Genomic DNA, 144,179 nt, shown 5'->3' with positions numbered 1-144,179 from the left:
AAGGAACTAACTTGTGGTATTCAGTAACTTAGGTATATACAACAAAATAATCTTGGCAAAAGTCACAAAATAAAAGCTATTCACAAGTTTATCCAAACATGTGCAGTGGATTTTTGAGCATTCCAAAAGTGACTCTATCAAGAGTTACCATGGAACATATATTTCTGTTGTTTTATTTCAACATCATTGCCATTGTTTTTATTATTATAGCTTTGTGGTATATATTCTAGTGAACTAATATTTTAAGATAATGGAAGTCCCTCCATTTAAAAAAATTCAGTTATTTATTCTTGTTTATTTTCCAGATGAAATTTGTGATTATTTTTACCAAACTCCAAAACATTCATTCTTAGGTAATTGAGTAGAATATCATGAATTTTATACATTTATTTTATACAATATCTTTAATACATTTTAGTAACTTTAATCTGGAAGAATTAACAATTCTACAAAATAAAATCTTCCCACCAAGTTAAATTGGATTTATTCATGATTATTTTTAATTTATTCCTTTTTTCTTTGGTAAAACCTTGAAATTTGCTTCAAAAAAATTACCACACACTTCTGTTAAGCCAATTTCTATGTAAGATCTTGTTTCTGTTATGAAAACTATCTTTTCCATTATGTTTTCTGAGTTTTGTTGGTGTTTACAAAAGCATTTTAATAAGGGATCACCTTGATGAATTCCTACTATAATTTTCGAGTTAATTCTCTGGAGTTTTCTAGGCAGAGAATTTACTGGTATCATAATTTGGTCTCTCCTTTAATCATAGTTCACAATCTCTTCTCTGCAATTCAGTTTGACAAGGGAAAGTTTATAAGTTTAGGGACTAAATTCTGATTCGAATGGATGTGGGACTGTTTTTATGTTTCCGTTCTGTTAATATTCACACATTTTAATGTAGAAATACCATTAATTACAGAAATATGCATCAGTTTTTGTTAATACATGATATATAGTAAATTAAATTTTCTAAAATAAGAAAACTTTAAAATTCTGGAATACACCCAACCCCAGAGTAAAAAAAGAATGTAGACTATATTTATTTCTACTTTTCTTATTGCTTTGGCAAGAATTTTCAGTGTTGAGTGAGTGATAACTTATATTTTTTATTGTTTTTGACTTAAATAAAAAATTAAAAAATCAAAACCCCTGAAATTCCTGAAATAATAAATGCTTATATTATTTTAACATAAGTCTGGATTCTGTCTGCTCAATTTTTCATTTAGAACTTTTGAGTCTGCATTCATTGGTTATATTGGTCTATTTTATCTTTCTCGGATTAGGATTTTAAGATTATACTGTCATCATAGAATGTATTGGGATATTTCTCTAACACAACCGCAATAGACAGCAGTGTATCCCAAATGCTGATCCACAGAAAAGTTCTCATAAGTCCCTGGTATAATGAGAAAAATAAGGAAAATATAATGGGTTTGAAAACCTCACTTGGTTTAATTCAAAGGATAGTTCTTAATTCTCAGGTTATGTACCTCCTATACTCTCAGTGTTAACATTTTTATTCTTTTCAAAATGATTGTGATGATAAGTGGTAATAAAAAATGTTTCTACTAGAAAAGATTAAAAGCTGGTAATTCCATCTTGGTCTCTCCAACTTTTCCTCTCAGCTTTCGTGGTTTGTGAAATCCAGAAGTTTGGAAACTATTATTCCAGAACAATTTACACAGAATGCAATAAATATAAATTTGCTTGTGTCTTGGGAATTGGAGTTATTCTGAAGCAGTGTAAAATCGTGTTTGAGAACATGGGCTTTCAGCTGTGTGACCTCTAGCAGTTATTTAACTATTCCAAGAATCATTTCCCTTACTCATGGAATAAGGCTAATAAGTAGGTGCCTCATAGGTCTGTTGTAAGGTAATATGTTACAATGTTTAGCATAATATTGTGCATATAGTAAGTACTCAGTAAAGATTCACTATTTACATTACTAATACTTTGATATTTTTCTCTGGGTTAAATATATTTTTCCTTAAAAAGTTTTCTATTCTTGATTATATTTTTAAAAACTTTTAATTGAAATATAGCATATATATTGAGAAGTACATAAATCAAAGTTTATCACTTGATGAGTTAAGGTAAATTGAACATAACCATGTACCCACCAGATCAAGACATAGAATATTACCAGCATCTCAAGACCCTCCCCACCCCATACAGATACACACAGCACTTTACCAATGAAAGAAAATCATTCTCCCTAAAGGTAACCACCATCTTAGTTATCAAAACCACAGAGTATTTTGACGTTCTTATAAATGGACGCATACAATATATACTCTTTCTTTGTATGGAGTCCTTTGTCTAACATTCTGCTTGTGAGAGTCAAGTGTGTTGGTGCAGGTAGCTGTAGATTTTTCAGATCTATTACTGTATTATGTGCAGAGAACATGATTTTTAAAATTCATTCTAATGCTGAAATGCATTTAATTTGCTTCCAACTTCATGATTAGTATAGTCAAAGGTATAATTATCTAATTGGTCTCATTGAGAACCAACTCTTGATTTTATTAACATACAGTTTATTTTGTCTACTGGTTTTATGCAAACTAATTAAGATCAGCTCTTATCTTCATTAATTCATTTTTTCTTCTTCCCTGCAATTCTTCTTCCTAAACTTAAGTTGGCACTTAATTCATTTACTTTCATTTGGTGAAGATGTGTTTGCTTGTCTCAAGTGTACTTCTTTTCATGAGATGAATTCTAATTCTATTAGTAGGCAGAGCTTGGGTATATTTTTCTGAACACAACTAGATTGTTTTTAAATATTAGTTTATGGTGTTCTGAGTTTCCATATTTTTCTTTCTTCATACTCATTTTAGTGGGGAGTTGGGAAAGGTTCCACAGTTGCTACAACCAAACCCTTTATGAAGCTGTAAGTCTGCTGTACTGAAAATTTGCTAGTTACACCCACCGCCCTGTTCATCTATCCACCCATCCTCCCATCCATCCTCCCACCCTCCCTCCCATTCATTCATTCATTCATTCAATTATCCATCTATCCATCCATCATTATTATGTGTGACAAATACCACAAGGTGCTGGAAAAATTTAGGTGAACAAGATAGGTTTTCATAAAGATAAGATGTAGCGACTGAATGAATTAAACAGGGACTGACAAAACAAATACACATTTTAGAGAGGCAATTCTGACTGTAATGTGGAGAATGAATTTCAGTTAAGTGAATTAGAGTTTAGGAGCAGTTCTTCAAAGGACTGGGTGACCTGCAGGTGTTCACTGCTCATTAAGAGCTGCTGGGATATGGCAGTGGTGCCCAGAAGGAAACACCTTTTATTACAGTCAATCTTTACCATGCACCAGACCTGGATTTTTGGCATGAGAATTAAAAACTCTGTCCTCAAAGAAAATGAGGTCTCCAACTGTTTTTTAAAAATTCTTATTCTAATCTCTAACAGGAATCATTAGAAATTATTATCATTCTAACTAGAGGCAAGTAGTAGTTATGAAGTCTTGAAATTTCCAGAATTGCTTCAAGCTGAATCTTAGCATTAAACTATTTATTGCCGTTTCCTGTGACTTTTTAAATACTAATGTAGCATTCTTAGCTCTTTTCAGAATCCAAATTCTATTTTATAGGGAATACTTTAAAATCTTTGAGGCAGCCTGCTCATCAAAAGCATGAAGGATTTTAACTAGATAATTCAAGACCAGTAAAAAGATATGTGACTATGCAGTAACAGAGCCAGTTCCAATCAGCCATCCAGGAAGATTAACCTCATTAATTTAATGCAGTATCATATAACTTAATCTTTAAAAACATCTTTTGGAAATAAAGACCCCATACACACGACAACTGGTCAAAGCTGGAACATTTGGCAGTGATTTGAGAGGGGATTAGAAGAGGTGTAATCTGAATGGGCATCCTGCTTGATATGCGGGTTAAGGAACAATTCGGTGATTAGGTTTCTGAATCTGCACATCGTACAGCTTTGTGTTCATGGGAAGTAAAAGGGGCTGCCTGTGTGCAGCACAAGTTTAAGAAAATGCCAGAAGTGCCTTAAAAGAGTAGTTGGTTATTCAGCAAAGCTCTGAGTCAGGCCCTATCCACAGGTCTGGTATGGCAACTGTGGGGCTATGGGCTATTAAAAGGGGCTTGATTGAACCAAAGGGAAAAGGGGAGAGGGAAGGATAAATAAGGAGTTTGGGATTAACATATACACACTACTAGGTATAAAGAGGTAAACAACAAGGACCTACTCTACAGCACAGGGAACTATACTCAATATCTTGTAATAACCTATAATAGAAAAGAATATGAAAAAGAATAGATATGTGTGTGTGTGTGTATATATATATATATATACATATCACTTTGCTGTATATCTGAAACTAACACATTATAAATCAACTATCCTTCAATGAAAATTTTAAAAGCGGAGGGGCTTGATTGAAAGAAATTATAAGCATGGAGGTCTTAGGTCTCAGTTTTGAATCTCCTTTTCTGTGCACACCATTTTCATAGAATTAACTGAAAGGCTCTAAGAAGGTTGCAATTTGTAACCCTAAGCAAGCTGTTAATGATTTGGTGCCCTGTCTTTTTCCTACTCACTTGCTAACACATTTAGTTACGATGTTGTTACATTGTTCTCGCCTTGATTTAGAAGAGAGCAGTGATCACTGGCTGGAAAAGGGCTTAGATACTGCTCTTCGGGGTGGCAGGGGTAGGGTGGTGGTGAGGGCAGAATGTGGAAGTGGGAGGCAGAAGGAAAGAAGGAACAAAGGAAATGGCAGGCTTAGTCCAATACATCTAAAAAGGTGTTTGAGTTCCTTCAGTGAAGTCTGTTAAATGAAGGAATCGTTACACGGTATCTTGTTGAACAAGTATGGTAACTGAAAAAAGTAAGTGAATTATTAGTCCACTCTTATCTAATCAGAGTTCAAAATTCTTATTTTTTTTCTTCAATATGTGGTCTTAAGAATTTTAAGAATTCATCAGAGATGAATTGTTCAGTGCTTTTCCAGAGGTTATGAAGAAATTATGAAATCAAGATAACAAGCACTGGCAAATTATAGTTGGTAGCAAAAGGAGAATATTGGAATTCTCCAAGTAATTTATAAGACCTCAGCAAGGGGATTTTTATTATCTATTTTTTAGATCACTGAGTACCAATATCTTCCAGTAGAGGGGGGTAGAGGGTCAATTCATTTGACTCTGGGGCTCAGAAAATCCAACTTAAAAACAATTTAAAATAAAAAATTCTAGTCTCTTAGGGCAAAATTTCAGAACAGCCGTCCCTTGAATACTTACCAAACCTAAGTTTTGCTTAATTTCTTGACTTAGTGGTGTTAGTAGATGTATTCAATATTTGTATAATTTGCTATGATGCACTAACCCACTGAAACACATGGTGACCAGCTATCATTCTAGAACACTAAACAATATAATATTATCATTGAGAACAATTCTCCTTTTTTGAGGTTGATAACTTATTCTAGGAATGGGTTTGACTTCCCTGGCCACAGTACCTCTGCCAACACCATTATTCGAAGGCTCACAGAATGTCTGAGATACCAACAAACGATTCAATATAATATGTCCTCACATCAAAGAATCCATTTTGTGGTGAAGAAAGCAAAATAATGGGCATGTGTTTACTGGTTCTATAATACAGCACTTCACCTGGAAGCTACTGGCCTAATAGAACATTGGCATGGCCTCTGGCTTAGAGACAACACCTTTCTGGATTGGGTGATATTTGCGTTTGATGATGTAATATTTATGTTGAACCAAAGGCCATCCTATTGTGCTATGTCCCCCACAGCTAGAAGACATAGGTCTGGAAACCAAGAGAAAATCAATTTTTTTCCTTAACCATCAATTCCAGGGATCCACTTGGGAAATCCATGCTTCTGGTCCCTGAGACACTATGCACTGATGATTTAGTTCAGATTCCTAGAAAATGGGGATGAAGTTCCTCTACCAAAGTACATAGTAAAATTTCCACTAAACTTAAAATTACATTTACCATTTGGTTAATTTAGGCTCCTCATGCTGGTAGATCAGTAGGGGGAGAAAAGTAGTTAATGACAGCAGAGCTAAAGAAAATTTTCGATGGGATTCACTGAGCATAAATAAGTCCCAACAAAACTTGAAAACATGTCCAGGGACCAGGCAATTTTTTCCCAGTGCTTGAGATGGAAGATTCTCCTTAGCTTCATGTTATGGAAGGTAGTTCCATAGCTTGCCCTAAAAGGAAAGAATGGAACAGAAAAGACTGAAAATTCAGGCCAGGTTGCATGGGGTGAACATCAAGTGTGGAATTTAAATCCGAGTAATCCTTTTAAACACTGGGTAAAGGAGTAGTACGGTGTGGAAGAAGTTTCTATTCCAACAAATTTGTTCAAAACTTTCTCCAGCAGTGGGTGGCATTCTGACCGGTCACTTCTCTGCTCTTCAGTTTCCTCACTGTCAAAATAAGGATTATTTTAAACCAATTAATATGTAAATGAAAAAGAAAAAGAAAAGAGATTGCTGCCCCCTCCAGGTTGGAAGGGAAAGGTTTGATGTAATCAGCTTGCCACCGCGTAGATTGTTGGTCTCCCGCAAGGCGGTCCCTCACTGGTCTCTGCTGTTGACAGGAAAGAAAATAAACAACAGCAGTACCTAGATCAGTGTTGATGAGAGGAGGTCTGTGCAGTTAGACCTATAGATAGTCTACATTCCTGCTACCATAGCTACTCTGTTCGTGGACCCATTTTGCAAGCACTTGGGTGGCCAAAGACAGAAGTTGGCTGATATCCACTGTGCGAGTCACCCCGTTGAACAGATTATTCTGTGCCTCCTCTGAGATGGATGGGCACTTAATAGACACTGACATGAGAAAAAAGTCTGTATTCTTTGTGGCTGCCGCTAATTAATGGTCTAGCCACATGCTAGACTAGACCTCCTGGTCTCCAGTGTTCTAATCTTGTTCCCTCCAGATTCCTAACCCACCAGCCAAGACATTTGTCACTGCCCATGAGTTTATCCTTACTTCACACCATTTCTCCCTCCACGCAAGGTCGATGACCACATGTACCATTAAAAGCTCTGTGTGCTGGGAAGAGTCCCCTCACTCCTTCTTTTCAAGGCTACTCCTGTGTGAGACTTCAATGCAGAAGCATCAGTCTTTTTTACGCTCATACCAGTATATGTATTAAGATGACCCACCTGTGACTTAGGCCTGAGTATCTTCCTCTTCTCCTCTTATCTTGTTTTAAGAAAACTCCAACAAGACCATAGGTGTGAGCTAAGGGAGAAGTATCAGTGCAGCTGGGTAGGTGAAATGCTGGTCGAGGCCATCTGTTTATATTTTATACTTATGCCCTCTGGACCTGCTTTGGTCTGATCCCAAATGTATCTCTCTCATCAAACAATTGATTTCTTCTGTGCCTATCCAAATATATAACTCTATGAATCTGATAATGCCCAGGTCATGATTGGAACGCTCTGGTTTAGAGTCCTTTGACGTCCCATGACCAGAGAGTCTACCTAGTAGCATGCCCGAAGCTGCTTTTTTGAATGGACAGCAGTGGTCTGCCACAGACAGCAGGGTCTCGCTCCAGAACTCTGAGTGAGTCTGTGTTGAGACTTTCGCACTGGGGTTTGACAGAGACTCCGACAGCCTCCTTATCTTACTTCTGTCCCATGGGATCTGCCTGAGTGGCAAGACAGCTTGCACTCCACACTGAATGTTTGCAGAGACTTCATTGCTCTGGGGACTACTCAAAACTGGCAGTCTCTCCAATCACCTGATAAAAGGGTTGGAGCTGTATTTCGAGGTATGAATTATGGTGTCTCCAAAATCCAAAGAGGTCTACCAAGGGCTGTGTCTCTTTCATAGTGGTAGGAGTTATAATGTGCAACAACTTATCTTTCACTTTGGAGGAGATTTCCCAAACGTGATGCCAGAACTTCACTGATTAGAAGTCCCCTCAATGAGGTTTAATGACCCTTCCCCACTCTCTGACATGAATCTCTCTTTCCAGGGCATAAAAGAGTATTTACCATTTCCTGCTCACAAAGTGTATTAACATAATGTCAGCAGTACAGCATGATATCCATATTGATTATGTGTTCAGGGACCAGGAACAAGATGAACACATGGAGTTCACTGGACCTGCTCTAAGGCAGACTTGGGCCAGGACTCCATCACCTGGCCTCCATATGCTTCACTCTAACAGGGAGACCATCATGGTATTTTGCCCATTATTTTTCCCATTATTATTACTATAAGCTCAGTTCATATGTCTAATAGCCCTTGAAAGATCTGAGTATTACCCTCCGTAGGTCTCTTTAGGTGTAATTATTGTACATACTTAAATGGTGGCACTGCAGAGTCGTTCTTTAAAGGGACTTGTCCTCCCTTTCAATCAATGAGCTCTGGACCTGAGAACTGACTCAGGTCTGCAAACTGGGTGAAGGCTCATAATTTTCCATTACTGCGGGTTGTATCAGCTTTCTGCTCACCCACTTTTGAGCTCTTTTGGTTGCAGAAGTCAAGCAACACCCTCATTCGTTGTCCATCTCACTTCATGCTTTTTTTTTTGCCTTTCTGGCCTTGTTTCCCATTATGGAAATTATGCCCACCTTGCCTCTGATGGTTGCCTTCCTCCACCCGATCTCTGATATTCCAGAATCTTCTCATCCCATTGCCACTAGGGAGTCCAGTAAAATAGCACCAGCTCTGGCCACCATCAGCACTGGCCCACGGAAGTCCTGAGCCTCTTAACAGCGGTGACACTCCTCCTTGGTGCAGTCTACATTGTTTTGGTGAAGGAAGTGCCCTAGGGTTTTCTCGGGAAATATAATAGTAAGCTGGCGGGTTCTCCATTCTTCTAATGTAAATCCATTCGAACATGTCCACGTCTCTGATTCGCCTGGCAGTTTTCTCAAACTCTGCTGAGGAAGTTCTGGCATCTCCACCTCATTTTACTGGGAAGCTATTCAGGCAGTGTCATTAGGACTGGCACCAGGTGTCCTTGCTCAGATGCTAGATGCTGAGTCATGGAAGCGTGCCCCTATGTCAATCAGTGCTCCCCTACCTCACCTTACCCTCCAACCCCTTAGTCCAACACCCTCAAGGTGTGTTCCCACGTATGTTACACTGGTTCCTTTGAAACATGTTGGCTAGGTCCATTTCTTCCCGCAGCAGGGACTGTACTTTCCCAAGGGTCCTCACTTTCAGTCTCTCTTGTCTGCCAGCCTCAGACAGGGACAGAAGGACAGCCAGTAAATGGTGCCTTCATGAACAAGTTATCACAGCGAGTGACTGGAGCTGATCCCACCAATGACTCTGAGAAGTTCTGTATAAGATACCTTGCAATTGTCCCATTGAGGGTGAGGTAGCCGGAATATTTATCCACCAACCCCTACCCCTCGTTGTCCGGGGCTTGCTCCTGGGGGTGTTGACTTACCCACTTTTCTGGCTTGCCCTGCATGCAGGCCAAGAAGACTCTCAGGCAGTGAGACACAGGGGCTTGAAGAGGAAGTCACCAGTGTGTATGGAAATTGTCCCCTAAAGCCACATGTGACCTCCAGAAAAAAAGCACAAGGTGGGACACTGACAGTGTCTGCCACAGGTACAAGATTTCTTTTTATCTTATTTAGAGCACTTAGCCTTGTCTCATTCTCTGAGTAGTTTTCACTATTCTTTCATTCGTCCAATAAATATTTATACTGAGTACCTCCTATTAGACTAAGAAGCTAGCTCAATATTTTGAACCATCTATTGGCTTCTTTAAAATATTTTAATAAAGCAGAATGGCTTTTTCGGTTCTTCTTAGTTGTATGAATTTTCTTTCCAATCCATATCTAGTAACAAATGACCTTTAAATCTGGATACTTTGAGTTCATGTAATGTTTTTATTCCCACTCACTTAGTTTCATCTCTCTTCTGCATTAATTATAAAACAATGAAAACTAGATCAATAGGTTTAGTCTCCAGGCAACAGAAGAAACACCAATCAATTTAGCCTTAGGCAGAGCCTTTTGCAAACCCAATTCTTTAAAGCCACTGGACTTTTAAAAAAATTATAAATGTAACCAGTTTTTGAACATTTGTTTTATTTGATATTGTCTTTTACTGTAGATAAGAGATCTTAGGAATATAAAGCACTTAATAAACAAGTTGAATCAATCAATGTTAAAAATTTATTTAGAACTAAATCTCTTCAAAAAAAGAGTCTAAAAATGTGAATGTCATGAAAAACAAAGTCAGGTTAAGGATTCATTCCACATTAAAGGAGACCAAGGAGATATGAAAGTAAATGCAGAGTAGATCCTGGACCAAGAACAAATGCTATAAAAGACATTATCAGGACAATTGGAGAAATTTGAATAACGACTAAAGATTAGAAGATAGTACTGTATTCTGTTAAATTTCCTGATGATCTTAGAAAATACACTCTGAAGTGTTTAAGGGGAGAGAGAGAGAGAGAATGATAAAACAAGTGGGACAAACACACTTAAATGGCAGAATTGGGTGACGGGTATCAAAGAATTCTTTGCAATTGTTCTGTGAGTATTTCTGTAAATTTAAAATTATCTCAAAATAAAAAAGCAAAAACAACAGAAAACCAAACTTATAAAGATGGTACCAGAGAAGAGTCCTTTGGTGGAAATCAGAACTCAGCTGCTAAGTGAAATTTCTCTTTCATCTACCTTACACTCCTTTTTGTGGTTAAATATGTTACATTATCCTGGACTCAATGTAGCATAATAAAACTAATTTAGCTCTTTTATGGTTAATGGTGGATTGTAAGTTACAGAAGTGTGAATTTAATTAGGGTAACATGTGAAAGAGCCTGACACATATTAGACGTACACTAAATCTTGGTAGCCTTTTCTCCTTTACTTCCTCTTGCAGCAATTCTCAACTGGATGCTGGACACATAAATTTGATACTATTGGTTGTGATATCTGACAAGTGATGGAGGAGAATTATGCATAATGCTCAGACCCAACTCAGAAGCATTTACATCAGTTTTTTTTTTTTAATTTTTTTTTTTTTTTTAGAAATTCACGTTCTTTTATTTATTTATTTATTTTATTTATTTATGACTGTGTTGAGTCTTCGTTTCTGTGCGAGGGCTTTCTCTAGTTGCAGCAAGTGGGGACCACTCTTCATCGCGGTGCGCGGGCCTCTCACCATCGCAGCCTCTCTTGTTGTGGAGCACAGGCTCCAGACGTGCAGGCTCAGTAATTGTGGCTCACGGGCCCAGTTGCTCCGTGGCATGTGGGATCTTCCCAGACCAGGGCTCGAACCCGTGTCCCCTGCATTGGCAGGCAGATTCTCAACCACTGCGCCACCAGGGAAGCCCACATCAGTTTTTATATTTATGAAAGTGTCTCACGTATGAATCTGGGTTGAGGAGAGAAAAGGCTTGAGAATGGCTTCCTCACAATATTGATAAGCTTTCAGTCATATTTCTTTTTTTCTGAAATAATTTCTTATAAATTTCACATTTTAGGTGTAAAGGAAATGGAGTTGTTTCTAGTGAGTCTAGACAGTTTTCTTTTATATTCTGTTAAGATTCCCTTTATTTTATTTACATATTTTCCAAGTCTTCTCTGTAACATGGGTTAAAAGTGAATAAAAGTAGAATCAATATTTTCTCTTAAGTTTATCTGAATAAAGTGGCCACTGTTTTCTAAATAGAGGATCAAGAGATATGACCTGACAACACGTCGTTTAAGACACAGTCTAGGAGATATAGTCAAAATTTAAAATGTTGGGAGCTTGAGGACATCTTGAAGGTATATGGGAAGAATATACCTTTGAAATTAGGATTTGCCTATAGAATTGGGTTCTATTTTATTTAATTTAACAAATATGTCCCAAACAGAATTCAATTTCCTCCAGTGTATTCCCATCATTATTTCTCTATTTACTGATATAATAAAGGCAATGGTGACACATTTACTTTTCACTTGTGAGGAAACAATTTTATATATTTTTTTAAAACTTTCTTAAGGTTTGCATAAATATTTATTTAAATGGTATGATGCTATGTTTTAGCCCAGAATATTGTACCTCCAATCTGTGTCAATGACAAATTTGAATCACATTCTATAACAGGTTTTAAACATTTAACAAGTCATGTGGTGCAAATTAGAAATAACTCAGATCTTTTAAGGGCAATATTTAAGAAAAGGGAAACACAGTGCTCTTATTGGAAATGGCCAGTTGCCAGATTTGTTGGTGGCATATGTAGAGGTGGGCTCCTGTTCAACAGATCTGAAGACAGAGCCTCATAGAGTGGTCCCTGTTAGTGTTGTCTAACTAGCATAAGCACCAGTTTTAAAATATTCCCCAGGAGATTTTGATTTTCAGTTAAGTTTGGGTAACACAGTTGTATAGTATAAATCTTCAGAGTTTTCAAAATATTTTTAGGTGCTACATTTATATAAGATACTATGTTAGACTTGATATCTGGGGGAAAATTTATGACTTTAATTCAACAAACATTAAATATCTACTCTGCTAGGAAGTTTAATGTAAGATGTCATGATAGTCAATATAATGGCATTCACTGAAGGGAGAAAAAATCTAAATAAATTTAAATTAGATTAAAATACAAAGTATGTTCTCTGACCACAGTTCTCTGACCACAGTTCAATGAAATTAGAAATGAATAACAATAAAACTCAAAAAAAAATCTTACCTTAAATGAAAAAAAAGCCATATTATTAAAAATAAACATTAAGAAAAGAGAAATGAATAACAGAAAGAAACACAGGAAACTCACAAATAATGTGTAAATTAAACAACACACTACTAAACAACTGAGTCAAAAAAGATATCACAAGAAAAATTAGAACATACTATGACATGAATGAAAATGAAAATACAATATACCAAAGCTCATGGATATAGTTAAAACAGTAAGCAGGGGAAAAGTATAACTGTAGATGTCTGTATTATAAAAGAAGAAAAACAAATCAATACCTTAACTTACAACCTTAAGAAACTAGAAGGAGAAATGTAAACTAAACCCAAAACAAGCAGAAGTAAGAAAATAATAAAGATAAGAGCAGAAATAAATGAAACAAAAAACAATAGAGAAAGTCAACAAAACCAACAAACCCAAAAGTTTGTTCTTTGAAAAAATGAACAAAATTTACAAACCTTTGGCTGAATTTACCAAGACAAAAAGAGATAAAACTCAAATTAATAAAATCAATAGCAACAGGGAACATTCCGACCTTATGGAAATAAAAGTGATTAGAAGGGAATAATTGTATGCCTATAAATTCGTTAACAGATAAAACTGATAAATTCCTAGAACACAAACAACTGACTCAAGAGAAACAGAAAATCTGGATAGATTTCTATTAAAGAGATTGAATTAGTAATCAAAAACCTTCCCACAAAGAAGTGCTCAGGCCCAGATGACTTCACCAGTGAATTCAACCAAATGTTTAAAGAAAATTAACAGCAAACTTCCACAAACTCTTCCAAAAACAAGATGAAGAAAGAAAACTTCCCAACTCATTCTATGAGGCCAGTATTATTCTCATACCAAAACCTGACAAAGAAATCCCAGGAAAAGAAAACAATAGACCAATATCTCTTTTGAATATAGTCACAAAAATCCTCAACAATATACTAGCAAACCAGATTTAACAATGTATAAAAAGTAATGTATACACCATTCCCAAGTGAAATTGATCTCAGGAATGGATGGTTGGTTCAACATATGAAAATCAGTGTAATATACCATATTAATAGAAAAAAGGGCAGAAAACAAATGACTATCATAGTAAATGCCAAAAAAGCATTCAACAAAATCCAATAATCATTCATGACAAAACAGTCAGCCAACTAAGCATAGAAAGAAATTTTCTTAACATGATAAAAGGCATGAACAAAAAGCCACAGCTAACATATTTTAAGGTGAAAGGCTGAAAGCCTTCCCCCTAAGATCACAAACAAGACAAGCATGTCTGCTCTCCCCACTTCTATTCTACATTGTACTGATGTTCTCACCAGGGCAATTATTCAAGGAAAAGAAACAAAGTCATCCAGATTGGGAAGGAAGAAATAAAACTATTTTTATTCACAAATGACATTATCTTGTATATGGAAAATGTAAAATACCCACAAGAAAATTATTAAAACTAATAAACAAATTTAGTAAGATTGCAGAATAAAAGATCAATATACAAAAATCAATTATATTTCTGTACAGCAACAATGAGCAATCTGGAAATAAAATTAAGAAAACAATTTCATTTGCAATAACATCAAAGAGAATAAAATATATAAAACAAATTTAACAAAAATGTGCAAGACTTGTATACTGAAAACTACAAAACAGTGTTGTAAACAATTAAAGAAGACCTAAGATAAATGGAAAGACATCTCATATTCATGTGTCAGAATACTTAGCGTTATTAAGATGGCAATGCATCCCAAACTGATATACAGATTACTGTAATCTCCATCAAATCCCATCTGTCTTTTGTTTGGTAGAAATTGAGAATTTGTTTGTAAAATTCATATGGAAATTAACAAAACCAAGAATAGTCAAAACAATCTTCAGAAAGATGAAAAAAGTGTTGAAAGTTCCCAATTTCAAAACTACTACAAAGCTACAATTATAAAGATAGTGTGGTATTTGCATAAGAATAGACATATAGATCAATAAAATAGAATTGTGAGGCCATAAATAAACTCTTACATTTATGGTCAATTGATTTTTGACAAGAACATCAAGACAATTCAGTGGGGAAAGGGTGGTTTTGTCAACAAGTGGTGCTGGGACCATTGAATATCCACATGCAAAAGAATGAAGCTGGACCCTACCTCTACCATATACAAAATTAACTCAAACTAGATCATACCTAAATATGATACAGTATTATAAAACTTTTAAAAGAAAACATGAGTAAATTTTCATGCCTTTTATTAGGCAATGGTTTCTTACATGTGACACCCAAAGCAGGAGCAATGAAAGAGAAAGTTGACAAGTTGGACTTCTTCATGGTTAAAAACACCTGTGCTTCAAAGAATACTATCAAGAAAATAAAAAGACAAGTCAAAGAATGTGATATTTTCAAATTGTATATCTGATAAGGGACTTTTAACCAGAATATATAAAGAACACTTACAACTTAACAATAAATAGACAACCCGATTAAAAAATAGGCAAAGAATCTAAATAGACATTTCCCCAAAGAAGATATACAAATGGCCAATAAGCACAGGAAAAGATGGTCAACATTATTAGTCTTCGGGGAAATGCATATCAAAACCCTATGTGATACCACTTCATGCCCACTACGATGGCTATAATTTAAAAAACCAAACAGAATAAAATAGAAAGCAACAAGTGTTGATGAGGATGTGGAGAAGTTGTGACTCTCAGACATTGCTGGTAGGATTATAAAATGACATGGCTGCTTTGTTAAAGCGTTGGGTAGTTCCTCAGAGTGTTCAACATTGAGTTACCATATATCCTTGCAATTCCAATGCCAGTTACATTCCCGAGAGAACTGAAAACATATGTTCACACAAAATTTGTACATGAATGTTCATATCAGCATTATTCATAATAGACAAAAAGTGGAGACAATTCAAATGCCCATCAACTGATGAGTGGATAACAAAATGTGGTATATCCATGTGATTTGGCCATAAGTAGAATGAAGTATTGATATATCCTGTAACATTGTGGATCCTGAAAATATTATGCTAAAGAAGCCAGACACAGAAGGCCACATATGATATGATTGCATTCATATGGAATGTCCAGAACAGGCAAAATCATAGAGCAGAAAGTGGTTACCAGGGATTCCGGTGAAGGGGGAATGAGGAATAACTGGTAATGGGTAGGGTTATTTTTTGGGAGGGGTGATATATATGTTCTGGAATTAGAGAGTGGTGATGGTTTTACAATTTTCTGAATATACTCAAAACCACTGAATTTTATACTTTAAAAGGGTGAATTTTATAGTATTTGAATTATATATCAATTTTTAAAAAGATACTTAGGTTTTAGTTTGTTTCCTAGGTACCTTGCTCAGGTATACCTTCTGGGAAAATCACTTAACTCCTGCCCAGAAAACAGAGTTAGAATAATGGGATAAACATTACAAGAAGAAATATTTCATGTCAGTACCATTTGATCATTCAAAAAAGTAAAAGAAAGGGCTTCCCTGGTGGCACAGTGGTTAGGAATCTGCCTGCCAGCGCAGAGGACACGGGTTCAAGCCCTGGTCTGGGAAGATGCCACGTGCTGCAGAGCAGCTAGGAGTGGGCGCCACAACCACTGAGCCCGCGTGTCACAACTACTGAAGCCTGCGTGCCTAGAGCCCGTGCTCTGCAACAAGAGAAGCCACCGCAATGAGAAGCCTGCGCACTGCAACGATGATTAGCCCCCCGCTCGCCGCAACTAGAGAAAGCCCGCGAGCAGCAGACCCAATGCAGCCCCCCCAAAAAATAAATAAAAAATAAAAGGCTTAGTGATGGATTCTCTCTTGCTAGACACTAGGGATGTAGTTTGAGCAAGACAGGAATGCATCCTGCTTTTAAGTGGTATACAGTCTAGTCAGTGAATTTCCTGCAGTTGGAGTTGTCCAATAATAAAATGGCCTCCCTCCAGAGGTGTTAAGATGTCCTTTCATTACAGATGACCACCTTTGGGGATGTTACAGATGGAATTCAAGTCCTGGTTAAACGTCCAAGACGTTTAAGGCTCCATTAGACCTGAAATACTGATCCTCTGACAAGCCTCATTACTGTGCCAGTGATTGCTAGCTTGGTTTATAGGATAAAGAAAATTAAAAAGTGCTGCAGGATTTTGGTCTTATATTTTAAAAATACTTATTGCAGAATTGGAGGCACTAAAAAGAGAATGCATATGGTGTCTACTGCAGTTATAACTACCTACTTTTCCCTTACTTATGTATTCTGTTTGTTCCCACTCTGCTTAATCTGTGTAGAGGTTTTATTGTTTTGTTTCTGCCTGTATGATTTGCCTGCTCTTTAAAATTTATTGCAGTAGTCATCATATGAAAAGGAGAGTAGCAGCCTTCAAGGATCTCTTCGAAAAGAAATGGGGCCCTCAGATTGTTTCCATGTCCTGGCTATTGTAAATAGTGCTGCAATGAACATTGGGATACATGTATCTTTTCAAATTATGGTTTTCTCTGGGTATATGCCCAGAAGTGGACATGGAAGCAAACTAAATGTCCATCAACAGAGGAATGGATAGAGAAGATGTGGTACATATATACAATGGAATATTACTCAGCCATAAAAAGAACAATGCCATTTGCAGCAACATGGATGGACCTAGAGATTGTCATACTGAATGAAGTAAGTCAGGCACAGAAGGACACACATCGCTTATATGTGGAATCTAAAAAAAAGGGTACAAATTAACTTATTTACAAAACAGAAATAGAGTCACAGATGTAGAAAACAAACTTATGGTTACCAGGGGATAAGGGGGGAAGGGATAAATTGGGAGATTGGGATTGACATATACACACTACTATATATAAAATAGATAACTAGTAAGAACCTGCTGTGTAACACAGGGAACTCTACTCAATACTCTGTAATGGCCTACATGGGGGGAAAAAAAGAGAGTGGATATATGTATATGTATAACTGATTCACTTTGCTGTACACCTGAAGCTAACACAACATTGTAAATCAACTATACTCCAATAAAAATAAAAAAAAAAAACAAAAATTGGGCCCTCAGAATGTTACTGCTGAACAGGTTTGAAGTCAGATAGACTCAACTTTAAATCATGGCTCCTCCTTTTAATAAATGGATGGTCTTCCTCAAGTTATTTTATTTCTCAGAGCCTCAGTGACTTCATCTGTAAAAACATTTAACTTGCAAGTCTGTTAAAAGCTTTAAAAATTATTTATAATCTTGGCACAGAAGAATGGCAAATATTATCATCGAGATTTTTTTGATTAGCACAAAAGTGAATTAAGTACTAAGGATGGTCTCTTTTCCTTTTTACAAGATTTTTATTCAAAATATGCCTCTAATTTTGAATATAAAGACCAGGCAAATTATTTTTTTCTAAAATAGAGAAGCGTTTAAGTACAGAGAAACCGTGTAGGATGTTAGAAAGAACGTTGAAGCTGAATTTGGAGATTTAAGTTCCATCCTTAACTCTAATGTAAGTAATTGTGTTGTCTTAAATAAATATTTTATATTTTTGGGCATCAGCTCTCTCATCTCCTTAATGTGAGGGTTTTGCAAAACAGTTTTCCTTGATTAAGTCAATTGTTGGAAACTCTGAGTTGAACAAAATCAACTTAAAAAAAAAAAAAGGAATACTTCTCAGAGCCTTTTTATGCCAATATGCATTGTGATTCTCAAGTAGGGAATATAATATGCAGCGTTTCTTAGATTTATTGGAGCACTGCACCACTTTCTATAGACCGTCTCACAAAACCAGTGTGGCACAGGCACACACTGGGAAATCCTGCCCTTCCTAATATCTAAAGAAGCTCCTTCCAACTCTTATATTAGGTGAGCTGTCTCCTGCACCTAAGAGTTGTCTAAACTCAAGGGAATATAAACCTCTTTGAGTTTTGGTTTTAAGTCTATAAAATGAGGACAATTGCTATCTGTTTACTTCACAACTTGGTGGGAGGACTAAATAAATAATGCATTTGAAAGTGCTTTATAAACTATAAACCACTTTACAAATACAAGGGTCTTTCTCTTATTCATATTATTATAAGAGTTGTAAAAACGTGAAGTTTTACTAAGAATATTCAAGAGAATATAAACAACAAATGTATGTACATGTGTATACCGAATTCAAGACAAGAGAAGTATGCTCCACACCAAGGAACTTTTCTGCTTATTGTTTGGTCTTGAGTTTAATCAATATGATGCATTATGTAAGTATTTGTGATTTGCCGTACCCTCAGAATGCCTGCTAATATAATTAACAAGTAATTAAACTGTGAAGGCCCAGTGGGCTCTGTAATTGCTGAGGGACAGAGAACACTCGTACATATTGTGTTTCCCATGTGCTGTTCTCAAAGAATGGAGTCAGTGCCTTCGGACGTGAGAAATAGAATGGTTATGGGAGGCCGGCGGGTAAAGATACGATAAAGATATGTGACAAAATGGAAAGAACGTGTTTGGAGCCAGAAGACCTGAGTGTGGTTCTAATTATTCCTTTCACTGGCTGAGTGATTCTGGGCAAGGCATAACCCTCTGATAATCAGACCTTTCCTCTATAAAATTTCTTCATATAATGTCTTTTTAGGGGTAAAATATTATATGGTTGTTGTGAAGAAAAAAATGACCAAATCCCTTGTATTTCTAATTTGCTATAAAAATACTAGGTTTGAGGCTTTGATAGATATTTGAAGTATATGCTGCATTTATGAACAAGAAACCATCAGAAAATTCTGATTACTTAAGTATCTACCAGCTTCTTTGACCTCTTTTTGCATTAAAAAGCACATGAAAATATAATATACCACACAAAATATATAATATACTGTATACAAGAAGATATCTATTATCACGTGGAATTCAATGCTATTTAGTCTATGGTGGACCTTATCTAAATCAATGTTTTTATATTCTTGATCTTATAGTATGGGACATCCTCTAAGAATGATTTCACTATAATACAGATATAAAAAGAGCATTTAAAAAAAACTAAAATTTCTAATAGTCAGTGCATCTCTTCCTTCTTTACTTATAAGACTCTCCCTATATCCATAGACAAAATAAATACTAACTTACAAAGTATAAAATACTCTCATTCACACTAACAATATGCTATATTTCTGGAAAAAATAATCTCAGCAGCAGCTTAATGTGATATTTGTCTCCCTAGAGATAGGATTGGACTTAGGTTATTTTTCTGAAAAGGAACTGGTTACTGGCTTTTTAACCACAAACTCCTTTTTTTCCCTATAAATAATATTTCTTTATGCTACATAATAATCAATGGATATTTCTTTAGAAGGTTTGATGAAGGCAGCATTACAATAACCAGTTATATAAATTACACTTAATGAGTCAGCTTCATAGTAAACCATATAAGATTCTTAATTTTGAACAACTGTTTAGTGCAACAAACGTGAAGACAAACAATTGCCTTTATAAGGTTGGAGAAGTGGATTGAATATTGTCTAGTTTGCTTTTTTTGTTACAGTGAATTTCAAGATCAGTTTTTCTGATTTATTGAAGGAGTTGGAATCAATTTTCTTTCCAACGATGAGTACAATACATATGGAAAAACCATTGTGTTAGAGTGGAAGCTGGCATGGTCAATGGATATGGTTTGTTAAAAGCTAGTATGAGCGTATGTGTAGACAAGAACCCAGAAAATGAAACAGATAAACAAGTCCCTAAAGGAAGCAAGAGCTTCAATGGCAACTTGAGAAATTAGATACAACTCAGATTATAATTTACAATGCTGCCTATGCATCTGGATCCCTAGGCAGTGTTCCTTGTGCAATTACAGCATCACTAAAGTTATATAATCACCTGAGGGAAAACCTAAAGATAGCAGTTTCTTGTCACATGGGCCTCTGAGCAGAACTGCTCACAACATGGCAGCTTACTTCCCCCAAGTGAGAAATCCAAGTGAAAGCAAGTGAAAGATGACTCCCCCAAGGCCGAAGCCATGGTCTATTTTTTAATCTAATCTTGGAAGTGACATCTTACTACTTCTACCGCATTCTATTTGTTAGAAGCAAGTCACTAAATCCAGCCCACATTCAAGGGGAGGGAATTGCACAAGTCACGATAGCATGAAGCAGAAATCATTGGAAATCATCTATGGGGTTGCCTAATTTACACGCTCTTATAAAAAGACCAATCTTTCTGTAGCCATGGAAACAAATAACCACCATACCAATTTTAAACCCATTTAATAGATGAACAACTTGCCTCATTAAACATGCTTTTGCAAGCCCAGCCAATGCGTATTATTAACATCTCACTTTTGTAACTCAATCAATCTGGAATAAATTCACTCCAGTTAGCACACCTCTGAGCAAAAGTCTCATTCAAGTAACCATAATTAAACAGATGATGACCATGAAAATCCACCAATCTTTGAACTTCACTGATTTCCCCAAACCCTCTGTAAGATCAGTAGTCTGCTCTGCTTGGAGAAACTGTTCCTGATCAACATAGCTCTTCCCTACTATGTCAGCAATAAATTCAGTTTTATGTTTTTGTTTGTTTGAGGTATTGAGTGCAGGTCTATCACCCTCTGACAATCCAATACATAATGTTTTAAGCTTACTACTTAGTTTGGGTGGTAAGTTGTTAGGAAGCAAAAGCTAACTCATACACTGGCAAATAACAGGTCCATCACAAGTCATTCCATTTTTCATCCTAAAAAGAGTAGGATCCTGGCTCATTTGACATGGAAGTTGGAGAGTATAGATTGCAAATCACTAATGGAAATGATGGCTGTAAAAGCAGTGTCAAAGTAAGCACTGTCATGAATTCAGATTAATTTGTGATTTAATACATTTTATTTTCTCACTCCTATTACAGTCCAGAATTACAGATGTCTTCAGTGTTTCTGGAGGAGTCCTTTCAATTTGGCTTTTAAATGCATTCAGGGATTTGATCTTTTCTCTTAAAATACTAAAAATGCTAGCGTTGATCTTGTGAAGGCACATACTCTCACACAACTGCAGAGTGATTTCTGAGAAGTCGGTATCTGGAAGGCATATTTTAAAAGCTCTAATTTATTTTTATGGTGAAAGAAAGAGGAATTATTAAGAAATTCTTGGAAGTGGGCTATGAGTAAGATTTTTTCCTCCAACATTTACAGGCTTTCATTTGAAGCTCCCTTAATGCAACACTGGTCAAAACATGGTCCATGGTATCTTGTGCTGATTTTCCTGAAGAACAGCACATTTTAAAAATTCTGAGGTTTGTCACATGCTGGTCAACAACCAGATGATCAGCAAACCCTACAAAGGAGGAATATGGCAAGAAATAGTCTAAGAAATAAAACTGATACTCCCCAAACCAATTGTATTCAATACTCGTTTAACATCTTAGTGTATGAAAAGGACTGGGTTTAGGGGTTGGAATTGGAGGTAAAACCAGGAAGGTTGAACCTTAAATGCCATAATAAAGAACCCTAAGTATATTTTTAAAGAGCACAGGGAGCTTTTGAAATGGTTTAAATACAGCAATGACATAATTAGATCTGTGTTTTAGGAATATCAATCTGGTATATGTGTAGAATGTGTAGGATGAATAGCATTGGGGAGATAATGGAGGGAAGTAAACCAGTTGGGAAACCATCATGGTACTCCAGGTTGTGAGTTCATATTGCTGTTCTACCACTTAACAAATACGTAACCTTAGAAGCCACCTAAGAGTTGCACCTCAGTCTTTCCATCAGCGAAATTGGTTGAGGTTGATCTATATGATCCCTAAGATCCTTTATAGAACCTAGAAAAGCAACACAAAACTCTTTAGTTCTCTGGGGTTCTAGGAAGCAAAATTAAAGCAATGTAAGAGTTTGGGTCATTGAAAGAGCAAAAACAGCCTTGGTAAGTGTTGGTCAAGGATAAACTTCCTTTATGATTTTAACCCTCTCCCAATGCAGAAATATCACCTACATACTGGTTGGCAGATGGCCCCCGGGCTCTGCTTCAGTACCTCCAGTGATGGAGAACTCTGAAGGGTACCATTTCATCCATTGCTGGGCGGCCCTAATTGTGTTTTCATTTGCTTGTATGTTGAGGTGAAATTTGCTCATTATTATTAGGTCTGGAATTACACTGAATAAGTCCCTTTTTTTTCTTCTGTGTGACCATTAAACTTGAGCCTAGACCATCTCAGCTAAACATTCTGAAGTATTTTTAACTGTTTTCTGAGGGTGTGGTTTGGGACCCTTCACCATCTTGAACATCCAGGGTGACATGGGCGTAGTTTCCATGATCATCAGAATGCTGCAGTGACAGCGTCTGGCTCCTCCTCCTCAACCTTCCATTGCTGTTGGAGCGAGAGCAGAGCTCAGACTCTCCCTCCCCAATCAGAACTTGTGGTTCTCCAGTGTGCAGGCTCCAGGGATGAGGCTTGATCAATGATCCAGGACCTCTCTGTGGATTGTTAACAAGTGGGCTGGGGCTGAAGGTCCCTCTTGCCCAGTGGGAGGGGCTGCACCTGAGCCCAACTTGCCAAGGACATGGTGGCCTCAGGACTGGTAGCTTCTTTCCCACAGCAGGGGCAGCTGTGAATTCCCATGGGCCCTGGGCGGGTACCATTTCTCAGTTCTCCTGTCATCAGCAAGCACTTAAGTCCAGTCAGCTCAGCACCTGAGTCCAAAAGAGTTTGTCCCCCCATCGACTTATAAGTCCACTTTCAAGACTGTACAATAAGAAGGACAGGGCCCTCCAAATGTCCTCGGGTTTCATGTTTCCCCAGTAAATCGTGTACCTCTATGACTAGTCTGAAGGTATGGAATTCACCCTCATCCACTTCTCCATAGAGTTATAGTATACACACATGGTTCCCCTCCTAGTTTCTTTTTGCTGAGAGATTAGGTCCCAGTTTTAGCATTGGATATAATTTCTCTTCTCCATACCATGTGTGGATTGAATTTTTCACTTAATGGGTTTTCTGAAAGCAAAAGATTTAATCCCAACCACCTGTCTCTTACTCAGAGGCGATCCATGCCCTTAACCCAAAGGACACACAGTTATCCCACAAATATATGAACCAGCTAGAGATAAGGTCTGGGGGAAGTAGGCTCGGGGCCCCCAGAACATCCCTCTATGGGCGGCTTCTCCATACATCCAGCCTCTGGAGAGCAGTCACGCAGGTATCAGGAACTGGAGCTTGCCTGGGCAGGTCTCTAATCTCTGAATAGCAGTTTCAGAGGGCTCCGGTAGTTTCTTTGTGAAAGTGAGGATTTTAGTTCCTGAAAATCTGAACTATTATATGATTATTCAAGCTGGTCTCTGGCCACTTAGTCATCATTCTGTCTAGCATGATACCGAGGCAGGAAAAAAGTGGGCTTCAGGCTGGACATTTACATCTAGCCTCCTGTTTGCATTTCCTGAGACAGGAGATAGGTGGGCTCCAGGTTAGGCACTTACAATCAGCCTCATGTTTGCTCTCTGAGATGGAAGTAACAACAGAAACATGGTAAATAGCCAGGCTTTGTCTCCTGTGGACACCTTAAGATAACAGTCATGGCAGGAACAGAGAGGGGCTAACCCTTGTTTGAGTAAAGGATCGAGAGGTCATATATTTCCCAACCCTCGGGAAAGGGAGACATTGCACATGTGCAGCAAGTCTCCTTGGGGGTCAAAAAGGAGGGGCACCACCCCAAAATATATGATGCTAAGGCTGTCCCATAGGCCTCTGGGCTGGAATCCATCTTGGAAAAATGTTGCGCATGCATGTTGGGGACGGTCCTAGGGCAGGTCAGGTGTGGAGAAAGAAACCAGATAATTGGCCAGAGGTAAACAAAGACCCGGAAGAACTGCCCTATATAAGTGACTTAACTGCCCCTTTACTGCACTCCTCCTCATTAGGGAGGACGCCCACACCCTTTCACTCCGGGTGTGCATCTCTGCCTTGTTTCTATCTTCACTAAACAAACTGTTTCTCTGTGTGCTCTCCCACTTGGTGTTGTGCTATGTCTCTAATAATAAACTTTGTGCCTGTTTTTATAGTTTTTGCTTCCATGCGAAGTGCATTTTTCTCTGGGGACAAGAGTCAGGGGGTGTGGTGACTAGAATTCCTGGTTTTCATCCAGGCTACCTAGGTTCAATTCCTGGCCAGGGAATTAAGATCTTGCTTCACGCCAATGCTCACTGCTGCCTTTCCGAGATCAATACCCTTGGTCGTCTAACCACCAGCAAGAAGGAAGAGGTGACGTCTGCTATTGGCAGGAGCTTCCGGTCGGCAGCTGACAGTCCTCCTTTGGGGGTGGAACTAGGGAGCCTCATGGAGGTTGGGGGGGGGGTGCCTACAGCTATCATCCAAAGAATAGAAAGTCTGAGGAACAGTTCACATCTGTTCTTTTAAGAAACCTCCATGTTATGTCAATCAGGTAAATGGCAGAGCCGTTTCTCATATCAGAAAGGCCCATTTACTTGGTAAAGGCAGATAAAATGTCCTCTGAGTGGCATGCATTTGTAGCATGCCTTCTGGCTATGTCACTTCAGGATGAATATTTCAGCCTGCTCATAGGAGCTGGCCAGCTTTTATTGGGCATTTACTATGTGCCAGGCACAGTTCCAATTGCTTTACAAATTTTAACCCTTTTAATCCACAGAAAAGGAATACGGCAAAGACATTCATCTTAACTCCATTTTATAGGTGAAGGAACTGAGACACAGAGTTAGAAGCCTGCTCTGGGTCACACAGTGAATAGGCAGGGCAGAGCCAGGTTCCACAGTGGAACCTAAACAATCTGGCTCCAAAGCCCAGGCCTGACCAGTGCACCTCCCTGCCTACCCAGATATTGCTGCCCCTTCAGTCTGGCCCCTACTTACCTTTCCAAGTCCATCTCTTTACTTCCAAGTAGCAAAACTGGAGCATTCGCTCTTTCCTTGACAAAATCCATTCCCCACCTCTGTGTCCTCTCATGATCTTCTTTCTGCCCAAAATGCCTGTCTCCAGGCCCCTTCTCTGCCTGAAAGCCTCACACTCATTTTGGGGTGAATCCATCTCAAAGGTACCATCAAAGCAAAAGAAACTAACGTTTGCTAATTTCCCACTATCTTTGGGTACTATACTAAGGAAATTCACATAAAATATTTTGTTTAATTCTCAGTCCAACTCTTTGTGGTAGGAGAGACAAGAAAAGGCTCTGAGATGAGTTTTCTGCTCAGCTAGGAAAGGGCAGAGCTGCACAGACCCTTGTGTAGAGTGTGGCCAAGGGCACTAGGGGTGTCCTTTCTTTTCCTTTTTCCTCCCACAGAGCACTCAGTCCATCTCAGGATGCGTTACTATACCTTATAGTACAGGGGGTTGTGTAATGCCTCTATCATAAGACTTCTGATAGCAGAAGTTGTGTCTATGCTCCCTTTCCTCCCTGAGGCACCCCGCCTAGTTCTCTGAACCTAAGTCAATTAATAAATATTTGTGAAATTGAGTAAAACTGAATTGAGGATCAGGGAGGCAGCCTTGGTGGGGAAGACAGGCTCACACTTGCCAACTCCGATGCTTCTTCCAAGTTCTGAAAAAATGAGCTGTCAGTTTCCTTGAGTTGATAAGCCTTTGGGGAAGGAAGCAGTGAACTGAAACAAGCAAGTACATGCCTCAGTCCACCAAAAGAGGAAGATCCTGTTCTCAGACATGACAAGTTCCCAAAATATGTGGTTTTAGTTCCAATAGCGTGCATTTAGCACAACTTGTGACTGCACGAACATGTGGGAACCAGCTCAGGAACAAAGAGACATCCTCACCCAAAGGTGCCAGAGTACATTAAAGCACCACAAAAGCAATTTCACTTGAATATTACACGGCTCCTGCAAAGGAAAAAATTTGTTTGGGAACTTTCTTTTATCATATGCCATGCTTTTACTTAAATGTGTCTAATGAGCCTGTGTTTCTTGTGTGCCAGCTGTGTAAGTAATTATATAAAGAGCCCAAGGCACTTGCCTATTCCACCATTGCTGGATCCTAAGTTCCAGAAAATAGAAAACAACGACAACAAAAATATACGTTCCTCTTCAATTCCTGCTGCCTTTTCCTCTCTCATTCTGAAGCAGAGGGCTGAGAGACATAAAGATAATCCAGCCATTCGGGGCTGGCAAAAAAAGTTTCAAGATGCCAAGACTCTTTATCTTGTCCTGATGCCATAGAGCTGAAAAACACAAGTGGCTTTAAAATACATAAACCTGATGAAACCATCACTCATAAAATACTGAAGGACAACCAAAAAGGGAACTTAGCTTACCTTTTATCCTACACATCAGAACACAGGGAACTCAAGGGAGCATGGTGTGGTGGAAATTGGATTTGAACTTGATCAAAAAGGCTGTACATGTGAGTGATACATTTCTAAGGGGAAAAAAAAAAACAGATGCAGGGAAACCAAAAGAAAACAATGGCAATTACTTTCTAAAAGATGATAAGGACAATCTAGGTCAGTGTTAGAAGGAATGATGAGGCAATAACAAATCTGGAAAGGATTTGGTAGGTATTGGGAAAGGGCTGGTAATTGATTGAGGATTGGTGAGGGGTGAAGGCTGACTCCCTTTCTGCAGGCTTGAGAGACAGGGTAGGAAGTGCTGTTGCCACATGAAACACATCAACAGAATATAGGAGCAGCGGAAGGGGTGAGGAGAAGACCATGCGGAAGTTGTAGCAGCTTAAAGCCGCTTGCTCCAGTGAGAAGCAACGCCATCAGATAATAATGAGAAGATTGGCGTGTGTTAGGGCCTTGAGGATGGTCAAGGTTTACGGTGGTAACTGAATATAGAGAAGATGGTAAACAAAGGGAGCACAGAGATTGAAGGGCAGAACTGAGGACTCAGCGGAGCGTGGAGAAAACAGATGGGCAGAGTAGTATGGTTTTCTCCATCTGTGTCAACTGTCCAGCTGTTGGAGGAAGGAGAGCAGGGAGTGGCATCAATTGACCAGAAATGAGCCTCAAAAAGGAGCCATTCTGGAAGGCATGATGATGTCTTGGTTTAGCGTACTCTGATTACCGAAGTCTTGACTGAGATAGTCAGGTAGTTTCTACCCAGGCCAGACGCGTAACCCATATGATTTGTGTTTTAAATCAGTCACTGTATAAACTAATGCACTTAGAGAAAGAGTTGAGGGAGCTAGGCCTGGAGGAAGGGAGACTAGCCTGGAAGGCGGTCTGCGTGAAAGAGAAATGGTTCTGATCTGAGGCAATATTAGCTGAGCTATAACTTTGGGCCTATGAAGTCAGTAGAAAGGTGGATTTTTTTGTTTGTTTCAGTTTTTTTTGTTTATCTGATTGTCTGCATTAATGCATGACTAAATCCTTAAAAGAGAAACAAATGCAGATGGATTTTTAATTTTTATTTTTAAGAGACAGTATGATTTGGCAGGTAAGAACAGATGCTCTGGTACATCAGCTCCCTGGGTTCAAATCCCAGCTCTACCATGTAAGAGTTGTGGGATCTTCGACAAGTTATCTCAACTTCATCTGTAAAGTGGGAATAATGACTTTACTTAATTATATGGTTGTTGTAAAACTTAAAGATGTTGAATACATTGAAAGAGCTTGGAACAACTGTACATGTGAAGAACTCAATAAATATTGGTATTATTCTTGTATATATTTAATTCAAGAGTCATCATCTCAAAGAGTCCTTTTGTTCTTGATATTAAAATTAAAATGGCTAAAGGGCCTATCTATGGTGCCCTCCCCCGGATCTGTGTGCTTTCCTGCATATTACAGCAGCTCTTGCTCACGAAACTGCCACTTACTTCTCGCGTCCTGTGGCTGTTCTTTGTTCTACCAAGAGACACAGTTTCTTGTCCTAGATTTCCCTGAAGTATCTCCATCACAAGGCCAGTTAGAAGAATTTCTTCCAAGGCTTAGAGGGTAACAACGGCGGTATACCACAGTGGCTGAAATTTACCGTGGACTCTCAGACACCCCTGTTTTGGAAAGTCCATGGGACATATTCCCATTTCCAGGAAGGTGTGCCTGGCCACTGCTTTGTCTCACAGGACAAGTTCCTAAGCCTCTTCCTCTCTCGTTCAGTTTCAATTTCTCATCTCTCTTCCTTTTTTAGCCCAGTCTCCTCAGGTCCTCTTTCCTGGGCAACCAGAGGAACTCCATCTTTTTTCCTTTATTATTCACAGCAGTTAGCGTTCTCTTTGTTTCACACCCCCATCTTCCAGAAACAAGGCCTATCTGAGTGTTTTGTCAGATAAAAAATGAAGTCACGTTTTTAAAATAATATATTAGCAGAATATGACTCCATTCATCAAAGTGATCCTGGTTAATCATTTCTAAACGATGATTGACAGCCAAATGCAATTAATATTAACTGAAATGGTTAAAAATTAGAATTATTTAAATGCTTTTCACCAGTGAGGACACCACCATTAGCCTTTGTTCACGCCACTGAAAAACTGAGTTAAAATTTGTAGCTGTAAGTAAAGGCAAATATAACCCCATTGATAGAATATAAACAATATAAGAATTATTAGCCTTGATTTCAAGGCTTTACACAAATACTGCCTTACTTTGCAATTTAATCTAACTATGACACTTTCTCCATATACATAATGGGAATAAATACCATATTATTCCTACTGCTTTCTCTTTGGGATATTGTAATGTCCAAATAATTTTAGTAAAAGGTCTTTATTTTGACATTATATAAGAAAAAGAAGAAATGCATATCCACTTAAGAACAATATTTTTAAAAACCCATATATTAATACTAATAAAATATGTTAATATTGCATATCCTATGCTAACTAAAGAACCATTTTTTTTTCTTAAACAAGGTGGGAAAAACAATTAAAGGACTAATAAACCAAAAAAAAAAAAAATTGTCTCACTAGGAAAATGCTGCTGTTGACTTTTCAAATAAATGCTTCCTCATTAAATGTACTTATGTAAACAACAAGTAGGTGCTACATAGTGTTGTTCTAATATAAATGTTTAACTCCTCTGTATATCAGTGAGTCACAAACTCTAGTGAAAAGTCTACTTTTATTCAATTTGTGGAGCATTTTTGCATCTTTGTTCATGAGATTGATTTGCAATTTTCTTTTATTGCAATATTCTTCACAGTTGTTGGGGTCAAGGTTACACTGGCCTCAGAAAATGAGCTGGGAACACTTATACATTTTTCTTCTCTGGAAGAATTTGTATAAAAGTATTGTTATTTCTTCTTTAATGTTTGGAAGAGTTCACAGTTAGAAACACTGGACCTGGATTGTGTGTGCGTGAGTGTGTGTGTATGTGTGAAGGTTTATTGATGAGAACTCAAACTGTTTTTATTTTAATTTTTCTTATCTGTGTAAAAAAAGAAAAATTAGTTATAAACTCAATATGGCCCATCATTCCTATACAGATGCAAGAACAAAACCAAATCACATGCTAAAAATCAACAAAGCTGTAAAACCTGCAGTATTCAAAATTAACAATATTATTTCAGTGTGATGGGTAATTGTTTTCCTTGGCTAAGTTGCAATTTGAAACCTAAATGCGTGTTGTTTGGGGCTTCCAAGTTTGCCCTCCCTAAGCTTTCTTGTGCCAAGCGATGACTCAAGTCTCCCACCCCTTTCTTCATTCAAATATAAGAAATTTCTCTCATAAGATACACAATGACATCATCTGGTCTTCATTTAGCAGAAATTAAAACCCGGATTAAAACCCTCAGCTGCTCTTTTTTTACACTAGCCTGGAATCGTGAGACTAGTTCATTATATTACGTGGTGGTAGGAGGTTGTTTCATATTGTCAAATCAATCTCATTTATTAACTAATATTAAAAAATTGAAATAGCACACTATGGAAAATTTTTAAATTGAAAACAGTCATTCCAAAGAGAGCCTGCATGTTCATAACTGGCCAAATAATTCAATTTGAGTGTAACTGAGAATAAGGGACAGGCATTTCTGTTTTGATATTAGGACGCCTAAGGTCTGGCTGCTGATCTAGTATCAGGCAAACATGCTTCCAATGCGCTGGAACTTAAGTGCGGTCACTTAAAATGACTCCTTGTGGCTACTGTAAACACAAATGGAGTAGAAACTAAAACCGCACGATGGTATTTGAGGATAAAGTGGTTGTCTAGATGATTACTAATATGTTTGTAGTCATGTTTAAGATTATCATCAAACAGAAAATATAGACTTAAAGAATTTCTGTAGGGAACATGTAGATCATTGAAAATGCATTTAAAGTATAAACAGTAGGTCACAGTAGCAAATGCTAATATGTATAACTCAGTTCTATTGTTCTATAATAGCCAATATCATGAGTTTGTTTCTGTAACCAGAAACTGTGGGAGAAAGCATATATACTATACAGTGACTGTATTTTTGACAATAAATGATTAAATGAAAAAAAGAAGAAAGTGCACTTACAGAACCCCATGAGTCTAAGACCCCCAGTTGAGAAACACTCTTCCATATAAAGGAATCAAGTTTTACAAATTCTGGTACTGTCTGGTGACCTGTTCATTCGTCATCCAGTTCTGTCGTCCTTTCCTCTGTGTGCTCTGCTGTCGTGTCCCAGAGCCAATGTCTACTTTTAACAGGACCCTTGTTATTGGGCACAGAGATTTTAGGCTTTGCATCTGCACATGCAAAGTCTACTCCGAGTGTTGAGCTAAGACGCCTTGGCTGTCCTGTAACAAGTGCTGTAAAGGAATAGCTACCAGCTATAGGGCAGGATCACATTCGTCCATGTGGTTTTTGTTGTTTATGTTATTTGTTTACCCTGTAACCTTCTCCTCTTGGGGATGGAGGATTTTTATTGTCCCCCAAAGAAATCAGCACAAGAGAACAGAGAATAAATGCATTAAATCCTTGTTTTTTAACTGTTAAAAAGCCTCTCCTATTGAAACTACTGAGTGGTTCACCAGCCCTTCTGCCCCCGGCAGGGGAGGGGTCTTAGACAGAGAGTAAATTTAGAGGACGAGCAGAGAGCAAGCTGATGGTGATACTCCCTGAACAGGTGTGCTGTGCCCTGCTTCCCTGCCTTGTGGTTAACATGGTGGGTGGCTGGCTAAGAGAATAATTCTCCCAACAGTGGGAAACCCTGAGCAAAGGGGCCAGGTGCTCTTTCTTCTCTCCAGAACCCTGGGAAGTGCTCACTCAGCAGCAGCAAGCGATGAAAATCTGAGATGGCTGACAGACTTGTGGTTGCCAAGAGGGAAGGAGGTGGGGAGGGATGGACTGGGAGTTTGGGATTAGCAAACTATTGTGTATAGGATGGATACACAACAAGGTCCTGCTGGGTAGCACAGGGAACTCTATTCAATGTCCTGTGATAAACCATAATGGAAAAGAATATGAAAAAGAATGTATATATGCATAACTGAATCAGTTTGCTCTACAGCAGAAAGTAACACAACATTGTAAATCAACTCTACTTCCATAAAATAAATTAAAAATAAAAAGAGATAGCTGTATGGGGAGTAGGGCTGGAGGGTCTGAGGTAGCCCCAGAAGCTTTCCCACAACCCATTTAAAAATAGGAAGGAGTCAGAAGGAGTTGCAAGGAAAGCAGGATTTTTCCATACCCCAAGAAAAGCACAAAAACTAGATACGAGCAAACTGACAGACCTGAAGTTGTTATATCAGTTGTAAGTGGATGTCTTCAAAGGACCTCGAAGGACAGTATGTCTAAAAATCAGGGAGAATGTGACCTCTTAAAAGATGCCAGCATAAAGGAGTGATGCCATAACCAGGTGGGACAATGGCCATGGTAATGAATGTCAATGTGGACAGGTGACTAACATCTAGATGCCTCCTCTGATGCCATGATGGTACCTGAGCCTCAACATAGATGCCACCTCAGGAGAAAGAGGGCGGGGACAATCCCCAATGACTGACCCTAAGACTAAATTTATCTGGAGTTGACTAATCACATTTTTTTTTTTTTTTTACTATTTTTCAGTCTCTAAATATGGCAAAAATTCAAAAGAATCATAAATTGAATTGGTAAGTTCTCTTCCGTAAAAATATTGATCAAAGAAATATATCCTGAATGCAGGCAAAAAGACGCTATCTGAGAAAATATCTGGGCTTCAAAATTTTTCACACTTCAATATAAGAATATTGAATTAAGAATAGCTTCCATTCAGCAGCATTTGCTTGGAGCTTACCAGGTACCTCAATGCCTGTAGAGAGAGATTTTCTCAGGTAGACAAAGTTTACAGAACCAAATCATTTAAAAGTATTAATCATTTCAAACCTATAAACCATAAAATGCAAATTTGAGGAAAATTTTAGGCATAAAATTTTGTAAGCACCTTATTCAGAAAGATAAATTCTTCAAATGATAGCAAGACATGATTCTAAAGATAATAATGTTAAGAAAGGGATTAAAGTTCGTGAATAAATAGAAAATGAATAGTTTTTACATATTTTTGCAAGGAAGAGATTTAATTTAAAATTTTACTTGTGAATAACATAAATATAGACATGAGCAAAATCATAAGTGTAGAGTTTATTGAATTTTCATAAACTGAAACCAGCAGCCAGCTGGTAAAAACAGGACACACCCAGGACCGTTCCCCTCCACGGAACCCCAGAAGCCCTCCTGCAGTTCCCGCCTACCTCTCTCAAAGTAACCACTCTCCTGGCTTCTATCACCATAGATTAGTTTTGCCTGTTCTTGAATTCTATTTATGCTTTCTTTTGTGTCTGTCTTCTTATGCTCAGCGTTACATTTATGAGATTCATCCGTGATTTTGTGTGTAGCTGTATTTTGTGTATTCCCGTTGCTTTGTTCCTCTATTGTATAAATACACTAGGATTTCTTTTTATTCTACTGTTGATGGACATTGTGATGTTTTCAGTGGGAGGTTTTTATGAGGAGTGCTGTAAATGAGTGTATTCTTGTATATCTTTTTTTTTAATTAATTAATTTATTTATTTATTTTTGGCTGTGTTGGGTACCCGTTTCTGTGCGAGGGCTTTCTCTAGTTGCGGCGAGCGGGGGCCACTCTTCATCACGGTGCGCGGGCCTCTCACCATCGCAGCCTCTCTTGTTGTGGAGCACAGGCTCCAGACGTGCAGGCTCAGTAATTGTGGCTCACGGGCCCAGTTGCTCCGTGGCATGTGGGATCTTCCCAGACCAGGGCTCGAACCCGTGTCCCCTGCATTGGCAGGCAGATTCTTAACCACTGCGCCACCAGGGAAGCCTTCTTGTATATCTTTTGATATACACTTTTCTGTTGGGTCTATTCCTATGAGTGGAATTACTGGATCATATAGTACACGTATATTCAGCTTTAGAAGATGCTGCTGAACACCTTGCCAAAGCAGTAGTACGAATTTACATGCCTATGTGCTGTACCGGTAAAGCCTCAGGTGCTGAGTGTATCCTTATTAACATTTGCCTTTCTTCTCCCATTTCTTCCTTTTCTCAGTCTTCTCTGTCTTCTCCCCCTCCTCCTCCTCCTTCTATTCCCTCTTCCTTCTTGTTTCCCTTCCTTTCCCCCTTCCCCTTCTCTTCTCTTTCTCTTCCTCCTTCTCCTCTTTCTCTTCTCCCTCCTCCTATCACTCCCCATCCTCTTCTTCCTTCTTCTTTAGACCTTCTTTCTGGTGGATGTCTGCTGGTAACATAGCATGGATTTAATTTGGATTTTCTTGATGTCTAATGAACTTGAGCATCTTTTCACTGTATTGGCCATTTGGAGATTCCCTTTTGTGAAATACCATTTAGAAAAATTGGGTTACCAACCTTTTTCTTATAGTTGTGAAGTCCTTTATAGAGTCTGGATGTGAGTTCTTTGTCAGATACATGTATTTCAAATATATTCTCCCACTTGAAAATTATTAAACAATTAAAAGTCTGACATATACTGTAAGTTTTAATAAATACTCTATGAGAACACAAATTTCCTTTTTTAGTTCTAATTTGCTTTTCAGTTCTAATTTGCTAAAAGTTTATCATAAAAGAGTGTTGCATTTTATTAAGTGCCTTCTTGCATCTTTCAAGTTGACCATATGCTTTTCTCTCCTTTATTCTATCAATGTAGATGAGACACATTGATTGCATTTGAAATGATAAACCAATTTCAAGCTCTTGAAACAAACTCAACTTAGTCTACATACATTTTCCTTTTCTTTACACTTCAGAATCTTATTTTCTAATATTTTGTTTAAGGTTTTTGCATCTACTGAGAAAGACTGGTCCATAATTTTCTTTTCTTTTTATGTCCATGCCCAGGATTAATGTCCTCATACAACAAAGCCAGTAAAAATTCTCTCTTTTTCTCTTCTCTGGAAAAAAATTATGTAAGGTTGATTATTGTTGCTTCCTAAAAAGTCTGGAAGAATTCATGGGTGAATCCAGCTGGATCTGGAATTCTCCTTCTGGGATGTTTTTAAATTACAGATTCAACATCTTCAATAAATATAAAAATTTTTTTCAATGTTATTTTGGGGAAACTGAATTTTTCAAGGAATCAGTCTAGTTCATCTTGATTTTCAAATGTATTGACATAAAGTTATATATAACTTCTCATTGTGATTTTAATGTCAGTAGGATCCATAATAGTAGTCTCTTTTCCATCCCTGATACTGTAATTTGTAATTTTTTCTCCTTTTTCTTGATCAGTCTTCTGAGGAGTTTATTCTTTTCATTAGTCTTCAAAGAGCCACCTTTGGATTTATTGACTATTTCTATAGTATACCAGTTTTCTATTTCAATAATTTTGGTTATTTATTATTTCTTTTTATCTACTTCCTTTAGGTATAATTTGCTGTATTTTTTAACTTCTCTTTATGGGTACTTATGCCTATTTAAATATGTGCATTTAACACAATAAATTTTCTTATAAGCACAGCATTAGCATCATCCCATGTGTTTTGATCTGTAATATCTTTCCTAACCTTTAGTTAAAAATATTTTCCAATTTCTACTGTGATACCTTCTTGATCCTTATTTAATTTCTAAGCATTGGGAGATTTTAACTTATCTTTTGTGATTAATTCTGAGCTTAATTTCACTGTGTTAAGAACATACTTTGTATGATTTTGATATTTGAAAAGTCTTTGAGGCCTATGAGTAATTGGGGTAACTATTCCATAAACAATTATAAAGAAAGTATATTCTATAATTGTTGGTTCAGAGCTCTGTATATGTATTTTAGGAAAAGTTTGTTAATTGTGTTGTTCAAATTGTCTATGTCCTTTCTGATTGTTAATCTGATTATATTAGTTACTAAGAGATAGCAGCTAAAATCTTCCATTATGTTTGTGGACTTATCTATTTCTCCTTTCAATTCTGTAAGTTTTTTTCCACTACCACATGAACAAACCCAGGCTATCCTATTGGAGGATGAGAGACCATATGAATATTCTACCGCCACCCCACTCATTCCAGCTAAGATCTCAGACATGTGAGTGAACCCAGGCATAAATAGTTGATCCTGGTCCAGACTAGGATGATCACCCAGCTGTTCTTAGCCCAAATTGATAAAGACAGACTCATGAGCTAGGTAAAGATTTTGTTGCTTTAAGCCTCTAAGGTTTTGGTTGATATGTTATGTAGCAATAGGTAAATTAATTAGCAAAGTTTTGTAATTTGGGGGCCATGTAAGCATTTCCTTCCTGGATTTGATTTTCTAATTGGTCTCCTGGGGAATGTTGGGATGCAGTTAAACATCTGAAAGAAATGAGAGGTGGTATAGATGGAATGATAGAGATTCTCAGATAGAGAATGAGAGGGTGATTTTCCTGTCAAAGAATGATCAATAGAGTTGGGGGGATTCAGAATCATCTTATTCTCCCAAATGTCACCATTCTAATTTTCATGGTTCCACTCTTTCTCAGTCAATGCTCTTCTTTCACATAAAATTGTAAGACTTAATTTCCCAAACCACATGATGACACTCTGCATCAGATTTTTCATACATTTTTCTTGAGATAAGAGATTATATTAGGGTAGTCTGAGAAATTCCCTGGTTCTCTGATCATGCCTTGATCTAAAAACTTACAACACTGAGCCTTGAATTTCCTTTCTTTAAGCTCCAAAGTGCATTAGAAGCATCTAGCCCTCAGTACTGTGTTGTATTTTTTGTGCCTGTCATACTGTGCTACGGAAGTAGTCCCCATCTGCCAAAAATACCAACAGGCACTTGCTCCATGTGGCTTTAAAGATGGTTTAAGCAGCTATTTTGCCATTGCATGTTGTGAAAAATAAGTATTCTATTCTTTAATGGCAACTGGATCATCACTACCTTCCAATCTACCAAGTCAGATAACCAGTCCCAGTCAATCGAGGTACCCCAGTGAGAGGTCAGCATAGTTAACTGAATCCATTCAAGCCAGTTTAAGCAGAAAGAGATTTAGAGTAGAAAATTAGATGCTTTTAAAACTGGAGGCTGGAGTAACAGGCTCTAGGCTCAGCTTCTAAGAATGACTCCTAAAATGGTCCTGAAGAACTGGCCCACTAAGTGAGCTTGTGCCTCAACCACAACCAGGAATCTGGGAAGATAGGAAACCGCCACCACAGCTACTGGTTCTAGAATGTCTCCTACCCCTGACCTCTGCCACGATGTGGGCAAATATATGTATCCCCTTGCTCCCAATACTCATAAAGCTAGGAGTGGTCCCTAAAAGACCAGCTTCTTCTGTATCTGACACAGAAATACCCCCATGGCACCATTTTCCAGAAGAACTAATAGAGCACAACTTCTCTCTTTCTAGATACCCTAGAATTTGACTCTTCCAAATCTCATACAGGTATATCTGTTGGCCTAAGCTGTATGACTAACTGAACTCTTAAGGAATCACAGAAATGTGGTCTTTCACTTTTCATCTCCTATTTTCTGACTGCACAAAGTATATCGGTAGCCCAATGGCATCAGCAACATTAGTAAGGGAATAGAGGTGAGCAAGCCCATTGCAGAACCTGACCCAAGGGCTAGAATAGTTAATACCAGTGTCAGTGATATGCCTGATGCTCAATTCATATTATCTGTTTTTATTGTTATTGATCTGGCATTGCTCATCAATGGGAAAAGGCAGCCTCCAGGGTAGGGGAGCCTGAAGCTTCTTCAGGCCAGAGTAGAAACAAACCTTTATGTTGTTTTCTTTTTGCTGTGAGTGTCATGCTCTTACAAAAGTCTTTCCCAAAATACTAATGCTGGAAGGGGGCTAGTTTTTCATGAGTAACTTTTCATACTGTTTCTCTCTCATCATTAACTCTCTTCATCAATTAACTCCCCTCTTGAAAAAAATTCCACTTTCTATCTCTCCTTACCTGGTCTTTCTGTTTCTGTTTCTTGGTTCCCTGCTCTCCCTCCCCTCTTTCCTGCCCTTCCACTCCCTCCTTCTCTCCTTTTCCTGACTTGAAAATAGGGTTTTTACATTATTAGAAACATTTTATATTATTGTTTTTCTAAAGTAAAGCCCTTTTCTAGAGTAAAGACCTTTTCACTTCACAGTAATGAATTAATATTTGTAAAGCATTTAAAATAGTTTCAGGCACATAGTAAGCATTGTTTGAATGTTCACTTTTATTTATTTACTGATTTAAAAAAAAAGACATAATTTAGGAATACTCTGGGGCCCATCTTGCATCATAGGGATTTTTCTTTTAAATCTTTAGGAATTAAACCACTTTGGATAGGATCCTATTTTTTTACAGTTATAAATAATAACTGTAGATATAATTGAAACATAACATTATATTAGTTTAAGGTATACAACATAATGATTTCATACATGTATATTTTGCAAAATGATTACCGTAATAAAGTTACTTATCCATCACCTCACATAGTTACAATTTTTTTCTTGTGATTAGAACTTTTAAGATTCACTCTCTTAGCAACTTTCAAATATACAACACTGTATTGTTAACTGTAATCACCATGCTGTACATTACATCCCCAGGACTTATTTATCTTATAAATGGAAGTTTGTACCCTTTGACCACCTTTACCCATTTTGCCCCCTGTCCCGGCATTCACTGGTCTATTCTCCATATCTTTGACTTCAGCTTTTTTAGATTCCACATATAAGTGAGATTATACAGTATTTGTCTTTCTCTGTCTAACTTATTTCACTTAGCATAATGCCCTCAAGCTACATCCATGTTGCTCTAATGAATTTATACTAAGTCCTGCCCTTGAGTGAAAAACATAAGAGGGTGATTTCAGCATTACCAGGACAAAGATCCTAAACCTCATTAATGCTGTATCTAATATATTGTAGGGGGAATAAATTGATGCTGAACATTAGGTCTAATTTCATGTGATTAAACCTGCATTTTATAAATAAATATAACCAGCTGCTTTAGATGCTCAATCTTGCATTTCTTTAACCCCTGGTTTCACACTCACCTGCACATCTGCTTAACAAGATTGGATACTGGCTTTCCAGAAAAACCCAGGAATAACTGAAAGGGAACTACACACCTATTCATCACATACATATTTGTATATTGGACTATTTTAATTATAACCTAAATGTATTTTTTTGTAAAAGGACCCTGATGAAAGCAAGAAAGTAGAAGTACATTGATAGAGAATAAACACTTTCAAGTCTGAGAGAATGTAACAGAACCTGCATTCAGGGCCCATGTCCTGGGAAGCTCATGTCAGGGAAAGCCTTGCCTGTAAAGATGTCCTTTAGATTTGCAGGAGGCAGAGACAGGGGTTGTGAGTGGGAAACCCTGAGTCTGGCTCACCTGGGGCCCTTACAGCTATTAGCTGCTTTGTTTTCCTGCACTTCAAGCACAGTTGAGTTTAATAAGGCTGTTGGATGGTCTTTTCGTCTATACATCCTTCCTTATGTTTTCCTCAGCTATGACCAAGCCAAGTGGACACTGGGTGCCGAGCTTTCAGCCTCTGAGATAGCAATTTTATCTTTTAAGTCCCTTCAAAGGAGCATTTTACAACCCCTGTCTCAGCTTTTTAAGGTGAGGAAATGATCATGTTAAACAAGGGCTGCAATAGACCTCACATTTGGCACCTTCTTTGTTAGATTTAACCATTTCAGGAGTAAACAAGATGGCAGAGGTGGAGGTTCTTGACAAGAATAGTCATTAGTGGAGGCTGATTCAAGAACAAACGGATCCTACACCTGAAACTAAAACAACATTGTAAATCAACTATACTCCAATAAAACAAAAACAGAAACAAACAAACAAAAAAACAACTAACAGAACCTGATGTTTGCAAACCGTTCCTCACGTGGAATTACATACATTCATCAGAACGTAAGTTCTTCTGTAATGCTGAGGAAAACCCATCAATGATTTGTGGCCAAGCAAAGATCCAGCTGTTTTCTCCAACATGACAGGGCTCTATCCAGTGTAGTCAATGTGACTGACAGATGGCTACCCTATAGACAAGATGACCATTTACCCTCATTTTCCAGGAATGTCCTGGTTTATGCGTGTAGCCCTTGCATCCATCCGGTTAGTAGCCCCATTCACTCTCATGCATGTACAGATTCAGATGATAACCTTATGGACAGCTTCTTTAATAAACAAACAAGTGGTCGGGAACAAGTTGCACCGGGATAAGCGGCATCTGCTCTTGCCCTACAGGGTTCCTTCATAAATTGTGATTTCTGCTAATTGAATTGGGAGCTTAATGGCATCTTCAGTGACAGATTGGGGGAGGGGTGCTTCCCACTAACCTGTACCCTCCAGAGCACTGTACCCTCCCTCCAGCCTGCCCTTAAAACTATACAAGACAGGACCACTGACATCATTTTGCTCATTTCCCACCTCCCCACTCCTCTCCTTCATCCTTTGCTGCTGCTGCTTCCCCCCCCCTTTCTCCTTCTCCCTCTCTTCTTCCCCCTCCTCCCTCCTCCCCCTCCCCCTCCCCATCCTTCCCCTCCTCCCCCCCCTCCTCCTCCTCCTCTTCCTCCTCCTTCTTCTACTACTACTACTACTACTACTACTACTATCATTACAAATTATTTTAAAATTACATTTTCTATTTTAGGAATCTTTGCTCAACAGTTGGAGTACATATTACAGCTGCACTCTAAGAAATTATTTGTCTTGATTATATGCTTTCCTGGTTACTTGTTCTATTTCTCCTATTCTTGTATTTCTTTTATCCCTTGTCATTCCCCTCCTTGGATTACATTTTTATTTTGAGTAATATTTTTCAGAGGGGTCTGTGGGTGGCAAAATTTCTAAATTGCTTGCGTGTTCAAAATTATCTTCATTTTGCCTTCATACTTGAATGGTAATTCAGCTGGGAAAAGTTGCCAAATCCTTTTCCCTCAGAATATTTTGGCTATTTCTCCATGGTTTTCTAACTTCTTCACTTGCCAATCAGAAGTCTGGTGCCAGATTCATTCTAACTCCTTTGCAATGTTCCTTTCCTTCCACCCTCTCGCTCTCTTTTTGAAAGGTTGTAGAATTTTCTTTTCATCCTTGGGGTTCATGAAAATCACCAAAATGTGTTGTTGGTTAATATTTGCATAAAGCTCACAGTGAGCCCTTTTGATTTGAACACACTTGTCTTTCTTTAGCATAGATAAATTTCTTCCACTATTTCTTTGATTTTATTTTTCCCTCCATGCTCTCTGTTCTCATTTTCTTGGGTAAAATATCTGGATGTATATTTATCTGGATACAGCTCCAAGTTTATTAACTTTTCATGGTTTTCATTTGTCTTTCTTTTTGAGCTGTGTTCTTGGAAAAGTCCTTAGCTTAAGCTTCCAGGATGCTAAGCGTGTCTCTAGTCCTCCCCGTTCCTATATTCAGTCCTTCTACTGAGTTTTCATTTTAGCAACCAGATTTTTAACTTCCAAGAATTATTTAGTGTTCTCATGCTTAAGTTTCACACTAAACACTTCTCATTTAGTGTATATAATTTTCTTGAATTCTCAGAAAACATTTCTGTAAAGATTTTTTTAGGATTCATTTAATAGCTTGCGTTAATTTTGCTTCCCTTGATGATAATTCTTCTGCCTCTTCCATTTATTGCCTTTGTTTCTGTTTGATCAAATGCTGGGGTCTGGCTCTATAGTGAGTTGTCCGATGTGATAGGTGGGCTTCTTTTGAAGTCCAGAGAGGCTTCTCTTTTGAGTGTGAGGCTGTATGTCCACAGAGAAGCCAGAAGTGACCTGGGACATTACACTACCTCTCTCTCCAGCCCCTGGGCTCATGTTGGGCATTCTCTACGAGTAAACCTATTGTCTAGAGAGGTGTTCTTAGGACTTTAACTGGGGCGAATGCTATAGGCAATGGCCTGGAAAGCAGATTCCCAAACTCTGTTAGGTTTTGCCAACATCAAAGTTCAGTCCATCTGCTTTATATCATACAGAAATTCCTTAATATTCTGGTCGGCTAATGTCAGCTTTTTGGTTTACTAGTGCTTCGAAAGATTTGGTTTTTATCCCTTCTATGATATTTAGGAGCGAACAATAAGTAGTTCATCCATTCTGAACTTTGAGGCACACCAATTCTCCAACTATTCTCATCTCAAGGAAGGTTTGCCCAATCTGAACAGTATGGATTTTATGGTTGATAAAGTTGCCAATAAAACACCTCTTACTATGTCCTTCTATTTACTGCTTTCTAATTATGTCTCTAATTTTATGGTTTTTTACATTTCTAACTCATTAATGTTGAAGGAAATCCTATCGTATGCTACAATAATATTACGACGACATTATGCTAAGTTAAATAAGCCAGTCACAAAAAGACAAATACTGCATGATTCCACTTATATGAGGTATCTAAAGTAGACAAACTCTTAAAAACAGAGACTAGAATGGTGGTTGCCAGGGGCTGGTTGTGTTCAGCGGCGGGGGGGGGGGGGGGATTGTTCAATGGGTACTGAGTTTTAATTTTGCAAGATGAAAAATGGTTAAGGTGTGTTTTTAACTGCAACAAAAAATATCAGAGCTTTAAATCTCAGTTTGAGAGAAGCTTTATATGTAAATACTCCAGGAAGAGGGAAACAACTGGCTTAAATTTAGCCATAGCTGTAACTGACCAGTATCAGACCCTATTCTAACAGCAGGTTTGCAGAACAGGAAGGGTGGCTGAGAGTTTGACTCTGTGGGGCTTCTGAAGGGGCAGGGTGGGCACGGCATGATGCCAAAGGGTTAAACAAATGCTGACACACAGGAAAGTCAATGGTATTCTGATGTTGACATTTAGGAATTGAGCAACACAGATTTGATTGGTAGTTCAGTTTCCTACAAAATTCCTTCAAGGAGTCAAAGGATGTTTGGAAAACGAATCCTATGGAATCCTCTATGTAGTTCATGAAGTTATGAGCTTCTTTTGAAGATTATGTTGTGTATGTGAGTGTGCTCTGAAAAGCTAAAAATATACAAGGTGGGTATTCATGGTGACAAAATCAGCAACAAGAAATTGTTTTGACCTGCTTTTCCATTTTAAGTCCTTAGTCATCTAACTTGCTAAAAGCTAAATTTAAAAAGCCTCCGTGTTACAGGATAACTCTTCACCCTGCTGTTCTAAGTGCATGCTTCCAATTTCATGGCAGTGACACCACACTGAGCATTAAGGAGAAGTTACAAAATATCAAAATTCCAAATGAACTAATATATGAAAATTAAGAAATACTAATGTTATCTTTTGATGAAAGATCATGAAAACAAAAGTGGAACACTCAGATTTCTAAGCTGTAACCTTATTTGGAGCAGGAGAATTTGCGTTACATAAAGTTAATGCTTTTAAACACCTCAGGACAAACTAATCCAAAAGCAACTTTTTATTTCAGAAGGATCTTGCTTAAGTGGTTTTCTATCCTCCTATCTTCTCATTATTGTGAATATTTGCTTTATAAATATATTCTCCCATGCAATCAAGATCAAGGTATCTGCAGATTTGGTATCTGGTGAGAGCCCTCTTCCTGGTTTGCAGATGGCTCTGCCTCTTCATGGCAGAGAGAGAGAGAGATATATATATAGAGAGAGAGAGAGGGAGAACACTCTGGTCTCTTCTTCTTCTTATAAAAACACCAGTCCCGTCATGGGGGCCCCACCCTCAGGACCTCATCTAAACCTAATTACCTTCCAACAATTTTACCTCCAAATACCATCAAATTGGGAGTTAGAGCTTCAACATATGATACTGGCAGGGGTACAAACATTCAGTCCACCACAGTGTGTGTGTGTTACTGATGAGTGATACATGGGGCTGGGATGTGAAGGGTTGCATAAACCAGGAAGCTATGTCCTGGCCCTCTACTTTAATGCGAGATTCTGCCCAAACTGTTGGGCAATCTGTCTTTCAGGGAGATTTTGAAAGTATCACAGGAATACAGCAATTTTGCAACTTTCACTTGGTAAGTTTTCCTCTAAATTTTCCTCTAGCTGAAGGCGCCTTTGTAGACTCACCGGGTCCCCAGGGAGGATCTGCTTCAGGTCATTTGTGTTTCTGAGGGTAGGGCTTTGATGCAGGGGGGCTTTCCCAGGATCCCCTGGCAGGGGGTGGTAACTACCGCTCAAGCCTCCAAAGCCTCACTTCTCAATTTTTCTACTTTCCCATCAGCAGAATTGGAGTTGGAAGTAAAATAATTTAATTTAGTTAACGCTTATTCTAAACAAGTAGTGAAAATAATTACATAAGGTTCTACTAAGTAGTACTTCATTTCATAACATTATCAAATAGAAAATTGTCTACGTGATGAGCATCCTTCATAGGTAAATAGTTATTTTATGAAATAGTCTATCTTCTTCTTTTCCTTTTCCTGCACAGCAAGATGAAGACTATTGTCATTTCAGCAGCAGCAATACTCATCCAGCAACCCATCAGCAGCTGGCTGAGATTTGTACCTTTAGGAAGAGATAAATGCAAAATGGCAACAGTTTTTGGTTCTCTTTAAGTTGCTGAGTTAGCATAGGCTAAAAGAAATGCTGATTACCCATCTAGGAACAGAAGTTTGGGCTGCAGACCAGGTTTAGACAATGTTTTACTCACCAAGTAAAACTTGTTGATTCCAAAATTTTAAGTTAAAAACCTGTCAATGACAGAAAAAATAAGCCCATCACTTTATGGAGAACAGTCAAGTCTTCCTTTGAGATAACAATACCAGGAACCTGACCATAAAATAATCAATATCATGTAGCTTATCCACAAATGACCCTGATAAAAATGCTCCATGACCCTGTGGCAGGGAGGCTGAGCTATGAACAGGGGAGAACTGGGGTTCTGGTTTTCTCCCTGCACCCACAGGGCTGGTGGAAATACTCCAGCTTAGTGACAGTTACACTTAATGTCAAACTAAGAGTAAAGATTCTTGTCTAAGAGGCTTATTGCTGGAGCTACACACTGCGTGAGCCAGGCTTGGGACTTATGGAGACCAGGAAGGCCAAGTGCAGTGTGGAGACCATTTCACTATTATTCCTTTATTCCTGGAACTTCAATTTCCCTTTAATAAAATGAATATAATATTTTCTTCCTAGGAGTCTACTAAGTTAACCAGTTAGACCAAAATTAGGCTGATTTGGAAAAAATTCAGATTGCAGTGAGTTCATGTTTTATTTGGTCACCTTCTGTAACCCTCCTTTGGTTGGCCTGGCCCCCTCCATCCCACCTCCAAAGCATAGACACACATACACACACACACACACACACACACACACACACACACACACACAATACCATTCTAGAATTAGAGTAGCCCATGGTGATAGTAAGCATACTGTTTTGTACTACCATGCACAGGAACTCTAGAAAAAATAGACCCCATATACTTTTGACCAAAGAATGTTAATAAGGTGGGTGGTTTTTTTTTTTACAAAAGTATATTTTATTAAACTTAAGATGTTTTTAAATTTTAATATGCACCATTATTTTATGAACCACTAGAAAAGGAAAATTGCTGCCAATTAAACTAAAACACAATGCTTTCTTTTCTCTTTTTATTTTGTCAGTCTCGCTAGAAGTTTATCAATTTTGAATTTTCCAAAGAATCAGCTTTTGTTTCATTGATTTTCTCTATTCTTATTTTCAGTTTCATTGATATATGCTCTTACCTTTGTTACTTTTCTTCCTTCTGCTTTCTTTTGGTTTATTTTGTTCTTTTTTTCCTAGTTTCTTAACATAGGAACTTAAATTATTGATTTGAGACCTTTCCTCATTTCTAATGTAAGCATTTTAGTGCTATAAATTTTCCTCTCAACACTGCATTAGATGCATCCCACATATTTTGATATGTTGTTTTTTAAAAAATTTTTAGTCAGTTTATGTATTTAAAATTTCCTTTGATACTTTTTCTTTGACCCATGGGTTATATAGAAGTGTGTTGTTTAATTTCCATGATTTTCTGTTATTGATTTTTAGTTGATTCCATAATGGTCAGAAAACACACTTTGCATGATTTTAATTCTCTTAAATTTGTTGAGGTTTGTTTTATGGTCCATGATATAGTCTATCTTGGTCAATGTTCCATGGGTGCTTGAAAAAATTCTGTGTATTCTGCTGCTGGAGATGTAGTGTTCCATATGTATCATTTAGAATATTTTGGTTGATTGTGTTGTTCAGATCTCTATCTTTGCAGATTTTCTGTCTAGTAGTTCTATCAGTTTCTGAGAGATTAATGTGGAGATCTGAAACTATAATTGTGGATCCATCTTTCTAGTTCAGCTCTGTCAGTTTTTGCTTCATGTATTTTGAGGCTCTGCTGTTTGGTGTGTGCACACTTCTGCTGGATTGATCCCTTTATCTTTATTTACATGATAGGGACAAAGGCTCACCTTTTTGTCCCTAATACTTTTCTTTCCTCTGAAGTCTACTTTATCGGATATTAATATAACCACTCCTGCTTTTCTATTATTATTAATTTTTTGCCTGTATATATTTTCTCACCCTTTTACTTTCAACCTATCTATGTCATTGAATGTGAAGCAAGTTTCTTGTTATCAGCATAGAGTTGGGTCATAATTTTTATTCATTCTTCTTATCTTTTTTTTTGATTGGTGTACTTAACTATTTACATTTAAATTAATTACTGGCATGTAATTGCTTAAGTCTGCCATTTTATTATTTCTTTTCTTTTTGTTTCTTCTCGTTCTCATTATTCTGTTTCTCTTTTCTTGGCTTCCAGTGGGTTAACCATTTTTGAGGAATTCATCTTGGTTTATTTATAGTGTTTTTGAATGTATTTCTCTGGATAGTTTTGTAGTGGTTGCTCTGGGTATTGCAGTATACATACGTTACTTATCACAGTCAACTGGTATCAACATTTAATCACCTTGAGCAAATTGTGAAGACCTCACTTTTATTTAGGTCTCTGTTACCTTCACTATTTAAAAAATTATTTCCTTGAGTATGAGATGGTATTATGATTTTTGTTTCAATCACAAAATGTATTTATAAAACTCATGAAGAGAAGAATAGTCTATTGTATATATCCATATTTCTGGTCTTTCCTTTGTTTCTTCTTTACTGTTGCTCTAACATCTGTTCTTTTATCATTTACTTTCTTTTTGAAGGATGTTCTTTAGTCAATCGTTAAGAGTAGGTCTGCAACAATTCTTTCAGTTTTCCTTTTTCTGGGAGTGTGGTTATTTCCCTTCATTCCTAAAGGATAGTTTTGCTGGATATAGAATTTGCATTGACAGTTCTTTTCCTCTCAGCACTTGAAAAATGCTGTGCTGCTTCTTTCTGATCTCCACATGTTTTGATAAGAAATCCTCAAACATTTGAATTAGTGTTCCTCTATAGATAACATTTTATTTCTCTTGAGATGCTTTCAAGACTTTTTCCTTATCTTTAGTTTTTAGAAGTTTGACTATTATTTGGTGTGGACTTTGTTTGATTTATCCTTTGGGTATCACTGAGATTTTTAAAATATGTAGCTCTGTATCTTTCACCAAATTTGGGAAGTATTTAGTCATTATTTATTCAAATAGTCTTTTAGCACCAATTTCTTTCTCATTTCCTTCTAGGATTCTGATAATACAAATGTTGACTTTTTTGTTTGTTTTTGCCACATATGGTCACAGCTCAGTTCTCTTATTTCCTTCTCTCTTTCTCTCTCCCTCCCTCCCTTCTTTCCTTCCTTCCTTCCTTCCTCTCTCCTTCCTTCTCTCTCTCCTCCTTCCTTCCTTCCTTCTTCCTTCCTTCCTTCCTCCCTCCCTCCCTCCCTCTCTCTCTCTCTCTCCTTTCTTTCTATCTTTCTTTCTTTCTTTCTTTCTTTCTTCCTTCCTTCCTTCCTTCCTCTCTTTCTTTCTTTCTTTCTTTCTTTCTTTCTTTCTCTCTTCCTTCCTTCCTTTCTTTCTTTCCTCAGCCTCTTTCCTTCCTTTCTGTTGTTCAGATTAGGTGAATTCTATTGATATTTACTCAAGTTCACTGATTCTATCTTCCATCATCTCCATTCTACTACTGAGAACAACCAATGTATTTTTCTTTAAATTTCTGTTATTGCATTTTTCAGTTTATAATTTCCATTTGGTTCTTTTTTGAACTTCAGTTTCTTTGTTGAGATGTTCTATTTTTTTCACTCATTTCAAGAGAATTTATAATTGATCATTGAAGCATTTTTATGATTGCTGCTTTAAAAGCTTTGTCAGATAATTCCAATATCTGATTTGTCTCAGTGTTAGCATCAGTTGATTATCTTTTTCAGTCAAATTTTAATTTTCTTCATTCTTGGTATGACAGATGACTTTCAATTGTGTCAGACATTCTATTTAAATCTTTTACTGTAGCAGGCAGTCATTCTGTTTAGATTTGACACAAAGATCCTGGCCTACTTTGTGGCTGTAGTACTAAGCACAGTTTAATGTTAAGAATCTTTGTTGTTTTATTTAATCTGCTTGGTTTATATGATTCTGCTGGGGCTTCTGCTGATCCCTGCTTTTTCTGTGGTAAGAAAATAAAATATATTCCTTTAAGTCACTAAGTGTGTGGTAATTTTTTATAGCAGCAAAAGAAATCTACTACAGGGTATATGGAAGGTGTGTGCATATATGTGTGTGTGGGGGTGAGTGGTCAAAGAGATGAATCATGTTCTTGTGCATATTGCTTGCTCTTGTACTCCATCTCTTTACCTGATAACTCCAATGTGTACTTTAGGATTTAGCTTATGGAGTATCTGTTGCCAGCAATCCCTGACTACTTCTCTTTCCCAAGGCTGACGTGGACATTCCCCTTAGTAGTTCCAGGGAATCCTGGGTATATACTAAAGAATTTTCCATTTTATATTGTAACTATCTGTATACATGAGCTCCCTCCTCTAGACTATAAGCTCCTTAAAGATGAGGACTACTCTGTATTCTTGTACCTAGTGTGGAATCTGGCACATGTTCCTCACTGAGTAGATGTTTACCTGTTAAATTATTCAGCCTGAATTGCAAGGCAGAGTGTTCTTCAGAAGTATTTGACTTATCTACTCATTTCCAGGAACAAGCTGCAGAAATCATTGCTGCATGGTATGCTTTGGAATTCTCCCACTGGAGAGAGTTCTTCCATCCCTTATTCGTGATTATTGCCAAACATTTGAACTAGAGTTGTGACTATGTTACAAGAAAGAATCTTCTGACATTTCCAACAATTCCAAGCTAAATGATCTTGGGAATTGCATTACACAGAAATTATTCTAGCAAAAATGAAGAAACTAAAGCTCAATAAAACTAAATGACTTGACCAAAACATGTATATGGGACTCAAATCCTGGTCTACTGACTATGCTACACCCTTTTCTTCATGTCATCCCTATCTTGTCCCAGCCCCACCTCTGGCCATGGTCTGCCCCATCCTTTTAGGTTCTGCTTCAGTCATCAATGACTATTCCCTAATTGTGAATTGCACTTTCATTTAATTCTGCCTTTAGACTCAGCTGAAAATATAGAAATTGGCAGTATGCTTTCATTCCTTTTCCAGAAAATATAAATAGGCAGAAAATTTTTTTCTTCTGAAAAGTTTTTCCTAACGATAAAAGGAATATATAGTCTTTGTAGAAAATTTAGAAAATAACAGAAACATATGAAGATGAAAACTAACATTGCTAATTATTTTACTACTTACAAATATCTACTTTTAACATTTTAGGTCTCTTTCATTTTCTTCTATTCTTATTTTTTCTATTCCATGTATTTTTAATATGTAAACTTGGGATAAGAAAGCATTTATTCTTGATTTTTTTCCGCTTAATATTATACCATAGTTTTTTGTTTCATTGGTGATTATTCAAAAACATTTTTAATGACTGTGTCATATTCCAGCCTATGAAGGTCCTAGAATTTATTAAATCATTCCACAATTTTGGATATTTGGAGTATTTCAAAATTGTAACCCATTATATGTTGAAAGAATACATGAGTACATATTAGTCAATTCACTTCTCTGATTATTTCCTGAGAATAGATTCTTATAAAAGAAATTGGTGGATCAAAGGACAAGATCATTGAATTTCGTAGTTTCATGTTGCTGCCATAGCAAATTATCACAAATTTAGCAGATTAAAATGACACATTTATTATCTCACAGATTTGTAGGGTCACAAATCTGGCTGGCTCAACAGAGTACTCTGCTTAGGGTCTCTCAAGCCTCAAATCTAGGTGTTGCTGCCCTAGGCTCCTATGTGGAGGCTCAGAGAAGAATCATCTCATTGGCTCATTTAAGTTGTTGGAAGAATTCATTTCTTTTTCACAGTTTCCATGTGGTCTCCTCCATCTTCAAGCCATCAATGGCAAGTTGAGTCCCTCTTACACTTTGAATATTTTTGACTTTAGCTGAAGAAAGTTCTTTGATTTTAAGTGTTTATGTTACTAGATTATTCAGGATAATCTCCCTGTTTTAAGATCTGTATTTCAGTTATATCTGCCAAGTCCCATTTCCCTACATATTTTCAGGTGCCAGGGATTAGCATGTGGATAACTTTGGGGGACCATTCTGACTACTACAAATATTTGTGAGGATCTTTATAAGTATGGTCAGAATGCCTTCCAGATAAGATTAGCAAAACAAAGATTTCTGTCACCAGAATGAGAGTGAACCACTCCCCACACTCACCAGGGCAGAATATTACTTTTTCTTTATCCTAGTGCTCTGACGGGCAAAACAATTTTATTTAATTATGTTTTTACTTGCCTGTCTTTGATTCATGGCGAGGTCATACTATTTGTAAATACTCATTCACCATCCATTTCTTGTCAGTGATTTCATGCCCGTTGCCCGTTCTTCTATTAGATTCTTGGTATTTCCCTTATTAATTTGTATTATCTTCATACATTAAGGATATATTGGTCTGTATTTTGTAGTAGCTATGATTTTTAATTGTTTATTCTTTAATGTACAGAAGTATTTTTTACTGTTGTGTAGTTATGTGTATTCACCATTGCCTTTGTGATTTCTTCCATTGTGTTTTACTTTCACATGCAGCTATCAAATAGTTTTTCCTAAAATGTCTCCTGGTTATGTTTTGGATTTCATATTGAATTTTTTCATTTTGGTGTGCGGTGTAAAGTTTTTTTTAAACTTTTAAAAAAAATCAGTTTCTTCAACAGTAATAATTAGTACAAATTTTTTTTATTGGGAAAAGACAGTCATGAAGATGCATGCTACAGAAGCAAAGGCTATGCAAACTGGTTCTGCACATGAAGGAAAATGCAGAGAAAATGGCAGAACTTCCAAACTGGTAAATAAGAACCAAATGAAATAATTTCTCATTCCCTCTATATGTGCCTGTAACAAGGGCTGAGAGAACTAATAAAGTTGATTACAAGTAGCCAGAAAGGATTTTTGATGTTCTGGGCTTATCTAGATAGTTCTGGGCCTCCTAATGAAGATTTAAAGTGACTTAGAAAAAGTTATTTTTAATCAAAGCTGTATAAAACAAGAATTAAATTAGCATACATTAAATAAAGCTAACTACAAGGCAAAAATACACCAACATAAAAAAAAAAAGAGAGAGAGAAAAGAAAGAAGACTCTTACCCTCCAAATTTGAAAATCTAAAAATTAATTATGACAATACCATTCCAATTAATCTTATCCCAGTAAGAGAGGAATTGCAGAACACCTTTAGGAAAATGAGTAAACATGCCATAGACTGGGAAAATATATTTGCAATCTGACAGACGACATGTATTCAGAATACATAAAGAACTCTGACAAATACACAATAAAAAGACAAACAACTTAATTTTAAAAATAAGCAAGAGATTTGAACAGACCCTTTACAAAAGGATAGATGAATGGCTATTAAATACATGAAAAGTGTCCAACACTAGTCATCAGGGAAATGGAAATGAAAATCACAATGAGATAACATTTCACACTTACTTGAAAGGCTCTGCAGTACAAAAGACAATGTCAAATGGTGGCAGGGATGTGGAGCAACTGGAACTTGTATGTATTACTGGTGAAAATGAAAATGGTGGAACCACCTTGGAGACCTACTTGGAAGTTTCTTAGAAAGTTAAGCATAAATTTAGCATATGACCTCTCAATCCCACTACTAGTCCATTTCTACCCAATCCTCATCACTCTCATGTTGTTTTCCCTTCTCCCAAATCTTCCATGTCTTTATTTTACTATTCTCATCTTCCTTCTAGTCCCTCTTTTTCCATCCCAAATGAATTCTCCCTAATTCACCATAAAGAGTCATTTCTTCCACACTCATTCTAGGATGATATAAAATAAGAATGATTTAGAATTAGCTGTGTATTTTGCCAAAATAAGATGGCAACTATATTTTTGAAAGCTATAAATGTATATGTCAAGAGTAACAATAAAAATGGAACATATGCCAAAATAAAAGAGACAATATTTATATTAAAAATGTTTTTTCATGTATAAATAATTCACAGCCTTCAACAATAGAAAGAAAATTACATCACAGTCATTTGAAAAGTTCATTTATTATATACCAATATACACTTTCTGTAATAAAAAAGCCTCCCAATACATTGAACCATCTTATAAATGAAATAAGAAAATAAAGTTTTCATCTGTTTATAAATGGGGCTAAATTAACCAGTACAAGATGCCATATGTATGTCTGCCCTGCAGTCTATGAGATCTATGATCCTGAAAAAGGCCATGAGAAAAAAATGGTGCTTTATTATTTGGCACTGTAGTATTGCTCTTGAATATTTATATAATTACACATGTTGATATTTTCAAGTCAGTCATTTCACATGTAAAGCATTCAAAATATATACAGATTTTACAGTTTTCAATTTTTTGGATCAATCTTTGTTATTTACATTTAAATACATTCAGACCAAACATTTTTTTAACACTCAGAAGGTACCTTTTTTCACTTTCTATTTTGATACACTCTTTAGATGAATGAAAATAGAAATATATCTTAAAAATGCTACTTGGCAAATTTTTTCCAATAATAGTAAGTCAGAAGTTATGATAGTTTCTAGTAATGCTCAATTTCCTTAACAAAGTGCACCATTTTACAGTATTATGACTCTAGAAAATAATACAGAAAACAAATATATATTTACTTAAGGCACATTCCAGCAAAAACTATTGAAATATGATTTAATTTTATCATACTTATATATACCTATATTTCATATCATACTTGGCTGCACTAAAATATACAATAAATGTACTTGATACTGATTGAGAAAAAAAAAAAGGAGCAAACTCCAGAAATTCTAGGCAATGAATACTAAATTTTAAATCCATTTCATGAAACTATGTTGTAGAAGTGAGCAAGAATAATCATTCGCATCTCTTTGTAGTGTTGGCATTTTTATTTTTATAGAAAATGGCTCAACATTGTATTAAATAGCAAATGAATGTCAGCAAATACCTGTGCAAGCTAAAATGAATGAAATCCTATTTTAGACCTGCTAAATTAAAAGAACAACCTTAGTATTGATAATTATTTGCAAATAGGGAACTTATTTTCTTCTAGATGATTACGATAATATTGTAAACATTGAAGAAGAGCATTACTGAACTATATAACTCAGATTTCAAATTTAAAATATCCCCAATAAACAGATACATACACATAGATTTTTGAGCCCATCAAATTAATTCCCTACTCCCACCCCCAATAAGATAAATGTTTGACTGTGAAGAGAGAAAACTACACATGTAAAAAATAAAAATCAAATGTACCATACATTAAAATTCTGATGACTACAGAATAAGATTATATACATAAACATATAGCAATCACAGTTTCCTGCACTGAATGTTTATCAAATAAAAATGTATCAAACAATACTGGGTAGTGTAGCTCCACGTGAATCGTGGTCTTCTAAAAATTCTGAATGAGAATGGAAGACGAGAGGGAGGGCATTGTTCAGTGACAAAACTATGACAAGAGGATTGGGAATAACATTGATAAATGCTTCCAGAACACGCAGTTTAGCTATAAGCATTGTTTTGCTGTTGCTCTATAATTTAAATAAAGCCCCTCTCTATGTTTCATAAGATGTTTTAACATTTACAAAAGATCTACTGAATGAAGAAGTCACTAATTCAATGTCACAAACAGGATGGGCAAAATATTCCTTTATTGTTGACCATAAGATGTTCTAGCCTGGTGTCTCATGTACCGTACAGAGACAGTTCATAAAACATGCCTTTTGCCTCTGTTATTAAATACACCCAGAGTATTTGGTGCAAGATTGAGGGAAGGCATTAAATGGTAATAGCTTTGCCACCAGGGCATTTTTGTTTGATGTTCTGAGAATACAGGAATTTGGTACTTTTGTGGGGGGAGAAGGTGGGAGGAGAGGGAAGAGGGTATTATCATGCAGCTACCCTTATTCTGCTTGTGCAGAAGCAAAAATACATCATCTCACACTGCTCTAGTAAAACCTGTGTAGAAATGTGCACCACAGATTTTAAACACATAAACAGCCATTTGTGACGAAAATGATGATTTCCTCTTCTGCAGGTGCCTGGTGATATTGCTGGTAAACATCTTTGGACTCTTCCTGTTATTTCCTGTGAATAGCATTCCAATCGAGATAACTCAGAAGTCTTTGGGAGCATAATTTGCAACTGTCTCCAACAGGAAAATATAGTATTTTTCCTTGGGTTAGTGATGCTTGGAATTTGGGGGATTGTAAATCCAGTCAATTATAATGAGTGCCATGCTTCCAATCATAAAGATGATTCCAACCACAAGGAAAATTAAAGCCTGTAAGTCAGAGAGAACTTGTCAGGGAACACAGAAACTATACTTCTTTAGTACAGTTTGCTTTTATAAGTTGCTTACTTAAGGCAGCCATCTGATTTGCATATTGAATTGTATTATGCTTATAGCTTAGATGTCCATGCCTAGCAGTTCAATCAATTTAGAACCCTAGCTGGGGAAAGAGGGTGAATACAGTAGTAGAGAGATTTAACCCAAATGTTCAAAATAGAAAAATGGTTAATTGATTTGGTACATCAAAATGATGGAATACCCCGTAATCATTACAAATCAAGCAATAGAAAAAGATTTAATGACCTAGGGAGTGCTCACAATCTTTTAGGTGAAAAGGGTCAGGTTATAAACGAGTAGTATGTATGATATGATTAAATTTTTTAAAGCAAACAAAAACAAAAGCCTAATATAAAGCATGTTTCATATTCCTTGAAAAAACTTCAAAGTGTATGTGTGTGTATGTAATTACATATATACACATATATATACATGTACATATAATTACATACAAATATTTCATAATTTTAATGCTAGAAGGAGCCTTATATATTACCACACAGATCAACCTCCTAATTCTACATATGAGGAAAGAGCAGCTAAAGTTTTTATTTCACTAGAAAGGATCTAGGAGATAATTTTACTCACTTTTATATCTGGTCAAACTGAAAATAAAAAGACAAGTAATTTGCCAAGGTCACACTGCTGTAAAATTCCAAGCAGAATGGACTACATAGAGTGGAAATTATGGGGCAAGATGATGGGGGGAGCTTTTGATACCAAAGTCCCTGAACCATCCGGAGAGGAGAATGATTCCCAGTCAAAATTCAGGGTCAGTCAGTCAGACTCAAGCCTTAATATAAGACTTTATCAAGCAGTCATTGATAATATTTAATATTGGAAAAACAATTATTTCTAGTATATATTTTTGTAGTACTATCATGGGAAAGAAATATATACTCCCCAGGTTAATAAGACTGTAAATGATACTGTAAGAGATTAACTGGAAAACGAATGGTTCTGTTTCTTAGTCCACATCAGGGGACAACAAGGTACTAAGGAGGGGAAAACAGAAGCAACATTTTTTTTTTTTTGGCCTTACAAACCTAACGAATATGACCAAAATGTTTAAATTTTTTCATCACACTGCTAGGGAGCCTAATTCCTTTCTGCATAATTTCCTGTGGATAGTGCAGCAATAGCTTGGTGGTGGAAACTGGAATATATGGAAACCTGTGGGCAAGCTCCATTAGCATTTGACAGGTAGGAAGGACTCAGCACAAGACATTTAATATTTGAAGAGAAGAAATCCTGGAATCATCTGAGTGACAGAAATCCATGCCCCCTTTCTCTCCACCAGAGAGTTCCAGCCCATCTTTGATTTTTGATTCTTGTGCATCAATTCATTTTTTGGAACCATGTGCATGCATTTCCTGGTTTACTCTATGTAGTCAAAGAGCAAGTTATAATGGGAAACATTGCAAACCTTACTTACCCCGACCTTTTGGGGTGACCTAAGAGGTTCTTTCTTGACAAGTTTAAGATAAAAAACTGCTGGAAGAATGAAAATCAGCATAGTGGCAGAAGAAGCCCCTGAGGAGAGACACCGGACAGGTCAAAGTCTTACTCAGCAGGTCTGACTCAGCAGGGCAGAGACCCAAGGGCATACACTTGAAAGAAACCAAATATAAAGCGACCCTAATCAAAGCATGAAAAGCTCTATAAGCTCATGGATGCTTATTCAAAGAAGGTATGTTTATAAATAAAATTTAAATGCACCTAACATCGTAGCTGGCTAGTAAGTATACATCACATAAAATAAGCAACAAAAAGGCTGAATGTTACAAATTTATAGGAAATTAGTAATATAAACACATTCTAAGAAGGCTGAACTCATCACACACCCTTCCGATCCACTTCTAACTTTTCAAGTTGCCTACACCTGAGTTTTTAAAGTTTTATATTGTATTTAAAATGTGAGTAAACCCTCAAATCAGCAGAATGGAAAATCAAATATATTACAAGGCCACCCAGTTAAGGGAAATAATATGCTTTACAAAGTCAACCTCCTCTTCCTCCAAAGACATCCTTTAAGGCTCAGCTGATACTCACAGACCTAAGAGGGCATCCTGTAGATAAAATCTATCTTCCTTCCTCTTTCTGATGCAGAGTTAAGACCTAGGTCCAAATCCTCAGTTCACTCCAAGGTATATGACTTGACTTCTATGGGGCTCAGTTGTCTTGTCTGTCAGAAAAGGCAGCTAGACTAGATGACCTATAAAGTAGGTTTTAGCACTAACATTTTCTGATCCTATGAATAACGTCCAGTGTCACCTGGGAGGGAGGGATGGTGACCAGCTGGAGCCCAGCTGGACTACTAGGAATTCTGTGAGCCTGAGATGGGCTGGGATGCTTGACCTCCCATCACTGGCTCCCTGTCCTCACTTTATGGACAGCTTGAGTTGATTAAATAAAAACCATTCTGAAACTTACCTATGAATCCAAAGATGTATTTTATAGTTGGCACCAGGATGACCAAAACATTATCCAGTGCAATAAGTATGGCTGCAATCAGGAAATGTCTTATCCAGCTGAAGGGTCTTTTGGGAAATAACAGTGTGGTCACTGATGTACGAATCTACAACAAGAAAGTGCAAAGGCAAGGTCACTGCTTTTTTTTTTTTTTTTAATTGAAGTATAGTTAATTTATAACGTTGTGTTAGATTCAAGAGCATAGCAAAGTGATTCAGTTATACATATATATATATATATATTTTTTTTTCTCTTTCAGATTCTTTTCCATTATAGGTTATTACAAGATACTGAGTATGGTTCCACATGTTATATAATAGGTCCTTGTTGGTTACTTATTTTATATACAGTAATATGTGTATTTTAATCCCAAACTCCTAATTTATTTCTTTCCCCTTTCTGTCACTGCTTTGTTTTTAACTTTATCTACTATTTCAAATATTCTCATCCCTCTAAAGCATTTTCTTTGTTTTTCCTTTTTCTCCCAGAAAAGATTTTGATGCTGATTTTTTTTCAAATTTTAAAAATTTTAGTAAAGTAAAAATAACATAAAATGTACCATCTTAGCCATTTTTAAATGTACAGTCCAGTGGTATTAAGTACATTCATATTGTTGTGCAAGTTTGATGCTGATTTTTGATGTTTGGTAAAGTGTCATTTTCCTTGGTGATCTATCTTGTGCTCACTTTCTCGGCTTTCAGAATTTTTTTCTTGAAAATAATCTCAGTCAGAAAGAGATAAAAGAACAGATAAGATATATAATTCAGAGACACAGTAGAACCCTTGTTGATTTCTAATCATGTCTCATCAGCCTGGATTAAGTATGAAGGGCAAGCACTGAATTTATTTGCATGTGATTGTGAGCAGAATTTTTACAAACCTAGTGTTTCTTAATTTTACATTTGATTTACCATTTTTGCCAACTAATATTTTTAAAAATATGATATATTTTGTGTTTACTCCTTTCTTTTTTCCTCCTTTTACCTCCCCACAAGTATAGATGATAAATGCACAAAAGGCAAAGAACAAGACCTAATAATCTTAACACTCCTCATTTCTACCTTAGTGTCTTGCACGCAGGAGGCACTCAATAAATGTTGACTTAAGTTGAACAGAGCAAAACTTTTCCCTCCCTTTGAGATCCTTGACAGATTTCAGCCCTATTTCAGCAGCTGAAATAAGTAGGGGAAGGGTCAAGAGAGGCTCCAGTTGTAGCACCTGCTCAAGTTACCCTGATGTAACCGGATAAAAAGATCCTTGCGGGTAGAGGGAGGGAGTGCCATTTATGTTTGAACAGCTTAACAAAGCTGGAAATACTCTTATCTTTGGAATCTTTTAGAGGACACTTTTGGACTTAGTGGAATTCGTTTATTGGCTTTTCAATAAGTGAGCACTTGAGTTAAGCTAGAACTTCCCATTTTTAGAAACGCTAGGATTGATTTTCACTTTAAAATTTTGCTTCTGAAGTCTCTTAATGGTGTGGAGATGGGAATTCACTTAAAAGAGAGAAAATGTAAAATATATTTTGAAACACACATATGAATGACAAAAACTTTGAGCTGAATTGTTTACAGTGTCTAATGTGACATTCTCTTCATACCAGTCCAGCAAAAATTAAAGCCATCTGCTTAGGTTTAAAAGGCAATTTCACTTCCAGAATGGCAAAGCCAGATAGTCTCTGGAAACGGTTTGTTTGTAATGCATTTTAAAATTTGGATGACTGAAAATTATGAAACTCACTCTGAAAAGTAGACTGAGGAAAACAAATGGTTTGATTTTGTTTTCCCCAGCAGCTTGGAAATTCTACATTATGTCCTACAATTAGGGCTTATTCAATATTGTCCTAACTTAATAAGCTTAAAATAAGCTTTCGATGGTTCATACATAGTGCTTAAGGATTTATTTGTCTGAAAGTGATAAACTTATAGCATAAACAAGTAGAATACAGGTTATTTTCAGGCAGGGGTCACAGGTATGTGCTTTTCAGCCCTTTGTTGAAATAATGCCTTTAATTCTATAAGCTGAGTTAGAGGCAAACTTATATGTACAGGGCCTCTGAATGTAAATAAATACAGTTTCCTAAGGTAACTCCCAGAAAGACGAAGATTTGGCCTAATGATGTAACAGTATAGAAAGTTTACAGGAATAATGGTTGAAGTAAATGGTGAAATCTTGCTCTTCAGAATGAATAAGGAATAACAAAATCCCAAACAGAACTGAAGGCATATAGAGTTGCCAATGCATTCCTAAAATGGGCAACAGGACAAATAGGGAGATAGAAGGCTGCTGATGGTGGTAGTTGGTGGAAAAGAATAGAATGAAACTTGCTAGTCATTCCATGTTAAAACGCTGCCTTGAGGGGTGAGCCTGGGATCGAGAGGTCCCCAGCAGCTCTATTTACCTGTGTCAAGATAGAGGTGACTCTGACTTATTACCCAGAGAGCCTTGCCTTCCGCCCCACTTATCTCAGTGCCCTTTTCTCTCTGACACAAACTGATAAGAACCTGGAAATGTGGGTCAGATGCTGTGCGTGGGGAAGTCCCCAGCCACAGCCCCATGAATAATTCTAGAAAAGTTCCATGCAGTTCTAGAGAACACATCTGTTATTTCCAGAGACAGTGTTCTGAGCCTGTTAGGAGGTGCTGTGTTCTAAAGTGGGGACTCAATGTGAAGTCAGAAACGTGGAGGTTGAGTAGAAATTGGGAGCCTTAGTTCTGAACTCGAAAAAAAAATCCATTCTGTTGTTGAGAAGTGAACCATACTTCAGTAGGATTGCGTAGGACAAGAGTGTAGGAAATACCTATGCATCACTATTCTATTCCAGTTCATAGCAACATCTGCCATATTTCTAGGCCTATATCTATATTCACTTCAAAACAGGAAGTCTGAAGGCAACATAAGTGAAAAGATTGGTTTTACTAAAATAAAATGAAGAGGAAGTAGCCAAAGAATCTGAGACACGATCTCCTTTCTTTTTTTTAAGGTGCGGTAGGTAGAATTTGAGTCTGTGTGTTCTTGATAAACCCATTAGGGTTATTGGGCTTTCTGTTTTTCATGGTAATGTGTGCATTTTCTGCATAAAGGGAAGCACAAGCTGAAAATAGCATTATCCTTGGGAAGGAGGTGCAGTCCCATAATAGACATCCCACTCCATATCACCCCCTCCCACTACTAAGAAAGAAAAAACAGTATTGAGTGGCTTGTGAAAAAGCTAGAGTCTTAATTCTCTTTATTTATTTATTGTTCAATAAACACTTCAAGCACTTACTTTGTGCACTTTCTAAGAAGGACAAAGCTAACCTGTCTGGAGAAAAGAAAGATAATAAATGGAGAGATAAAAGGAAAAAGCAACCACCACCACCAACAACAACAGAACTCTTGTCATCTCTTCTTGGGCTCCTAAGAAAAAGAACCAACATATTTGTTGATAATAGGAGAATACAAAATAATACCTAAAACTGATAGATTTTAATCCAGATTAAACCTAATCCATATTAGGTTTTATTTGTTTTATTATTTGTATGCGGGGATATCAAAGCAAAGTAAATAACTTTATTAGTCAAGAGTTTTCTTAATTCAAAGAAACTTATCAGGAGAACCATGCTGTTTGACTCAGCATTTGACACATGGAAAATCTTGGTTCTAAACTGTAAGAAACAAACAAATACATCACAACCAACTTCTATCACTTTGGGAGAGAAGTCTCTGAATGTAGCCTTGTGGCACTTGACTGGGACAGGGAGGCTGGACCCACTTTTATGTCATCCATCAAAACCATGGAGGCTTGGTTCAAATAGCCAAGATCCTCACCCAAACTGAAGTTCGTGGCAAATGTCAGCGAGGGGATGAATCTATGCTTTTGCTAAAAAAAGGCAGTTCATACACCTCAAGAAAGGGCAAGATTCATTTGGAGACAATTTTTCTTAGCAAACCTTGTTGAGCTCATCTTGGGCCAGTCACCATGCACACAACTTACCTCCAGGGGAAAATGTGGACAATTAAACAGACCATCTCAATGTAACATTGTAGGGGTGAGGCAGAATTACATGCAAAATGTTTCATAAATGATAATGTTGAGTTTAAATACATAATGAAGGATAGCAGTTAGTTAGTTTTCTGAAATTTGGTTCTAATGGTCAATTTTGGTTTTAATGGGCATCAGATGGGAAATGTTTCCAAACTACTATGGGAGATACAACTAATGGGAAATGTGTTGCCATTCCTGACGGTCAGATTTATGCCACTGCCTGATCTGTTATACAGGGGAAGAATTTCTGTGGACCATCTGGGTTGTTAATGTCAAAGTGAAATGGTCATCACTAAATGAAAGGCTGACTTTCACTTCCCTTTATCATAACCGCAGCCATCAGTGTCATGCTGTGAGCAATGCATTAGTTCAACTATTACCAACTAGCTGAGTAATGACAGCCAAGTCCATTAATCTCTTGAGACCACGGTTTGAAAGCACTGTATTTAGGGTTTATGAATAAAGCAATACAGAAGCACATAACAGATTTCTTTTACAAAATGCTTTGATTCAACAATGATATGAGTGCCCACTGTATGCCAGAATTTAATCAGTAATATCTTTACACACAAAAAGAAGGGTTCCAGATATTCTTTTCTTGGCGATGCTGTTTGCTTGGAAATTTTACCCTATGGTACCCTTTCTGTCTACAGCTGTCTTCTGCTTTGTCCCCACAATGGAGCTGATTTTAGGCTAAAGATGAGTGCATAACATTTGAAATACTTTCAGATATATGAGAGGCAAGACATTATTTAAAAGTAAACTCTTAGCCGCCATAGTAATAAGGATCTGATTTCATGCACTCATGAAAAAGGAATGTGCCAAAAAATAATTCAGCACACAAGCTGCGTTTAAAGTGACCGCAGTGTCATTATATGAGCAGTCCTCATCTGCTTGGCCCTGTATGGAACATTCTGTGCAGGACAGTGCTGGCTACTGTATCGCTGACTTTTCCCCCTAAAATGAATGGTAAGTTCAGTGCTTATGAAAGTAGAAGAGTTGGCAGGAAAGTGCAGACCTGTGTTTATCCATAGGTGGTGATTTTAACTCATGCAGCTCAAGTCTCCATGACCAGCCCTGCTCTGTGATCCCAGAACAACTGGCGCCAATGGCAAATGCCATGTAGGGACCGTCCTAGTACGAGTCTGGCAAGAGGGTGTGTGTCAGTCTTGGGGGCAGTAGAAGAAGAGACATGTGATGGATAACACGACTAGTTTTCAAGAAATTTGGTTCTAGTGTGTAATTTACTTAACATGAATCTCCTTCTCATTAGCCTTCAAGAAACCAGATTAAATAGAGTGACTTTTGGACGTTTAGGTAGCACAATAAACTTGGGGGAGAAAATGAAATACCTTCAGAACTGTGGTGAAAATGTAATATGATTTGAAAGTGAAAGTGGTTTCGGCTTTCAAATTTCAGAAGTTATATGAATTCCTACTCATTTCTACTAATCCACAAGAGAGAAGCACAAGATTTGCTGTTTTGAATTTGAGCTTAAAAATTAATTTCAGTTTCATTAGGTCCCATTTGTTTATTTTTGTTTTTATTTCCGTTTCTCTAGGAGGTGGGTCAAAAAGGATCTTGCTGTGATTTTGCACAGCAAAGGAAACCAAAAACAAGACGAAAAGACAACCCTCAGAATGGGAGAAAATATTTGCAAATGAAGCAACTGACAAAGGATTAATCTCCAAAACATACAAACAACTCATGCAGCTCAATATCAAAAAAACAAACAACCCAATCCAAAAATGGGCAGAAGACCTAAATAGACATTTCTCCAAAGAAGATATACAGATTGCCAACAAACACATGAAAGACTACTCAACATCATTAATCATTAGAGAAATGCAAATCAAAACTACAGTGAGATATCATCTCACACCAGTCAGAATGGCCATCATCAAAAAATCTACAAACAATAAATGCTGGAGAGGATGTGGAGAAAAGGGAACCCTCTTGCACTGTTGGTGGGAATGTAAATTGATACAGCCACTGTGGAGAACAGTATGGAGGTTCCTCAAAAAACTAAAAATAGAACTACCATATAACCCAGCAATCCCGCTACTGGACATATACCCTGAGAAAACCAGAATTCAAAAAGAGTCATGTACCAAAATGTTCATTGCAGCTCTATTTACAATAGCCAGGACATGGAAGCAACCTAAGTGTCCATCAACAGATGAATGGATAAAGAAGATGTGGCACATATATACAATGGAATATTACTCAGCCATAAAAATAAACGAAATGGAGTTATTTGTAGTGAGATGGATGGACCTAGAGTCTGTCATACAGAGTGAAGTAAGTCAGAAAGAGAAAAACAAATACCGTATGCTAACACATATATATGGAATCTAAGGAAAAAAAAAAAAAGGTCATGAAGAACCTAGGGGCAGGACGGGAATAAAGACACAGACCTACTAGAGAATGGACTTGAGGATATGGGGAGGGGGAAGGGTAAGCTGTGACAAAGTGAGAGAGTGGCTTGGACATACATACACTACCAAATGTAAAATAGATAGCTAGTGGGAAGCAGTCACATAGCACAGGGAGATCAGCTCGGTGCTTTGTGACCACCTAGAGGGGTGGGATAAGGAGGGTGGGAGGGAGGGAGATGCAAGATGGAAGAGATATGGGGACATATGTATATGTATAGCTGATTCACTTTGTTATAAAGCAGAAACTGACACACCATTGTAAAGCAATTATACTCCAATAAAGATGTTAAAAAAATTAATTTCAACCTCAATAAAGCTGTAAAACAAACAAATACATAGAAATAAATTTTGTGATTTTCCCCCTACATTTAAAAAGTACTTAACATTTAAAAATACTTGCTCTAGCAAGTATTCCCTGGCAGCCCAGTGGTTAGGACTCTGTGCTTTCACTGCCAAGGGCATGGGTTGGATTCCCTGGTTGGGGAACTATAAGCCCACAAGCCACGCAGTGCAGCCAAAAATAATTTAAAAAATTTTTTTAAATAAAAAAGAATACTTGGGCTTCCCTGGTGGCGCAGTGGTTGGGAATCTGCCTGCCAATGCAGGGGACACGGGTTCGAGCCCTGGTCTGGGAGGATCCCACATGCCGCGGAGCAACTGGGCCCGTGAGCCACAACTACTGAGCCCGCGCGTCTGGAGCTTGTGCTCCTCAACAAGAGAGGCCGCGACGGTGAGAGGCCCGCGCACCGCAATGAAGAGCGGTCCCCGCACCGCGATGAAGAGTGGCCCCCACTTGCCACAACTTGAGAAAGCCCTCGCACAGAAACGAAGACCCAACACAGCCAAAAATAAATAAATAAATAAATAATTAATAAAAAAAAAAAAAAAAAAAAAAAAAGAATACTTGCTCTGTCTACATAGTCAAATTTAAGTGGGTTCAAAATGGTATATAAAAAGATAATGTTCCTGGGCATTGCATTATAATTAAATCAACATCAAGTGAGAACATACGTACTAATCTGTGGTGTCAAGCAGGGTTCTTTCACCAAAGCCAGGTACTTACAGGGAACAGCACTATGGGCACAGTTAGTGTTACTGCCACCAGGACGGCCAGGCGTACCATGAGGAGAGGGGTGTCAAATGTGTACACTTTGCTGTAAGCGTGAAGCAATTCATCTTCAACTTCTCCTGCAAAGAGGAAGAGGAGAATGAGTCCACTAGGTGTAGTCAAATCGGCACTGCTTACCTAAGACGTTTTACAGAAGGAACACAGTATAGTAGAAAGAACCCAGGTCTGGGAAGTCAGACACCTCTGTTTTTATCCTGTATCTTAGCTTATTAGCTATGTGACCTTTGTTCAAATGAACAAAGGGGTCCTGAAGCTTGTAAAGTTGCAGGAGGTAGTATAAAATTGCTAAGGTTCTTCTCTAGGTCATTTGCATTGTGACAAGTCTTTCTCTGCTATACAGAAGCATCACAAAACAGAGGACAGGCTGAGGTCCTCTGGTTGAAAGGGATGAAAGAGCCAAGCCTCATCAGCCTGTCCCTCATGTCTTGCCACCTCCCTCCACCCTCACCTGCCCAGTGAGGCCCGAAGCAGCTTCTCCAAACCCGGTATGGAAACCCTAGGACAAATGATCTTTAACACTTCTTCAGGCTCAACAATTACGACTCCATCATGACACTGACAGACACACTTCTGGGCTTTTTCAAGTTTTTATTTGTCTCACCGAGTTGAGACTCATTAGATTAAGTAACAATGATGAATTAGTAACAAAGATTAAGTAACAGAGATGAATTAGTATGATTGCTATAGGGTCTCCCAATGAATACTGTTATAAGATTAAGATGCTGCCCTCCTGGAAAACACACTTCTTTCAGAATTCCAGGCATAAATGACAAGGAAATGCTTACAGAACCAGATGTACTCTGATTTTCCCACTACTCACCTCAAAATCAGACAAAGGGGGTTAAGAATACCTTCAAAGGCATTGACCCAATTTTCATTAATTCACAACCAGCAAAGAGTTAATGCCCAATCTAAATCAGTGCTTGGTTAAAAGCCAAATATTAGTCAAAAATAACAACAAAAAAAAAAAACAACAAGCAAATGGTGCCCCCTCCAGTCTCTTCCTACCCAATTTGTCTTGCAATCAATTGAATTTACCAAGTCAGTCGGGAAAAAAAAATGCAAAACGTTAGAGAGGCTTATTTTAAGAACGTATTTATGTTGATAACATTGATTTGTGTTAATGTTTGATTCCCTGAAATTCGTCTGTAGGGCCATGCTTCGTTGAAGAGAAGAACAATCCTGCTCCTTTAGTGTTCTGTTAAGATGTCACAGAGGATATGTTTTTGGCATAATCAAATGTGGCTATAGTCACTTTGGTTTTTGATAGTACGTCCCCAGATCGAAAGGAATTCTGTCATGTCCCTTTTTCTTAGGAAACCATTCACTATAACAGAATAGAATGAGATAACCCAGAAAATTTGTCTAATGCTCCAAGCCCCCAGATTTGACTTGACTGGTAAACAGGAAGCAGGTTCCAACTCAAGGACTTGGTACTTTTTCTGCCATTTGCTTGGTAGTTAGTTATTCCACTAAAAGAGCTTTACAACATGCAATCTGATTCACTCTCATAGAATGTATGTAGCTTTAGATGGCTTAGAGAGTCAAGCCAAAGAAATATCCTCTATCTCCTAAGGAAAATAATTAAATTAGAGGGATGGTTTTTACAAAATATGTGTGAATTCACAAATTATTATAACCTGTTAGGCAGCCTGGTTCAATTTCCATTTTCTTGGGTCAAATGATGAGACTAAAATAGCATGTTAATTGAGCATGTGCATCTACAGATCATGCTGTTTATTGAGAGTAATTAAAAGAATTATACCTACCCGGATTAATGGTCAGTCCAACTAGGATTTGCACAAAGAAAATGACTTTGACAGAGTGACCTACCATAAAAGGTTAGGTAACCAAAGAGGGCAGCAAGCAGGTACATGACGAGCATCCCCGTGATGGAAACATTTGACACTGTTTGCATCTTCCTCCGGGACCGACTGAAAAGAAAAAAAACACTGAGCTTTGGTTTTCTGAACAGATGAAAATATCACCACTTACAATTAAAATTTAAAAAATAATAAAAGAATGTGTGCCTGTGTTACTCATTATAAAACCACATTGCTAGTGCAGAAACACAGCTTATTTAAATTTGCCTTAGGGAATTATGGAGGATTTGTTTCCATTTTTCTTAAATGCTACTTCTTTAGTCTTAGAAAGGACTCTTTTCCTAGATGAGGATCAGTTTATTTTATGTTGATAAGTATGCTTGTCTATTGAGTATTTAAGAATGTAATTAGCACAAAGGTCAAACTGGCTCCTAATGTAGAAAGACTTCATATTTCATAGTGAGATAGATTTGAGGACCAGAATCCACTAGAAACAGCAAAGAGTAACTGCTACATGGGATTTTCCAAGTAAATCAAAGACATCAAATTAACTGAAAGTGCTCTATGAGTTCTTTAAGAGGTAAATCTGAATATATGGGGCAACTTATTGTTATTTAGTGAGAACAAAGACTGAGGTTATTGATGTCTGGGTAAAGAAGATGAGAATTATAGGACCACCTCCCCTCAGGGTAAAGGAAGAAGCTGCTGTAGTGGGCTCAGACCCACTCATCCCCAAGGGCATGTTAACAATCTCAAAGGGAAAAGAGTATTAAGAAATCATATAATATCAGCTGGAAGAAAGAAGATTGTCTAGCCAGTGTCTCCATTATACAGATTAGACGATGAAGGCCAGATACGGGCACATCCCAGTGGTGGAATGTCTTCTAGGCAAGGGTTAAAGAATGACCACAGGTGACATCAGTGGCTTAGCCAGGCCACCCTAATCATAATTTTTCGTCTTCATGGGTGTGGGTCATTTCCAGGTCAGGTGAGCTCACTTCTTGCCACCAATATTCAAATTCAAATTCCCCATGTTTGCCAAAATCCTTACAGACATTGGCTCACCCTCCCCCTGTCCTGAACCCCTCCCCTGGATCATTAGGGTGAAGGAACAGGAGAAAAGGAAGCAGTGAGGGGGCTGATTCACACCTTTGTGGTAAAAGCACATTACTGCTGAGTGGTTATAGCATAAACCTCCTGTGAAGACAAAGCTGTAAACTATGCTTCTGTATAAAGCACCTTTGAAAATATGAGCACATTTTCAAAGCAAATTAGAATGCTAAAATGATGGCTGCCTTACTCTTTAAGTTCACTGTAGATGGGAAGGACCTCAGGGTGGCATACAAAAGCAAATGCTAGGATGGGAATTGCGTAGGCCGTCTGAAAAACAAGGACAACACCGCATGTTTAGCATTCCAACACAGAGAGCTACCCCAGGACATCTCAACTTGTGAGATAAAAACTCAGAGGCCACGTTGCTAGGCTCTTAGAGGCCTAGACCTCTCACTTACCCGGGAGTTGAATACAAAATATTTGGGCTGACACTTGTCATCACTGTGTGCTTCATACTCTACTCCACTGCCATGAATTGAGCCCTTGGCCTGGTTGTCATCCAGCCCTGCAGGATTCTGGTGGGTGTAATCCATCATGAAGTTTACACCACTACTCTCAGAGTTGTTGGGTAACATCATCACGTGCATTGGAACTGTATTGTTGAATGTCAGATTCCCAACATTGTGATCCAGAACAGGCAGAGGGCAGGGTATTTGGAATTTCTTGTAAATCACCTAGACCCGGTCATTAACACAACAACAAGTCAGCCTTTTGAGGAAAACTATGAAACAAAAATCCCTGTGGGTGGTTTATGGGGTAGAGGTGAGGGAACTCTGCTGAGTATTCCTTTTAGACTAATGGACAACGGAGACTCCCTCTAGCCTCAGTTTGATGTAAGGAGTTGGAACTATGGTTGGCAACTCTCCCCCTTAGAGTCAACAGGACGGTATTTTGCGTGAATCTATCCCAAACTTCATGCATACTCTTCCATGAGAAAGATGTTCATTTTCTTGCTACATCTCATCTCTTTCATTTCTTCAAACTAATGAAAATATGGGTCATCAAGAAATTCCCCCCTCCTCCTTTGCCTCTTTGGGGAAATGCTATATAAATGTTGGCATTCATGATATTAGCAGAAATTCCCCCTTTTGGAGGGGAGAGGGAGCGGGGTGGGGAGAGGATTTCTTTCTTTAATTCCACTGTGGTCACCTTCTCTTCATGGGTAGAATGAGTAAGAGAAAATGGCTGATTCATGTAAATATGGCTAATTCTACAGTCTACTCATTTATCTTCTGGGACTCTTCACTTCTTTTTCCTCCGCCTGTCTAAATACTGGGTTGTTGTCACATTTCTGCTTGAAGTGTTCCTTTCGTCCAAATATATATTCAGTATGCCTAGAACATACTATTAGCAATGGTCTTGACATTCTAACTCAACTATTTTTAAACTCATGACTCTTCTTTTCTCATTCCAAATTAGAATACAAGGAGATTGCTTGTGATGCAAGAACTATTTCATGCCAATGATGTGCTTGAACAAAAATGAGGACACCAATTCAGGCACTGAAAGCATCACACGCCTACCAAGTTACAAGGATCATGCCAAAAATCACTTACCACACTGACAAAAAACACCATGCAGGTAAGAGAAAATCCGCTGGTATAACCAAGGTAACCTAGGAGTTAGCAGAGAAATTCCGGAAGGTGAATATGGCATCCACAATCAGCTTACCTCTTGGAATACAAAATGAAAATAAAAATGGAAAATGACTTTACCTAAATTTTTAAGAAGAGAAAGTGGAAGAATGATTCCAACTGACACAAATATGACGAGGTAGTTGCCATTGACATACCATTCTCTAGAAAAGAGAGACCAGAATGTTAGGATCAGAAAAGACCAAGGAGAATGAGTCTCTTGATGTTACAAAGAGAGGAGAAGACATACCCAGTATTTTCTTCAAGTCCCATGAACGCTCTGATTACTTCAGGTAGTTCATATTTAATAATGAAGAGGTAGCTTGACATGGCTAAAATGGAAAACGTGAGAGCTTAGTGGTGTGCACGGCACCAAAGTCACAGGCAAGTTGTGAGAAGTCCAGGCATTGGTACACCCCTCCTTCTCAGTAATTCCCAAACCGAAAGAAAAGCCACCCACTATGTATTCTGTACTGTTTCCAAGTTCTTCTCATAAATAGACATTCAGCCCTTTGGCTCTTGCCTATGGACCTTTGCTAACAGTATCAATTCTGATTCTGTGTTAAATCCAGCTCTGAGGTTTTCAGTGAAGCTGCAGTTTCAAAGTTTTTTCCTCAGTTGGTCATCATGACCTTACTGAGTGTGCCTGTTTTAGTATCTAGTATCTAGAACTCGGGCAGGGGTCTGGTGGCCACAAAAGAAGGGGGGGAATTGCAGGGTGGAGCTGGGTAGAATACATGTCACTCTGCCCTCCCTAAGTGGGCACCAGTTTAGTCCTCTGTAATCTCCCTAGGGGGCATACAAAATCTCAGACCACTGATTCTCCAAACTGGAGTCATACTGGATTGATAAAGAGAGGATAGCTTCTCTAACCTTTGTCAATGAAGTTTTTTCTATATCCTTTGTCCAAATAAGAAATCATACAAAGTGGCAACATTTCTTGAACATCTAGATAAGTGATGTATGTGTGATCATGTACTCTTCTGAATACCTGATCTATAAAATCTATAAACCCTCTCCCTGGAAAAATATGTATGCATACATATGCATAACATACAATTTTGCTTACAATTGTAGGGATTTATGCAACATCCCTTTCTCAAGTCCATCCACTCAGTGAAGAATAACACTAATTTGCTATTTCACACGTGATCAAAAGACTCAATTGAAAATAAAACTGACAAGTTTCGCATTGCAAGGTTTAAGTGTGTGCTACATCCTTCTGGTGAATTTTTGCTAACAGACATTTAAAGCAGATATCTAAGTTGCAGATTGAACTATTAATAGTTTAGAAATATTTCCTTAATCTCCAACAAAAGTAATAACAGTGATAACAATTCCCCACATTGTTTAGTTCTGCATGTGATCAGCTGAAAATCCACGTGAAAGAGCAAGGTGCATCTTATCATCTTCATTCCACAGCTGAGGATATAAAAATTTTGAGAGCTTAACTGACATGTCCAAGATTGCACAGCTTGAAAATGACAGACCACATCCAAAATATAAGATCCTTGATTTCAGGCCAGTGTTTCTTCTCTATTGTGAAATGAAATGATTTTTACAATACCTGATGTGTCTTCTGTAAACATGATTTGGTTAATCTTTACAAAGACCTTGGCTAAAGCTAAATCTTACAGAGGGTAAACAGAGGAGATATTTCTGATTAACTGGTTCAGTGAGGTACCATTCAATTTTAGAGCTATTAGTTGCTGACTCTCAGTGATGTCACCACTGTTAATGTGTTTGGTCTTCGAAAATTCAGAATGATCCAGACCTGTCTGGGTAATGTCAACATTATTCTGCTAATGGTCAGTGTTAATTTTTCAGGGGATTGAGAAAATTAAACGTTCTAAATGTGGAGTTGATAAATACAGAAATACAAGTGATTTCTTTTAGGCCACGATAACCACTAATTACATAGCATAACCAAAGTGAGAGATTTTCAGGAAAGGTGTATGAAATTTCATCTCACTCCCTTAAAGCCACACTGTGGGGTGAGGGGCTTGACTGAGAGACCATGTTATAGTTTATTCCATTGTTTAGAAGCATAATAGTAGCTATACTTGGAACAATAGACAATGCTGTTGCCACTCAGCCTGTTGGGCTCAGGGCTAAGCATGTGAATGTCCAGTTAGTTCAGTGGTCCAAACAAGTATATTAGATCACCTATGAAGAGATCCTAGGAAAAGCTTGATATTTTAAATCTTGATAAGGCTGAGAATTTGAACCAAATGTAAAGCAGTTTATTTGGTGGGGAATGGGGGACTTATATGCTTGGGGCCCAATGCCAGTAAAATGAATGAAACAATTCCAGTGTTACTGCCAAATTCTACCCGGGACTGTAGTCTTACTATACAAAAAATATGAAAGACATAAATACAAATCATTAAGATATGACTGGATTTTATTTATCTGCCTACCAACTATCCGTTATCAGGAGCAGGTATAGTTGGATAAAGGTTACTAAAGAAATTGCTGCATTCTAGAAATGCTAGATAATTCCAGTGATTTTATTAATCAAAAAGAATGACCTCCTTGCAAGATCTCTGTGCAAGTTGATTTATTCTAGCATTGTTTGCAATAGTAAAAAACTGGAAATGATCCAAAACTGTTCATCAAGGGATTCAGTAAACCAATCATGGTGTATTTATACAATGGAAAGCTCAAAAGCCATTAAAAAGAGTAATATGCAAAAACATTCAAGGCATATTGTTAAATAAAAAAAGCCAGCGGTAAATCAGTATTAGAAAATGATCCTGTTTTAACAGTAACAATGTATTTGTTAAATTTGTCATAGAGGAAAACCTGGCATGGGTTTTTCTAAGGATGATTTACGTAAACATTTCTTTGTAATTTATATATTTATGTAATATTTTTGTTTTTCACAATTAGCATATATTTGTCTTATAATTATAAAAATGCCATTTAAAAACATCCAGGAGGGCTCCAGTGACATGGATATTGAATCCAAGAACTGGAGAGGAAGGGTGCATGTACTGAACCTGTATTATTATGACACTGTGAGGATGAACTATTACTCTCAATTGCATAGGTGGAAAAATTGGACTCAGAGGTGTAAAGTGATTTTCCCAAGGTCATAGATAGTGACAGAAACAAACTCAAATTCAGGTGTTATCAGGCGCCAAAAGTCCATTCTCTACTCATGGGTTTTAAAATGTCTTTTAAAAAACAGTGATATACCAGATATATACAAACAAGGCTAAGGGAGTCCAGAAGAGCTAGTACCTAATAGCCTAGAGAACGATGGATCATGGAACAGACAGAAAGGGAGAGCCAGAAAACGTGTATGTGTTAGGGCTGGAGGATTGTAAAAGTAGGGGAACTAAATATGGTTTGTTATAGTATGACACATGACACATAGGGAACAGATGATAGATAGATAGATAGGTAGAGAGAGAGAGAGAGAGAGAGAGAGAGAGAGATTGGGGTTTGTAGGAAAGGTATCAGAAACATAGGCAAAGGAAAGATGATGAAAACCCTTATATGTCAGACTAAAGAGTTTAAATTTTATCTTGAAAATCATGAGGGCATGCTGAAGAAGTTTATGCATGTGAGAAGCAAGAGTAGATCTGAATTTGAGACAGTTAATTTGGAAGATGAATTACAGATGCAAGAGGGGAAACTAAATACAGGAATAACAGGTAGATGTCTACTGCAAAAGTCTGAGCAGAAATAGTAATCACCTGAAGTGTGGTAGTGAGACTAGAAGGAGAGGAGAGATTCAAAGGCTAAATAAGAGAAAGAATGGATAAAAGCTGGTATTTGATTGGATTGTCAGGGTTAGGGAGAGAGGGAAATGTTTAGGCTGACACCCAGATTGCTGGCTTAAGAAACTGGATGCTGCTGGTATTGTTCACTGAGATGAAAGAACAGAAGGATAGAATAACAGGTTTGGGGACTGGGTAGGAGGTGAGGAAATAAGTACCACTCTGTGGTGATATAGTCCAGGTCATGCAAGGAGACTTAGCCAGTAGGACATCTGAAATATGGGTCAAGATGCCTTTTGAGGGTCAAAGACACGATAGGAGCAGTGAAGCTTGTGGACATACATATCACCTGGAACACTATTAAAAATATGTACTTCTAGGCTCTCCTCTGGAAGTGATCATTCAGTAGGAATTAAAAGAATCTGTAGAACCAAGAAATCTGTGCTTTATCATGCTTCCGATGCCTAGCCAGATTTTTGCCTTAGCACAATTTCTAGGGACACTCTACAGTGGGCTGGCTCTGTGCAGGCTGGGTCTCAAGGACCCCGAAATTTGGCTATGTGCCTCAGATACTAAATTTTCCCTTTTATGAAATAAACTCAATCATACATGTGACACATCAACTGTTCGGTCAATGAGAGATATAAGCACTAATGCTTTAACTTTTTCAAGTAATAATTAAAGCCATTTGAAATCAAGAAAGGTTTTATTTTATATTTTAATTCTAGAATTTATTTGGTAGGGTTTTATGTAGTATTTCATTTCTTAGATATTGCTATTTTCAGTTAAAGAGGGATAGCACATCTATTTAGGAAACTCTACTTTTTAAATTTAAAAATGATAAAACAGCTATTTTTCTGTATTTAAAGGGCCTGTTCATTGCCATTGAGTTTTCTTATTTCTTGAACATCTTTTAGTTTAAAAGTTTAAATGGTTTGTTGAAAGCTAGATCCTCTTACCTCCAATGTTCTGCATTGTAATGGAAATAAAAGCTCCGATTTTCCCAGGCCATCCAAATGCCTTTTCACCTAGTTTTTCATAAATTAAAGACCCTATAATCAAAAATGAAAAGAAACTTGTTTAAAAAAAACTGTTTTAGTGACTAAAATATTTCTACGTAATTCTACACTGGAGCCTCAAGCATGTAAATAAACACCATATAGAAATTACAAACCCCAAATACACAATCTCAAAAGCCATTACAAAATATGGTAAATGTTCTCCAAACAAGAAGCGATGCCTTCATTCCTCTTGGCTCCATGCAACAAGTCAGAACTGTTATTTCTATCGTCCCCCAAAAGTCTGTTTCTCTATTTGGCTTGAACCTGAGCAGGTTACCTTTCACTTGTCTCACTTGCCCAGATAACTAAAAACATGCAGAGACCATGTGATTGGGGTTAGAAGAAAATGAAATGTAAAATTGACTAACACCATCCTATAAGTATAGAGCTAAAGACTGAAATACCCTTTAATGAGAATCAAAATAGCATGTCTTGGGTCTAGGGAGTAGCATACCTCCTTCCTTTGCAGTCTTTAATAAAAGATGAACTGAATAGAGAGATAGGATTGCCACGGCAAGCAGCATGATTCTGTGAAGGGAAGAGAGAGGAGACAATAATGTTTCTATAAAAAATAAGATGCAATAATATTAGATGTTACAATACATTATTACACTGGTCTTTTCAATCATTAACTTTCCAAGAGTATGTGGATTTGGGGGAAGCTGAAAAATTCTTTTCAGAGCTCCACCAATGCCCTTAAATGTCCCAGAACTAGAATTGGCTTTATTTTATGGGTCAAAACGTACTACTGGAAATTCCTAACACACCTTTTTTAGTCTTAAATTCTACCCAGTAGTAGAATCTGGTTTATAACTTAGATGCTAAATGTATAGCAAAATTAGCAAATACTTACTCAGCATATGGGTATATGTACACCATATTTGCGTGATATTCCCATGAACATTTATAATTGAAGGGCTATTCAATGACCTGACTAAACATTAATCTAAAATCTAGAAATACAGAAGTCAAAGCAAATTCTGAGCTCCGTTACTACTGAGTCTGCATATTAGATGACAGTGATCAGATGTGTGAACCAGAGGGTCTGGCAATTGCCTGTATAATAGAGAAAACAGAGAAAGGTAAGTCTAGGGTGCAGGTAAACCTTTGCTGTATTCAGAAAAATCATTTCTGGTTCAGGACCCTCCACATGTCCACAGGCATATATGATTTCTTTATGTATACAGTGATCAATGCTTCTCCAAAAAACAAGAATTGGACAGCAAAAATAAAGAGTGTAGATAGAAGCATCTATATCATAAATGAAGGCACAATACTAAACTTTACCTGAAATTTAAAAAAAAAATCTTATCCTTTGTTTAATATGATGAGAGCACACCAGTCTCCCATCAATTGATCTAATTCTCTGGTAATTCCTTGGGAAGTCAATGTTACAAATGTAGATTTAGACCACGAGTTACAAATGTTCTAACTATTCTAGCTCTATTGTACTGGGTTTTTTTTTTTTTCACAAAACATGTTCACCAGAACTGCCTAATCAATGTCTTATTCATACATTTTTCCATATACGTTATGAATTGACCTGTTTTTAAAGAATTATGTAATTCAGATTATATAATTTTGTTCCCCGGAAAAATAATGAGCGTACCCTGTATTCTAAATACATTTTCTGCTTTGGCAGAAAATACTAAAAGTAACGCCGATGAAATCCTGTGTCACTTGTTGGGAATTAAGGGAGATTGCTGAATCCAGTTTGGTCTACTTGGATACACAGAACACACCTCATGATATCTAGCTATGTAATTGTTCTGGCCAAATTCATCTGCTAAATGTTTACAGGCCTGAAATGAGGCTTTCAGTTTTAAAAGTGGAATATTCTCCTGTCATGAAAATGAACTCTAGGATTGGGGGGAGTGTTTCTTACTTCTATTCATCAGTGATCTATGAAAATTTCCTAATTAATTCTAATGGTATGTGTAATTAGTAAGGAGAAGGCAGTCCCTTGCCTTAGAGATAGTGTACATTATAAAAGTGTACAACTATGCATATGAATAGACCTCTAGCCATTAAGAGTCAGAAAATTTTTAAAAACTACTTTATTTCAAACATGGCTTAGAAAAGTAAAGCTGAGATCAAAACCCATTCAGCTAAAAAATACGACACCTAACAATTCAATCAAAGCACTGACACAATATAAATATTTATAGTTCAGCCCGATCCTTAGCCCTCAAATAGCTGTGTGATTACCTAATCAAAAGTGATATTCAGAACACAAATAGCATATATTTATAATATAAATGTTGCATTATTAGACAGTTATTTAAGACTCCAGCACTGCGTTAGGGGTTGTGATCTGCATTCATACTGATGCCTGACTAACATTAGACTTTATTCTTGTGAAGCATTTCACTGCCACCAACTGTGTCTTTGAAAATACCAGGCTGTACGTAATGCACAGATGTCTGTGGCTGTCTGTCACAGACAACGTGGTGTCCATCCTCCAGGTTGGCTATGTAACGCTGCTATCACTAGGCAGCATTCGACCAAGTTTGGATAAAGTGCATCGGTTTAGGTAAAAACTTTGGCCACTCTGCAAAAATCCCCGCGCCAAGTGCTGTTTCTAGGTCTTGGGGATACAGACATGCAGTGAGTAAAAACAGACATGGGCTCAACCCTTTGGAGATGATAGCCTAGCAAGGGAGAGAGACATTAACGAAATGAATCAGACGACTGCACTAAAATATTAAAACACTGTGATGAGTGTCTAATAAGGTGGTTTGTCCTCAGTCACGGAGATTGGGGGAAGGCATAACTGAGGTGAGGCTGAGCTGAGTTATGAGGAGTTAACTAGTTGAAGAGGAAAGGAAAGAAGGTTCCCAGATCATGTGCAAAGGACCTGTGGTGAGAGGGAATGGCACCTTCGTGGGATGGAGAGGAGGTCACTGTGCCCAGTATATCTTGTATATAGGGGCACAGGAGATGGGACCAGGGCATGCAGGACTCTGTAGGTCTGGTTTGGGAAGGGATGTTTTTCCTAAGAGTGTGTATAAAGTCAGATTTGCTGCCGGGAAAGATCTGTTTAACTATTAAACACCAAATTGTTTTATAATGAATTACTTTGTAAAATGGTTGCTATGGACTGTTAGGGTTCCAGCACTTTGGGGGATTGAGCACGTAAACTTTCTGCCATTTGGTTAGGGATGGCTGGTTGAGCAAGTATGATGATTAGACTGCTCTGATTACTTTTCGTTGCTGTTTTATTTCAAAGGAAGAGAATATGTTAATATTTTCTCAGATCATTCCTATTCACAAAGATCAAACTTCAGATTAATTGAAAGAGCACCAGGTATGCACGGGCTTTGAACCAAGTGTAGATATGTCCATTCACTTACATAAAAAGGATGATCCCTGTGTTGGCCATGGCATAGGACAGGCCCAGGATTCCACTACCCATGATGGCATTACTCAGATTGAATGAAGACATTCCAAAGGAGGTGGTTCCAGGATGCTTGAAGAGAAACGGATGCGTGATAAGCAAATATTTGCCAAAGGACGAACTTTTTTTTGGATTACTCTTATCCTATGTTATCTTTACTGGAGGAAGCTACCATCCAATAGTGAAGATTAAGATAAAATCACAGTGAATAAAAGTCATGACTCAACTTCAATAAAAGTGTGTAATTTTCAGTGGAATGTAGTACTTGATTTAAGCAGGGGTCTCAGTAAAAATAAAAAATACAGGTTGAGTAATATAAAGAAGGGAAAGCATGTAGGATTGCAGACTACATTTGGGTTAGAACGATTTCTCCAAAAAAAAAATAAATTTCATAAATGATTTATGCAGCCATATGGCGAACAGGAAAAACAAGCCCTTATTCCAGTAAGGGCCTGAATAAACAGAGAATGTGCTGATCAAGGCTTGGAAAATTTCAGTCACATTGTTTTCGCACAGAGACCCAGGTAGATCAGACATCCTCAAGTCCTGTTTACTGCCAGAAAGCAGAAAGTCACTTACATGTTCATCGTCATAATCTGCCAGCTTCTTTTTCCCCAAAAATCCATTTGTCAGAAATTTCTGACTTTCAGCATCTTCATTAGTAAATTGACTGAACACACACACACAAAGGAAAAGAAGACAGTAAAAACATCTAGTAAATGCTCTGAATTATATTTATGTTTCAGGTGATCTGTCACTGAATTAGGAGAGGAAAAACAAGACACTTAAGACTTTTTTTTCTCTTCTCCTCCGCATACTAGTGTTCCTTCCAGACCAATGACTGAGCCCCATTTATGAATATACTTTGGGAGGGAGGGAGAAAGTTAGGAAGGAAGAAAATATTTTTTTAGTTGGGATCTTTTTTAAGCCACATTTCTTCTTCCCACATTGACTATGCAAAAAAAAAAAAAAAAAAAAAGAGAGAGAATAATTAGAGCTAATTTTGTTGCCATTTCGAGCCCTCCCAAAGAAAGTGAACAGAGTAGCGACTGAGTTTTCTCAACTGCTAATACACCATGATCAGAGGATCTTATTAATTCAGTAAATATTTATTAAGTGCCTTGGCACTGTGATCCCATCTCACTTGATGCTCAAATGTCTCTGTGAGAGAAACTTCCATGTCTCTGCTCTAAATATGCAGTGACTATGGCTCAGAAGAGTGAGGTAGCGTGTCCAGCCCCACCAGATCCCAGGTCTAGGGTCTCCCACAGCGCCATGCAGCCCTGGGCAGGGCACTGTAGCTGGCATTTTCCTCTTTTTTGGCTCTGTCTTTTTATACACATATCCCTTGCTGGAAAGGAGTTGGATGGTAGCTCTGTGTTGTGTTTGGTTGTGTGTGAGTGTGTGTAGTTTAATTACTCTGAAAATGTACTTGGATTGTTAGACAATGAACGAAACTAAGAAAAACATTAAAGAAATCCAATGAATTAGTAGAAGAGTTGGGAGGACTTTAAGATTCAGGATTAAAGAACAGGACTTTAAGATGTCACAATCCATGGAACATTATGACTGCGGTCTACTTGGTACAGGCTGGGAGCTGCACATCCCCTGACAGTACTGGTCGGCTCCTGGAGCTCTATGCCAGAGGTTTTGAGGATATGGATCTAGTACCAGTCACATTTCCGAAAGGCTTGACTAATGAGTTCAGCTGCCACCATTGCATTTTGACACTGCAAGATATCACACAGGCTTTCTTTTTGTTACAGGAAATGCTCAAATACGTATGCTTCTTAAAAGTGCTTTATAATTAGGTAGATCACAATTTTAGGGCATTTCTTGCATGAGAAAGTAAAATAAAATGATTGGAGAGTATTTTATTAAAATAACCCTTAGAAATATAAAAGGGGAAAATAATTATTATAGATCTGTACAAATGATCTCTTATATTAGAAGCTAATTCTGAATATATCTTATGAGAAAGAGGGATAACAAGGTTACTTTTTGAGAATAGAGAACAATATAAGGTGTAGATAGAACGAGCAGACAAAATCACAAAGTTTTGTGTGCTTTTCTAAAACTCAAGAAGTGGATTTTCTTGAACCTCATGGTGTACAAGTTAGGAACATATCCTGTCATTTTTCTCCTATTTCTGGAAGGAAGTATAATGCCCTCAGATGCTGTCTTCTTCCATCTCGGCACTTCTGCACTCCCCCTCCCTTTTGTGCTTTATTTTAATGTCCGTAGTTAATATACTTGCTATGTGGAGACTGGTACATAATGTTCATAGTTGGAAACGGAGACAATAAGACGAACTGGAGCCCAAAATGGGCCTAATGATTATAAAAACAAGTGTCATCTAGATTTAAACTCTGGAACGTCCAACGTTCTATTTTAACCTTAATCAATAAGTTAGAATCCTTTAGTCCATGAATAATTTTAAAATTTTTAAATGTGAAAGTAAATAGACTTTCTCCTTTGAGGCATTTGCATGTTCTTATTTTGGCATGAGATGAGTTGTAGTCACAAAACATGCCAAGATTGTATAAAATATACGAGAAATGTCCGCAGTGTCATCAATGATTTAATACCAAACCCAGCATATATTGAAAACATAAGTATAATGATTCCAAATAAATGTATTATATTGAACTTCCCTCTAAATTTACATTCAAGAGATCTATCCGAACATAAACAAAACCCATCTTTTTAAAGTGATCATACAATTGCAAAATGATGACCCACTTGAGTCAGGAGTTACAAGCTAGGTCACTGTAAGTGTTCCGGAACACATTATCTGGAGCTAACAAAAGCATTCTTGCTCTTTCCATGATGGCTTTCAGAGGACCAAATGGAATGACTCTGTAGGACTGTTCTTAGGACCATGTCCCCTTCAGCTCTGCCACCTCCATAGGGCTCACATCTGTGTGCATCCTTCTCAGAAACAAAAGAGCCCTCAGATTTGATCAATTTCCTGAGGGTGATGAAGTGGAGGAGGAAAAACAAAAGTTTACTGAGTATCATCTATCTCAAAGGCACTCACTTAATCCTCAGCAAAGTAGGTGTTGGTTTGCCATTCTGCATTTTCCACTGAAGCTCAAAGAAGATAAATACCTTCTCCAAGGTCAGGTAACTCCTCTGCAGATTCCAAAGCCCTGGTTCTACCACATTGTGCTTCCTCAAGAGTCACCTAACTAGAAAGCATCATGTTTGCATCTCCACAGCCTCTCTCATCTGACAACACTAACGTTTACTGCGCTGGCTTCTTGGAGGAATAACAGTGCTTCCTCCCGACACCCTTCCTGGATGTTGTGAATGCAATAAGACGTCTTGGTTTGAGGATAATATTCTCTACTTCAGACTGAGATTTGGTCAAATATTCACTTCCGAATGTCTTAAGTCATGTATAATTTGTGTTATATAATATTTTGTGAGAAATTAATAAACTTATCAAATAACAGTTGTGCAGCTACAATGTACCAGGCAGTACCATTAACATGTTGTAGTGGCATCATGAACATCTGGACAGGGAGAGGTTACACAAAGCAGGGGGTGGGCACTTCTAACTGGGGGAAGGCTTCACAGGAGAACTAACATTGAGCTGAGTCTTGAAGGATGAGTGCAGTCAATAGAGAAAAAGGGGAAGGTGAGTGGGTAACACTAAAAAAAAGGTCATTCCAGGCACACAGAGCAGAGTTAATGAAGGAACAGGAGCTCTGAGTGGCTCGACAAGGCTAGAAAAGAGGGTATCAACAGGGAGCAGCGCAAGAGATGGACAGGAGAGCTAGATGAGGGCCAGATCATGAAAGGCCTTATATGCCAAGCAAGGTATGTATAGTCTAATCTTTCTCCTATAGCTAATGGGGAACCACTGAAAGGGTTTACCCAGGGATGGAACATAAGTCAATTTGCAATTGTAAAAGATTACTTTTGCAAGGGATGTGAAGGGCTAGTTGGAAGAGAGCAAAATATAAGACAGGAAGACAAATCAGGGCTGTTCTAGTAGACAGGTGACAGATGATGAGGGCCTACAGTAAGATGGCAATAGAATAGGTACAGACAGGTGGGTAGATTTGAAATATTAATGAGGTAGAACCAACCAGATATAGTTGAACATTGGATGTGCGGTTTCGGGGAAAGGATGAGTCAAAGTTGACACCCAACATACTTTGATTGAGTTCCTGAATGATAGTGATGACTTTCACCAAGATGGGATTGCTCGAGGAGGGGCAGATTTTGAAGGGACTGGCAGTAGTTCAATATTAGACATTACAAGTTTGACTTTATCAATGAGGCAATTCAGACACATGAGTCATCCAGTAGAGATGTGTAGTAAACACATCTGTGAGTTGAAATAGAAGTGGAACAGGCGGAAGATATGGCATATGTTCAGTGGGTGAAGCCTGATGGCTGTGAATAAGCTTGCTCATAGGACACTTTTAGCCAGAGAAGAATCCCCGCAGAACTCTGGAGATTTAGCAACACTTACAGGGCAGTCAGAGGAAGAGGAGTCTGAGAGAATAGTCCAAAAGGTAACAGAAGTGATAGGCTAATATCATTTAAATTATTCTATATTATTAATAGAGACAAGAACACTGTAACTGCAATTCTAAATTAATCACACAAAGGATTAACATACAATAATAATATAATAATGTGTACTTCAGGATCAGAGAGTTAATGTGTTAACTTCAAAGTCATTGTTATCTCTCAAATAGGTACTGAATCCAATTTTTCCCAACAAAAACCTTGTTTTCCATGTCCATAAACATCTCTTATTTTTCCATGGAACCTGGTCATTTTAACCCCATACCTGCTCATTGCTGCCTTTTCTAAATTTCCCATCCCGGTGTAGCTATCTTGAATACTTTCTCCACTGATGCTCTCATCATCAGGTTCGATGTTGACATTGCTCAGTTCCATGGGATCCATTTGAGCTGTCAGCGCTTTCTTGTCCACACACAAGCTCCTTCAGTGTAAACAAGATACTGTACCTTCAGCTTGAGGCTCTTCTACTTGGAGTTATGTTCAGAACACTCTGTTCTGCAAACAGAACACAAAATAAATCATTATAATTTACTTTAAATTAGATAAATAAACACCAGTCACCTATTTGTGTATTTTCTCTGTAAAATCATGAAAATGAAGTAAACTCCTGAAAACTTCACATAAACAAGTCCCCAAAGGTTCCATTACCCAATACAAAAAAAGAAGAAAAAGAAAAAAAGAAATTGGAAGAGAAAAAGGAAAATTCTTAATAAATTGCCAAATCAGCAGGTATTTATAGAATGCCTATGTGTGGCAGGTGCTTTGCTAGTCACTGTAGGAAGAAAAAAAAATCTTAAGACATGACAGCAGTCTTTAAGAAGCTTTAGTTATTTGTAAGCAGATTGCATGACTTAAAAGGGCAACCATAGTAAACTGTTGATAAAGGAAGATCTGCCAAGGCAGAATCTACCAGTGTCTCTACCAGCAGTAACACAGAAAATTACTGCTTTAATTTGTTAATTGGGCATGAAAGAATTAACACCACCAAAAATGCTTGATAACATGCAACACAGGGTAGGATCAGCCTCAGGGAGCCACTTTCCAGGCACTTGGATCATGAAGCCAAAGTTAAGAATAGTAACAAAAGCAAGTATAGGTTTATCTTTGAATCAGTCTGAGTCACCATCTATATAAAGTTGAAATGCACTTTAACAAGAAAGGGGTCCAGCTTTTAGGCTCTGCTCTGCCTTTAATTCATTGGATTTCAGCACAAGTTATTTAACTTTATTTGACCTCATTTTCCTCAACTGTAAAGTGAAAAGGGGTGGACTGGCACTGTGTTAAAAGATGCTATGAGGGCTTCCCTGGTGGCACAGTGGTTAAGAATCTGCCTGCCAACATAGGGGACAAGGGTTCAAGCCCTGGTCCGGGAAGTTCCCACACGCCGCAGAGCAATGAAGCCCGTGCGCCACAACTACTGAGCCTGCGCTCTAGAGCCTAAAAGCTACAACTACTGAGTCCTCGTGCCCCAACTACTGAAGCCCGCGCGCCTAGAGCCCGTGCTCCGCAACAAGAGAAGCCACCACAATGAGAAGCCCATGCACCGCAACGAAGAGTAGCCCCCGCTCACCGCAACTGGAGAAAGCACTCACGCAGCAAGGAAGACCCAACGCAGCCAAAAATAAATAAATTAAATAAATAAATTAATTAAAAAAGAAAAAAAAAGATGCTATGAATCCATTAATGTTAACGTTCTGAAATTTTTACTATTGAAATTCTTGTTGAATTGTTATATCGGGAGAAACACTATTACTCTTGGAATGTGTGGTTCTGGAACATGCACTACCCATTTGGTAAGGAAATCCTGAGCAGAGAAACTAACATAGAGATCGCTCCAGAATTCATGGAATCCACAAATCCCCTGACAAATATGAAACAGCCACATGAGAAGGCCTCCACAATCCAGCGCTGCAGCAGCACATCTGTGAAAGACAACTCACACTCCACATGAGTTCACACCCCAAATCACAAAAGTTACAAATCACACATGGAAACTCATTAGGAGTGTCAGCAGTCACAAGAAATAATAAGATTCATACCCGAGTGACTACAAACTGCAAAGTAACTTAAAATGGGCTTTAAAATTAATATAATAAAAAGTAATAAAAGATTCAAAATAAGAAATAACATCCACAGATTAAGAACACAGTAAAAAAAAAAAAATCAGGCTACTTTGAGAAACAGCCAAAAAAAGAATTCTAAAAATAAAATATATAGTCATACAAAAAACTCAGCTGAAGGAAGAGTAATGAAACTGGAAGATAGATCAGTGGAAATCACTCAAATTATATAACAAAGAAAGAAAGAAAAATATAAAGAAGTTAAGACACATGGGGAAGAAAAATGAGAAAAAGAAGGTTAAACATACCCCAATAGTTATTCTAATATGAGAAAATTATGAGACTAGGGAGAGACAAAAAGGACATAATGGCAAAGAATTGTTGGGAACTAAAGAAAGGTAGTAGTTCTCAGGATTTAAAAGAACACACAGTACTTCAAGCAAGAGGAAGAAAAATGAATATATTCATTAATATGAGGTAGTGTAAGTGTATAACATCAAAGATGAAGAGAGAAATCTTAAAAGCACTAGAGAGAACAGAAGTAAGACACACATGCAGTTAAAAAAGAGAAACTTGTATTAACTGAGTACAAAGGCTTCTCTCAGCATCACACAGTATCAGTTTCATTTCCCAGTAGCAATCACTAACGACAGTTACTGTTTTTAGTTCTTCATTTAAAGTTAGTCATTCTAAATTTAAACTATTCACTAAAACCTCTCTGACTTGGTTTATCAACTCTAGACTAACACTTAGGAAGGATAAGGAAATTAGCATACTTCTTTCTATACTCCTAATTCCTTCCCCCACCCTCTTAATTGTTTCAGTTCATGAAATACTTCTACAATGTTGAGATGAATAATAATTTCATCCTATTCTGTAAAACAAATCATAATTTATCTAATGGATGTTTCTGAACACTAAAAATGAATAATCAGCATTTACAACGTTATTATTGTGTAAATAGTATGCCCAAAGAACCTATGGTATATTTGACTACATAATAAAGGAAATATAATCCTATATTACTAAAACTTTAAATGCAAATTATCCATGCTCTTTTACTTTCTGAATGGCTTCCTCCTCCATCCTCTGGGTCTTGTTCAGCTGCCAATGTTTCTTGAATGCCATGCCATCTCCTTTCTTCAATTCATTTTGCATTGTGCTGAAATACTGCCTTGAATAACTTTTTTTCACACAATAGGTCCATGTTTGTAAACAGAATTTCTGAGTTGTTTCATGTTGGAAAATGTCTTTACTTTGCCCTCAAACTTTTTTGATTGTTTGTATTCTAGATTCAAAATCATTTTCCTTCATAACGTTGAAGACATTTGTCTCTTGACTTCTAGCTTCCACTGATGAGTCAGATTCTCATTTCTTTGATTTTTTTTCTTCTGGAAGATTTTAGGATCCTTATCACAATCTGAAATTTCTCCAGGATGTAACTAGATGTGAGTAGTTTTAAAAATTCATCTTACATCACACGTGGAGAGCCCATTCATTGAAAAGACTTGTGTCTTTCTTCTGACCATGAAAATGTTCTACTATTTTAAATCTGTTTCCTCCCTCTAAAACTTGTATTAGTCATGTATTGGACCACTTGATCTCTATTGCCAAGATTTTCTCTTTATTTCCCATCTCTTTATTACTCAATGTTCAGGGATAGTTCCTCAATGTCCAAAATAACAAATTTGATCTTCAGTTGTGTGACATTGTGATATAATAATAAATATACATTTGATCTTCATACTCATTCCTGGCACAGAGCTCCAAATGTAATACAATAAATTAATATTTGGGTTTTGTCCCCAGTTCCTGAAATAGCTCTGGAATGATAAAGGGGTTTTTGTTGTTGTTTTTATTCATAACAAGACCCTTTCAACCACACCTGAGTTTACGTTAATGAAGTGACTTTTGTAAAGCCCCTAAGGATGGGGGCGCTGGTTGCCAGGGGAACCAACCAAGTGATTAGAGAGTTGGAGCTTTCAGCCCCACTTCCAACCTCCTGGAAGTGGAGAGTGGGTGGGGACTCACTAATGGCCAGTGAATTAATCAGTCATGCTTAGTTAATGAAGCATCCATAAAAAATCCTAACTAAAGGGGTTTGGAGAGCTTCTGGATTGGTTACCATATGGAGGTGCTAGGAGGGTAGCGCACCAGGCAAGGGCATGAAAGCTCTGAGATCCTTCCCCTCATACTTTGTCCTATGCATCTCTGCCATCTGGCAGTTCCTGAATTATATCCTTTTATAATAAACCAGTAATCTAGTAAGTAAACTGTTTTCCTGAGTTCTGTGAGCAATTCTAGAAAATTATTAAATCTGATTTATAGCCGGCTGGCCAGGAGTACAGGAGGTCTGGACTTGCCGTTGCATCTGAAGTGGAGGCAATCTTGTGGGACTGAGCCCTTAACCTGTGGGATCTGATGCTGATTCCAGGAAATAGTGTCAGAACTGACTGAATTGTAGGACTCCCAGCTGGTGTGGGAGAATTTGTCAGTGTGAGAAAAACCCATACTTTTGGTATCAGAAGAAAGTATTAAGAGTAGAGTAGAAAAACATTGTTTACTTTTAAGCTGTACCCATTTTACTTTTCAACCTGCTCACTAATTATTTTTCACACTCATGTTTTTAATTTCTGAGAATCTGTTCAGTCTCTTCCTCTCTTTTCATAACATCTTTTTTTGTTTGTTTTACAGATGCAGTATTTACTCAATCCTTTCTAAGGCTATTGATTAGAAGTTTCCAAAAGCTCTTTTTGTCCCCTAAATTATGCCTTTTATTCTGGAGTTACTCTGTTGGTTAATCTTGGCCTCTTCTCTTCCATATGCCTGGTTTTCCTTAAACTCTTAGCGATCCTAGGTTGTCTGTTCATATTTGTGAATGAAGAATATAATGGTTAACTTAGAAAGCTAGTCCTTGGGGTTTCTCTGAAATCTTGCAGGCTCATTACACTGATGGGTTGCTCTCTTGTGGGTCCTGGGTAAGTGGCGTCTATGCACCCGGTCTGTGTACAGAGCACCTGCAGGACCCTACTCACAGACACAGCTGGCACTGTAGGCGAGGTGCCTCTGGAAGAAAAACACAGTGATGTATTTTCCCCTTTTGGTGGGGCTTACATTCCTGCTTGTTATCCCTTTTTGCCTGCTGTGGAGGCCCTGATATTTATTATAGAGTCCATTCTCAGGCTCTCTTTCAGACTAGATTACAGCCTTATCCTTTGGGCAAAAGAGGCAGCCCAAACAGACCAAGAGTCCAAACCAAGGTTCCCTGGTGAACACCTGGTCATTGGTTATTGGTGATTCACGCCTCCTCTTTGTATATATTGACTTAACTTGGAAACGCTACTGGGGTCCTTCTGGAAAAACCCATTTACCTGGTTTATCCCGGTTCCTTTTCTCTTTCACAGGTTTTCCAGTGCTATCTGCTTCCTGGCTTCTAGGAATTCTTAAAACTTCCATTTGTTTTTGACACTGCTATTATTTTACAGAACTTTTGTGGTTTTGTTTTCTTAAGAAGTACCATTTTGTTTGAAGTTTCATTCTTTGAATCCCTCAAAGGTAGGTCATAAGCCCCCCTATTTTAATCTACTCTCAAAGCTTCATAAACCAAGGACTCCTCAAGTCACAGCTTTGGCCCAGGCCTGTACTGTGATCTCCAGTTCCAAGTGTCCAGATATACACTTGAATATCTCAAAGGTAGTTTAAATTCAATGTGTCTAAAAATCTAACCTGTGACAGCTCCCCTTCTTCCAATATTTCCTCTCCAAAGAATGTTGTCACCATTTATCCAGCTCCTCAAATCAGAAATATCAGTCTTCTATTATAATTTTTTTTATCCCTTACATGCAGCCTTTTCCAAAGTCTAGTTGATTTTTTTTTTTTTTTTTTTTTTTTTTTTTTGGCTGTGTTGGGTCTTCGTTTCTGTGCGAGGACTTTCTCTAGTTGCGGCGCACGGGGGTCACTCTTCATCGCGGTGTGCGTGCCTCTCACTATCGCGGCCTCTCTTGTTGCGGAGCACAGGCTCCAGACGTGCAGGTTCACTAGTTGTGGCTCACGGGCCCAGTTGCTCCGCGGCATGTGGGATCTTCCCAGACCAGGGCTTGAACCCTTGTTCCCTGAATTGGCAGGCGGATTCTCAACCACTGCGCCACCAGGGAAGCCCTAGTTGGTTTTACAAACAATTTCTCAAATTAGGCTACTTCTTTCCCTTTCTTACACCATCTTGTCCAAGCAACCATCATTTCTTACATTGTCAATTGCAACAATTTTAACTGATGCCTTGAGTCCTTTCTTGCCTACCTTCTCCCTCCTCATTCATTTTCCACACAACATCCAGAGTGATCTTTTAAAAACAAAACTTAGATCATGTCATTTATTTGCATAAAACCTTCTACTGTCTTCACTTTACTCTTAGGATAAAGTCTAAGATTCTCAGCACGCCCACAAGGTTCCACATGGTCCCTCCACTTCTGGCTTCATTCCTTCCACACTCTCCCCACCTCGCTGTACTAGCTACTCTGGCCTCCTTTCCATTTCAGGGACTTCCCAAGTTCTCTACCACCTCAGGCCATTTGCACATTCAGGTCACTGTGCCTGGAATGATCTCCCCCTCCTGCATGCCACGATTTGCTTGGTCAATCCCTTTGGGGGATTACAGGAGTATATATGTCAGCAGTCCTGGGGACTTCAGCTAAAGTCTATTTCACACTGTACTTATTCATAGGAACCTCATTAATTTCATTCACATTAAGCAATGTTAATCCCAGGATTAAAAACAAAAGAGAAAATGTCAAACACTCTTATGGTACTTACTACATGCCAGACATTATTACAAGGGCTTCACATCTATCAACTCATTTAATTCTCACAGCATCCTACTGAGGTAGGTACTATTTTTGTTCTTATTCCCATGTTACAGATGAGGTAATGAAAGTCCAGAGGGGTTAAGCATCCTCTATGCTACACCACCTCTGTGCTGCTGTCTCTACTACAGAGAACTAAAGCCCAGACAGGGAACAGAAAATCTGGCTTTGGTGAGAAATAGAACTGGTTGTAAGTCCTGACCAAATTAACTGACTTCTGACTTTCTGTCATCCCATGTGCAAAATGAGAATAAAGCAGTGTGAGGGTTTAAATGATATTATGCATGGCAAAGTTTGGTTTGTAGTAAGCCCTCAATAAATTTAAATCCCTCTTCCCTCTCCCAATCATCAGAATTTAATTACTGCCTACATCTGCATGCAAATGTGTATAGTATTTCATATGAATATCCACACACGCATATAATTTACCATAAGCAGTTAGAGGACCTTACAGTCCTCGAACTCTCACCAACATTGTAAGCAAGGTAGGTACTCCTTCACAAATAAGAAAATTGAGACCTAATCTTATACTATTTTCACCGTATATAAAACATTTATTTCATTCTCTTTTGAAGATGGTAAGATAGAGCCCATGAAGTATGAAATAGTAGTTTAAGATCTTGGCCCCCAAACCTAATATTGGTCCCAGTCAAGGGACATCTCACAAAAGTTGGAACACATTTTCATAGCTCGTGTCTTTAGCTCTGAAAATTCTATTACCTATTTTAAGGGAACAATAGCTAAAAGCACAGTTTTAAAAGAATTAGAACATGATGAGAAACTAGATACTCTGAGTCATTTGCCTGCAACACAAAGTACTTCCTTTGAAGCATTTAGACGACAGCATAATTGCTAAAACTTAATCACATGTTTAATCAATATGGAGGTATTTTAAAGATGGTATTTATTTATTCAACAAATACTGAGAATTGAATAGGAGCCAGAAACTATGAAAGACAGAGCATGGATAAGACAGAATCCCTGCACCTGATGAATTCTGTTTAGTATAGAAAACAGATGTTTGAACAACTATTATATTATAACTTTTACTTTTCTCTCTGAGTAAATACGTTTTGAACAAATCAGTGAATCACTGCCTGGGGAGGCTAGAAAAGAATGATGTTGGCAAACGCTGTGATTGAAAAATATAGTAATATAACATAGTACAATATAATAATAAATATAATATAATATAATATAACATAATATAATATAATATAATATAGTATAGTATAGTATAGTATAATATAATATAATATAATATAATATAATATAGTATAGTATAGTATAATATAATATAATATAATATAATATAATATAGTATAATATAGTATAATATAATATAATATAATATAATATAGTATAGTATAATATAATATAATATAGTATAATATAATATAATATAATATAGTATAATATAGTATAGTATAATATAATATAATATAGTATAGTATAATATAATATAATATAATATAATATAATATAGTATAATATAGTATAGTATAATATAATATAATATAATATAATATAGTATAGTATAGTATAATATAATATAATATAATATAATATAGTATAGTATAATATAATATAATATAATATAATATAATATAATATAGTATAATATAGTATAGTATAATATAATATAATATAATATAATATAGTATAGTATAATATAATATAATATAATATAATATAATATAATATAATATAGTTTTCATAGCCATAGATTCTTCTGCTGCTCCCCATCTCAGTACATGGCACCTCATAAGAGGTGCTCATAAGTGGAATCTGGCTGTCACTATTGACACCTCCAATTCTCTGTCCTGAACCCCCCCTCCCCTGTTCAATGATCACCAAGCCCTATCAATCCTTCTTGCAACATTTATTTAAAATTCATTTACTTCTCTCTCCATGACCATTATGGTATTCCAAATGACTACCTACTAAAGGCCCCAAAATGATTTTTCTCAACACTTCTCAGAATAAAGTCAAATTTCCTAATAAGCTGTAAGGCTCTACATAGTTTAATCCAGACAGAGCTCTTTAGTCCTGTATTGAATCACATCCCCCCTTACTCACTAGATACACTGGACTTCTTTCATTTCTTCATTGCCACCTCAGGACTTTTAACATGCTGTTCCCTCTGCCTGGAATGCCATTCCCTGCATTCTTACCCCAAGTGTCTCCCAAAGTTAACTAAAAGAACCTGAAAATCTTTAAATGCCACATGGTCAGAGAGGCCCGACATCTAGAGTATGGATGTCTCCATGGAGTATGGTCTCCTCTCCCTCACAATAATTATTACAGTTTGCACTTACATTTTTAGTTGTATGATTATTTGATAAATAACTGTCTCCTCCAATAGGTAAAAAATTTCATGAAGGTGGGAACAGGGCCAGGTTTGTAGACTATATATACATATTCCCATCATCTAGCACAGTGCCTGGTGATACATTCTCATAAGACCAAGGCAACTTTATATGATCTCCTTTATAGATACAAGTACACAATCTTGTTATAGCTTTATAGGTTAATATTTCAAAGTGAAATAGAAATGTTTCCTTCTGGTTCCCAAGAGAAAGAACAGCTTTGTTAGACAAAGAATGTTCAAAATTCTTCTAAAAGAGAAATCAGATTTGGTTTGACAGAACTTTTGGTAGTCTAGCCTTTCTAGCTAATGAAGTTAAGTTTCTCTGCAAAGGAGATTCTGCGGAAACAGACTGGATAGTCCGGTGCAGTGGTCTTCTGCATTGCCATTTTACTTCACTCATTCATGAAGGTGCAAAATCAAAACTTGAAACAAAAGTATTTAGCACACTATCACCATTTGGAAGACTTTTTTTCATCATATTTATTAAGCCAGCCAGATGTCCTAAATAGCTGATTCCTTGTATCCAATTTCTAGTTATTAAACATTATGTATAACATTTCTTTGTAACATTATTTATAAGCATTTATTTTACCTGATAAATGAAAGTGAAAAAGGAGCTAGCATTTCCCACCATCGCTATTTGTTTTGTCTTTCATGCCAACCCAGTTCTGATGAATCTACTCTGAAATTTAGGTTTCGGTGGCAGATTTTACACTTTGGTTGAGTGTGCAGGAAGTAGCTGGTCCTGCAGCTTCTAAAAGCCACATTATCTTGCATCTGAGGAACTGATTTAAATCCACATCCAAAATATATCTTAGATAAATGAACATAGGTTTGACAATGAAATAAACCTAATATTACCTTTATGTGAAATTCTCTAAAACAATTTCCCCAACAATGCCATTCTAGTCACACATTGATATTCAGATGGCTTATTAGCCTACGGCATGATTTCTCACAGAAATTAGCTTCCATAAAAGCATTCACTGTCATTCAGTCTGATGTACGTCTTAGAAAAGAAACTGCCAATAATAGCAGGACCATATTCACTTGACTACTTCCTATTGCTGGTGATAATATTTTAGCATTTTTCATTCCCTTCCTCTACTTAGACATAGCTTAGAGATAATATCAAGGGAGAACTGGAAAAGTTAAAAGAAATAACCTTATGCTGAGGTCTTGTCCCTTTGCTAAGAATATTACATGCTTGCTAATATAAGAATTAAAGCAGCCCTTTGATGAGGTATAAAGGATTATTCATAAAATCTGAATACATTATTTTGCTTACAAATTTTCTAGCTCTGCTCTTAGAAAAAGACATAGATTCTGTAGTCATCTTAAATGTTAAGAAATATCTGAAATTCCTGCATAAATTTTAGTTCCTATTTTCCCAAACAATAGTTTGTTTCCAGAAATGAACAGCAATATGTAGCATATATGAAATTAAGGTAGTGAACTGTTTATGCTATCCATGTTAATAAATGATGTTTAATAATCTGTCATAAATTATGCATACACTAAGTTCCAAAATGTCTACATTCTATATAATAGATACTGGACCACCCCTAGAGTTACTTTTTTTCTTCTGAAAATAAATTTTTTTACTTTCTTTAAAGTAACTCATGTATTAAAAATAATAGCTTCAATAACCCATAAAGCACACTGTATAACATGGTTAAAGAAAACTCAACAGTTTAGCTCTCAAAACTACATTTCTCAGTACTTAAAAGTTACTGATATACTTCCTAGGAGTATAAATATAAAGACTTTCCAGAAAATCGCAAAACATTATCTAAATATAAATCTGAACAAATAGAAGATCTTGGCCTGTAAAATAAATGGCCATCTTTTACAGGAAACATACCTAAATTTCTTTAGTTCGTCAAAAATAAAAATTCTTTCATCCAACAAGTTGCCCATGAATATGATATATATCATTTCAAATATTTTTCACTGAGTTATAAAACACTCAGTTTTGTTATCGCCTGTGCATTTAATTAAAATAATCACCATACATTCTGTAAGAAGCTCAAAATACAAGGATACTTAAATCCATTGAGAATTCTCCCCATCTGATTAATAAATTTGAGGAATAGAGCTCAAATTTTTAATGATTCCAGTCCTTCCAAATCCAAAGCTTTGCTTGTATTCTATTCAATCTCCCAGTTTCTTCTAGTAAATTTGCTGCAAAAATACTCCTTCACTAAAATGGTTACATAAGAAGACAAGGTAAGACACAACTTTTGTTTTTCATTTGACAATGATGCAGCCCTAACATTTAGCCTTTCACATCTGCTGCAGTGATGTGATGTTCCTTCTTTGATTAGACTAAGTTTTTGTGGGTGTTTTTGCTTTCAAGATAAAGAAACTCTTTAATGTTATAACACTGAGAATGCACTTCTCAAACATTATACATCTTCCTAAGACAAACTAAGTTGGCTCCTCAGAGTGATTAACCAGGAAATGTAAATAACTAAACACTTGTTACCTGCTGGTTTTGCAATGTTTCCCTTTTCTATTATCCACCTAAAATTATCTGCAAAAGAAAACTGCAATCAGGATCTGGGTAAATAATTTCAATGTCTGACATTATATTGAATTGATCTTTTTTTAATGAGAAAAAAAAAAGTTACCCAAGTAGTATTTTCAAACATTTTGATTTGTAATAAATAATCAATACTATAAAAAGAAGAAAGGAAGCATTATTTTAACACTGCAAATTCTCATGTAAAAACAGCTTTACCTTAATTATTTATCCAGTCCTGTGCAATCTTTCCGGAATTGTTTGGAATGGCAGACCCCTGTTGCAGAGGTGACTTATGTGAACCTTTGGGGATCTAGACAATGATTTAAAGACCAGTGGGAGTGAACTAGACAAGCCAATCACCACCACCACCTCACCCCAACACCTCCCTCCGTCCAACTTGCGTCAGCTCTTAAAAAAAAGAGAAGCTAAATCAGTTTACTGTTGTACATTTGGATTAAACATCAGTTACACCAATTTCTATTTGCTTTTAGAATTTTGGCTTTTATGCAACAAAATACTCACTAACTGAAAGTTTTTTCTTGATTGGTGTCATTCTGTATCAAGATTCTATAGGTTGGTTGACTGATAAATCTCAAAATGTTAATTTTTCAACAGGTTTATGAACTTAAGTAAAAGTAAAATAATACCAGAATAACTGAGTCAGACTGCTTAATGAATATTGTAATCAGAATGCATAGAAAATATTAATTGAGTAGCAAAAGTTATTTTCTTTAGAATTGTCGATATTATTCAGAGGAAATGTTATAGAATAACAGACACTCCCAACAGCACCAAGTTACTCAAGGTGCTGTGAGGTTGGAAATCATAAGCCCTGTCAGCCTCTGCTACCATTTCAAAGGCAGTGTGCTGAGTAAGCAAAACACTATTTGGAGTTTTTAAAGAATTTCTAAACAGACATTTTCTCCCTTTCAAAAAAATCTACTTGGCTTTCCACATATTAGAGGAAGAGTTCAAATATGTTGGCAAATAATTCATTCTGTTATGAAAATATATAAAGCAGACATTCTGAAAGTGAGGTGAGAAAAACATATTAAAAAATCAATCCAGAATTAAGGGCTCTTTGCCTTTTTAATATTTATAACGTGGATAAACTATCTGATAACCAATCAGAAGGAATGCTAGATTGCAACAGTTGTGTCAATTACCTATTTCTAAAAAAAAACCCGACTAAACATTGTTCTTTGAGTAGGAAATTCTTAAGTTGATGCAAGACATTAAACATTAAACAAAACGTCCAGTTATCCATTTCTCTTTTCCATTTTAAATGTGCCCATTTGGTCTATTAACTTTATCATGGTATGTTTACATTCATTTGTCTTTTAGTTAGCTGCTTCTTTATTTTTCGGAGTTACCTTGTAGTTTTGTCCCTTATCAGATAAAAGTTATTACGGTCTAGGGGAAAAATGATAATAAATATACTAATTTTAATTTCAGATAAATTTAAAGAATATTCCTTTTCAAATTACTTCCATCATTTAATTATAATCTTTCCAACTTAAGATTTCCTTCTGTTTGCAAAGTTACCAGATGAGTATAAAATTAAGAAAGCAAAAACCTGCACTAACTGTTAGAAAATGAAATACTTGTATTCTAGTAAAAGTCCATTTAATAGTGGAAATCCATTTCATACTATATCTTCCTATAAAATAGGGTGGAGATAAATGCATAAACACCTACAGCTTTACTTCTCTTAAAATTTTAAGCTTTGGCTTCCATATAATTCTGATCTTCAAGTTCACTAAATAATTATAGCAAATTAGCGTGTTGGATTAAAATTAAATGTACACATAAGAGACTTCTATGAAGGGTCTTTTCATATTTCTTTAGAACCTACTCTAATTGCAAAATTCTTATCACAGAACTTTCCTAACATTGACTCAAAAATCAAATACACACATACAAAAACTAATTTGACAAAAGTTGGCTGAATTAAAATGACTTAGGAACTTTTTTGTTATTTAACTATTTTTCCCCTAGTTATTTGGCATGTTTAGACATGCAAAAATTAATGAAGAAATGTATGGTCTGGTCTTGACAAAACTCACGGTAACTTTCCTTTCAAAAGGAAAATACAGACTTAAACATTATAGTTTCATGTCCTGAACATTTCTTAAAATCATATCATAATGTGATTTCATATATATATTTGGTAATAGATCATTCTCTCTTGATTTTTTAAAAGTGCAAATGCTATATATTCTGTTACGTTCTGATTTGGTTCAAGCATCACTGTACAAAGAGGTAATGCACCAGAATATGTACAGAATTTTTAAAAATGAATAAAATGAAAATGAAATGAATAAAATGAAAAATATGTGGGTAGTGAATAATGAAGCAAGTCCTTCACATAAGGAATTCATATAAGTGCCACCAACAACAGGTATATGAAACTTGGTCAGGGTAGGGGGGTAGTTTGCAGGCGGTAAAATATGTCCACTTAAAGGGATACCTGGCTTCCCAAATTATAACATGATTAATATTAGCAGAATTGCACCATACGCCATAGGATTCCAGAAGATGAAAAGTCCCCAGGGGCTGAGGCCATCCAAGATGACTTCAGGGAGCCTAAGGACCTAGAAGAGGACCTTAAAGTCCAGGTGAGATTCCAACGAGTAGAGAGGAAAGGGAGAGACATCCTGGATGCAAATTGTAGACATGATAAAAGCATATTCTGGCAACAGTGAAAAGTAGTCTGGCTGCAGCAGAGACTTTTCAGAGCAAAACAGAATAGAACGGAATAGTCCAGGCTGTAAAAGGCGTTAAATCTTGGGACTCAGATTTTTGTGATCAGAATCTCTTGAAAGCTTCTGAAGAAAATCACAGAATCAGCAGGGAAGGGAATAAGATGGGATGACAGGGTGGAGCTAGAGATAGGGGCAAGGAGGATGCGGAGGAGGTTGACTGATGGCTGGACTTTGGTGATATTTGCCTGTCTGAGAATCATGGCAGAACAGAAGGCAGATGGAAAGGATTTAAAGTGGGGTCAGTGGTAGTTTGACTCTTTCTTGTACTACTGTTTCCATTTATCACTTTCACTAGCTCACAACACATGCTGTGAATTTTATGTGATCATTCTATGAGAAATAAGAAACTTGCAATAAAATCTTCATATTTCTTTACATAGAGAAGGAGAATATATGGTGGTAACTCACCCATTTCAGGACCCCTCCCATTAATCTGTAGCTATTATTTTCAAATAGTACAGAGAAGGTCCTAGAATGTATATCCCAATATGTTATCTCTTAAAAGTACAAAATTGCTGACTCAAAATAAACTGATTCAGATCACATCCATGCATTGAATCAGGTTTTTTTTCTTGCCCATACTTAAAAGCATTGCTCATCTTGTTTCAAATTTCTACCTTCATCGATTTCTTCGAAGGGAAATTTCCAGCTGGATAAAGTTAAAATTGGTCAACAATTAAAAAAACAATCCCGTAGCCAGATCCTCATGGCATTTTTCAATGACACTGGGAAAGGTAACTTCTTGTTCTCATCAGGACTGTACCCAAATTTCTAATTTTAGTCATGGGACAAAATAATACTTGGACATACAATGTGGTTATAGTCAAATTGGAAGAAGATGGGTAGAAACAGTAACAACTAAGAAACAAAATGACCTAATTTTTAATAATATTGTATTGCCTTTCTATCTGTACTCACTTACTTTTCTTTGCTCTTACTTCAATTTCCCTTTAGGTCACCTACCTTTTTCCTTGCTTCTGTTTCTTTTTAAGTTTTCTGTGTCTTTATGATGTCTTAATTTCCAAGAAGAGAATTTTATCATTTCCAGGCTTTAGATTTGTAAACTCAAAATCTGATAAAGTAGATCAGTTTCCAAGATTATAGGTCTGTTCTTATCCAACAGTCAATATTAGTGCTTCCAAATACGGACAAAATGTGCATTAATCCAACTTTTCTTTTTTTTTTTTTATAGTATTATAGGTAAACGTCTGTCTGACCAAATCACTCCTAGAACTGGAAAACACTAGCACAGCTGCGGTTAGAAACAAGATTTTGATTACTTCTTTTTAACATAGGATTTACTCTCTGGCTTTTGGGTTTCAGGCTTAGAGTGATGAAGAGCATTTGTGATCTTTTTTGATGTCACTCTTTGGCCCTCCAAATTCTTCATCTTATCTCTCTTAGTATGAATACATGCAAAAAAGAAAAAGAAGAAAAGCCATACAGAAATGTTGCAGAAATCTTCGTAAATCATTCAAATAGCAGAATTCATGTTATCTTAGAGGTGACCTGAGCACGTAGGTCCTTCCTGCAGAGTGAGGGAAGCATAGGTGTGCTGTAGGTCTCTCTCTTCATGGTTATGAAATTATTAATCTCAATTTACAGAAAAAGAAATAAGGACTACAAGAAAAATATGAATATGACCCCCAAAAGCCATATACCAAATTAATTGTAAACATAGAAATAAAGATGAATAATTTTCTAATTCCCCTTCAGCAGAGGCTCTCAGATATCTATGGAAGCTTAGGCCACTTCTATTTTTTGAGGCTCCAAATATACTTTTTAAATTTTTAAAAAATCCTCAACGGGGTTTCTAAATTGTCATACATTTTTCAATGACCCTATTTCACAAAATAACACCTCAACACAAATATAATACAAGTGACTTAATGAATAGTCTTGTTTGATGATAAATTCAAAAAGTCTAAATTTGGGACCCTGTCAAATATGAGGCCTCAAAAGGCTGCCCAGCCCTGGCCCCTGGGAGAGGCCCTGCTTTTCTGTTCGAAAAAACCTCCCTGACCAAGAGAAGGGCAACACCCACGTGTGCTGAGGAAATTGCTCGGTTGACGGCATCCCCCTCTCTTGAGCCCAGCCTAAACCACCTTTACAGTTATACAATGGAGCATTTTGGAAATGTTTGAATAGTCACTGTGTTGCAAAATTAGCAAACAAGTTTGGTGCAGGTTGACAAACTTACTGACTTGGCCGCAGACCTAAATAGAAAATTCCTTTTAGCCTTAGCTGACGAAAAAAAAAAAAAAGAACTAGTTAGAAGACAGCTCATGTTGTTCATGATATTTTGTTCTCTCCATTTTGCCTTTCAAGCAACTCAAATCTTTCTGGTCCATTTCATTTCTTGATCCCACATGGAAATGATGCAGAGAAAAAGGTATCACAAGTTCATTCCAGGCTTCTGCTTAAGCAAATACACCAAGGTGAAGAAGGATAACAAGGTCTGTGTGGTTTATGGGTGATTATAACTTAAATAATGTACTGAAATTCTAAATGTTAAATTAGAGCTCTTAAAAGCTGGCCTTAAAGAATGATTCTTATCCTTTAAAATGCCTGCTTGAGAAAATAGCCCTGCTAGGAGATGTATGATTATAATGATTAAGTTACAACAACACTTCCTAAATAACTAAATCACGTTGTTAATTTAAGTTCTTCATACAGAATACAGTATTAATATGGTGCTAAATTGAGTCGACTGCCTTTCTAACTAATAGCAATTGATGGTTTAAAAATTACATCCTATTTGGGCAGCAGCACGTTAATTTCCACCGCTCTCTTTTGTAGTCTCTCCCATCCCTTTCCTTTCAAAGCAAATTCTCTTCCAGAACAATTTCTATGCATTTGTTTTTTGTAATTTCATCAGTGATTGGACTTTGTAAATCTGGTGTCATCTTGCTTGAATTCAGACAACCAACAGTTTCTAGAGCTGGGACCCAATAGGCTGCCTGGCTGGACTGGGAGGAGATAGAGGGCAAAGGAGACAGAAGAGCACACAGTAGAATTTTTAAAGGGAAGGGGTTCTCCGAAAAGGTGATGACATGAAACCATCCTGTAAAAGAATCAGTGCCCCTAATAACAAAAGATATGCTCAGGTGGGCTCACCAGTATATTGAAATAAGGAATGCAAGTCCACCATAAAGTGTTCTTCAAAGGAATTTTTGAGCAGAATAAGACATATAATAGTGATGCTGACCTTTCTTAATGGACTTTTCAGGGAATGCAGAGGATTTCCTGAGTCAGGTCTCCTCAGTGAGAGGGCAGGTTTCTGCCCAGGGAGCTCTCTCTCGCTGAGCTGTAAGCAACCCCAGGGCCCAGCCATGTTGTGGTCAGAGCTCTTTGCAGCATGCTTGTACAGATGTACTGTCCTTTGCTACAGGTGTTAGCAGTGTCCAGCATGACAAGATTCACTGAATTTTTTGTTCTTTATGTGTTGCATGAGTTAGGAAGTATACTTCCTGGAGGGCTGGGTATAAAGTTGGTAGCACAAATCTTTCTTTAAATATAGGAAAGCTGACTCGGAAAAAGTAAATGTCTTGACCTCATTCTTCAGGACAGCAGTAGAGGGGCAGATGGTATATTTACAAGGTTTGGGGATGGATTCAAGTATGTCTAGACAGCCAATTTAGATTAGTTGTAAGCAATCTGTTTTGTTTGTTTACCTTATTAATATTAGGTTATGCCTGGTTCATAGTAGGTACTGTATAAATTTTGAATGAAAGTCTTTATTAAATGTACTGATTCAATCTGTGCATCCAAAACAATTCTTTAGAATTTATTTAAGGGTTGCAACAAGAAATATTCTAATAATTATTCTAATTGAGAATCCTACCATATATTAAAATGCAGTAGTTCCTTCTTACGCTCAGAGCCAATTGTGAGATGGTAAAGTGAAAGCCCATGCTATATGTAAGGAGCCATTAGTCCTTTTATAGAGCGCTGCATTCCCAGAATATTAAGCAGTAATTACCAATGATGTGTTCAAAGAATATTCAAAGAATAATAAGGATATCGGAAAATTATAATTATAATAAGTTTTCAGAAGCAAGATACAAAATCTAACAGTAGTATGCTCCCTGTGTTGTTTTTAAAATTATACATATAATATATAAATCATATATGTTTAATATATTATACGTATAATATAATATTATATATTATACGTATAATATAATATTTCCCTTTTCAGGCAAAGGGGAAAATGCCTGAAAGAACACATATCAAAATATAGAGTGGATATTTCCAGATTGTGAAAATGTTGATAATGGTTTTTTCTCATCTATATTTTCCAAATAACCTTTAAAAAGTATGGATTACTTTCACTATGAGAAAAACAATAAACATTATTAAAAACAAAAGCAACAAAAACAAAGAGTTCCTCTCTTAGGTTTTGTAACAATTGTTAATCAATGCCAGACATGAGCCACTAGCTAAACCTCTATTCTTAGTGAGAATATTTTCAGTGCTTGACTAGGAACAATCAACTCTCTTTAAAAAAATCTTCAACTCTGAATGGGCACTTATGAGTTATTTAGGGTCTAGATGAAATCACACATGTCCAGTCTGTTCTGGAGGGATGGATTGTTTTTTTCCCCATCAGCAAGAGGTACTCTAAGAGATCTCAAAATATTGTTGAGAAAAATGGGATTTTAAATATATTTGGAACCTCAATGTTTTCTCATAATGCTGCGAGATAGTCAATTTCTATTATAGCTTAGTAAGCAGTCATCTTCGTTTGTGCATTCAATAAATATTATTGAACACCTATGTGTCAGGCTTCATGGTAGGGGCTCAGGCAAGACAGACAGAAACATAAGACCCAGTCTCTGCTCTCAAGAAGCCCTGGTATCTCCAGGGAATCCATTGCTTAAGTAGGTCATGATGCTATAACGTGGCAGGTGAAACGCCTGTGGGAACTGAGGGGTTGGAGAAGTGTGGCACCCAACTCAGCTTGAAAAGGACAGAGAAGACTTACTGGAGAAGGTGACAGCTAGGCTCAGACTGAAAGAATAAACAGGAGCTGGCCAGGCGCAATGGCATTGGGAGCAGACTGCAGACAGAGGGACAGCATGAGAAGGGGCAAGGAGGTAAGAAGCTGCTCCTGGCTACCTGTTGTTCCTGGAATGCTGAGAAACACGACTGCAGAGGTCACTGGTGGGAACACAGGGGGTCAGGGGGCCATGTCTTTTCTTTGTTCTGTTCAGTTCAAATGAGTTCATAAAAAAGACCAGCCCAGCAATGCCTCATAGAGCTCACAGTTTCAGCTATGTGAAGAAAATGTGCTTTGTTAGGAATGGTGATAATTAAGGTTACTGCAAACAGTAATAACCACCAGGGTACCACGAGGTGATTCTTGAGTGCATTGCATCCTTGGCATGTTTAAGTGGGCTGGGGCCTCTGCTCTGTGTTCGGACTACCAGGTTTGTTGTATTATAATTTGGCTAAGAACAGAAAAATTCGGGTTCATGAGGTATTTTGCTTCAAATGATGTAAAATATATGAAAAAGGAGTTAATTACAAGACTTACAGGAGTTGAATTTTTAACTATAGAAATCTTGACTCTTTAGTTATTCTTAGATTTTTTTTTTTTTTTTTTTTTGGCCACACTGCGTGGCATGTGGGGTCTTAGTTCCCCAACCAGGGATCGAACCTGTGACCCCTGCAGTGGAAGTGCACAGTCCTAACCACTGGACCGCCAGGGAGTTCCTACATTCCTAGATATTTGAAGATTATTTTTTAAATTAGAATCTAAGTTGCAACCTATTTAAACTTTTCTTAATTATTTTAAAAATACGTCTAAGTAAAGATTGATAACTAAGTAAATTATATGAGTAATTTATTCAGTAATATTAATGTCCTGATTTGCAAGCATCTATAGTCTCTAATTCTTTTTTTTTATAGTATCTAGTGTAGTATTATAAATAACAATTGGAAGATTGATACTTGCTTTTTAATGATGGGTAATTTGATTTTTACATGGGCATAAGACAATCATATTGATGAAAATAATTTTGCTTGTGGCCTTTTTTCAAGTTTAAAAGGACATTTCCTTTGAAGCCTAAGGCTTTTAACAGCTTTTTCAGAGGAGGTCTGAGAGGAGCTCACCTTTTTTGTGTTGAAACTGTATCTATTCATCCCTCTAACCTCTGACACCCAAAGAATCTGAATGGCTGAACAAGGCCTTCCTCTTTCGTTATGCTGACATTTAGCCTTGCACTTGATTCTGAAGATTTGGGTTCACTCCATCACTTACTAGCTGTGGAACTATCAACTCAGTAAGCTCTCTGGGCCTTTGTTTTCTCGCTTCTAAAAAGTATATAATTTCTGGGTGACAACAAGATCATTGGAAGAAGCAAATGGAATTCATTCATTCATTTATTGAGGATCTCATATGTGCTGAAAATACACTTATAAACGTGACTATAGTTCAAACTGGCAAAACTGTTCTTTCTTTCTTCCCATTGAGTTCCTTTTGCCACTGTTTGGACCACAAAACTTAGAAATGTAAATAGATTGTAGCCACACTTATATAACTATCAAAGAAATAACAAAGTGGTTGTCCACTTGAGGCACATTGGGCATAAAATTCTGATATGTTGACATAAAATTCCAATTCTAAATATTTAGAGTTAATTAATTCTCTTTATCAAAATTTTTACCAAGTTAAAAGGTGAATAATGAAATGAACTGCCTTTAGTCTTTTTTTTTCTTTCCCTTTCCTGTTTTCTATCAGTCAATCAATCAATCATTCAATCAGGGAGTAAACACTGAACACCTATTATACACCCAGAACGATGCCATCAGGTTTTCCCCTTTAGGCTCTCCTTCTACTTCTGAACATCTGGCACTGTTTTTTCTGACCGACCACAAGCTTTAGAAAAACTGGAGAGCTTTACAGTTGAGTTGAGATACACAAGAGTTCTGTGGTTATCTACATGTATATTACATTATACATTCTGTGTTACATATATAGAGAGATTTGTATCTATGTTTATAATTATATCTATTAGGATCCACAGTGTTTTTTTTCCCTATTTAAAAAACTCAGCTTTTATCCTTTGGTTCATATGCTATTGTCCTGTAAGTGCATTGCTGTTTTCTCACGGTAATTCCAAATTCTTTTACTAAACATGGAGTTACCCTATGAAATGGAGAGCACACTGACTCTGGAGTCCAAATTCAAGGATTCAGATGTGATCCTCATTCTGCTATCTACTAGTTGAGAGACTTTACAAAGTAGAATTAATCCCTCCCTCCTCTGCTATCTCTGCTTCCTACAAGCTTTGCTATTAGGCTTACATGCTGTACTAGCATATTTGTCTATGTGTCTGCCCTTCTAGATTTTGAAGTCCTCAGGAGCAGACATTGCGTCTTATTCAGTGGAACTGAATCTACTATAGCTTCTAGACCTTGACTACCTAGACTTAAATCTGATTCCTGCCACTTAATGACCATCTGACTTTGGGCAAGTTGTTTGCTATCTCCATGCCTCAGTTTCCTCCTCTGTAAAAAGGAGATAATAATAGTGCCTACCTCACCCTGCTGTTATGAGGATTAACTAAGTCCCTATTTCTAGAACATTTAGAAGAGTATCTGACACATCGTAAACATGTAAGTATTTGTTAGATGTGTATACTTAAGGAATTGTCACTAACTTCAAAATCTAGTATGGTACCTACTGAATAAGTCTTTGTTGAAAAGTAGATAAAGGCATGTAAATATTCTAGAACTCAGTTTTCTCATTAAAACTGGGTCTAATAAGAACCATTATGACTGTGAGGATAAAATGAGATAATGGATATTTAAGCATTATAAACATAAAAAGTATTTTTATGGCTGTTTGATTATAAGGGTAATGCGACATTAGCAAAATTGCTCATAGAATTAAATTGGTTTCAACACCTTTTGCTTTGGAAGTGTATTGTCACTGTTTATTAGACTATTATTTCATCTGTTAAAATATTGATTAGCGCTGTTGAAAAGCTAGAAAATGGCAGGTTTTGACCCTGACCCATGGAATCTCAGAAAACAACCTCGTAATAAGACATGGTTTGCAAGCTGTGTTTGTTTAACATTAACCAACCAACCTGTGAAACTGAACGGCACCATGGTACATATTTACCCCTGAACCTGCTCTCAGAGCCAGTGTTTAAACATGCAAACGTGCTGGTAGATTTCGGAAGGTTTGATTTGGCTTTGCTTTGGATTTTTTTTTTTTTCTGTGAGACTGACAAAACACGAAGACCCCCAAACGTACCAAGATGCATGTTCCAGATGCCACAGTAAATGGTCTACCTTTTGCTTACACTCTGGGATTTGAGATGGCTGGCATTTTTATACTAATTCTCAAATTGTCCAGCCACATAGTTTTGGTCTAATCAGAATCAGTTGATTCAACGGTAAGACCTTTTTAGTCATTATGAATCAGTGTCTGGATAAGCTGGCAACGTGACTGGATGACTGGCTCTCTTTGAGGCACATTCTTGATCAAACAGGACCCACAGCTTCCATCTTTGCACCTCTTAAATACAGGGAAGTCTTACAAGCATGCACATATGCTACTTCTCATTCACTTGAGGTTAACCTAGGTAAGACTGGTTAGATTTTGAGTTGAAGTCTAGAACACTGTTGTGTCAAATTTTTTAGTACATTCAGGTCAATTTCCTTAGAAATTTAGAAATGAGAAAACATGTATGCAGGTGTTTTCAAACAGAAAGCTTTATAGAAATGAAAAACAACATTATGTAAAAATCTTTAGTGTTCTTATCAAATATTCTTATGCTCTTTGGGGAACAGACCATTTTTTTCCCAGGTGCTGTGGGTAGAAACGGGAATAAACATAATACTGGTAGAAGTTGGTGATGTCCACTCTGATATTTTACTTTCTTTCCATCTCTTCCTCTTTCAAACAGATGGTCTTCCAGTTGCTGACATATGGAGCTGTTCCCACATGAGTGTAAATATACTGACATCAGTCTCTGTCTTTCTCCTAAACAGAATAATGTTTAAGTATATTTATTACATCAATATGGACGTCTTGAGGCTTCATACTTATCCAGACTACTAAGACTCATGGTCTCAACAACCCTGTTTAATTTTTATAACGTAAATTTAGCTGGTTTTTTTTTTTTAATTATTAGCACCTTTAATTATTAGTTATTTATTTATTTTTTGGCTGCATTGGGTCTTCGTTTCTGTGCGAGGGCTTCCTCTAGCTGCAGCAAGCGGGGGCCACTCTTCATCGGGGTGTGCGGGCCTCTCACTATCGTGGCCTCTCTTGTTGCGGAGCACAGGCTCCAGATGCGCAGGCTGAGTAGTTGTGGCTCACGGGCCTAGTTGCTCCGCGACATGTGGGATCTTCCCAGACCAGGGCTCGAACCCGTGTCCCCTGCATTGGCAGGCAGATTCTCAACCACTGTGCCACCAGGGAAGCCTAGCTGTTGTTTTTAAATCGGTCCCACTATTTGGTGGTAGGATAACAATAAATAATCTGTTGCATTATTCATTGTCCAATGTGCAGTCATGTAGACTGGTTTTCCTGGGGCAATCATTAACTAAACAAGACTTTTGTCTGTCCCATGCCCAATTATGAAGAACATCAACAGGAGCAAGAACTATGATATGAAATAGAAAAAATGAGGCTGCAGTGAGTTGTTGAAAAATCCCCTAAGGATTTTACTCAGTGTTTTCTGGTCATGTTTTAGTCACAAGAAATATTATTTAAATATTTCTTTAATATCCAGTATAGTTAGTTTTTTATTGCACTCATATAAGGATTTAGAAATATGTGGCAAAGAGATGAAACACATTTTTAGATGTCTTCTCACTCCAGCTAGAGTGAAAACTGTGAGATTCTGTTTATTCTTTTTTTCCTAGGATTTCAGCAAATAAAAGTATTCAGCTTCTATTTGCATTATCACCAAGTTTAGATCTACCCATGAGGAATGTTTAGGTGTATGTACAAGTTCATTTTCAGTGTGTAGAAACAGATGTGGTCACATGGCCTCCTGGCGCATGAGTTTCCACCAAAAATGTTTAAGCAACAATTTTCTTTCAAAGTTTTGCATTATCTCATCTAATCATACTTAGTTATTCTATGCTGTGACCACTGAAATTATTTGAGAATAATTGACACAAGATGTACATGAGACAATATGCCTATACTGAGTAGATTTGGCGAGGGAGGGGAGGAAATAACTTTTCAAAGATTCTAAAGGGTTAGAAAGCACCTATCTTGCTCTCTATATATAGCTCTATGAATCAAATGGAGATGACCTTTGTTTTATATCTTGAGTAGACTGATAAATTCAGACTTTTTAGTTTTTATTCTATTACTTTTTCCTTCCCTCCCTCCTTCCTTCTTTCCTTCTTTTCTTATTTTTGCACAGAACACAGTAACTTACTAAAGAAAGCATGTGTATATTTACTTTTCTGAAAGTGGGATCATACATGTACAGAGCTTAGAACAGGGCTTGGGATATAGTAATAGAGATACAGATATAGAAATATTAATAGTTGTTGTTGGTTGTATATTTTTAAATCGGTGAAACACATAAAATAGCCTAGGAACTTAATATTTTTATGAGAACCTTCTTAAACAGTAGATTATTTTTGATTCAGAAGAATAGTTATCATATATTAACTAAACCCCAATTTATACATTTCATTCCGTATTCTTGGCTGAAAACCAGGTGGCAAATTTAGTTCCTAAGCCTACTGGCAAACATTCCAGGAATGGTCCCCAAACTTTCATTATTTGCAATATTCACAGATCAGCAGGAGAAATAGCTTCTTTTCGTGGGCTCCTTAAAATATCAGCCTCTTAAGCATTAGCATTCATTGCCTCGTGTTAACTTGCTTTGGAGTTAACATTTCACATGTAGGAAATCCTGAAGACATATATATTTATAACAGAAATGCTGACATGATCTTAATGTTTCCAGCTACCTCGGCCTGCTGTGGTGTCTGTTTACTCTGGTCTGGTATTTATTAAAACATACAGACTTGCCATAGCAACCATTGCAACACAAAGCCTATATGTGTTTCTAAGATAAGAAGAACTATTTTTAAAGAAACATACAAAAATATGTTAGTAGTCTAGGTCCAGATTAGATATTCTGCAAAATGGAAATGTGTATAGTAATAACATTTTCATATGGGACCATAAGAATATTTCCAAATATTATACTTAGAATGTTTCTAAGTACCTATTATTGCTACTATTATTATTATTATTTACAAAAGAAATCTGAAAGGTGTGGAATATTTGGATGTATGACAGTGACTCTGGCAAAGAAGACACAACCACAGCAATGTAAGAATTTGGGTTAATGACTACCATTTTATAAAAAACATGATTTGGGACTTCCCTGGTGGCGCGGTGGTTAAGAATCCGCTTGCCAATGCAGGGGACACGGGTTCGAGCCCTGGTCCGGGAAGATCCCACATGCCGCGGAGCAACTAAGCCCGTGTGCCACAACTACTGAGCCTGCGCTCTAGAGCCTGTGAGCCACAACTGCTGAGCCCGCGTGCCACAACTACTGAGCCCTAAGTGCCTAGAGCCCGTGCTCCGCAACAAGAGAAGCCACCGCAATGAGAAGCCCACGCACCGCAACGAAGAGTAGCCCCCGCTCTCAGCAACTAGAGAAAGCCCGCATGCAGCAATGAAGACCCAACACAGCCAAAAATAAATAAATAAATATTAAAAAAAAATGATCTGTAAATATAACGCCTTATTTTTATTTTGCACGATACTTTACATACATGTTTGAAGTGTATTTTTTAAAAGCGAATCTTGTAGAACCTGGAAAAAATCACTCTATATCTTTCTAAAGAACACGTATAAAACATTTCTTCTATTTTTATGGTGAGAAAATGATTGGTGCTTTATTGTCAGGTGGGCAGGTGACTGGACCTTCTTTCGGCTTCAATATTTGGTATATTTGGTTGCTCAAATTCCATGAAATTTGAAGCCCAACACACTTGACTATTTCCATACTTTCTGTAATTCAAAAGTGGGCTGTCTTCATCTATTTTTCTCACTTAATTTTGATGCAGAATAAAGGAGTAAAAAAAATGTATTCTTACAGGCTATTGATTTGTTTTTCTAATTTTTTTGCAAAACAGAATATTTACAAGTCTAGAAACTCTGGACTTTATACACATAATTACAAAGGGTACAAACTGGCTATTTTTTCAATTCTGATCAAAATTTTTAAAAAGTGACAGTGTAGGAAGTAATAGTTCAGAGGGATTGGGGGATCTGGGTATAGAATAACCTCTCACCAGTTGAAAGGATCAAATTCCTGAAAAGTCCATGATGGGAGAATTCCAGGTTGAGTAATTAAATAGCTTAAGAGAAGATATGGTTTCCGGGGTTGGGGCCAATCCTGAGTGAATCTGTAAAATATTTTTACACTCATAAAAGTAAAAATATCACCATTGATATTATTACATATTTTAAATTGACGATGATAAATACAATTAAATTTCAACTTCTCACCTTTTGCTCACTAAAATGTTTCTAGAATCTTAAATTTTGCTGTTGCATAGCAGATTATAATTAAAAATTAACTATTATTAAATAAATTAATTAAATGTAGTACTAATGAAGTAATAGAAATTTATTATTAATGGAAGCTAAATGTCCTTTGAAAAGTATTTTCTAGTATATATAGCTAATGTAAGCATAAGGTGTTAATTCTCTTATCTTGTCAATAGTTAAACAGAATAAAGAGAAATCAAACTAAAGTTAAAAGCTAATAGGTTTTTGTAAAGTTTTGCTTTTGACTTTCACCTTGGAAAATAAAACCTGTGTGTTCATCTGGCATAATAGCAGAGAAAGCTTGTAAGTATGACTGTCAAAATCCATCCCAGCATATTTTCTTATGGGATAGTCAAATGGTTTGGGCCATTCCTCTCCAGGGAGTCTTTTGTCAGCTATTGGCAGACCACAGGGGTGTGTCAATGGCTTCTGCATCCTAGAGTCTTAAAAAAGGCAGCTTAGACAAATCACAAAACCTATGAAGCACCTCTGCAGCAGTCATATTTTCAATCACTCCAACCCATTTCCCCATTCTATTTATATATTATTTAATGCTGATTTTTTTTAACCTTAAAACTGACTTGTTTTTAGGCAAACCAGACTTGCAAAATGAAAAAAGCAAGTATATTGTTCCTTAGACATGATTTTTTGATTGTCCTGGGCAAAAATATTACAATAAAGGTTCCCAAAGTGAAATGTTTCATTATGTAACTTCGCTTATGTAGTATATTTCATTTTTATTTCTTATTAGGGAAAATTTCAAATTTATACAAATGTAGATGGAATAATATAGTCAAACCTCACATGTGCATTATCAAGCTTCCACAGTTATCAACCACGGCCAATCTCATTACCTCTAAACCACCACTCCCCTCCTCTATTATTTTAAAGCAAATCCCAAATATGTAATTTCCTAGTAAATATATCTTTGCATATCAGTAATAGAAAAGTACTTTTTAAAAAAGTAGTCATGTGGCACAGTTTAAAAATCTAAACAACCCCTACTGTTTACTGGTGATGTCTTGCAATCTTAGAGAAAGTTGAGTAAGCACCGGGGTTAGCAGACCGGTCCACATTTTGAAACCAAACTGAAAGGGCACTCTAGGTTGGCCAGATTCTATCATGAAGAAATGTTAGGTAAATTACGGATACTAAGAGGAAGGATATTTGTGCAAAACTGGGCAAAATGTAGGCTGGAGGATCCTCAAGAAAACAGGCAAAGAAATGACAGCAAGGTGCAATTTTTCTTTAAAACAGAAGCAATTTTATGACGGTTAGATTGAAGAGGGCAGAATATTATAGAGTTTGAGGATGACATTTTTAAGGTTGTATAAATCAACAAAATTGAGAATATCGGAAATTCTATAGGACAGAAGATTAGGTTTTCATCATCAAATAAATTGCAAGAGGAAAGAAAAAAAGAGATGAAGGGTGGTTGAACCTATGTATTAAAACAGATTTAGGGGACTTCCCTGGTGGCACAGTGGTTAAGAATCCACCTGCCAATGCAGGGGATATGGGTGCGAGCCCTGGTCCGGGAAGATCCCACATGCCACAGAGCAACTAAACCTGTGTGCCACAACTACCGAGCCCTCGTGCCACAACTACTGAGCCCTAAGTGCCTAGAGCCCGTGCTCCACAACAAAAGAAGCCACCGCAATGAGAAGCCCGTGCACCACAATGAAGAGTAGCCCCTTCTCGCCACAACTAGAGAAAGCCCACACACAGCAACAAAGACCCAACACAGCCAAAAATAAATAAATAAATAAATTTATGAAAAAAAATAAATGAAGACAATATAAGAAAAAAAACAGATTTAGGAGACACATCCACCAATGATCGTGTGAACCTGCTTCAATTCTGATTCAGACAAACTAAGGGTAAAATGAAAAAGAGGAGAGAATCAGATATTTGAACACTGCCTGAATATTTGATAATATTAAGGAAACATTGGTTTACGTAAGGTGTGATGGTATTTTAGTTATTTTTAAAGACTTATCTTTTTGAGATACATCCTGAATCATGTATGGATCAAACTGTATGATGACTGGGATTGCTTAGAAATAATCTAGTAATGATTATGGTAGGGGTAGTAGGAAGGAAAGGCTTGGGTACAGATGAAATGCAACAGACAAGTATTAATAATTGTCGAAGTTGGATGAAGATGGAGTTACATTATACCGTTCTCTACTTTGAAATATGTTAGAAATTTTCCATTTTAAAAATCGTTAAATTGCCTAGTTCAGAACTACTACATGTATTTTCCTTGATATTTCTCCCCAAAGTCTGAAAGCAGAGGACGATACTATAAATTTCTTCAACCAACCAGAAATTTCTATTAACTGGCACTTTTGAGTTTTTCCATTACAGATGAAGTTCACAATGGTGAGCCTAAGGCACTCCGAAGCGTAGAAAGATTAAATTATATTCGATAAAATTGTGATTTGATAATGGATCTTGCTGTGTTCTAATTCTTTGAAAATTGCCAATCCATGGCAGGTATAATTTCCTCTTAACAAGAACACTCCATTCCCCAATCATTTAACAGAGTTTTTCTATATCCTTAGTTAGACAAATGAGACTTTTAAGCAAATTTCCCTCCTCTGTGCCTGTGAAATTTATATATATTCATGTGCATATATGCACCTCGCCTAATTTTGAGGACACATTTGGAGGGGGTTGTTATTCTGAAACACTTGCACACAAATCACTTAACAAAGATTAATTATTTAAGGCGTGGCCTCAGGAACAGGAAAAAGTCAGAATCTGTATGGGACTGCCCCCCTTATCCCAAACCCAATCTACCTTGCTATTTATTTAAAGTATGGCTGTTCTATTTGTAATTGCATGCTATGCTCTAAACACATCCTTTTTAGGTCTGTAATTCAAATCAAAAAAGGGGTTTGTTTAGACATCATTGTAACCAATAAAAGTGCTAATGGTGATGCCCTTGATTTGACTGAAGCCATGCTTCAGTAAAACATCAACCTATTTGTAGGGAAGTATTAGAAAATCTAATAATTTGGTATTAAGTAGCTCAAACAACCAGTTAATTCATCAAAATTTTCACTTTTCTAAGGCTACAGGTTGTATTTGTAAATAGCTTCAAGGATAGATGATTCATCATGAGACTATTTTAATTACTCTTTGAATCTAGCATTTGTTCCCTTCTTTATAGAAATTCATCCATCACTTGATTATCTCTTACCAAAAATAAAATCTGTGCCAAGCCACACATATTTCTATTAGATCTAAGAAGGGAAGAATCATTCTGTTTCCATCTGTTTGTGTCCAGTCTCAGTGGGTGGGCAGTTAGAGACTCTCTCTTCCTGGTTGACAGGCATAGAAGGACTCTGTTCCTTCTTATGATAACAATTAGGCTTGAAAGATACTGAGAGGCCTAAACAATCAAGTTTTGTGGTCTTCATCTTCCACTCACACCATTATCCTATTAATTCTGTAAAGTCTGAAATCTCTTTTTTTTTTAAGTTCTCATTAGTAATAATCAGATTCATTATAGCCCTGCATTGTGCCAGGCACCTCACATGTATCAAATCAGTAATATCCCAACCTTTGGGGTATGTAGTATTATCTCCCCATTTTCCAAGTGAGGCAACTTATGCTCAGAAAGATTGAGTAATTTATCCAAAGACCAAAGCTGGTGAAGGGCTGGCTGAGCAGGACACACAACCCCAAGTCTAGAGCCCAGTTCCATGGCCATCGAGTACCGACTCTGTGTTGGACACTATTCCTAATAGGCCCCCCATCTTTAAGTCATGGAACTGTACTGGAGGGTTCAGAATGAGAGTTGGGGCGAATAGAGCAGGTGTCATGGAGGAAAAATGGTGAGGCTTCTGAGGGGGGGGCGGGTTCCAGGCAGGAGAAATGGGATCAGAAGTTTGGGCCCAGAAATATCAAAACAACTAGAGTCTACTTTAGCTCAAACGGAATGTTTGTGTACAGTCTGGCTGAGGTTGACCTTGACCGCCAGGTTAAGGAGTTTGAACTTTCTGGAATTCTGGTATAAAATGTAATATAAAGCATTGGATTTGGTTTCATTCTTCAAAGTATTGATACTGCTATAGTGTTACAAAATTGTTCGAAAGTGATTGTACAGCTAATGCTTGATTTCTGTCTACCTTGATACAATACATGAGGTATTTCTATTTTATTTATCTTTCAGAAAAGCTCTATTTCTTCTCTTTATAGAAAAAGTTCAAACAACAAACACACCTTCCTATCACACCTTAAAAAACAACTCCTGCAATGTTGAGACCCATAGTCTATGTATGGGCTTATATTTTATGTCACTGCTCCCCTAAGCCAATGACTGTCATCATTAGTCATATAAGTAAATAGCGTAAGAGAGGTAAACAAAACTCAATGGGCCTTTTGTTTAGTCTCCCCATTTACAGCGAAGTGTTGGCTCCTTCAAGATTACAGGGCTGAGTTATCTGCCCCACCACATGCTGTGGGACCATGTGGTCCAAGCACAGGAGATAGGACCCAGAAGAACAGCCTGTAAATCAACACAGGGTATCTAACATTTATACAAAATAAAATAAATCATAAAGACAGCACGATTATATTCCATTTTGAAAGATTCAGGAAAGTAGACTTGCCTGTCAAAGGACTCATAAGTTATTTTAGCTATGACGATCCTCTCTGTGTTTTAGGCTTGGAACCAGCATCCCGTATCTATTCTTCATCCTTAGGCACTGTTTCGGATAAGGAATATTTCTCTGGTAACAGAAATCATTAACATGCAGACTTAAGGCAGTGCCTTCAGGTAAACTTGGGTCTAGTCAGTGTTCCAGACTGATAGTTTGTGTAATTTTGTGAATTGTTATGTCTCAGACATTCCAAAATGTGAAATTCTAAAAACTTAAAGGAGTATGTACACTTTCGGATAGGAGTGGATATTTTGTTTTCTCCTCTGCTCGGGGGTATGGTGGTGTTGAAGGGTAGAGAGCTCTCTAATAGGTGCTGGCTGACAGAGGGGCCAAGCCTATCTCATCTACATACTATTCAGAAGTGATTCATTTCCCTTAGCCAGTTACAGCCACCAGCATCCAGTTTCCCCATGCTTGTGGGCATTCAGGTGAAGGATAACATCCTCTTTTAAAATCTGACTTAAGTCAGAGATGCTCCTCCCATCAGCAGGTGGGACGAAAGGCCAGAGTAGGGTAACACTGTTTGTCTCTGGACCCTTGACTGTTGCCCTGGGGCTAAAGATGCTGTTTTGATTCTTGGTGACCCCTGTCAAGCTGAAGGGCCATTTGCTGGCATTTCCAGCCATGCGTCTGTCCCTGAGTTATCAGCTATGTGGCAGGGAATTTCCTACTGCAGAGGTTTTGTTTTTGTTAGTTTCAAGAAATCTGAGTTGTCTAAACTGAAGGTAAAAATCACAAAATACATTATTATATGGGTGTGGAAATTTTAACAGGTGCTAGATTTTATACCTTATTGTCTGAACACATGCTTTCTCTGCCCTATTCCTTTCCTCCTTTCCACCCCTCCAGTGGCCTCCATTTTAAATGGAGATGTAGTTCATACGTCCTTTTGCCCTATCATACAAATGTCATTTTTAAGAGAAAAACAGTCAAATTTTGTCCTCATACTTTTCACTTTACCAAGTGCCTTCAGCACCTCTTTAATCCAACTGAAGTTCTAAATAAATATATCAATTGAGAGGAAAAAATATACCAGTAAATATAGTCAAGCAACTGGAATACTACTTGGCAGTTAAAAAGGACCCAACTACGGATACAACAACTTGAATGGATCTCAAGAACATTACACTGAATGAATGAAAAGAAAACAATCCCCAAAAGATCACATACACTATGATTCCATTTATGTAATATTCTCAAAATGATAAAAATATAAAGAAGGAAAATATCTAGTTTCCACTGGTAGAGAGAAAGAGGTATGGCTATAAAGGTTCTGTATCTCTGTGACATGGAAGCTCTGTATCTTGGTTGTGGTGGTAGTTGCATGAGTCTCTGCATGTGATAAAATGACACAGAAATTATATACACATACTGCACCAATGTCAATTTCCTGGTCTTGCTACTGAAGAAAATTATGTCTCATGTAACCATTGCAGGAAGCTGCGTGAAAGCTATATAGGGCCTCTCTGTGTTACCTTCGCAACTTCCTATGAACCTATAATTACTTTAAAATAAGTTTAAATATATACAAGTCAAGCAAAAGTGTGGACTCCTCTATACAGCACGTATAAATACAGTATAGCAAAACAATGCCCCCAAAGTGTCAGATCTTTTTTTAAAGATGTGCTGTCACTAAAGAATTGCTTCAAAGGCAAGAAGGAATAAAATCGTGCTGAAATGTTTTCTCGGGGCCATCACAGAGGCATCCGTTTCTTCAGTGCCCTCAACCATCTGACTGCTTTCCAGGCATCCACAAAGCGAGGCTGGAAACAAGAACCCCTGTAGTTCGATCTCACTAACAATCAAGGGCATTTTGGTCTTTTAGTTTACAGTAACATTCTGCATCCAGGTACCACATTCCTCTCTCCCATTTGGAAAAATTCCGGAAGATAAGACCATAGCGTGTAGCCCCATGTAGCACGCAGGAAACGTTTCTCAAAACAGAAAGTCACCTTAGCCTCTCTCTTTAACGAATGCCTCCCACTTCTCCCTCCAAGTCCGTCTCACTCGCCAGCCTGGTCTTTCTAGCGAAGCCGTCCGTAGCATAGGCGGGCAAACCTGTGAGCGGTGCAGCGGCCCCAGGCGGCGGCCTCCCGCGGTCCTCCCTGCGCGCCGCGACCCAGCTCGTGCTCCCCACGCCCCCGCAGGACGCGCGCGTCACCCGCGAGCCACCAGCCAGCCCCGAGGACTCTGCTGGGCACCCCGCACGCAGTGCCAGCACAGCAAACAGCCTGATCAGCTGTCGGCCAAAGTTGCCTCCTGGTGAATTGCATCTTTTTTCCTTTTCTCCTTTAACATTTTTATAGTACCGTGAGTGTGTGAGTGTACCCAGTGTTATAAAATCATGCCAAAACAAAGAGCGAAGTCCTTGTCCTGAGGAGCATGCGGTGTAAAAGGCGCGAATGACGCAAGGCAAAATGACAGGACAAACACTGGGTGGGGAGGAAAACGTAAGGTAGAATCAATAAGACTTCCAATGGACCAAGAACGGAAAGGCTGAGGCAGGGCTCCAACTCCTTTGCAGCACAAAACAGAAAAAAAGATTTGCAATAATAGCAATAGTAACGGTAACATTTTGGGGGGGGTTATTATGTGCCATGCAGTATCATCAAATTAATTCTATAAAGTAAGTACTTGTGATTATATCTAGCTGGAAAACCAGGGTTTCTTTTAACTGTTTAATTTAACAAACACCTCTAATGCTTACAAAGGGCCAAATATGCTTCTGAATGCTTTATACATATTAACTCATTTAGTTCTCATAAAATCCTTCTGAAATAAGAATGGTTTCACTCAATTTACAGATGAAGAGAATGAAGCAGTCAGGTTACGTGACTTGCTCAAGGTGGTTCAGATAGAAAGTGAGCGAGCCAGAATTTGAACCCAGGAAAAAGTCGGAAGGATGGAGCCAAGATCTGAATCCAGGAAGCCCAACTCCATGATGGCGCTGGGATTCATATCCACACGCCCTGACTCCCGAGCCTGCATGCTTAATTATGTGCAACAACGCACACTGAATAAATAATTTAATTTTAAAATATTTATATTGACTATTAACAATGAAGATTTACTTTGTAAAGACCTTTAACATGGCGATGAAATAGTGTTTAGTTGAACAATAAATATTGTTTAAAAAAAAGGTGGGGAGGAGGACAGGTTTTCCTCCTTCCTTCATTCAACAAACATGCATGAGTGTCTGTTTACCCCAGGCACTTATGTGAGGTACCAGGGTGACAGCCGTGACCGAAAGAGACAAATATGAGAGAAAACAAGGGAACCGGAAATGATGTTCATTTTAATGATGGATACACGCTAGATTTATCAGGAGCAATAGGTGCAAATAGCCAACAGGAAACAAGGGAACATTTCAATCTTATTATACAGGGAATGATATTATCTGGGCTGGACTGTCCTGCATGAGTATTATTTAGCCCTTTTTTCATTTCCTCCTTTCTGTTTCCTTCATTTTAGTTACGGCAGTTAGAGGAAAACACATTATCAAAGAACACTTAGTATAGACATTTGTTAACATTTCAAATAGTGCTTTGGGTGGCAGGAGGAGTAACATTAAAAATAAGAGCTTTCACATGTTGAACGTTTATTATATATTAGGCATTAGTCTAAGAATTTTACATGTGTTAACACATTTAATCCTCATAACAATCTCATGAGGCCGATACTATTATGATCCTGATTTTATAGATGAAGAGATTGAAGCTCAGAAAGATTAAGGAACTTGCCCAAGGACATAATGCTAAAAAGTGGAGGTTTTAATCTGTTAACTGAAGTTAGGTTTTGGATTATTTATAGGTTTCATTTACTCTTTGAATTCCCTTCCTAATGACAGTACGAGTGAGAGTACTTTCCAAGTGTGGAAATGGTGAAGTGGCATGCAGACCTCTGAGCCTGCAACGAAAAATTGGCATAAAAGATCCCTAAAGAAAGAAGAGACATTGGGAGTTAAGTTTTTCAAAGTCTGTTATCAAAAGCCAGAATCTGAACTAGCATAAACGTCTACTTTGCAGATAAGAGGGTGAAATTCGTTACCGTCTTCTCACCTCATTTTTTAAAAATACATTTTTACTTCCTGATTCTTCTCTAGCACACTAAAATAAAAAATAAAACCATTAAAAACTAAAATAAGGAGAGAACCCCCCCCCCACCCAAGCGACCTCCTAAGAAAAACATAGAAAAGCATTTGTTTGGAAGTCATTTTCATGATTGCGTAGATTGTACCTATGCTAAAATAAAACATCCCCTTGAATATAAGAAAAATAATTTGGTTTTCCCATACAGAGGACAACAAAGTCTGGTCTTTGCATTTGAGCTTAGGTTTTAAAACACTAACATTATAAAAAGTTAAACTATAGTTCTCTAATATAGGGCCATAATAAAACGATAAAATAATAAAATGTATTGCTGACTCCTGTATTCAGTTATTTTGCTACCTGTTAGCACGGTTCACTTCCGACATTCAAGGGGGGTGGGCAGAGCTATGGGACATTTGCAGAGAAACCATTCAAGGACCTCCAGACCACACCTCCCCCCCCACCCCCCTCGCCTCCTCCCAGCAATCTCCACTGAATTCTTAAATTCCCCAATGGCTCCTTCTTTCTCTGTTTACTCCAGTCTTTCTGTTGAGAATCCTCCTCTATTTCCTTCACTTGTTTGCCTGGCTGACTTTCATTTCTGCTTCAAAACCCAGCTCAGGCATCACCCAGTCTAGCAATGTTCTCTGACCCCTTTCCTAAGCCAGGTTCGGTGGCAGAGTGCTCAAATCTGATATTTTCCCCTGGCCCTTCACATGCTGTTAACACAACTGTTTATTTATTCTTTCCCCCACTAGACTAATTCCTTTATTCAACAAACATTTCTTGAGCACCTAGTATTTGCCCGGGACTGTGCTAGGTGTTAGGGAGACAAGGATAAAAGAAACTCCCTAATATACTTCCTGGGGGATAATGATACTCAATGGTTGTTTGTGGAATGAATGAATAGAATTAGGTCATTACAAACAGAGTGGAAGGAAGACCAGAAAATTAGCAGGCACGTGAAAGTGATTTGGTTTTTGCATTCTCCCACCTCTCACAGTCTGCTCTGTTGTGTACCACCTCTCTGAGCTTCTCGTTGCTTTAAGCTTTTGCTCTCCTAGTAGTCTTTATCTTACTTCTGCCTTTATTGGAAGCAGGAGCTTTTAGCTCAAAAGTTCACAAGGTAACCATAGTTATATTATGCATTTCTCAAATGTCACTTATAAAACAATCCAATCCTGGGGCTGGCAAAGATTAATTCTTAAGGTACATGGTCATGCTTTTGGCTTTCTTAGGATAGGATTAGTCTCTAATATACTAAGAAGTCAGTTTTGGGCCCCTAGATGTCACCTGTCCAGTTCTGACCATGATAAAGTGCAAAGTGAAAGAAAATTGTTCTTTACACTTAAGAATAATGTCCAAATAGAACTTCCAGAGATGTTCTATGTTCCTTCCCCACACCGTGTATCTCCATTTCTTAAACTATAAAATGGGTAGAATAATAGAATCTATCTCATAAGGTTGTTATGAGGGTCAAATGTTAACATAAAAGAAGCACTTAGTAACATATAAAGAATATAATAATTGATAGCTATGTGTGAGCCATTATTATCATGAATCTAGTAGAGACTATCCTTCTTGGAGCACCTAGTACTGCATACTCTGGCAGAAGAGCTCGCCTCCTATCCCCGCCGCAGGCTTGAAAGTTTTTTATCCCTTTACCCCAGTCTTCCTGCTTTTTAAAGTTTTGTGATAAAATCAGACCAATAGAAGCTTTCTGTCTCTGAACACATATGGTAACCTGTAATTTGGGGAGATCAGATATTCTCTTCAGTCTCTGTTCTTACAACTTTTTACCCAGAACACAGATTTTCTGTAGATTCATTTGTTAGAATCTTAGTGACTATACCACACACACACACATGCACACACACATGCACACACACACACACGCACACACACACACACAGATTTCTTGTGTTCCATATGAGAGAGTCCACCAATCTCACCCAATCCTTAGAGACTTATTTGCAGTGGGGACAAAAAAAAATACCCCTGGGCTAATTTACACCTCCTCCCCCCAAAAGATAAGGTCTACAAAAAGTTATAACCAAAGTTGAAACAAACCCAAGCTACCAGGCCCTGGAAATTGTGATCTGGATGAAGGATGCTCTCTTTACAACATAAGACAATTTAGTCATAATGATTATGTCTGCACTGCCGGGAAGCAGATAAAGATGAATATAGGAAGCCAGGAAACTGGGAAACAGACCATTCCTGGTGAAAGGCTGGTCACTCCCTCCTTTCATTAAGGGTGACAAGGTGCACCACTACACAACGGATAACAAAGCAAGCAGATCCAGCAGCTTGGGGGATGGGGCACTTGACCAGGAGGCCGCTGAGGTAAGTGCCTGGCCAGGTCTGCTTACACCTCCAGGGCAGAGGCTACCCCTTCGCTTCGCTTCTCTTCTCGGGGTCTCAGATCCCTCTTAGACAGGTAGAGATACACCTTTTGCATTGAGAGATACACATCAAGAGCCAACCCGTCCTCCTCCGGTGAAACCAGACCCAGGTATTTAAAGGCTCTGCGGAGGACTGCAGGTGGGGATCTCCAGGTCATCGCCAAGTATCTCAAGGCCCCCAGATCTTGCCCCCTCACTCCCCCGTACATGCCCCTGCACACCAGGGACCCAGTCTCCCTGGCTCTGGTTCCCCGGCTTAGTTCACCCCGTTCCTCTAACCAAGTCAACCGCGGTGCGCACCTCCTGGGCTGGTCCCGGGGCACATGAAAGGGGACACTCTCCCCCTCTCCCTGCTGGATCACTGAGGGGAGCTGAGGGGCGCGCGAGTTCCCCCCCTCCGCACCTCCACCCCCAGCCCGCGCCCACCAGGGCGCACGCCCACCTGTGCGAAGAGCCCCTACCTGCACCGCGCCCTGAGCCAGGGCTGATCCCCGCGCTCACCTCTCTCCTCTCCCGGACTCGGAGGTGCTCCCAGCTCACCCTCCCAGGGGGCTCCCTGCGTCCCCGCTCCCGTCTCCATCCTCTCTTCCTTTCATTCATTCTCTCCTCTTTTCTCCATTTTCCCTCCTACTCCTACCCCTCTCAGGGTCTGGACCCTTATCGTTCTCTCCTTCTCCCCTCCTCCCCGACGTCCTCTCTGCGTTCCCTCCGCTCCACTCGTCTTTCCTGCCCGCACTTTCTGCGGCGCCCCTTCCTTCTTTCCAGCGCCCCCCCCCCCAGGCTTCTCAGTCCGACGGCGCGCGATGCCTCCCTCGGAACCGCGGGCTCAGTCTTGGGACCCGCTCACTGCCCGCAGCCAAGGCCCCCAGACCCAGCGCTCCTCTCGCCTTCCTCCTCCCCTGAAGGAGCCTCCCCGGGGGTCCCCGGGCCGGAGCCCCCGACCTAGGGAACCGTGCTGGCCTCCTGGGCGGCCCAGCTGTCAGCGACGATGGGTCTATTTTAGGTTCTGCACCCAGTGTCCCCGCCCTGAGGACGCGGGCACGGGTCCCGCGACTCGGGTAACACCTTGCCAGCGCGATCCCGAGCTGACGCAGAGCCAGCTCCCGCAGCGGGGCTCGGGGCCCCTGGCCAGGCAAGCCGGGCCACGGTGGTGGATGGCGGTCTCAGTACAAGCATCTCGAGATCCAAGCGCCCAGGGAATCCCGGGCCCGGGGGCGTGGGCGCCCCAGCGCAAGGCACCCCTTGCCCGCCCCCCAGGACCAGGCAGCCTTGGCAGTCACCTGTCCTGGAAAAGGGAGTCACAGGAGCTCCCCCAGCCTCTATCCTTTCCCTCTGCTTGCCCCGGCTTACTTAATTTCTAGTCAATCCGGTCATTAGCCTGCAGTAATGCACCCAAAGGGGATCCTTTGGAAAAATGATAAGGATTTGGGGCCATCAACAAGATATGAGGGGCCACAGCGCCGGACCAGAGCCCCAGACGGTTGAGAGACCGAGCTGCACACGTGTGCGTGTCCCCATGCGCACAGGCGCGCGCGCGCGCGCACACACACACACACACACACACACACACACGCATTCCGGCTGGGATACCAGCCACAAGTTTGCACACTGACAAGTCTTTTAAGTCTAACGGAAAATATAAACAGCTTCACTCACCCCACTTTTTCTTCCCTCTCCCGATTGGGATCCAGGGGAAAAGGGTGGATTGAGAGACCCTTCTTTCTTTTCTTTTCGCCTTTCTAAAGAGTGGAAATTTCCATCATGTGATAGGGGGCAGCATCCCCAGTGTCGCGTTTCCTGTGGACCCTCCCTTCCAGCGCAGCCACCAATCGTCAGGCGGCAACCTGAGATGTCAACAGAAGCATCCTCCCAGGTGGGGCTGAGCTGTCCAGCTGTCCCTCAAGAGTGAAGCCTGGGCCCTGCCAGCCCCTGCTCCAGCTTTCTTGGGTTCACGATAACAGAGAAGGTCTTGGTGTGAGTTGAGCTTTTCTGTGGGCTTTTTTTTTTTTTTTTAACGATTAAGTTTCTTCATTAGTCAAGGTTGCATTTATTGGATCTGTCCTATACGCAGAAATACCTGTCAGTGCTCACTTTGAAGTCTGTAGAAGAGTCTTTCTTTCAATAGGTGGCTCTAAACTTCCTCCAGGTTTGGGGATGTCAAGCCTGAACTTGACATAAAGGAAAAAAAAAACATTTGGGGAAGGAGTACAATCGGAAAACCTGTCATTCACAGTAAAAATCACTTAATGCAAGAGCAGAGCAGAGGATAGCTTGCTAGCACTTAACCATGGCTAGGGGTCTTTTGTGGTCATTTTTTTCCTGGGATTCCACTGTAAGCATAATCCTCAGTATATATGAAGAAAGAATTAGGATATAATAAATAGCACTATGATTTCAGTTCTGCTTATTATTAAGGCACCACTTACCATTTTAAGGAAAACTGTTTATATTTTAAAAATTTACAAGCAGCTCAATATCAAAAAAACAAACAACCCAATCCAAAAACGGGCAGAAGACCTAAATAGACATTTCTCCAAAGAAGATATACAGACAGCCAACAAACACATGAAAGAATGCTCAACATCACTATTCATTAGAGAAATGAAAATCAAAACTACAATGAGGTATCACCTCACACCGGTCAGAATGGCCATCATCAAAAAATCTACAAACAATAAATGCTGGAGAGGGTGTGGAGAAAAGGGAACCCTCTTGCACTCTTGGTGGGAATGTAAATTGATACAGCCACTATGGAGAACAGTATGGAGGGTCCTTAAAAAACTGAAAATAGAACTACCATATGACCCAGCAGTCCCACTACTGGGCATATACCCTGAGAAAAACATAATTCAAAAAGAGACATGTACCACAATGTCCATTGCAGCTCTATTTACAATAGGCAGGACATGGAAGCAACGTTAAGTGTCGTCCATCAACAGATGAATGGATAAAGAAGATGTGGCACATATATACAATGGAATATCACTCAGCCATAAAAAGAAACGAAATTGAGTTATTTGTACTGAGGTGGATGGACCTAGAGTCTGTCATACAGAGTGAAGAAGTCAGAAAGAGAAAAACAAATACCATATGCTAACACATATATATGGAAGCTAAAAAAAAAAAAAAAAAAGGTTATGAAGAACCTAGGGCCAGGACAGGAATAAAGACGCAGATGTAGAGAATGGACTTGAGGACACGGGGAGGGGGAAGGGTAAGCTGGCACGAAGTGAGAGAGTGGCATGGACATATATACACTACCAAATGTCAAATAGATAGCGAGTGGGAAGCAGCCGCATAGCACAGGGAGATCAGCTCGGTGCTTTGTGACCACCTAGAGGGATGAGATAGGGAAGGTGGGAGGGAGATGCAAGAGGGAGTAGATATGGGATATATGTATATGTATAACTGATTCACTATGTTATAAAGCAGAAACTAACACACCATTGTAAAGCAATTATACTCCAATAAAGATGTTAAAAAATTTTTTCTGACATTAACCAAAAGTTTTGTTTCCAAAAAGCCCATGTAACAAATATGTTCACCATCCCGTTTATTTACTACTCATTTGTCATTCTTTAAGGGAAAAAAGTTCTCTTATGGAGACCCAATCCCCACAGTTTAACAAACTCATCAGGCAGCACAAATTACTTTCTAACTTCTCACATATGCAATTTAACTTTATTCGGAATGGTAAGGCTCACTGTTCAGACCATGAATATCTAGAACCATCTCATTTTACAGTTCCCATTAACTAATACATCAGCAGCACCTTAGCACTTAAGAAACAAGACAAGAACAACAAGAACAAAAATCTGTCTGTTTAATGCAGTTGTATATTAGTCAGGAATATTAAAAACTCCATTAACACACATGCACACATATCAAATTGTACTAAATCATCCAACAATGCAAATCCAGTAGAAGGATGATATGATGAATACCTTCACTGGAGTTATCATTTTGAAACCTAAAAACAAATACACTAATTATTTAAACAGAGTATTGAAGAAATATTTTTTTATGAAAGCTGATTATCCCCTGCCTAACCAAATATGGTAAACCTCTTTAGTTTGTCATAAGAGGTTTCCATTTTATGAAATTAGAATACATCAGAATAATTTAGAGGTCCCTTCAAACTTGTTGAAACTAGATTATCACACTTTTCCATTGATTCTTATTTAATAAGTATAAGCATCTGTTATAAAACTACTAAATTGTCAAAATTGGTAAGATTGGGAGGGGATTAATGGGAGATCACGATAGATATATATTTCTCTCTACTTAAACTGAGATTTAGTAAAAGCAAAATCCAAAATTCTAAAACAAAAAGGCATTCCAGAGAAAATACAAATAAAGATGGGATCAATGCAATCCTAAAATAGATACTAGTTCACTGTGCAGCTACTCAACTTTTTAATGAATTGCTTATTTATTTAGTCAGTTCTTGGTGTCCATATCTTAGCTAGTACAGAAAAGCTCAGAAGCAGTGGTTCATTGCCTAATTTACTAGAGAACTATAAGTTGTTCATCTACATATGTGCTACTTATTTTAATCATGTGTGGATTGAAATAAAATGAGCTGCATTCATCTACAAAGCAACAAAGTGCTGAGCAAAATTCAAATTTGTCATCTTTTGTATATCCTTAGAGTTTTAGGAGAGCTCCAAGCAATGTCCAGGTGGTATGAGATAACTGGCAAGCCACTGTCTTCCGTGATACAATCAAAAACTTGAGCCTTTGATGACTACGCTGGATCTACCCAACAATCCTCAAGGGTTTCTTTAAAACTTGTGTTTGAAAGAATGTGAAGCAACCCAAACCAGCAACATGAATATCCCTGCAAAACCGCACTGTGAAACATATTTTGATTTACCATCAGATCATTTGCTGGCTCTGGAGCAGAAAACTTGAGTCCTGACTTCAGAGCTACCACATCCCAACTGTGTGGCCTTCGCCAATGCACTTAAGTTCTAAGTGACTCAGTTTCTCCATGAGAAAAATGTAGAACATTCCTTAATACATTGTTTTCCTTACTTATTTTCAGACAGTGCTACAAACTCAAATAGTGCTGAAGGAAAATAAAATGTTTGCAACTGAGAAAAAAGGGTGACAGAAGAGTTAGAATTTCTACCATTTTGACAAAGCTGAATTGATTGAAGCTTTCCACTCTAAAATTATATTAACACACTGGTCCTAGGAATGATTATTGGTTTTGTTCTATATGCTTCTGCTTTAAGTTTCTATTAAAAATATTCCCAAAATATATTCCTTTGAACTAAAACTAATACTTGAAAACAGAGTTCCATGCTGCTATAAGTTTAGAAAATATTGTGTTAAAAATTATTGTGGGATTCCTCTGGGGTTTGAATCAGTCTCTTGAAGGTGGATGGAGCATGTAGTATCTCTCTATCACCATGAACCCTTTTTGGAGAAACATTTCTAAGGTTTAATCATCCAGAGAACAGTCATTACTAAATTTTATTATAAATAAATGTCTTAGGAAGGAAATAAAACACAATTATTATCCTGACATCATACGTATGAAGTTCCTTGATTTATTGATTTATTGATTTATTGTGAAGTTTGTTGCAGTGACTTTAAGACATTTTTGTTTAAATTCTTTCTTTGATAGTAGATTTTTAACATGGATTATTTTTTCAATGAATAATTATTGCAATTAGTAAAATGACTTGAGGTTACAGAACACCTTAACATATATTATGCCACTTGGTACTAAAATAAACTCACCATGTAGATATTATTTTCTCCATTTCATGGGAGAGGAAAATGAGATTCAGAGATGTTAGGTGACTTCTCTAAAGACACAGAGCCGATAAATGACAGACTGGAGCATGAACCAGGTCTTCTGGCTTCAAATTCAATGTTTGACCTTCCACAGCTCACTTCCCTTTTTTCTAAGCATTTTCTTTACTGAAACTGATTACTGTTTTTCTTCCTACAAGGTCACCAGCCGTGAATGGCATGCTTAGCCATAAAATAATGATTTTTAAAATAATTATAATACTATAAAAGTAATTATCTTTTTATTATAATTACAAGAGCCTCTACAAACTTCTAATGTCAGTATCATGGTTTTCTTTTCTATGAATTTGAATTTGATTTATGTGAGAAACCAAGTCATACCATGAATTATGCTTATGATTGAGTTTCTTTAGTATTATCTTCTCTAAATGGACTACTATCTCTTACTGGCACTAGGAAAAAGATGCTTGATCACTCACTGTCTCAGTTTCACACATGATGAAACAACTAGATACTGGATCTCAAAACAAAAAGCATTATCAAACTAGATCTGGGATCTTAGAAGATCCAACTCTAGCGTCCAAGATTGGGATGTCAGGTTCCAGACTCTGAAGTCCCATCCAGGAGGTGAAAAGGGGAGAAGAACCCATGTCCCATTGGGAAATAGCTCAGAGGAGAGTGGGCATCCTGTGGTCAATATTCAATACCAGCCCCAGGGAGGTCAGCTTTTGTCTCTCTGTTCTGGAAAGAGCACTGCTTACAGAGAGCTGGTCAGTCAGATCCACCTTGCTTTTCCAGCCTGATGCTCACGACATCTCACTGACAGTCAATTACATCCCTCCGTACAACCCCTATTCTAAATCACTCACTGCCTCCCATCTCTCGATGCCGAAGTCTTCCATGCCTTAGAGCTTTTGAACACACGGTCCCCTCTTCCTGGAAGCCCTTGCTACCAGCTCTGCCTGTCAATTTCACTTTTTACTAGTCTTTCAAGCCCCAGCTCACATGTCATCTCAAGTGAATGAAACTCTGTCCAACTCATCCAGCTATTTATTTTTTCTTGGTAGGCTGGGGACATGGAGTAGTGGGGAAGTTTGAAGAGGGGTGGAAAAAAAGGACTAGCATGTTTTGGACATGGAATTTAGTATTTACAACCATCCTGTGAGGTCGGTGTTTTTACCTTCGCTTTTCAGATGAGAAAACAGAGAGTGAATGAGTTGAGGGGCTTGCCAAAGGTAGAATCAGAATTAGGACTCAGCTGTACATGATTCCAAAGCTCTCGCCATTCTGTCCCATCATTAGACTTGTCCTCATTTGGGCTCCAGAAGCACATCATAACACACTAGTCTGGCCCCCACTAGACTTCAAACTCCTGAGCAGCCAGTCTCTGTGTCATTCTCATCAGTGTTCCTGGTATTTCCCATAGCATAACTCCATAGTTGTTTATTGAATGAGTGAATGAACAAATGAAGAATACCCCTATGATTTACATATTGTAACAAACACTATCTATGCCTGAGCTAGTTGTTAAATAAAGTTATTTGTGATTTATCCCTAATGATGTTTTCCATCTTCTATTTTTCCTCTGAAGTTAAGAGGTACCATAATTAGGAGACCAATTATAATTTTGGTGCCCAGAGAAACAATCACTGATTGAGTCTGCCAGGCTACCAGCTACGCTGACATGGTTTGCACAACTGGTGTTTGAACAGAGACTGACGTTGATTTGACACTGGCAGGTAACGCAATAGCCTGGCAGCTTTCAGAAAATATCAAATTACTCTAAAAGCAAATTTTCCCCTTTGTGACATTCCTCTGAGAGCTAGAAACTCATTCATGTCAAACTTAACTTCATATTTCCTTTATTTGGAAAAATAAAATGAAACACCTTATCACCAAAAACCAGACATGTTTAATGAGAATGACCACATTTAAAATAAATATTATATATATATGTTTCCCAAATAAATAAGAGATAGAACATGTAAAGTTAAACACTTGGTTTCTGATTTCTGGAATCAGACTCCCTGGGTTTGAATTCCAACTCTGATATTTACTAGCTGAAAACTAGTTATTAGTTATATAATAATTAGGTAAATTGTTAACCTGTCTATGCTGCAGTTTCCTTATCTGTAATTTGAGGATAACAGTTGTACCCATTCTAGAGTTGTTTTAAAATTTAAGTAAATTTCTTGATGCAGTTAAACCATCATTTTTCAAATGGAAAATACTGATTATAGTTATATCATCTGTTACTGAAAAGTTCTTATAATTACCCTAAAACTTTATTCTATTCTTGTGGGCCTGTTTCCTCATTCTTAGTACAAGAGGGCAGATTATTTGATCCTTGTGACCTGTGCGATCTTAACATTCTACAATTGCACAGCTTCCGGGGATTTACTTTTATTCCCTTTTTTCCACAACAAAACCCCAGTTTCCTAAAATTCACTTTTTGAAGAGATGGAGAACAGGAAATTATTAACCTATTACTTAATTTTCACAAGACTAAATCTAAAATTAAACAAAACTTGCACTTTAACTTTGAAACGATGAAAACATTTAAATTCTAGTCTTCAAATATAAGAGCTAGATGGTGTGAAAGAGGTCAGAATTGTGTGCTTATGTCTCCATTGCCCTGTTCCAACGCTGCAGTAGGTTTCATTCTTTCTCATTGTATAATAGTTTGTTTGCATGTTTCCCCTTGAGACTGTAAGTTCTGTAGATGTGATATCAAAACATATTTTCTGAATAAATAAATAAATGGATAGATGGGTCAAACAATTGATGCTTCTCTGTTTTTCAGGAGTTGAAAAACTGAGTAATAATTTTCTTAAAGATAAGGATGGAATGTTATCAAAAAAAACATTTCAGATTCAAATACCACTGTGAAGATGATTTTCAAACTCACTGGTTTTACATTTTTATTCATTTATTTATGTTTAACAACTTTATTGGAGTATAATTGCTCTACATTGTTGGATTAGTTGCTGCTATATAACAAAGTGAATCAGCTATACATATATATATAACCCCATATGCTCTCCTTCTTGCATCTTCCTCCCCCTCCGTATCCCACCCCTCTAGGTGGTCACAAAGCACCGAGATGATCTCCCTGTGCTATGTGGCTGCTTCCCACTAGCTATCTATTTTACATTTGGTACTATATATATGTACATGCCACTCTCTCACTTCGTCTCAGCTTATCCTTCCCCCCTCCATGTCCTCAAGTCCATTCTCTATGTTTACGTCTTTATTCCTGTCCTGCCCCTAGATTCTTCATAACCATTTTTTTCTATATTCCATATACATGTGTTAGCATACAGTATTTGTTTTTCTCTTTCTCACTTACTTCACTCTGTATGACAGACTCTAGGTCCATCCACCTCAATACAAATAACTCAATTTCGTTTCTCTTTATGACTAATATTCCATTGTATATATGTGCCACATCTTCTTTATCCATTCATCTGTCGATGGACACTCAGGTTCCTTCCATGTCCTGGCTATTGTAAATAGTGCTGTAATGAACATTGTGGTACATGACTCTTTTTCAATTATGGTTTTCTTAGGGTATATGCCCAGTAGTGGGATTGCTGGGTTTTATGGTAGTTCTATTTTTAGTTTTTTAAGGACCCTCCATACTGTTCTCCATAGTGGCTATATCAATTTCCCACCAACAGTGCAAGAGGGTTCCCTTTTCTCCACACCCTCTCCAGCATTTATTGTTTCTAGATTTTTTGATGATGGCCATTCTGACCGGTGTGAGATTATATCTCACTGTAGTTTTGATTTGCATTTCTCTAATGATTAGTGATGTTGAGCATCCTTACATGGGTTTTTGGCAATCTGTATATCTTCTTTGGAGAAATGTCTGTTTAGGTCTTCTGCCCATTTTTGGATTGGGTTGTTTGTTTTTTTGATTTTGAGCTGCATGAGCTGCTTGTAAATTTTGGAGATTAATCCTTTGTCAGTTACTACATTTGCAAATATTTTCTCACATTCTGAGGGTTGTCTTTTCACCTTGTTTATGGTTTCCTTTGCTGTGCAAAAGCTTTTAAGTTTCATTAGGTCACATTTGTTCATTTGTGTTTTTATTTCCGTTTCTCTAGGAGGTGGGTCAAAAAGGATCTTGCTGTGATTTATGTCATAGAGTGTTCTGCCTATGTTTTCCTCTAAGAGTTTGATAGTGTCTGACCTTACATTTAGGTGTTTAAGCCATTTTGAGTTTATTTTTGTGGATGGTGTTAGGGAGTGTTCTAATTTCATTCTTTTACAGGTAGCTGTCCAGTTTTCCCAGCACTACTTATTGAAGACACTGTCTTTTCACCATTGTATATTCTTGCCTCCTTTATCAAAGATAACGTGGCCATATGTGCGAGGGTTTATCTCTAGGCTGTCTATCCTGTTCCATTGATCTATATTTCTGTTTTTGTGCCAGTACCATACTGTCTTGATTACTGTAGCTTTGTAGTATAGTCTGAAGTCCAGGAGCCTCATTCCTCCAGCTCCGTTTTTCTTTCTCAAGATTGCTTTGGCTATTCGGGGTCTTTTGTGTTTCCATACAAATTGTGAAATTTTTTCTTCTAGTTCTGTGAAAAATGCTATTGGTAGTTTGATAGGGATTGCATTGAATCTGTGGATTGCTTTGGGTAGTGTAGTCATTTTCACAATGTTGATTCTTCCAATCCAAAAACATGGGTATATCTCTCCATCTGTTTGTATCATCTTTAATTTCTTTCATCAGTGTCTTATAGTTTTCTTCATACAGTTCTTTTGTCTCCTTAGGTAGGTTTATTCCTAGGTATTTTATTCTTTTTTTGCAATGGTCAATGGGAGTGTTTCTGTGATGTCTCTTTCAGATTTTTCATCATTAGTGTATAGGAATGCAAGAGATTTCTGTGCATTAATTTTGTATCCTGCTACTTTACCAAATTCATTGATTTACTCTAGTAGTTTTCTGGTAGCATTTTTAGGATTCTCTTTGTATAGTATTATGTCATCTGCAAACAATGACAGTTTTACTTCTTCTTTTCCGATTTGGCTTCCTTTTATTACTTTTTCTTCTCTGATTGCTGTGGCTAAAACTTCCAAAACCATGTTGAATAATAGTGGTGAGAGTGGGCAACCTTGTCTTGTTCCTGATCTTCTTGGAAATGGTTTCAGTTTTTCACCGTTGAGAATGATGTTGGCTGTGGGTTTGTCATATATGGTCTTTATGATGTTGAGGTAAGTTTTCTCTATGCCTACTTCCTGGAGAGTTTTTTTCGTAAATGGGTGTTGAATTTTGTTGAAAGTTTTTTCTGCATCTATTGAGATTACCGTATGGTTTTTATCCTTCAATTTGTTAATATGGTGTAGCACGTTCATTGATTTGCATATATTGAAATATCCTTGCATTCCTGGGATAAACCTCACTTCATCATGGTGTATGATCCTTTTAATGTGCTGTTGGATTCTGTTTGCTAGTATTTGGTTGAGGATTTTTGCATCTATGTTCATCAGTGACATTGGCCTGTAGTTTTTTTTTTTTGTAACATCTTTGTCTGCTTTTGGTTTCAGGGTGATGGTGGTCTCATAGAATGAGTTTTGGAGTGTTCATCCTCTGCTATATTTTGGAAGAGTTTGAGAAGGATAGCTGTTTGCTCTTCTCTAAATGTTTGATAGAATTTGTCTGTGAAGCCATCTGGTCATGGGCTTTTTTTTGTTGAAAGATTTTTAATCACACTTTCAATTTTAGTGCTTGTGATTGTTCTGTTTATATTTTCTATTTCTTCCTGGTTCAGTCTCAGAAGGTTGTGCTTTTCTAAGAATTTGTCCATTTCTTCTAGGTTGTCCATTTTATTAGCACACAGTTGCTTGTAGTAATCTCTCATGATCCTTTGTATTTCTTCAGTGTCAGTTGTTGCTTTTTTTTCATTTCTAATTCTGTTGATTGAGTCTTCTCCCTTTTTTTCTTGATGAGTCTGGCTAATGGTTTATCAATTTTGTTTATCTTCTCAAAGAACCAGCTTTTAGTTTTATTGATCTTTGCTATCGTTTCCTTCATTTCTTTTTCATTTATTTCTTATCTGATGTTTATGATTTCTTTCCTTCTGCTCACTTTGGGGTTTTTTTGTTTTTCCTTCTCTAATTGCCTTAGGTATAAAGTTAGGTTATTTATTGAGATGTTTCTTGTTTTTTGAGGTAGGATAGTATTGGTATAAACTTCCCTCTTAGAACTGCTTTTGCTGCATCCTATAGGTTTTGGTTCATAGTGTTTTCATTGTCATTTGTTTCTAGGTATTTTTTGATTTCCTCTTTGATTACTTCAGTGATCGCTTGGTCATTTGGTAGTGTATTGTCTAGCCTCCATGTGTTTGTATTTCGTACAGATTTTTTTTCCTGTAATTGATATCTAGTCTCATAGCATTGTGGTCAGAAAAGATACTTGATATGATTTCAATTTTCTTAAATTTACCAGTGCTTGATTTGTGACCCAAGATATGATCTATCCTGGAGAATGTTCCATGAACACTTGAGAAGAAAGTGTATTCTGTTGTTTTTGGATGGAATGTCCTATAAATATCAATTAAGTCCATCTTGTTTAATGTATCATTTAAAGCTTGTGTTTCCTTATTTATTTTCATTTTGGATGATCAGTCTATTGGAGAAAATGGGGTGTTAAAGTTCCCTATTATTATTGTGTTACTCTCGATTTCCCCTTTTATGGCTGTTAGCATTTGTCTTATGTGCTGAGGTGCTCCTAGGTTGGGTGCATAAATATTTACAATTGTTATATATTCTTCTTGGACTGATCCCTTGATCATTATGTAGTGTCCTTCTTTGTCTCTTGTAATAGTCTTTATTTTAAAGTCCATTTTTTCTGATATGAGCATTGTTACTCCAGCTTTCTTTTGATATCATTTGCATGGGATATCTTTTTCCATCCCTTCATTTTCAATCTGTATGTGTCCCTAGGTCTGAAGTGGGTCTCTTGTAGACAGCATATATATGGGTCTTGTTTTTGTGTCCATTTAGCCAGTCTATGTCTTTTGGTTGGTGCATTTAATCCATTTACATTTAAGGTAATTATCGATATGTGTGTTCCTATTACCGTTTTCTTAATTGTTTTGGGTTTGCTTTTGTAGGTCTTTTCCTCCTCTTGTGTTTCTTGCCTAGAGAAGTTCCTTTAGCATTTGTTGTAGAGCTGGTTTGGTGGTGCTGAATGCTCTTAGCTTTTGCTTGTCTGTGAAGGTTTTAATTTCTCCATCAAATCTGAATGAGATCCTTGCTGGGCAGAGTAATCTTGGTTGTAGGTTTTTCCCTTTCGTCACTTTAAATATGTCCTGCCACTCCCCTTCTGGGTGCAAAGTTTCTGCTGAAAGATCAGCTGTTAAACTTATGGGGATTCCCTTGTATGTTATTTGTTGCTTTTCCATTGCTGCTTTTAATATTTTTTCTTGTATTTAACTTTTGATTGTTTGATTAATATGTGTCTTGGCGTGTTTCTCCTTGGGTTTATCCTGTATGGACTCTCTGCACTTCCTGGACTTGATTAACTATTTCCTTTTCCATATTAGGGAATTTTTCAACTTTAATCTCTTCAAATATTTTCTCAATCCCCTTCTTTGTCTCTTCTTCTTCTGGGACCCCTATAATTCAAATGTTGGTGTATTTAATGTTGTCCAAGAGGTCTCTGAGATTGTCCTCCATTCTTTTCATTCTTTTTCTTTATTCTACTCTATGGTAGTCATTTCCACTATTTTATTTTTCAGGTCACTTATCCGTTCTTCTGCCTCAGTTATTCTGCTATTGATTCTTTCTAGAGAATTTTTAATTTCATTTCTTGTATTGTTCATCATTGTTTGTTCGTTCTTTTGTTCTTCTAGGCCCTTGTTAAACGTTTCTTGTATTTTCTCCATTCTCTTTCCATGATTTTGGATCATCTTTACTATCATTACTCTGAATTCTTTTTCAGGTAGAGTGCCTATTTCCTCTTCATTTGTTTGGTCTGGTGGGTTTTTACCTTGCTCCTTCATCTGCTGTGTGTTTCTCTGTCTTCTCATTTTGCTTAACTTACTGTGTTTGGGGTCTCCGTTTCACAGTCTGCAGGTTCGTAGTTCCCATTGTTTTTGATGTCTGCCCCCAGTGGCTATGCTTTATTCTGTGGGTTGTGTAGGCTTCCTGGTGGAGGGGACTGCTGCCTGTGTTCTGGGTGGATAAGGCTGGATCTTGTCTTTTTGGTGGGCAGTACCATGTCCGGTGGTGTTTTTTTGGGTGTCTGTGAACTCATTATGATTTTAGGCAGCCTCTCTGCTAATGGGTGGGGTTGTGTTCCTGTCTTGCTAGTTGTTTGGCATGGGATATCCAGCACTGGAGCTTGCTGGCCATTGAGAGGAGCTGGGTCTTAACATTGAGATGGAGGTCACTGGGAGAGCTCTTGCCAATTAATATTATGTGGGACCAGGATGTCTCTGGTGGACCAATGTCCTGAACTCAGCTCTCTCACCTCAGAGGCTCAGGCCTAATACCTGGCCAGAGCACAAAGACCCTGTCAGCCACACAGCTGAAGTAATAGAAAATGGACTTATGTTTTCTGATGTTATCACTTCCTTTTATTAGTATTTTCTTGTCAACAACTCCCTTGATGTTATTGCTTCAGACATTTGTTCACTCTCACACGCTGGCCCATTCCTGCATGTAACTGCTGACATCAAGGCTCACTGTTACCCAATGCAGCCTTCGTCATCTCTATTCTGCCCCCAGGGATCGAACTCATTGTTTTTAAAATTATAACCTGGCTTTATTGGAGGTCTTATCTTACTTCAGTCTGGAAGGGGGGGTCTTCCTAACCTATGTGGGACATTGGAGGAGTTGAGTCTTGCTGGGGTTTTCTGTGCCAATCCATGCAGCTGCCACATACCAAGAGATATTCTGCCTCTATTCCACCTAGGCAGCCAATGCTTTTCCTGCCTTCTATTCCACCTAAGGGGACAATGCTTTTCCAGCCCTTTCTCTGATGAGGCTCTCAGCAAAGTGGAAGGTCCAGGCCCTTCTCTTTCATCTCATCCTGCTTGGACAGCCTTCAATAGCCCACTAATGCAGGACTATGTAAACATGCCACGTTCTGAAGAGTGAGGTCCATCTCCAAAGGATATTCCAAGGTAGATGATTCAAGGTTGAAATTCTGACTAATTTGACTGAACAAAGGAAGGCTCTGACACGAAGCCTCATAAATGTTGCCTTCACTTGAGACATCTCTCCCCTCTGGACTTTGCCTGCCCACAGGTAGCCCCCTATTTAAAGCTGGTGACCCCATATCCTCCCTCAGAAAATCCAGTCCTATCTGCATTTGTTCATCCTCTGATTTAACAGACATTTATTGGGTACCTCCTAAGTTCTAGGTGCAAGGAACTGAATGGTGAGTCAAAACAGACACATTCCCTGTCCTTGTGGAGTTTCTAATTTGGTAGGAGAAAATATTTTAATCAAAGTGTGACACTAATAAACATAAAATGACAAAGACTGCAGTGAAGGATGGATACAATGATCATAGGGACAGATTTCCCTGAGGAAATGAGTCATGAAGATGAAAGTGAGTGACTTTAGCATATTCCATTGCTTGTGAGAAACCCATGCCTGTGGTGGAGAGAGGGCAGATCTTGTGCTCCTGCGATGGTAGGATGGGTGGATCCATCTCATGTGAAGTGATCGCCTTCGGTAGCAAGAGGGACAACTTCCCTGCTCAGTTTTCTTCACTCAGTCTCTCCAGGGGCGGAAAAACTCCTCTCTGCAAAATGGGATAAATGCAAGAACCTGATTCTAGTTCTGTCTCCCCACCAGTGAGAGGCACGGGCTGGCCAGTCTGTGTTACTAGGTCCCCTGCAAATTCACACACTTCTCAGAGACATGATTTACTCAACTAGAGATAACCAGAGTTACCCCTCTTTTTGCTTGATCCTTTAGGAATCGTAGAGAATTCCATCCCACCCCTAACACAGTGCTTTTGGCTCTTTTTATGTCCTGCTTTAAGCCAAGCACATCACATTAAATGTCATAGTAGTTATCAGAGGCCACTCCCTTCACTTTCTGGAAGAAATGATCCAGCTTGATGGAATCTTTTTCATACCAGATCCTCTGCTGACCCTCTAGTAGGGGAGGGAGGAACCTAGTTCAATCTACTATATAGAGTTCAAGGTAAAAAAGGGTTCTGGCTCTTATATATAATAAGCCAGACTGTAAACTGGAGAGAGCATCTGAGTGAGATAGTGTTGAATGAGCCTCAAACTTGGGGACACTGAGTACCATCATTTTGAGGAGGGTGTGGTACGTGAAACAGAGAGAGTTTCCTTTAAACCTTAAACAAACAAACAAACAACCAAGTGGGGAAATCAATTTGAAACTGAGATTTACAGTCAGTGCCTGCATTTTTTCTTAAACTTATGTTGACATATTGCAGCATGTAGTATGTTAGGAAAGACCTGTTGCAATATTTAATGTGTAAAGGACAAAGTCACACCTCAAGCCCAGGTTCTGGGTTCTGGGTTTTTTTAATGTAGCCAATTTTCATGTTAGCAGTTTCACTTATAACTTAAAGGGAAAATCCCACCAGAAAACTTGGCTGTCCTTCTTCAAAGGTATGAGCTACTACACAAGTGTGTCAAGGAGATCATTACAGTTAGTTTCCAAATGTAAATTTCAAGTATCCTCATAAAATTGAGTCTTCTGCTCATGAAACTAGTATTTTGTTACCTTTTCTCTCACTCTAAAATCAGCTCACCACACAGGGTCCCCATTCTTTAGGTTGGCCTTAGGCAGAGGAGTAAATGGGATAGAATGTGACTGGCACATTGTCTTACTTTCCCCCGTTGAGTGTCTTCTGGTCCCTGCCTGTCCACTGTCCTATTTCTTATTTTTTGCAGAACAAGAAAGAGCATTCTATCCATTTAGGAAGTCAAAATCCCTATTTTACTCCCTGAGGTAGTATCCCAATCTCTGGACACCCCATCAAAACTTAATGACCTTGCTCTCATTTTATCAGAAGGTTGTTCTTCTTTAGGGCAAGCAGACCTTTAGGCATCAAATAAACCAAAATCCTCAGAATCACCCACTCTGTGAGAAAGCCTGGAAAAGAGCTATTTTATGGCAGCTTAAGAAGCATCCTGATGTGGAGGAGGTATCACCCTTTTAGAACTGACCTCAGCACAAAATATGACTGTTTGACATCTGTCTGATGTGTCTTCAGCTTTCTCTTGCCCCATGTGTTGGTCTGGGGGTCCCTTTGTCCTCACATTCTTATCCTTCTCCATGTCAAAACCTGCTCAGAGGAAAAGGCCTGTTACCCACTGACATTAAGGTGTGAGTATTTAAGGTACTATCTTCTGTTTATTAACATGCTGGATAATGTCTAAGATACAGAGACTAATTAGACATTCTCTGTTCTTAAGAATTTGCACTCTAATGGAGGGGGGTATACAGGTTAAAATAATTATTCTAAATGAGAATAATTGTTGGGGTGGGTGGAGGACAGTGTTGAGAAGCAAGTATGAAGGAATGTAGAGCTAACCAGCCTCACGGTTACATCTGAGACATCGCTGGAAAATATCTCAATACCCTCCCCAAAGCAACGTGGTAGTGCTTAACGTTAATTATTCCTATTCTGCACTTGAAGGGACCCTCTTTCCCAGGAATGTTTGCTATTAACAGAATAACAGAACAACCTTTAAGCCAAAGGAATGAATCTCTAATTGTGGGATTTCAGGCAGCAGGAAGAAATGTGCTATATGCTTATAGCTTCTAATCACTGACAGGTCCACACACAGATTTGTACCAGATTCATCTGGAGCATGGGGTATATAGAAACTCCCAAACTCCATTCTGGAGAAGTTGATTTGGTAACATTGAACTGTGGCCCTTGAATCTATATTTTAATGACATACCCTAGGTCATCCTAATGTGTGACCAGGTTTAAAAACCACAGTGCTACCTCTTGAAAACCTGAAATTATATCAGCTCAGCGAATGCCTATCTGGAAGGCCAGCTCTCACCTTTTCCCAGAACCTAACTTAATGTCAGGGAATGACTTAAGCCCCAAACAGAGTTTACTGTTTTGTAAATAAGTTCACTTGTATCATTTCTTTTAGTCTGAAAGGATACATGCACACCAATGTTCATTGCAGCATTGTTTACGATAGCCAAGACATGGAAGCAACCTAAATGTCCATCGACAGAGGAATGGATAAAGAAGATGTGGTACACATATACAAAGGAATATTACTCCACCATTAAAAAGAATGAAATAATGCTATTTGCAGCAACATGGATGGACCTAGAAATTGTCATACTGAGTGAAGTAAGTCAGACAGAGAAAGGGAAATATTGTATGATATCGCTTATATACGGAATCTAAAAAGAAGTGATTTAGTTTTTTTGCAGATTGTATTCCATTATAGGTTATTACAAGATATTGGGTATAAGTCCCTGTGCTATACAGTAAATCCTTATTGCTTATTTTCTGTGTAATAGTTTGTATCTGTTAATCCCATGCTCCTAACTTATCCCTCCTCTAATTTCTCTCCTTTTGGTAACCATAAGTTTGTTTTCTATGTCTGTGAGTCTGTTTCTGTTTTATATGTAGATTCACTTGTATTATTTTTTAGATTTCACATATAAGTGACACCATATAGTATTCATCTTTCTTATTTCACTAAGCATAATATTGCCTAGGTCCATCCATGTTACTGCAAATGGCAATATTTCATTCTTTAATTTATGGCTAATATTCCATTGCATGTATACATCACATCTTCTTTATCCATTCATCTGTTGATAAGCACTCAGCTTTCATGTTTTGGCTCTTGTAAATAGTGCTGCTATGAACATTGGGGTGCATGTATCTTTTCAAATTAGTGTTTTTGTTTTTTCTGGATATATATCCAGGAATGGAATTGCTGAATCATATGGAAGTACTATTTTTAGTTTTTAAGGAATCTCTATACTGTTTTCCATAGAAGCTGAACCAATTTACATCCCCACCAACAGTGTATAAATGTCCCCTTTCCTCCACATCCTCTCTAACATTTGTTATTTGTAGACTTTTTGATGATAGCCATTCTGACAGGTGTGAGGTGATATCTCTTTGTTCTTTTGATTTGCATTTCCCTAATAATTAGTTATGAACATATTTTCATGTGTCTATTAGCCATCTGTATGTCTTCTCTGGAAAAACGTCTATTCAAGTCTTCTATCCATTTTTTTTTATTGGATTGTTTGGTTTTTTTGATATTGAGCTGTATGACCTGTTTGTATATTTTGGGCATTTAACCCCTCATCAGTCACATCATTTGCAAATATTTCCCCCCATTCTGTAGGTTGTGTTCCTGTTTTGTTGATGGTTTCCTTTGCTGTGCAAAAGGTTTTTAGTTTAATTAGGTCTCATTTGTTTATTTTTGCTTTTATTTCTTTTGCCTTGGGAGACTGACCTAAGAAAATATTGTTACTATTTATGTCAAAGAATGTTTCAACACAACATCGTAAGTCAACTATACTTCAATAACATTTTAAAAAAAAGAATGTTTCATGTGTGTTCTCTTCTAGGAGTTTTATGATGTCATGTCTTCATTTAGGTCTTTAAACCATCTTGAGTTTATTTTTGTATAGATGTGAGGAAATGTTCTAATTTCATTCTTTTACATGTAGCTGTCCAGTTTTCCCAACATCACTTCTTGAAGAGAGTGCCTTTTCTCCATTGCATGTTCTTGACTCCTTTGTTGTAGATTAATTGATCATAGGTGCATGGGTCTATTTATTTCTGGGCTATATATTTTCTGCCATTGATCTATGTGTCTGTTTTTATGTCAATTACATGTTGAAAAAAACGACAATTTAAAGTCTCTGGAAAATGTCCTAAAAGCATACAGCAAGTAAAGAAAACCTTACTTACTCAAGAAAATCTACTAAATTTGAGTAAGAATAGCAAGAGTCTGTGGCTCTTGAGCCATGATCTTCTCCCCCACTCCCCAGCTCAGTGTAATGGAAGCTCCACTCTGGGGAATGTGGCTAAGAAAATGGAGCTCTCCTCAGATCTCAGTTAAGGGATATAATTTCTCACCAGTAGGGCAGGTTGCCAGCATTTCTCATCACTCTTAGCTCATGGTGGCAGAGGCTAAATTCCTGGTGAGTGCAGTCAAGAACTCGGGGATTCCTTCCTTCATCTAGCTTGAATTTATAAGAGAGATAGTTACACCAAGAATACTGGGAACTGAGAGCAGAAGTTCCACACTGAAAGAGGCAAGCTGACACGAGAGGTTATCACCTTCACCCAGCGCTCTGATCATAAAGAAAGGGTGCCAATCAGAGAGAAGTAGACAGCTATCCCCATCTGCAGCTCTAGAGCAGGAACTCAGAGATTTTGCCTAGAAAGAGAGGCAGTCAATAAAAACAGCTCAAAGCTCTTCCTAGAGGAACTGATTTTATTTGAAACAGACTTTGGGGAAGTTCAAGCCTAAACACTCTTAAAAATAGTGGAGGTTTTGGTGGTAAGCAATTAAGTAGAGGCTAATAGCTTTATGAAGTAACAAGCTAAACTGTAGGTTAGCTAGTTTAATGAAAGAACCAGGAAAAGAGGCAACTGAGAAGATCTCTTCTGGAATCAGAAAACCTCAGAGACTGGCTTCAAAGACTACCCTTGCAAAGGAGCCTGAATTTAATTGGATCATACTGTGGGACAACGTATACTCCAGGGCATCATCAAAACAATAGAGTAACCAGCCAGTAATTAGTGGAGCCTAATATCTGGATGTGATACCAGCAGAGGCAGACAACTTAATAGTGAAATCAGGGAAAGACAGTCAAAGAGAACCCTGTTAAAAGCACTGTACTCCCAGGGCGAATATGTACTTGCCCAAGACTGAATCCTTTGAGGAATAACATCAGAGACTTTACATTGCATGGGAAATAGACTTCATTTAAAATATTCCAGTGAAGTCACTAAATAAATGAACAAGCAAACAATAAGAAAAATAAACCCTAGGGAAAGGGGAGAACATATCCAAAATTACTACAAATTTTACTTAAAATGTCCAGCTTTTAACATACAAAAAATGAGACATAAAAGATGAAGGAAAGTATGACCCATACACAGGAAAAGAAGCAGGCAACAGAAGCTACTTGTGACTTCTGTTCAGATGTTGGATTTAACAGACAAAGACTCCACTGCAGCTATTATAAATGTATTCACAAAACTAAAGAAAATCATGTTTAAAGAAAAAAAAGTTATGATGATAATGTCTTATAAAATAGAGAATATTAATAAAGAGATATAAATTATTCAAAAGAACCAAATAGAAATTCTGGCAACAAAAGGTAAAAGACCTGAAAGGAAGAATTCATTAGAAGTGTTCAGTTTATTTCCACTGGCAGAAGGAATGAGTGAACTTGAAGACAGATCAATAGAGATTATGAAATGTGAATAACAAAGAGAAAAAAAGAATGAAGAAAATGAACAGAGCTGCAGAGAAATGTGGGATACTACTAAAGTGCACCAACTTATATGTAGTGGAAGAATCAGAGGGAGAGGAGAGGAGAGAGAGAAAGGAGCAGAGAAAGAAAAGAAAAGAAAACACTCAAAGAAATAATGGCTGGGGACTTCCCTGGTGGTGCAGTGGTTAAGAATCTGCCTGCCAGTGCAGGGGACACGGGTTCAAGCCCTGGTCTGGGAAGATCCCACATGCCGCGAAGCAACTAAGCTGATGTGCCACAGCTACTGAGCCTGCGCTCTAGAGCCCTCAAGCCACAACTACTGGGCCTGCATGCTGCAACTACTGAAGCCTGCGTGCCTAGAGCCCATGCTCTGCAATAAAAGAAGCCACCACAATGAGAAGCCTGCACACCACAATGAAGAGTAGCCCTCGCTTGCCGCAACTAGAGAAAGACCGAGCGCAGCAACGAAGACCTAACAGACTCAAAAGTAAATAATAAATAAATAAATAATTTAGGAAAACAGAATTAATGGCTAAACACTTACCAATTTGATTTAAAAAATTAATCTGCACATCTAAGAAGTTCAAGAAACTCCAATAAGATAAACACAAAGAGATCTACACCCAGACATATCAGTAAAATTCCTGAAAGTAAAAGACAAAGAGAAACTTTTGAAAAAGCAAGAAAAAAACTATTCACTATATATGAGAAAACTAAAAAGATTAACAGCCAACTTCATTGTTCAGAAACAATGGGGCCCAGAAGACAGTGGGATGACATACTCAAAGTGCTCAAAAAATAAAAATGTCAAATAAGAATTTTATATTCAGCAAAACCATTTTTCAAAACTTAAGGTGAAATAAAGACTTTTCAAGAGAAATAAAACCTTTTTCATTTCAGAAAACAGTCTATCAGTTCCTCAAAAAGCTAAACAAAATATTACCATATGACCTAGCAATTCCTCTCCTATGAAAATATACATCCACCCAAAATTTGTACACTGATGTTCATAGCAGCATTATTCATAGTAGCCCAAAAGTGGAAACCACCCAAATGTTCATTAATTGACAAATGGATAAATAAACTGTGGTCTGTCCATACAATGGAATATTATTTCTCAAAAAAAGGAAGTACTGATATATGCTACAACATGGATGAACATTGAAAACATTATACTAAGTAAAAGAAGCTAGCTACAAAAACACATATACTGCATTTCTATTTATATGAAATGTCAAAAAATAGACAAATTGGTGGAGAGAAAATAGATCAGTGGTTGCCCAGGGCTATGGATGGGGATGGAGGCTTAAGATTGAGAGGAAATGATGAATGACTGTTAATGGGTATGGAATTTCTTTTGGGGGGTAATGAAAATGTTCTAAATTTGATTGGGTGCAAATAAAAACCTCAATGAGATATTACCTCACACCTGTTAGAATGGCCATCAAGAAAAAGAAGAGATAACAAATTCTGGAGCAGATGTGGACAAAAGGGAAAACTTGTGCTCTGTCAGTGGGATTGTAAACTGGTACAGCTACTATAGAAAACAGTGTGGAGGATGCTCAAAAAATTAAAAATAGAACTAACATATAATTCAACAATTCCATTTCTGGGAATATATTCAAAAACACTAATTCAAAAAGACATATGCACCCCCATGTTTATACCAGCATTATTTACAGTAGTCAAGATATGGAAACAATTTAACTGTCCATTGATGGATGAATGCACATGGTAGGATTCCATCCTTTTTTATGGATGAGTAATATTTCATTGTGTATATACACCACATCTTTATCCATTCATCCATCCATGAACACTTAGGTTGTTTCCATATCTAGGCTATTGTAAATAATTCTGCAACGAACATAGGGGTGCATATATCTTTCCAAATTAGTGTTTTCATGTTCTTCAGATAGATACTGAGAAGTGGAATAGCTGTGTCATATAGTAGTTCTATTCATAATTTTTTTGAAGAATCTCCATACTGTTTTCCATAGTGGTTGCACCAATTTCCATTCCCACCAACAGTGTATGAATTTCCCCTTTTTGCCACATCTTCTTCAATACTTGTTATTTCTTGTCTCTTTGATTATAGCCATTCTAACAGGTGTGAGATGATATCTCTTTGCAGTTTTGATTTACATTTCCATAATAATTAGTGATGAACATCTTTTCATGTACCTGTTGGCCATGCGTATGTCTTCTTTGAAAAAGTGTCTATTCAGGTCCTCTGCCCATTATTTAATCAGGTTGTTTACTTTGTTGTTGTTGAGGTGTATGAGTTCTTTATATATTTTTCATATTAAACCCTTATTGGATATATGATTTGCAAATGTCTTCTCCCATTCAGTAGGTTGCCTTTTCATTTTCATGATAGTTGCCATTGCTATGCAGAAGCTTTTTAGTTTGATGTAGTCCCATTTGTTTATTTTTGCTTTTGTTTCCCTTGCCTTTGGCGTCAGAGCCATAAAAACATCGCTAAGACTAATG

At 37.6% G+C, this 144,179-nt stretch overlaps 1 protein-coding gene across 5 annotated transcripts; it reads right to left on the bottom strand.

Moving 5' to 3' along the window:
- Window positions 1-52,444: 52,444 nt before the first annotated feature.
- Window positions 52,445-122,260, bottom strand: SLC38A4 (solute carrier family 38 member 4). 5 transcript variants are annotated; one of them, XM_007179234.3, is made up of 17 exons: window positions 94,191-94,244; window positions 93,936-93,983; window positions 82,423-82,652; window positions 78,192-78,282; window positions 77,569-77,684; window positions 74,670-74,743; window positions 74,114-74,206; window positions 69,677-69,758; window positions 69,508-69,590; window positions 69,349-69,407; window positions 68,191-68,466; window positions 67,980-68,059; window positions 66,690-66,790; window positions 64,791-64,915; window positions 57,224-57,368; window positions 56,226-56,323; window positions 52,445-54,724 (listed from the first exon to the last, which is right to left on the bottom strand). In XM_007179234.3, exons 3-17 carry the CDS (start codon window positions 82,539-82,541, stop codon window positions 54,623-54,625), a joined length of 1,644 nt encoding a protein of 547 aa, XP_007179296.1. In that variant the 5' UTR covers window positions 82,542-82,652; window positions 93,936-93,983; window positions 94,191-94,244; the 3' UTR covers window positions 52,445-54,622. The 5 variants fall into 5 exon arrangements, 4 of the variants coding, with proteins under 4 accessions (XP_007179296.1, XP_007179297.1, XP_007179295.1 ...); XM_007179235.3 differs by lacking the exons at window positions 93,936-93,983; window positions 94,191-94,244 and adding an exon at window positions 122,118-122,260; XM_007179233.2 differs by lacking the exon at window positions 93,936-93,983 and having other exon boundaries at window positions 94,191-94,279.
- Window positions 122,261-144,179: the final 21,919 nt, after the last annotated feature.

The sequence above is a fragment of the Balaenoptera acutorostrata genome, chromosome 11 (assembly GCF_949987535.1).
Source record: "Balaenoptera acutorostrata chromosome 11, mBalAcu1.1, whole genome shotgun sequence".
Taxonomy (NCBI): Eukaryota; Metazoa; Chordata; class Mammalia; order Artiodactyla; family Balaenopteridae; genus Balaenoptera; species Balaenoptera acutorostrata.
This window is presented reverse-complemented; position numbering and strand designations above follow the sequence as displayed.

What these genes read in the sequence shown, in the direction of transcription:
- SLC38A4 (XM_007179235.3), bottom strand. Translation starts at nt 82,541, where the DNA reads ATGGATCCCATGGAACTGAGCAATGTCAACATCGAACCTGATGATGAG. An exon ending in CAGATTATGACGATGAACAT is followed by an intron (nt 77,685 to 78,191) that starts GTAAGTGACTTT and finishes TTTCTCTTCAAG; the next exon opens with CATCCTGGAACCACCTCCTT. An exon ending in TGGTGTTTTTTGTCAGTGTG is followed by an intron (nt 68,467 to 69,348) that starts GTAAGTGATTTT and finishes GACCGGGTCTAG; the next exon opens with GTGATTTACAAGAAATTCCA.